The 132,141-nt window shown below is 50.5% G+C and overlaps 4 protein-coding genes and 1 long non-coding RNA gene across 5 annotated transcripts in view; 2 read left to right on the top strand and 3 right to left on the bottom strand.

The window, feature by feature from the left end:
* Positions 1 to 3,541: 3,541 nt before the first annotated feature.
* On the top strand, positions 3,542 to 11,962 carry LOC119111035 (ethanolaminephosphotransferase 1-like). Its single transcript, XM_037234861.1, has 8 exons — positions 3,542 to 3,549; positions 3,907 to 3,975; positions 6,156 to 6,351; positions 6,788 to 7,050; positions 7,580 to 7,755; positions 8,509 to 8,689; positions 9,523 to 9,708; positions 10,124 to 11,962. The coding sequence occupies exons 2-8, from the start codon at positions 3,946 to 3,948 to the stop codon at positions 10,184 to 10,186; spliced, it is 1,095 nt and encodes a 364-aa protein (XP_037090756.1). The 5' UTR covers positions 3,542 to 3,549; positions 3,907 to 3,945; the 3' UTR covers positions 10,187 to 11,962.
* Positions 11,963 to 15,099: 3,137 nt separating this feature from the next.
* On the bottom strand, positions 15,100 to 26,676 carry LOC119111036 (uncharacterized). Its single transcript, XR_005095576.1, has 4 exons — positions 26,576 to 26,676; positions 16,470 to 16,600; positions 15,710 to 15,808; positions 15,100 to 15,320 (listed from the first exon to the last, which is right to left on the bottom strand). It is a non-coding gene; the product is annotated as an uncharacterized LOC119111036 (long non-coding RNA).
* Positions 26,677 to 27,096: 420 nt separating this feature from the next.
* On the top strand, positions 27,097 to 96,328 carry LOC119111032 (zinc finger protein PLAG1). Its single transcript, XM_037234856.1, has 5 exons — positions 27,097 to 27,324; positions 83,358 to 83,431; positions 94,750 to 95,534; positions 95,736 to 96,047; positions 96,284 to 96,328. The coding sequence occupies exons 2-5, from the start codon at positions 83,389 to 83,391 to the stop codon at positions 96,326 to 96,328; spliced, it is 1,185 nt and encodes a 394-aa protein (XP_037090751.1). The 5' UTR covers positions 27,097 to 27,324; positions 83,358 to 83,388.
* Positions 96,329 to 114,982: 18,654 nt separating this feature from the next.
* On the bottom strand, positions 114,983 to 116,647 carry LOC119111031 (alkaline phosphatase-like). The gene has a single exon (XM_037234855.1). The coding sequence runs from the start codon at positions 116,645 to 116,647 to the stop codon at positions 114,983 to 114,985; it is 1,665 nt and encodes a 554-aa protein (XP_037090750.1).
* A 10,863-nt stretch (positions 116,648 to 127,510) lies between these two features.
* LOC119111029 (serine/threonine-protein kinase Sgk1-like) overlaps positions 127,511 to 132,141 on the bottom strand; it is a 6,624-nt gene continuing 1,993 nt past the window's right edge. The window contains 6 exon segments of the mRNA XM_037234854.1: positions 127,511 to 127,596; positions 127,977 to 128,292; positions 129,060 to 129,176; positions 129,683 to 129,832; positions 130,216 to 130,437; positions 130,439 to 130,497. Of these exon segments, the coding sequence (XP_037090749.1) occupies positions 127,511 to 127,596; positions 127,977 to 128,292; positions 129,060 to 129,176; positions 129,683 to 129,832; positions 130,216 to 130,437; positions 130,439 to 130,497 (950 nt within the window).

Genomic DNA, 132,141 nt, shown 5'->3' with positions numbered 1-132,141 from the left:
GATGAGTCATCAGCAACCGGCATCTAATTGGTAGCGGTGAACCGTTTGGCCAATCTGAGCATATTAAAAAAACGACGTGTGAGCAAAGACGAAATATTAGAAATAAACATACAGCGCGGATGGACGAGACGGCATGAAGTAAGTGGTGCATCTTAGCGGTCAAAGACGTCACAACTATTACTACAAATATTGAAAGAGAAACCACTACGTTTTCTACTAGAATGTGGGTATTTTGATAATTACCACTACGCATGTAGTTCTCGAAATCAGTTTGTATGTCGTCCACAGCTGAAGTTTGGAATTCGGGCAAAAGGTGTAGTAACTGAATAGAATAAGGGAAAAGACGCGACTTCAACCTCATGGATCAGGGAAAAATAGCGCGAGGAACCACTGGCACGTAGACGATACCGGTGGTACTAACCGTAAGTTCTCATTCAATGTGCCCTAGTTTACATGGTGAAATGGTGTTTTCGGCCCCTGTCCCGAGTCACTGCTTCGGCCACCGCTGTGTTGTAGGATATATTTGTCCTTTCTACGGTATAAACAGCAATATTGTCACCTACAATACTCAATTAAGGAGAAAGGGCAATCCATAAACAACCTAAACGTTGGAACACTCTTCCACAACCGGTCGTGTCGCCGACCTCAGATGAACAGTCCAAGTCTAGGCTTGATATGCACTGGGCTGACATCATGTACGACTGAATCTTCCCATAATTTGAGACTGTTTGGTTACCGGACCGGGAGCCTCAAGATGGGGATCTACAGGCATAGTGTTCCTTTATAATTCTCGATCGCCATAAGGTAAGGTAAGGCAAGATAAGGAGTTTACCAAATGCAAGAAAAGGATTTGCCGTACTGTGGGGCCGAAAACATCAATTGCTTGTCTCGCTCCTGTTGTGAGTCGCCGGTTCCGGCGCAGGTGGACGGCAATTGTGGCTGTAAGGTTTCATCCAGTTTCAGACGCGTTGCAGCGTTGGGTGGGGGTGGTGGGATAGTGGGCGCGAGTGCAGTTGGCGGAGGGCTGGTGCGGTGGAGACCTTTAGTTGATGTGATTTGAGGGTGACAGTTCGTCAACAGATGAATCCAGGCAGGCACGAAAGCAGTAAGTATAATGCTCTCTAGTGGATATCGTCACGTGAGGATGCGATGGAACGTTGTAGGGTGTGGCTGGAATGTTTAGTGAAAGATTGCTTGAATTGTTTAAATTAGTAATTTGGTCGTTCTGCGTCATGGTAGAATCAATCCACCTATCACTCAGATCTGTCAGACCTATTTGTCTGTTCAAGCCAGTCTGCAAGATGTACCCTCTGAGCCAGCCACCTATGGGGGTCGTTGGTGCACTAAACCTTATGCTCCTGTGTGCTTAACTTAAGCACGGTGAAATCGTGCTGAACCTCTTTTTGTTATTGTTCAAAGTGCATGGTGTTTTAGGGTTTTTCAGTTTCTTTTTGCAGTTGGCAGGTTTGAGAGTACTTCTATGGCAAATGCTGGATATGATGTTTTCTCACACCATGGTCTATGTCTGAACTGTTATGGGTCCTCCAGAATCAAGAGCATTTCAGTCAGTGAGGTCTATGGATCTGTAGTAGTTTTTGGTCTTAGAACTATGACTTATCTTTGTGGCTGCTTTGATGAGTATAATTTTTGAACTCCATGTTGTGTTTCTTGGCATCTTTTGTGCCAACAAGGCAATTTATGCATCATGATGTAGACACTTCTGAGCTCTCTGCACTCTTGTATCTCAGATTTCACACTGACAACTATAACAAGGAAAAGTGCTTGTAGATCAAGTTCACTAGCTCAAGAGATGAAAGACAGGCCGGGATGTGGTGGTGATTGCAGGTTTGGTGTAGACCGAGCTTTTGGATTCAGTTTAAGGAAATTTGGCTGATATTTGGAAATTTCCCTTTTCAGATATGTTGTTAATAATAAAGGCACACAAACAATGGAGGAAAAAAACTGCTGCTTCTTTGAGTGTCATATCAACCTGCCAGATATTTTGTCGCAGCTGAAATTTATCTATTCTTTGGTCTTGACAAACTCCACAATTTTGAACCACATCATCAGCAATGTTAAAGTCAAGAATATTCAGCACTGGCACAATGGGACTGACACAACAAGGGGGGGGGGGCAGTTGCCCTCCTGCTGGCAGCAAGAGAGGCAAGAGTATGTCTTTGCCCCCTCAAAATTTTAGGGGGCTCCTTCTGGTCAAACCAAAGGGCTCAGGTTATGCAGGTTTAGATGAACTAGAGAGTACTAAATCAGGCTCAGAAAAGGCTGTTTTGTGCATTAAGAGGCCAGTTGTCTGGTTCATAAGGCTGGCATTATTAATTGTGTAACTCATGGTCTGGAACAGAGGGCCCAATTTCATGTTGAGGAGCCCCTTTGCTATCTCAGGAATCTCTACTGTGCATTAGGAGGCACTTTCCCAAATAAGGAGGTGCCCTGTATGTGTCAAGAGAGGAGGCCCTCTTTTTGGAACAGGAAGCACTGTTCATGTATCAAATGATGGCAGCTCCAGAACAGGACACTCGGTTTTGGGATGATTAGATCCTGTGCCGAATTGGGAAGCCCCTTTGTTGTTGTTCTTTATTAGAGCTTACAGGCATGCCAACTGTGATTGTCATTTGGTGCCCAAGGAAGCCCCCTTCTGAATTGGAGGGATCATGTTCTGGATCAGAGGCATTACATGCATCAGAAGACTCTTCTGTGGAACAGAAGGCCCTGCTTTGGAAAAGGGAGGCCTTTGCTGGTTTGAGAAGATCCCTGCATTAATCAGAAGCCATCTGTTCTGATTTTTTTTTTGTGTTTTTTGGACATCTGTTGACACAGATATGTGCAACAGTTTGATCAGGGAAGATATGCATCTAGTGTTCCCTCTGTTCCCTGAATGTCACATTGGCCAGAAGGCCCCTGGAAAATATTGCTCTCTTGAACTCAAAATATGTAGTGTTTATAATATGTTTGTAATCATGTCATCTCCCTTCCTCAGGGCTGTGATGGATAAGTGTGAAGAGTGTACATTGTTGTGAGGACAATATACTTTGACCAGAAAAAAGGTGAGTTTGCTTTTTAAAAAACTGTGTGAACAAGTGAATGTGAAAACAATGCGAAAAGCATGTAGTTTTGTGAATGCTGTCTGTGTAAGGTATTAAGCCCACCTTCTGATGGATTATGCTACAGCAGAACTGATTATTATTCCAGCAGTTTTGTTGTTGCATGATGAGAGTGCTTCATTGGGAAATCATCTGAAATATTGTGGTAAGAATCTGTTTGCCTGAAGAATATACTGTTGCCATGTTGTGTGCAATGGTTAACAACAAACATGAAAAGAGGTTGGCAAGAGTTGTTAAGGTTGCATCCCCAATTCTAATCATATTCACTGTTCCAGGTGCAAAGAAGAGTGCCAAGGACATCAGTGCAAGAAGTCTCAGTGTTCCTTACTGGTTGTCTGTAAAACTGAGCTAGTCTGCAGTGGTTGGGCCATGCTGTTCAATACTAAGTATTTTGAGGCATGAACCACATCACAGGATTGAAAACTATAAGGTTAATACAGAATGGCTTTTAGTTCCATGAGATGGTTGCTTTAATGTTAACAAACCAGGGTGAAGGAAAGCAGCTTTATTACTGTTGGACTGATCACTGGTCTGCTGGTTTTTGTCATGTTTCATGATGTTTGTATTGGTGTTGGGTTGTGTGTGAGAAGTTCCACTGAGATATTTCATCTGCATTTGATCTGTGCTTGCTTTTGAAATGTTCATGGCCATTGGACATCTCATGAGACATCTGCAATGGACCCTGGCTTTCTGTCTCATCAACATCGCGGGTTTTCGCCTCCTACCCTTTGGTGCTCATTGATCATCACTATGCTTTAACTGCAGCACCTTCTTGTGATGTTTCCAGTATAGCTCCATTGACACAAGTCCTCTTAGCAACTATGTGATGCACCCTTTCTGGAATGCAGTCGTCAAGGTAAGCTATACAGTGTCATGCTTTGTTACCCTTTGAGCATTGCTGATAAAATCAGTGATGGTTGTGTAGGTGAAATGCTGAGAATATTGTGATTGTAGTTGGTCTCGACCCCTTTAGTAGATTGTCGCAAAATGTGGGTCACCTGATTTCAGAACCCTTTTATTTTCGACCTCAGTATGCAAGTGCTTTATCTGATTAGATCAACCCACTTCTAAATTCTCGTCCACTCAAGTCCACACGCTACAACCGCGTGGTTTGGTGCTCCGTTCTCAGCGCGGTGTGCGCTAAATGTTCGGCTTGGGGTTCTGATCATGGGAAATAGTTAAATAGTGTGGTTTTGGTGGAGTAATTGGTGGCATACTGCGACTTCAGGCGGCCCTGATCTGTGCGCGTCGGAAGCTTAGCAGTGTGGTTGACGTGATAATGGCCAGGGTGCGGCTAGTGTGGAATAAGCCCTTAATCTTCAGCTCTGGTGCTTAAGGATGGGAAGTTCCTGGTTTAACTGTGGTAATGTCATTCCATGGGCATCTATCCACTCTACATCATCAATGTTTGCAAACAACATTATTGAAGTTGGTGGACAGTTTGTGCCATTGTTGGAATTCGTGTGGCGAGTCTGGTCAGTAAGCGGCCCGTCACCGCGCGGGCGGCCCGTCGGACCCGAGTCCAAGCGGCCCCCCGGCGGGCCCGGACCCTGCTCCCGCCGGGACGCACGCACCCGCTCGATACCGTCGGGCGCGGCGCCGAGCAGCCGCCCCTGCCATGTGACTGCCGGGCGCTGCCGAACCCGCCACCGGCACGCTGCCGCCCGCCCCGCCCCGCACTCATGACTGTGAACTCCGACCCTGGGGCGGCGCGGTCCAGCCGTCTTGGTCAGGTGTCCTGCACATTGTTAAAGTGCGGGCGCGATCGCGCGGGATCGTGTGCCCGGAAGTCTAAGCGAAGAGTTAAGGTTCGCGCTTGAAGGTCGGTTTAGAGCAACTTGCCCGTCTTTGTTAAGCTTCGCGCCACATTTGTCGTCGCACCCGGGTGCCACCAGTCAGCATTTATCGGACAATTATAAATGCTTAATTCTTAATCACCCAACAAGGAACACATTTGGTACGTTAATAACTACGTGCTCCTCTCGTTGCGGCTTACCTCAGCTGCGTATTCCTTTGATTGTTTATCGCCGCTCTCATCGGTCAAGGTATCGCGCAGTGGGTCTCGGACCAGGGTTTGGCTATCCTTAAAAAAACATATGTGGAAGACAAGAACGTATGTTTATAATGATCGCGCGTTTCGTATAACTGCGCAGTTCGGACGCGCCTGGTTTGAAGAAATTGCAGATCAAGCAGCGTTGAGCTGTCTGTTATGTCGCTCGTAAAAAAACGCTGCACATCAGATGTGATGCGAATTCTCGTGCTCACTCACTGCTTTGTTTTATCTGATGGGATGATATCTAAAATGATGCATATATATATATATATATATATATATATATATATATATATAATGCGAAGCCTTAAATTTGATAGTACGAACAATTTCCTGCCGCAGAGTTTGGATTGCGCTTCTCGCTAGCGCACTGTGTTTACGTACGTGCGTACTTCGCCGCCTACCTGGCCCGACTTTTTGGACAAATTTTGCCCCAGCGTAGTGGATTCCCGTGGTACTGAGGTATCTTCATCGTCTCAGGCAGCACCATATATAGCCTTCCGGCGTAGCGGGTGGATCGGGGATAACCATGTTGCGCCCAGACGAATCGTTAGTATTTCAGGCCTTTACACGTGTGAAACGTCTTGCCATTTCTCTGTCCGCCGAAGGGGATTTGTCGGCTGTCTGTTCCGTAATCCCCTGCGTTGAACTTGGCTACGCAGTGGGTTTTCGGGATTTCCCCGGTATTTGTGCTTATCGTCAGGTGGTATAAAACGAACATTGTCACTTTGCCGGTATGGTCGCCGCGTGTGTGTTCGGTGGCCGATGGCAGCCGTTTGTGTTCCGCTGACTGACGGCCGCCGTGCGTGCTCCGGTGTTCGATGGCCACCGTGTGTGTTCCGCAGGCCGATGGCCGCCGTATGTGTTCCGGTAGCCGATGGTTGCCGCGTGCGTGCTCCGGTGGCCGATGGTCGCCGCATGTGCGTTCCGGCAGCCAATGGTCTCTGCGCGGCGGTCTGAGCCGGCGGCGCGTACCATTCCAGATCTGTCCGCGTAATGTGGCGCCGAACCTGCTTACGTTGACGGGCTTCCTGCTCACGGTGGCCAACTTCGTCATGCTTACCGTCTACGACTACTACTTCGTGGCGTCGAGCACGTCCAACAAGCCGGCCGTGCCGGCCATCCCGCGCTGGGTCTGGCTGGTGGCCGCCATCAACCTGTTCCTGTCACACACGCTCGGTACGGCCGACTGCCGGCGGCCGACCGTCGCCATGGAGACCGATTGATGTCGCCCCAGCGCCACCGGCTATTTGCGGCCGGCGCCTCGCGAACATGGGTTGTGCTCGGCAACGTTCGGGGATTTGAGCTGATATGTTAGCCTATGGCGCGATTGTTGGCTCGGGTCTCTATCAACTCCTATAAACCCCTATAATCATTCATTGAGATTAAGGGAGTTTATGCCTGACTTTTTGCAGTTTCGATCTTGGTTTGGGATATTGCCAACCGTGCGCCTCGCCCCCCCCCCCCCCTCCCGGGGCGGAAATATCCCCGTGTGTGCGCCTGACAACCAGCTACCTCCACCACCGCCCACCACGGCGTGCGTCGAGCGCCGCTGCGCCGCTCCTCAGACGATGGCGTGCGTTGGCTGACCGGCCTTGCCTCCCTCTGTGCGCAGACGGCATTGACGGCAAGCAGGCGCGCCGGCTGGGCGTGAGCGGGCCACTGGGCGAGCTGTTCGACCACGGCCTCGACTCGTGGACCTCGTTCTTCATCCCCATCACGCTCTTTTCTGTATTCGGCAAGCTCGAGTACAGCATCCCGTCGATCCGCATGTTCTACTGCATGTGGAGCGTGTGGATGTGCTTCTTCCTGTCGCACTGGGAGAAGTACAACACGGGCCTGCTCTTCCTGCCCTGGGGCTACGACGTGTCACAACTGGTAAGAGAGCGAACATAGGAGGCCCGTTATGTCCACTGGACCCGCCCTGCCCCGCCGTTGCTCTGAATAGAGGGGTGACAGGTCTAATCTACGATCCCTTGATATGTGCTAATGATATGCGCCGATGTTTTGCAGTACAGGTTTTGTATATGTTGTCAGCGTGTCCCAGTGCTCACTGCTTGATATGTTTCGACCGAAGAGGGTACGATGTCTGCCAGCCCGTCCGTCAGGTCGTGGAGTATGCTGGCTAACATGCCGTCTCGTGTAGGTCGTGACGTGCGCAGCGTACCACCGCCCATTAGGAATACCGCGACGTAAGGGAGCGGATCCGTGGGCCGCATGGTGACCTCCCTGTCAACCCTGGCGCGACTCTCGCGTGGGTCGTGACGTGCGCAGCGTACCACCGCCCATTAGGAGTACCGCGACGCAAGGGAGCGGATCCGTGGGCCGCGTGGTGACCTCCCTGTCGACCCTGGCGCGACCGACCAGCCCTGCCCGCCGCCCCTGACAGGCACACTGCCGCCGCCAGGGCATCCTGGTGCTGTACCTGGTCACGTTTTTCGGCGACTACACGCTGTGGAAGTTCGCGCTGTACCGGGCGGCGGACGGCACGCCCGTGATCACGGCGGGCGCCTCGTTCGAGATCCTCATGTGGCTGGGCACGCTGGGCACCAGCTTGCCCATGACGCTGTGGAACGTCTACAAGTGAGTGCGCGGTCCAGCGCTTGTCCGCGGCATCTGGCGCGGTGAGGCTGCTGAAGAAGTTGTGTATCAGCCTGTTGAGATGGGCGGCGGAGCGCTCCGACCTCAGGGCGATGCTACATACAGCGCCGCTGATGTCACGACGAAGCCCCGGCGTGGTGCCGCGGTATGATCGCGCCACTTCCGATGAAGTTTGGGCGTATTGTTTGGCCCGTGCTGACCTGCTGCAGTGCTGTCGGGACTCGACGTCGGTCCGCCGCTGGGCGTGGCGGAGCGTGTGACACTTTGAGACGTGCCGTGCCGTTGTTGTTCAGGCGTGCCTTATCGGTGTTAATAAGCCGCTGACAATGACTCGAGGCGGCAGCGTCTACAGCGGCAGCGTCTCTCGGGCCGTCGTCGGACTGCGGCAATCTCTCCGACTGGGTGACGCCCCAGCGGAGAGGGTGTCGTAAAAACACGACGTTTAACGTGGGATCCGGCTTCACGAATAAACGGCAACCAGCGGCCGACCGTTCTATGATGGGCGACAACGGATAGCTGTGCTTCGATGGCGCCTCCCCCCCCCCCCCCCCCTCCCCCGAAACAGGAAGATGTCACTGACGGCGCCTCCCTCTGACATGGGTGCGTTCTGGCGGCACTGACGGCACCTCCCTCTGACAGGAGTGCGCTCTGACAGCGCCTCCCTTTGACAGGGGTGCGCTGTGACGGCGCCTCCCTCTGACAGGAGTGTGCTCTGACGGCGCCTTCCTCTGACAGGAGTTACCGCGACGGTACGGGCAAGGGCCGCAGCCTAGGCTCCTCGCTGCTGCCGCTGCTCTCGCCGGCCATCCTGCTGGTCATCACTTCGCTGTGGGTGGCGTTCTCCCCGTGCGACATCATCAACACCGACCTGCGGCTCTTCAGCTTCACCATCGGTGCCGTGTTCTCCAACATCTGCGTAAGTGGAGGCACGGCTTGAGTGCAGTGGTCATGCTGTTAACGAGTATAGCTGCAACTGGAATGTGCCTGTGGCCTGTCGCACGCGGCTAGTTGCAATTGTGAAGGCATGGGGCAGAGGGGTTCGTGCCGGGGAGATACGGATGCGTGCGAGTCCAGAAACCTCAGGTCAAAGTCAGAGGCTGGCCGTGCTTAGGGTTTAAATGGTTTTTGCTATGCATGTCACGTGTAGCTGTGACATTCCTGGGATGCCAAAAAATGGCTCCAGCCATGGCAGCCGATGCGTGGGATAAACGATCAAAATTGTTACCCCCGCGAGGTCAGTTTTTTACTTGTTTTTTTCGGTGAGACAAGTGGGGGTATTCTACGCGGGCGTTTAGCTTTGCTGTGAATGCGGGAACAGTTCATCTTATCACCGTTGGGTGACACGCTATTGTCCCCCAGTTCTAACTCGGAAATCCAACGGCAAAAGCCATGTTTGTCATTGTTACAAATGCAAGACATGGTTTTTCACTCCTTGGTGGTACAGCTAGTCTCTGTCTTGAGTTGACATAACGTGTGTTTTTATCTTGTTTGCGGTGTATCCGTTCGTGTTGTTGCAACATGCAGCACCATCCGATGGCTTGTAGCTGGAGGTGTTGTCTTGTTGCACTCCATAATAACCCAGTTGTTTCTATTTTGGCTGTTTTGTTCCAGTACTCTCGGATCGTTTCCCAGTCTGCACTGATTTTGTTCCGCTGCAGCGCTGCCTGGCCGTCTCTCCGTCCGTGATTCTGCTCCGTTGCGCCGTCTTGTGATCTCCTCCGAACCTGTACCGGTCTCGTTCCGTTCCAGTGTCGCCTGATCGTGGCGCAGATGACCAACAATGACGTACAGGCGCTTAACAAACTGCTGGCGCCGGTGGCGCTCGCGGCGGGCGTGGCGCTACTCGCGCCTTCCACGACGCCCGCAGAGATGGCAGCACTGTGGTCGCTGGCTGTTTTCGTCACGATCGCTCACATACACTACGGAGTGTGTGTGGTAAGTTGGACGCCACGGGTTGCACCGATGCTGGCTTAGTGGGCTACGCTTGCCCTGAGCAGCAGTGCTCACATTAGACATTCCATGTGCTAATGGATGAGGGGTATGACCCAAAGAAGCATGGCGCGTGTTGGAATGTTAAGGTGCGGGAGGCATGCTTTTTCATCACAATCATTCTTCCCTCTGTTGATGAAACTCGCGACACAATTGTAGAATTCCTGGCATCGAGTGCCGTCTTTCACCATCTTTCGACCATTTGTTTGTCGCAGTATTTCGCTGGTTACGGTAAATCGCGCAATAATTGTCAGGACTGCAGAATGGACGTGGCCTTGATCTTTCGCTGCCAGCAGCCAACCACGGCGATCCGCGGCGTGCGTCCTCGACACCGGCGCTGACATCGTGTCTCTGTCGGCAGGTGCGGCAGATGTGTCACCACTTCAACATTCCGGCGCTGACAGTCAAAGAACGGACCGATTGACTATTAGCCGACGATGCCTGAACGCTAGAAGATTGACATTGGCGCGCACCGGCCGGTCACAGCCGACCGCAGCGCCCTCTCGCTCCGAGCGCGCCGGGGTCGCGGCCGGTCGGCGCCACCGCCGCCCACCGTGTGGCGACACGGACCGAGAGGGAGGGCGCTGGCGGCCACAGAAGACCGCGCTGTACCTCGCAAGCCGGTCTTAAACGTTTGAAAACACTGCAACAGTTTTGGTTATGTTGACTATCATTCGATTGGGTATCCGAATTACATTGACTTAGTGGGGAGCAGATATCTGGGATGCTTAAATTTGGTGGGATTTATGTGATCCGGGTAGTTACCGAGTGTGCGACCAATCTTATCATTTCGTATGATAATCTTCTGGTGTTCGGTATCGTCCGGACCTTTGATTTTAGCCTGGAGCTGACCTGGCTTGATTCGGTACGCTTAGTATCGATTCGAGCCCATTTGAGCTCCCCGTGTTATGTGCGTTTCTAGTCGCCGGGCGTTTCGACCCTCCACTGCAGCTTGTCTGGGGTCGAAAGGCGTGGAGTGTGGAAACAGGTGACGCGTTGCGTCAAGTTTGTGAGCGAGTTCCCGATCGATCGCCATCTCCGAAAGCCAGCAGCATCGCCCACTGCAGGCCCAGATCATCTTACCTCTGCTCCCATCGAAGCTTTCATGCTTGCCTTCCAATCATATAGCGTGGAAAGACATCCTGTCAGGGCAGTTTCAGGTGATCCTTCGTTCGTTTGAGGCTGATCACTATTCGAGGCTTATATATTCACTGTTTTAAGTTATCATTATTCGCTAAAGGTTTTAAACGTTTCATTCGTTTAACGGCGCTTTCAGATACTCCTGTTGTTAACCGAGAGTTCCATCCGTTTCCTCCGTTCTCTGGAGCTTTGGGATGTTCTTGCCGGCCTTTGATGGTTTGTGGCATCCTAAGCTATTGGTGCAGACGTCGGCACTCTTTGGTGGTCAAATTTTCTCGTACTCTGATTGCAGTGCTCCCGTTTCTGTCGCGTTTCGGTCCGCTGGCGACGGTATGCAGACGTTCCTAATTGTCGCGCTTCGCGACTCTCCACGGTCAGTGTGCTTTGTCCAGCTGGCAGACCTGCCGTCGGGTGCGGTGTCTGGTCCTGTGTGTCACGCCTGCTCCTCGCGGGAGTCGATCAGCGCGGGCCGGCGCCGCCTGCTCGGGCTGAGGGGCTGCCCGCAGCTCCCCGGCGCGACGGGCCGGTAAGCCGCGCCTCGGCCTGTGGTCTCAGCCGTCGCAATTGACCGGCCCTGGCGCTGGAGTCGGTGGGAAGCGCTCCAAGTGCCAGACGCACCCGTCTTTGTCCGTTTAGAGGCAGGATGTTCGGCGAGTCTAGGTCTTGATGCTGGAGTCAGGATCAGCGGCGAAGTGATAGTCTCGCGGCATGAATCTGCGGGCAATGTCGCAGTGATCGAGGTTGTGTAATTCAATATTTGGCTGCATTGTTTTCTTTTAGCATAATTTCTCAGGGCCGAATTTTCCCGGTCTCGCCTCTTGTGTCCTTCGTCCTGTTTGCTGCGTAAGATTTATTCTACTCTTTCGCCTGAGGCTTCATATCAAACAAGTGCAGGAAATACTTACTGGATTCGCGCATGAAATGGGTATATTGTATTGTTTTGCAATGTTTCATGTTCGTCCTCGCGGACTTTAAATGTTTTGTTCTACTCACAGTACGGGTGCTTATCCTACAAATTTGTTCCATTAGCTCGTGACTTACCGCATAATTTGGGACGCCCGGTCCTTGCCTACGTCATTTTGGACGGCTGTTCGGTTTGCGCGTCCAGTGAGTCCGTTCTTTGCTTCAAACTTGTGCCGTTTCCTAACATGTTCTCCCACAATCGTCGCCGAGCCGTGCACCGTACGGGGAGTGCGCGGCGCGTGTGGGCGACACCACTCTCGTACGGGGAGTGCGCGGCGCGTGTGGGCGACGCCACTCGGGTCCAGTTGTGAGCCGCTGGCTTGGTGCGGTCGAGTGGGAGGACCCCCATGGGCGGCGCACCCCACGCCGCACGCCCGGCCGGCCGGCCGGCTCCACCCACCCCTCGGAGTCAGCGCGGCCCGACGCGGCTCGGCCAAAGCAGGGACCGCCGGCCGGGTGAGGGTGACGCTCGGACCGGCCGTCCGACCGACCGACCGTCCGTCCGTCCGTCCGTCCGTCCGTCCGTCCCCCCGGCGACTCCCGGACTCCCCTCCCGGTCGGGCCGCGGCCGCGCGCCCCGCCCCGCCCCGCCCCGTCGTCGGTCCTCGATCGCGTGAGAGGCGCTCGCTGCCGGCGCGGCGGGCGGGGAGCAGCTCGCGCCGACGGTCGAGGGCAATCAACCCACCGACGGCTGGGCTGACCTGGCCGGTCAGCGTAGGTACTTATTCACCTGTCGGTTACCCGCCGATCGGGTCTCTGCGGGTCTCCACCCGCGCGTTTACCCCTGGCCCCCATACTTCTGTAGCGTATCCGCGTGGTGCACAGCTCAACTGGACGAAGCCACATTTGATCCAGTCCATAACCAATGGAGCGACGAGCTCAATGCGTTACGTTTGTCTGTGCCGTGTATTTATTAGTCGAATAATCTGGTGGCAAATGTGTTTCTCCTCTTCCGTCGTCGCTCCTGAACACGAGCTCGCTGACGTGCCTAGAAATGTCATGTCGGCGTGCCTTGCTTTGGGCCAGTTGGTCCGTGCGGGGCTATGGCATGCCCGCCAATGCACGGGGTGAGAAGCGACGAGGTCTCCTCTCCGTGTTTCGGAGACCGGCCGGCTGCTGGCGGAGGTGGGCGCGGGCTTCAGGGCCCGCCAGACCGATGGATGAGGTGACTTCGGGGACAGCGGACCTCCTTAGAGGCCACGCTGTCGTCCCGCGGCGACGTAGGGCACGCCGCGTACGTCTGACCGCAAACAATCTCCCCCGAACCGTAACCCAAGGTGGCGGCGCTCGTCTCGTTCCCTGGAGCTCGAGCTCTCGCCCACGCACGGTGTGTCTTCCCTCGTCCTTTCCATCCGGCCGGGGGCGCCCCAACAGCCCCGTTCTTCGGCTTGGTCCCTCTGTGATCGCCGAGCGCCGGCCCTCCTCCCCTGCAAACAGCTCCTCAGAAGCCGTGCTCCTCTCCTCCTGGGGCCGCGTCTGTACTCGCAGATGCGGTCGGTCAGGCTGCGCTGGCCGGCCAGGGCGTGATATGTGGACACAGCGGCCGGCCGCCCACCGTGCGCTCCGGCGTCGGCAGGCGCTGCAGGCGTGTCCAGTGCAGTCGCGCTGGACGGGACCCGCGTTACGTACCCCGCGGCCTCGCGTCCGTCCGGCGCCGGGCCCTGACCATGGTCTCCCGCGAATGCGACGTTTGTATTGTGTGCGACCGACAATGAGTAGATGTTCACACCCAACGATGTAATACAGTTGGTGTACATGACCGGTGTGTGGTGGCGCGTCCGGCGGGCGGGGAGACGGGCGGAATGTTGCTGCCGGACTCTGCGGCAGTGCGCCGGCCAGACTGCAGCGGTCCGCGCCAGCACCCGCACACGCCGACGGCGATGACTCGCGGCATGGGAGGCCATTTGTCGGAGATTCTTCTGGCAATAACTTGCTGATGTACTCGTGATGCGCCAGCCCGCAACGCTGAGGTGGTAGTCGGCATTCAGGCTCGCTGGTTGTAGCCGGCCGCTCTGTGTGGCGGCGTGTGGCCCGCCACACCCTGCCACACACACCACACCTAGGCAGACGGAGGCGCCGCGAGCGCCGACCGGCGCGGTCCGGAGCCGCCGCACGCGCCAGGGGCGCGCCGGTGTCGCTACTGCGCCGCCCCGCTCGGCAGCGAGCCGTCGCGCTACTGCTGCACGGCCCACCTGCGCCGGGACCAACTGGCGCCCGTGCCTCGGCGCCCGCTGACCGCACACGCCGCCCGCCCTCTCGTGGTAAATGTGACAGGTTATCATGGCATGTCGCAGATGATGTGGTCTGTTGATTAGAATGCCGTGGATTGCGACGTCCGCAACAAGCTGAAGTATGCCTTAAAACAAGTGGAGAGCAGGGGTTTTTAGGTGACACTCGAGCGGCCATTCGGCAGGGAAGTGTGCTGATCCCCCTGGGGCGGCATCTGGTTTTTCACGGGGTTTCCTGCTCGCATCGACATGTGACGTCACTGAACGAGCGATACATGAACCATCACCCGACCCGACGCGAAGTGCTACCAGCCGGCACGCCACTTTCAAGCCTTGCGTTATTTGTACCAAAACGCCAAGTATGGATATAAAGGCGTGCACGTAGTGCCAATGCTGCACCCCCCCAGGTGGGCGGTGCTGGCGTGGGCACAGCTGCCGCACCATAATATCACGACGAGCAAGTCAAGAGAATGACCTATAGCGAAATCCACGAAAAGGAAACTGTGCGTGTGTGTGTGTGTGTGTGTGTGTGTGTGTGTGTGTGTGTGTGTGTGTGTGTGTGTGTGTGTGTGTGTGTGTGCGTGTGTGCGTGCGTGCGTGCGTGCGTGCGTGCGTGCGTGCGTGCGTGCGTGCGTGCGTGCGTGCGTGCGTGCGTGCGTGCGTGTGTGTGTGTTGTGTGTGTGTGTGTGTGTGTGTGTGTGTGTGTGTGTGTGTGTGTGCGTGCGTGCGTGCGTGTGTGCTTGCGCGCGTGCGCGTGCGTGTGTGCGTGTCATTGGGGCTTCACGACACACTCAGCTGTTGGGGCTATATGGCGTTGCCTGCCTCTCACCCTGGCACGAAGGGCGGGCACCGCGGGGAATCGAAGAAAACTAGGTGCAGCCGAATAAATACCTCAACAGCAGCTGAATACACACAACAAAGACGGCCACATCAGAATCGCGCACTAGTCTGTCACGGTGGCTACATGACTGGTCTCCGCTAGCCCCAGTTCCAAACAGCCACAAAGTTGTGATCTGTACCAAACGCATGTATTCTATCACACCACGCGTTCCATGCTCCACAATCATCAACCACAAGCAGCCTGCACGACGCCGCGCACCTTCCCGCGAATCCCGTATACTATAAATGACCCTTGGAGAGGAACTCCTTTTTGATGGCGGCCCTCTCCTCGGGGGGAGGAAGTTCCGGCTCTAGGCCCTCTTTCCGGCGTCGCCTCCGCACCTCCCCCTGCCAGAGAAGCCTGTCGTCAACACTTCTCAGCACACCTCCCTGCCGCCTATCGTCAGCGCGCCCCAGTACCTCTCTCCGTGTCTGCCCGTCAGGCCGTCGCCTACGCTAACCGCAAGAGCTACCGCCATTGGTGGATCTGGGAGAACATCAATCGCTCGCAATCGCTCAGTGCGTTTGTCACGGAAGGTTGCCGTATTTGGGCACGAACGGGGCAAAAAACCATTGACAGGACGAGCTTCGGACCACAGAACTGGACCATAGAACATGGAACGAGTACCGACATAGCAAGGCAGATACTACTGCTGTACTGACGCGAGCTAACTGAGATAGCCAGCATCAGGAGCGGACCAATCGTCACATCAGCGTCAGACGGCGTAAGAGCTTACCCAGAACCTCTTGCACGCATTGTAATTGTTCATGTGTAATTGACACTTCTCTTTGTCGTAACCTGACTTGTCCATGCACTTTTGAACCTGGCTTTGCTCCTGCAACAACAATGCACACATACTTAATAGATGACTTTCATGTCCAACACCGGTTTGACTTTGCCAAGCAAGTGGCTTAATCATGACTGCGTTGCTTGGATCTCCCGTGCCATAGCTCCCGTGATCTCCCGTGCCCCCCCCCCCCCCCCGCCTGCAAACTTTTTAAGCAGGTGCACATTTGTCGCTATCCCTCACACTAGCCCGAACTACATTACAACGTCGTTTTGTCAGCGTTATACAAACCAAACCATTGACGCCTCTGGCGCGGGGCCAACACATCATCACATTCCGCGATTTGGACTCATTCTTTATCTAGCATCCAACAGGTTTGTATACAACGTCATATACCAGGCCTTTACACGATTTTTGGTAACACACGGCACGCCCGAATGAGAACAAACACTAGTGCGGCATACCCTCAGGCAAGCAGGTAATTGTAAAAAGTCCACGGGTCGCGGATCAAAATGCTCTGCGTTATGGTCTACCAAAGCGACGCATGAAACCGATTACAGCAGAACAACGGGCATACAGGGGGGGGGGGGGGGCATCCAGCACGCCGACGGACAAATAAGCCAGGTTTCAGACCAGCAGGCTCATCACCATGCAGCGGGTCGGAGTCGACGTGAGGGCAGGGAGGGGGGGGGGGGGGGACGCTGCTCACGCTCAGGCAGGGGTTGTTGAGCTCGCTGATCTGGGAGCCGGCCCGGATGTTCCGCTGCCGCTCGGCCTCATTCGTGGCCTTCGGCAGGTTGCCGGCGTTTCTGTTCATTCCGGACTCTGCCAGACGGGGTCCTGCGGCGCGCGGCGCAGAGCTGCGTCAAGAACGGCTTTGACTGCACGCACTAACGCTGTAGGTACACTACATGGAAGTCATCTGCTGTCCTCCGTGACGTGCTGTAGGCCATCAGCATGAACGAAGGTGCAGGCCAACTGGGTGCATTCTAGAGTTGCTGCACGCCATTCTTGAAACAATGCGTGATTTCAAAACTTAATATGCAATCATCAGATTTGCATCACTAAATGTTAAGTGTTAATTCATCTATTCAGCACCACAGAAGACTAGATAGCTGGCCAGACCCGCACAATGTATACCTCATAGCATTTTTTAAAAACAATCAAGCCCAAATGGTCACAGATCCCGCCGCTAAAAGAGCGGTTCAAGTGTAAAGTAGACTTAAACCACCAACCTGAGGATGGGACTACCCTGGCGGCAGCTGTTCTCCCGGCACGAGGCTTGACGTCCTCAAACCACAATCTGAATTGCAATGCGACCAGAATAGCCCACGCGATAAACCGGATTAAACGCCTGGGGTATAAACACTGCCGCTGGGGGGACGGTCGCAAGGCTCCCGGAGGGTTACCTCCCCCCCCCCCCCCCCCGAGATGATCCCTCTACATGAGCCCAATCCATCTAGTCAGGCGCTGCCCACGGCTAGTGTGATCCGCCGCAGTCACGCTCATCACGGGGGCCACGGAAGGACCTCTGCAGGACAACAGGTGGCGACGCGTGCCCGGTAGCGGGTACGATGCATGGGGCACGCATGACACCACGTCTAGCAGTGCTGAATGCTGCCTGCTTCCGTGTTGATGCTCGCAACACCGAGCTCGGGGCATTCCAGCTCACCACGGCAGGGATGTTCGCGAACTCCGGCGGCTCATGGACAAACCCAGGATCGAATACCAAAGCGACACCCTTCGGGGTAATCCCGCCACTTCCACCTCAGCTCCAATGGAATTCCCACTACTTGGTCTGCAGATCTCGCGATCCAAAAATGATCTCGCCAGGCAGTGTTGCTTCAGTTCGTAAGGGATAGAGCGCATAGACCCAAGGGCAGCGAATAGGGGGAGCGGGGGGTGGGGGAGGGTATCTCTCCTCAACCCTAGTCAGCATTTAAAATTAACCCTATGACGCCGCGAGGAAAGAAACGATGCAAAATCACGCGACCCCCTCCCTGCCTCCCTTCCATCCCCACCGGGATTCCTCCGACGCTGCATCAACCACGCAAGAAGTCGGTGTTGACAACTCCGGAAAACTACACTCCAGAACTCCAGCCGCGACCACTGTACCCGGTGACATCTCGATTGCAGCAGCTGTTTACCAAACTGGCGCTGCAAAACTATTCGTTTCGTAAGTGTCTGGCTGCCTGCGACCGTTACATCCAGCACATACCCTCTTAATCACCGCCGTGCGGTTCACAGCAGCCGAACGCTGCGCTTCTGGAGGCAGCGTTCCGTGAATACAGCGACGCCGTGGAGGAAATGGCGGGCAAACCGTGGGCTCCGGCCCACGGAGTGCTGGTCACGTCAGACCGGCCGCCTTCCGGGAAATCCCAGCCGATTGAAGCCTCGCGCACAAAACACAAACGTAGAACCGCTTAACGAGAAAACATTATGAAATCCGGTTATCCCCTGCAACATTACCTTTCGGTACATACGTAGAAAGGTGTGACATCTCTTGATTTATGTGGTACGCTTTGTGCACAGTCCTCTGTTCTTTACGCTGCAATGTTTCTGTAACGTCCTCACTCAACAAGGATCCAGTGGGGGGGCTGGTACCAGTATAATGTATATATATATATATATATATATATATATATATATATATATATATATATATATATATATTAGCAACACGGCGGAAGCTTGCCCCATGCCGTTACGACAGCGTCGTGAGCCTTCGTGAACTGTTGTGAGCTGTTGTGAGCTGCTGTGAGCTGCTGTGATCTGCTGTGAGCTGCTGTGAGCTGCTGTGAACTCTGCAGCCGGCCGCGGCACTGCATACGCGGCAACCCTCCCGTTGCTTTGACAATTGTTCAGTTAATGCCATCTCAATGTACAGGTTTTAGTGCGACCGTCGATGGCGCCCATTTCCTTTCAACAAATCAGTTGCATCGCCGGTTGTGATCTCTACATGTGATGCGAAACTGTATCCATGTTTTCCCGCTTGGGACGCTATAACATAAACTTACCGGAACTCGTGGCCAGAATTTTATTTCCGGGTCCCAGAACGAAACCAAGATGTACGGTGACTCCTAGGAAACCCGACCTACGATCGTCGAATGACGGGATTACTTGTCCCAAAAGCTTGCCGACATTTGTAGCTAAAACGGTGCCGAAAATGATAGGCAGCATCAGTATGCAGTGTTAGTCTGGGAAGCAGGAAGCTGGTATATGTCGGCGGCTTCGGAGGTCAAATTCAAGTTGAAACGTGTGGAATCACTTTTACGCCCAGGAGCTGAGCATTTGGGTCGTTTTCTATATGCGACTATTGCGCCCGACTATTATATATGCGGCTACATTTCTAAACAACCTTCTGTTCGAATGTTCGGGATCATCAAGTATGGACTCAGGTGAATGGATGTGTGATGGCGAGCCATGCAAAAAGTTTCCATTGCGTTGCAGAATGAGGGGATACCAGGTCAAGCAGAAAGATCACTGTCGTAGGTCAGCATGGTAAAATCGGCAATTTTGAACGCATCAGATTATTCCAAATGGGTTGGGGCTACAAAAAGCTTGCATCTTATTTCTCTCAAAACGATCAGAAAAGTATAATCGAAAAACATTGTTCAACCCCACCAAATGCCACAAGACTAAAACATTGTCACATTTGTTCCTTGTCCTCGGTCGTAACGCTTTGGGCTACAGCACTTCATTAAGTGCCGCTATGTAGTACCTAGCCGTCACTAAGTGGACTCGTGTTACCGTCAAAACGTTGCAGAACTACTGCAATGTAGAGAGAAAACGCCAGTTAAAATGAACGCCACATTAATCAGGAGAGCATGCCGCAACTTTTCACAAATTTAGCTTCAGGCGATTTTTGGCAGGCCCAATCCCTTTTAAGAGACATTCTCTCCTATAAGGCCGAAGACTAACACCATACGGTTCTCGCCTTTAAGGCCAAAGATTGTCTGGTACGATTTTCCCTCTAATTTAACGCGCGCTCGGGCGGGGGTCAAATTGACACGCCGAAAATTTTTCCAGAATGGTTTCCGAACGGCGCGGCGCAGCCGCGTCAAATTTTGCATAGCTGTAGACAATTGAATAGTGGATCGTTTGGCATCAAAAATTTAGACATGCTTTGTAAGGTCGCTGACCTATGGCAGGCCAAAGTCAGGCCATGGTTTTGGTGAAGTCAACTTCTAGGGAATCGTTCAATCTGAGGCAACAATGGAGTGTTAGACGAAGTCATACACTCTGAGATGGTTTCTTAGGCAACACAAATACTGAATGAGCAAATTACGTTGACCTAAGGTCAGGTATGAAGGTCATACCAAGGTCAAAACCAACTTGATTTATTACTACAGAGCTTGCTGTATGGGGTAGTTTCTAGTGCTCATTTCAAATTTATTGACAGCAGGAACCGCATTATACATCTTCCATTGACTTCTTAGAGGTCAGAACCGGTCATTGACCAAAGATGACCCGGGTCAAAATTTTGTTTTAGGAGCATACTGCCTGGCGTAATCTTTGTCGCTTATTCAGATGCAAAACTCAGAGCAGTCTTGTATGATTTTGATCACCATGGCTTTCAAAAGGTCAAACAAGGTCACGGACCTCAAATGGGCTTGCGACCTTTGCTAAGAAACATTTGCCTAGATTCTGGGGGCACTTTGGAGACCAACCTGGAATTTGACCTTGTTTGAACTTATTTGACCTGAAGGTCATGACCTAAGTGAGTTCACGTACAGGTCAAGACCCCCTGTAAATTTGGTGTCTCTAGCTTTCTTAAATCTCAGCGGGTCAAACTGACCCCTCCGCCCCCCCCCCCCCCCCCCCACCCGAGCGAAGGGTATCTAGCCGGCCATCCGGGCGCGTGTTAACATCAGCCAGCTAAAACTTTCCGTAGCGTTAAAGGAGCTCCAGAGCCATCTTTTGCCAAATGTTTATATGTTGCTTGGTGGACCAGGTCACCCTAAATCGTGATTTAAGACCTAATTAAACCATCATCGGCACTGAATCTGAGCCTTATTCGTTTTCTTGGTGCAGCTCGACATGCGACGACATTTCGTGACAGTGGGTTTAATTGAGCCCGTTCAATGAGGTCAGCAGAGGTCACCTTGTCATGTCCTGACCTCGTGCTAAGTCATAACATGTGAGCAATGTTGGTCGTTTATTTGTGATGAGGCACCGAAATATGATGCAACACATGTCTTCACGTAATCTGAAAACCACGTTTGTCGGGCATGACGCTGTTGTGTTACGCTATGCACCCAGCATGCGGACGGAATGATAAATGATGTTATTTTGAGCGCCACCTGAAGGGCTCTATGCTTCACATTCACATCATACAGATTCGAGGCACAATCTCTCGGATGACCTGGTATGCTTCAGTTGGCCATAGGTCATCAATCCAAGGCTGTGAATCAGTTCCCTTATTTAATGTAGTCATTCGAAGATATAAATACCTTTATTCCTTATTTTCCAGGAGCCATTTGGCCTTGTTTTACCTTTAGGTAGTAAGTTCGGAATGTATCCATAGGATCAATCGGTCTGTGGCCTTGCTTGTAAGTACGAATACAGTATGTAAAAACTTGCACATCGTTCTGTGCTGGGCCGCGAGAACGCATCAGCAAAGATTACGACACAATGGCGAGGGAGTACTAAGAAACCTGAATGATTTCATGCCTCTGAAAGTACAAATGGTGGCGGTATCAACTAAAGGCTACAGCGCAAGCATTTCAGCGCAAGCGCCAAGCCACAGCCAAGGCCACAGCGCAAGCAAGCAAGCAAAAAGCAGATTAAGGGCCACAAACGTCCATTCGTTAGCATTTCAGCACCGGTAGCCAACTGGAATAACCCAAGCCACGACGGAACTTCCCATCCACAGATAATGTATACAGCGGCAAGGTCGCAAAGCACGAAAGGAGAAACGCACGTGTTTGAGTCCCACAGAGAGTTGTGCTTTTTGAGCTGGCAGCCTTATCCTGGCAGCCTTATACTGTGTGGCAAGAGACCGAGCATTGTAAACGACTACCATGCTGAAATGACACTGCATGACTTTTGTCACAATTGGGCGGCCGATGGTAATCCCGCAAGCAGGAGCTGTAAAAATTATGCCATTCGGGCCAGAGGTTCAACTGTGTTTTATCGTGTCAATGTTTCATCATTGTAGTAAATACTTTACCACGTATTTGGTGCGATTGCGCTGAAACTACAGTCACCCAAAGTGCACCTACTTAGGCGATTGCACAGATGTTCCCCGGCTCCGTCTCCGTCTCCGTCTCACGATCTGTTTCTGCCTGTCCCTGTTGCTGTTTTTGTCAGCGTTACGAAAATTTCTAGCCGGAGGCTCTGACAGCCGATGCAATGTAGTCTCACAAGCCGGAGCCTTGGGCAAACTGGTGTCTCCTTGGCTGTCTGGGCCTTTGCAATGGAGTTCCAAGAAACAGGGTTGCAGAATTTGAGCGCGCGCGCCGCGCGAGCATCTTGGCACGGGACACGGAATAAGTCGGGTACTGGTTGATGGGCCGAGCTGCGGCAGTCAATCTTCCCACCGGATTTCGGTCGCTCAATGTTGCTCTAGCTAGCTCAATGTTGCCAGCACTCGGAGGACCCCGAGTCCAAAACTTCGCACGCGCCTGCCGGTCACAACGTTGAACACGACTGGCAAACGCAAAAGCACGTACCCCGCAGTGGGCCCCATGCTGTCATTCGGCCTCGGGTCAGTGACGCCTTCCGTTTGACCTGTACACTTGCTGATGCGGATTGTGCAGAGCCCCGGGTCAGTGACGCCCTCCGTTTGACCTGTACACTTGATGATGCGGATTGTGCAGAGCCTCTGGTCAGTGACGCCCTCCGTTTGACCTGTACCCTTGATGATGCGGATTGTGCAGAGCACCGGGTCAGTGACGCCCTCCGTTTGACCTGTACCCTTGATGATGCGGATTGTGCAGAGCCCCGGGTCAGTGACGCCCTCCGTTTGACCTGTACCCTTGATGATGCGGATTGTGCAGAGCTCCGGCCGACGGCGCGCGTCACGTCCCACGCGCCACCGATCAACTCGACACCTGCACGAGAGTCTTCCCGCCGACCCGGCGCACGAGGTGGTGCCGTCCGTGCCGAGATCCGTCCGCGCGTTTTGGCACAGCACGCTCGGCAGGTTGGTCGCACATACAGAGGGGCGGCCGGACAGAGAAGCCAGTTTGATATTTAGTCCAGAAACAACACGCAGCGCGTCACCATGCAGCGGAGCAAGTGCGACTACCAGAACAGCTAGGCCGCGCAACGCTGGCCAGCCGTAGTCACCGCAGGGCTACCACGTCAGAGGACGTGTCCGGCAGGCGCACGATGCCGTCGCCAAGGAGACGGTTACGCCGCCGGCGGCCGGATCTGCCCACCAGCGTATGTCGCTCCGGTGTCCGGACCGCCTGGACGCTAAGCCATTGGTGGCCTGCGCGTCGCGGTACCCGCACACATCAGGCCGGGCCCGCAGCCGGGGAGGCGCGCCCCAGCACGAGGGGAGGAAGGGGGAGGCGAACTCCAGCATGCACTCTCACGGCCGCTGCGGCAGGCCGGCCGGTGAACACTCCGACGACTCGAGGCACTACTTCCGAACCATGCGGCACGAGTGAAGGCTGCCGCCGGGCGGACGAACGCTGGGCAAAATGGACCACGTTTATGTAGCACATCCACACGCAAGTGCCGTGCACGGCGACGGTCCTGCCCAAATGCGGATAGCAGGCTTTTGGGGAATTCGTTGTTTTAAATGAGAGCCTGCGGGGCTCGGGTCGGCCTTGTGCGTCACGTCAGCCACGTCACGATTCTGAGGCTCGTCATCGCACTGCTGCATGGCGGGGGCTTGTGTCCTGTCGCTAGAGTTGGCTTCAATATGCACAGTGCTCAACTGTGGCACCGCTTGATCTTCTGCTTGATTGCAGTGACTAAGCAAGCTGCTCCGGTCGCGATCCGTTAGGAAAATCCGCCAGCACTGACAGGACGGCAGCTGTCTGGTTTCACCCGCATACTGCCTTTGCGCTTCCCACGTTGCGTGTGTCACCGTGCCCCATTTAGCTAAACGCTCGTGTCTACGGGCCTGTGTGCGCTTGCCAGTCACACAAAATGCGCTTTCTCATTGCATCTTCTGAATTGCAACGTAAAAATCACACGCAAGCCTTTGCGGTCTGCCGGCGCCCCAATCTGCAGCGCTTCAGCGAACGAATCCAGTCCTGTACCGACTTCTGGGAGCGGCCTCGTTCGAGCAGCTGTCGAGCCTGAGCCAGCTGTTGCCTGGTATCGGCATGACTGGACCGCTGCGAGTTGACGTCGACCCTCGCTAGCTAACCGGCCCGCAAGGCAACACGCAACGGGGCTCTTGTGCTGTCTGCTTTGTCAGTGATGGTGCATGAAATCACTCATAACGGGCTCAATACACTTGATTGTAAATATTTCCAGATGGACTGAATCAGTTAAAAGCATTTCATGCAAATTCATTAAAAATGACCTTTTGTGTGATGTGATGGTGATTTGGGGTTTTAGGGCGCATCGACTGCATTGAAGGGGAAGGGCGAAATCCCCCCCCCCCACCTCCCGTTTTTCGTGAACATCTCCGGAGTGAATGGACGGATCTGCATGGTGTTTTTACTTACCTGGAAATGAAACCATAGCGCGTCGTTTAAAGTAAAGAAGAAAATCGACTGGAAAATTGTGAAGTTACAGGCTGACCAAGCCAACAGCGTAGCCAGCGTCCGAGCGTGAGCACAGGCGCTGATACGCCTCCGGTATATCTACAGCAATGCAATGTTCCTGACAGCACTGATGATTTTTTCCATACTGCTATGCATTATAATCTGAATGTCATGCTGGGCCACTGAGGTTAATTCGGGTCAAGTTTAAAGCCAGTCAATGCGATCAAACTGGGTTTGCCTCATGGTTGTCACGAGCACAAATAGTGACATATCGTTGTGAATGTGTAAATGAATATAAATGTGAATGAGTCATGTCTGTTTGTTAATTTGTTCACTGCTGGCACACCCCAGCTGTTTCTTCAGAAAGTCTAACTCGCTCGGCCGTCCGGCCAGTTAGCCAGCCAATCGACCAGCTGCCCCACTCTGCAGCAGGGATGAGGGCAAATGCTACATTTCTAAAACATTGTTTCATTTCATCAATATCATCATTTCATCATTTCATCTGTAGCATCCTTTTTATCTGAAGAAGTGTTGGCAGCCATTCAATGAATTCAAAGCTGTGCCTCAGCTGCATCAGCCTCATGTTATGCACAACATCTTTACTCACAAATAGGCATAAAGTAACCAAACAGAAATGAGATGAGACTGGGGTGTGCAAGTCAAGACATGATAATTTCTGATGGCTATAAGATACAATATTTGAAGATGCAAAAAGCAATTTCATAAAATGCAAACATTTGAGCCCATGCTTTAGCTGATAATATTGACATATCACCTGCTTTTGTGCCATGCATTATATAGATAATGTATCAACACCATGGCACATTAAACCAGCCTTTCTTCCTTACAGCATCTTGATTTTGATGTTGTGCATCGTTCATTTAAATTTTATAGATGAGCACCCCTCTTCAATAAAATTTAGGCTGAGATACAACCTAAAATTCTAGGCTTTATCATGACCATCATGATTTGCAACATATCATTTTAGGATAATGATCATTATATTTTCCTTGCTATCATCAAGCATCAGGACAGGCACATTTCACTATTCCTTCCTGGTTATAATTTTTTTTTAGCTTCAGTGTTAACATTTTTCTAAGCATGGATACTGTTTCTTAAAAAATATGCACCAGAACTGTCCTGATAAACAAAACACTACTTTTGTCAGAAATTCAATGCTGTTTTAGTTTCACCAGCATCTCACATACAGTACCATCTATTCAAATTTTCAGACTCAATTTTATAAAGGAAATATGCTGCACTGCCATGAAAAAATTGTGTTGAAAATTTGTGTGTTAACTGCCAAACTTGAAGTACATGAGTCATGATAAAATCTACACCAGCAATTGCCAGTTTCCCAAAAAAGCACAAAAAATAGTGGCATCAAAAACTTAATAGGACTTTTTGTTGGATTCCAGTGGATTAAAGTTGGATTCTAGCCCTTTCCTTGGTACGGGTCTTGAGGTAACATTCACAATGCATTGCTGTCAGCAAAATTTATCAACTTGAGAGGACAGCTTTTCTCTATGCCCCCACAAATCAACAGTCCATCCAGCCACATTATATACTTAACTACTGAGGTGTGTAATGTCCACTCATAAATCAGGTTGCATACAGAGGGAGAGGTTGTTTCTAAGCAGCATGACTGGTGCACAATGGCTGGAAGGGAATTTATATCTTATGTCACATGTGGTTACCAATCATCCAGAAATCTTAAATGCAAGTAGGTGAAAAGCATAACTAGGATGTGAAATTCTACCAAATATCACCAGTTTGTGTCCACGAGTAAATGAAAATGGAAGCAAATATGTATTGCAACTCAAGGATATTCCAACAGGCATCTACATGCATGCATTTAATAGCATGTACATGAACCTATGTGCATAATATATGTTTACATATATATATATATATATATATATATATATATATATATATATATATATGTACATATATTAGGGTAGCAGTACAGACATGGAAGGTAAAAAAATATGAGTAACTCCTCTGACCAGCTATGATCTGGCACGCAGAGGACGTGTCTTTGTGGCCTAGTCTGCTATTGTCAGGATAACAGACTTGACTGTATTTGTCAGGAATCTTCTTGAATGTGTTCAAAGCTAGGGAGAGTCGGGCAAGCACTTACCGGAAGGGCAGGGGAAGACGTAGCAACGACAAACCGCGCCCTACGAAATCATGAAATATTTCAAAACTACCAGCATCTAGATAGAAGCAGCCTGTTAAACAGCTAAGACAGTCTGGTCATGAATGTAACGCATGCGTTGAAAATGCCTACTACAATGATTGGCCATCAGCTAATGTTCGGTCATGCAATATAATTGTGTCTTCCAACTTTTGTCCAATTTCCATTTTTTCATCAATTCCATAACCCTTTCATTCAATATCTAGGTATCAAAAATGTTAGTTGTTTGAATTATGCCAATTTATTTCTTTTTTCTGAAGTATATGCCCATGCAATGTTTTAAAACATTATTTTTCACAGCTGCCTGTTCATAGTAAAACTCTACTCAACTCGGGCTAAGTAGAAAGTAAAAATGGCGCGAGCCCATGGGTGTGAGTTGCTACCGCATATGCTACCGGTAAATGGAGAGAGATGTGATTGGCCAATGGTCATCAATGAAATTACTATTGCGACGTAGTAAATACCACGTGCGCAGCAGAGAAGACCAAAACAAAGCCTGCGTGGTGGTGTCAGGGGTGCAGGAGCTGAAAATATGTGATTGCCGCTCTCCTCTTGTGACTGATTTCCGGCAGAAGTGATTTCATGCGGACAGATAGCTGCGTCGACGGCTATACTCGTTGGGAAAGTGAACTTCGTCGTAGGTGCTGGGAAGGAGGTCACAAGGGGAGTGACGACGCCCATTGCCGCTTCAGGTAAGTGTCATGCTCCTGTTGATTAACTTATTCAGCTGCCCAACGTATGTTAGATTACGGGCTAACTAAATGAACCATATGCGGGTCGAATCACGAGTACCTTTGAGACATTTGGTGTGACCTTGAATGGTGAAACGTTGACCCGCATTAAAATGGCGCTGCCATGCGGACCATGGGGCAATTCACCATTGTCCTAGCCGACCCGTTTAACCAATGCTTCGGACTTCGATGAGGACTAGTTTTGACATGTGTGCATTTGTTGTGTGCAACCATTTACTGTGCAGGTAAATGTAAATGGTGGATGCGTGCTTGTAATATGCGAGCTGGCACATGTATGTCATGGCTACCAGCGACTTGAAATATTGTGTGATGCTGGGGCGCCCAGCGGCGAAAAGTGCAGAAACACATTGTGAATCGTGATATATGCAGGATGTTCGTAAATCTTTCTCGTAACACATTCCCTGCTTCAAGGCACTGTTTTCCATGCCTGTAGCTGCACGACGTTACCTGAAATCTTGTCGTGAGCGGGCAAGTAGCGAACATTATATTTTTCGATCACCCATTTAAGCAAGATTGGAAGGCACGCCACCTTCCCGTGATAACACTGATGTGACATTCCATTGATTGGATACAATGGTGCCAGTGCGATCTCTTGAGAAGTGTGGTGGTAAAACGCAATTTCTACCCGATTTTTTCCGTGCGTGAGGTAAGATAAATGTTACGTTTTTGAGATGAAGAGACTCTCCTAAATCTAACCCATTTAAGTGAGCACGTTAATTCGGTTTGATATTCTTTATGTACAATACACTACCTAATACATTAGGTATGTAGTAATACATGCGTATTACTAATACATCCAACATCTCCAGCGATTGCATCAGGGGCATATTACTAGTGATAGTTGGTGCCACTAATTGTCCTCACTCCGCCGACAGTAGCCGTGTGCCAGCAAGCAAACTTTCTGCCTCGTGTATTCCTACACTGTGATTTGAAGGCCATGAATTGGTTTGCTGTAACTAATCGAGCTATCGCTTGCCTTGAATGCACTCACGGCACCCTCCGCGAGTGCGGCCGGGATAAAACCGCGTATCTCGGGAAACTGCGGGGCCACTGATGCGATATGAATATTCATAAGCTCCCTCACACCTCACCTCACCTCACATCTCACCAAATCCGAAACACTTCTGCTCATAGTGGTGAGGCTAAATTGTGGAGAGTTAAATATTTATAAACAGCTGAGTAGACCACCGATAGCTTGTAAGAATGGCAAACGTTATCGGAAGGGGTCTCGGCACTGACCGAACGCTTCAGCGTGGAGCCGTGCAGGTCCCCCATGCCTAAACTTACAGTTGTTTCCAATGTAAAGGCATCTGCCAACATGTATTTGAACTAACTTCACATGGTATATAGCAGGGCGCTTAGTGCCTCATGTTCATTAACCGCATGTGCTGCCTCCGCTCTCCTGTGTCGTGCGCATGGTTCGCGCATAGTCGTGAGCGTGGTTTCGTTGGGAAGCCAGAGGTGCGTGGTACATCTGCTCGGCGTGCCTGCCGCTCCCACCACTGTGATAGGCGGACGATGTTGTGTTGCTTCAGTTGCCTCGCACGCTGTAAAGCTCCAATGACAACAGCAGAGCATCACTGGGACGGCGTGCTGCCATCCTTGTGTTGTTAGCTGAGAGCAGTAAAATACAGAAATAACACGATATGGAGGCTTAGACCATACACCATTGATAGTGGTCCTTTATCATTGGAAAGCTAGTTTTTCTGTAACTTTTGAAAGGCACGGGTTTAATTTGGTTTGATTTAAATTAGTTTGAATTTGGTTTGATTTTGGTTTAATTTAATTTGGTTTGGTTTAATTCATGTGAACGGCGTCACGCAATAACCGTGGTTATCGGTCCTGCTGCAGTTGGGCGAAGCGTGAAGTCCGGTTGTTCATACCGTCCCGGTAATTTTCAAGCCTTCATGAAACTACGCCCAGGGTTGTGGGTGTTTCGTGGGATTCATATGGTGACCATGGCTGTCGTGATCCTATTCCCTGTGTGAATTGAACCAATTAGCTTCAGTGGTGATAGTGTATTGATTATTTGAAGATACGAGAATTGCTCCGCTTATCTCATATTCATATTGCAAAATCCGATGCCATAGCTCATCGTTTTATCATTTTGCCAATATTGAGAGAGAAGACCGAACAACACACCGACTGTGATCTACCTTGCACCGGACACCAATATGTGACTGCTGTGCACATTTGACGGGCTACACGCCTTTAAGAGGAGTCGAAGTACAAACTGGGGAGTGATTTCGCTGGCGGTGCAATCTTATTCCGATATTGACAAGCAGCCCATTGAACAGGCTCAGATTATAATGGCTTCTTCGCGCTGGCGTTTTAATTTTCTTCTCTCGTGCATCGAAAGCAGGCGACGCCAGAATGACAACCAGGGTGGCGTGTAGTCGTAGTTCATACCCGAGATTGGTCAGCGTCCGATCCAGGACAGGACAGTTTACTTTATAGGTATGTCATACGTAAGGTCCAAATGCCTGCTTAACTCCTCCGAAATATTCAGCCAGGAAAGGTGCAGTTGATAAACCAGCCTAAATACATAGCAAAGGGCAAATTAAAGCTGCTCGTTATGAAATAGTCTCAGCGAAGTTTTAAGCGTGACTGAACAACTTAATGAATGCAACACGTTGTATTTTATCAAATTGAAACGGGAAATGAAGCGCCTCACGTCAATGGCACCTCACCCATTTTGGCACAAGCAAGCCCAGTTCTGATGTGCAAATGCTTGACCACTCGCAATGGACGTCCCCCCAAAAATTGCAAATCGTCATCATGACATGCACACGTTTGGAAACGTCACATAGATTATATCATAAGGGCGTCATCAGACTTGGCGTGACATGGCGAGACAGTTCAAATTATATTCGACGTGACGCCCTAATTTAGTGGTTCGATTTCAGTTGCACCTTAAGTCAAGGGCAAGTTTGTACACGATATCACCGTGGTATTAACACATATATGATGAAGCTGCATGAACATTTACGCACGCGTCGTGACGCTATTCATCCAAACGCGTTGTCGCGCCGTTGTTACATCAAATACACCATGCATCGCGCACCAGAAACGGCGAAATGCATCCCATTCTTTGAATTATTTGAGTGTCTATGAACTGAAGTGGTCAGATCACGGTGCGTATCCGCGCGGGGACATGGGAAATTGTTATGAATATGATTCGGCACATTGGTTTATTTACCTCCACATTGGACGTCGTTGGTTTTTAGTGCAGGTTGATAGCGTCGCTTATTGTTGTTTGTAGCATGGCGCTTTTAAACTCATCTGAATTGTACTTCGGAGTGCATGTATATGTTTGGGAATAGTGTAATGACAGGATTATGGAACATTGCATCGTCTTTCACAAACTTTGTTGGCATTTACCCATGAAGTAAAAGTTGATTTTATATTTCATCGTGCTTTATGTGCATGCATTTGATTTAATAAAGGCTTCCATAAACTGGTGTGTTTACGTAAAACACACCAGTTTATAGTTGTAAACTGTTGGTATAGCACGGGCACGCGAGCACGCACTGGGACTATTAAAGCGTCTTCAAAACGATGGAGGAACACCATGAACTTTTATTCCTAAAGCTCTGCGTCACGAAACATTGTGCGATATCAGCGTATGGCACAATGTCGGGACACCGTAGCTGGAAATGACTGTTGGCCTCTGTGGTGGGGCTATGAACAGCTTGTCCAGACACTGGGCTTTCGCTCCCCTGGGCGCTTTGTTTGCAGGAAACACTGTCATATAGGTTGTAGCGTGAGCACCAAAACATGGCAACAAATTTACCACCATGTTATCGCTGAGCAGATCAGAAAGTGTCATCATAACGTGAAACAGAACTTAATCGAGAAGAATATGTGTTTGCGCTTACTAAACTAAAATGGAAGTAAAACCGTTTTGCTTTGAAACATTTGGGTACATGCCCTGCCAAGCCTGATATAAAAACGTGTCAAATTGTCATGGAAATCACAAGACTCAGCATAAAAGTACTGATAGCAAGATCGCATCACATGTTTGAAATGCACGAAATGTACATACAAATGCTCTGGTATGTCATCACCCGGCATGCGCGGGACACACAAGAGTCCAAAAGGATATATGCACGATGTTCACGAAGTATTTGTGACACGCGACAGCACTGTCCGCCTGATTCCTCATCGAATAACCAGGAGAAAGGAGGGAGGGATACATTAATATTTCGGCTGCACCCATTTGTCAAAACGATTATGGGCAGAAAATTCAGGATCGCATGCCGTTCTTACTCCATTTTTCAAGTTCTTTAACAGCTTGTGAAAGTTTTCACAGGTCACCAGCATTCATGGGATTATGCCAGCGGTAACTGCCACCCATTATGCCAGCGGTAACTGCCACCCATTATGCCAGCGGTAACTGCCACCCATTATGCCAGCGGTAACTGCCACCCATTATGCCAGCGGTAACTGCCACCCATTATGCCAGCGGTAACTACCACCCATTATGCCAGCGGTAACTGCCACCCATTATGCCAGCGGTAACTGCCACCCATTATGCCAGCGGTAACTGCCACCCATTATGCCAGCGGTAACTGCCACCCATTATGCCAGCGGTAACTGCCACCCATTTTTACGATACAATGAATATGTAAGAATTACAAATACGTATGCGTGCGAACGAATTTTAAGCAAACGGGTTTTACGCATCACACGTCAGGCATATCTCTTGCGTGCAAACGATGTTAAGCTATGCACGCGTCACATATCGAGACATTTATCACATTGGCATGATCGGCCATGATGAACCCTACACATGTAGGTCTCGTTGCCGACCTCTTATCAGAATGAATTCCCTAATCCCCCTGTCTGGATGGTCCGGTGCCCTATATGTGGCTTTGACTTTTACCAAGGGATAGGGACCGTGCCTCCGTGGATTTCAGTCTGATTGTGTTTCGTGAAAAAAATGGCCTCGGAAAGGGTATGCTTTGTTTTGTTGCTAGCGTTTCACAGGTGTTTATTCATTATCAGACAAATAGGGAGTAGTGACTCGCTGACATAGGCCGTCTTTCCCTCATATTGTTTGCACAGTTTACATTTAATTTCACAAACTACGTTTTTTTGCGCACCACCTCCTCGAAACCCAACCTTGTACTAATGACACCTATTTCACCCCGGGTACTTCGGCTTCTAGATGAATGGGTTCACCTGACATGGTTTGGCTGATTTTTGATATTCCAAACTATGCGTATGCACCGGAATGCGGCCATCAGCGCCACCTTGTTCAAGTATAATGTTTCTCGCAGCTGCACTGAACAGCTGATTATTTCTGACAGCTGAACTTGCCAGCGCGGCAGAACCAACAAGCGTGGTGGCATGTCCCCTCGTTTCCGAGCTTCCCGAGGCGATTTGTGTGTGGTGCCGGCCGCGCTGCGCGCCATAGGCCGCCATCGGTCCGCTGGCCCTGGTCTGGCGCCCGTCGCTGAGCCCGTCCGTGGCGTCGGCGCCCTCAGGCTACGCTCAGGCGTCGGGCTGTCGGAGCTGCTTCGGCTTCAAGTGCATGCATGGGTGGGGCTATGCCGGGTAGAGCTTATGCCGATGTTGATTTGTTATACACTGAACGACGCTTTAAGAGGACTTAGAATCCACACAGGTGCGGCTGTAGCAGACTCAGCAACATTTTTTTTTCTCGCAATGCGGGTTGCATGTATATTTTGAAGTGTAATTAGCTTTATTCAACTAACCCTTTTCTGGTCCTTTCGCCTCTATGGTAGTGCAACATTACCCTGCAGAGCCACTGCTTGGCCGCCGTCTCGGAAGCACCATTTTTGGCTAGTTCAATCCGTGAAAAACGCCATGCCCTGCCGATGCACGTTCTGAAACAAAAGGTATTTACTCCACCAATCAAGCCCAGCAATCTTGTTTTGGTGGTCCGGCGCATGACCCGAGGTTTTGTGTCGGGGTTGTGTCAGACACAACCCGACGTGTTTCGGAGCGCCAAACACAGACGAGGGCGGCCTCATGGGAGCGCGCCGTTCCCAGTAACCCACGGGGCGCCCAACATACACAGACTGCAGTCCACCTCGGACGTGACGCGGCCCAATCGGACAACTGGTGCGCCCTCGCCAGGAGCCCGCCCCGATCTGGCCACGGGGAGCGTCGCCGAGCGACTTCCGCCTCGGCACCAGGACATAGCCCGGTCGTACCGACATGCCGAGTTGGAACCGCTGAGAGGTGTTCGCGGGGACGTGCGAAGGAAGCAGGGCACGTGAACCCGCAGCGCTCTGCATCAGCGCCGCGAGCCAGCCGCTGACCGAGACCGGAGAAGGGGCGTCGGGTCGCCGGCGCGCACGCGACGTCAACAGGCCGGCCGCTGCGCACGGCGCGGCCGGCGGGCGCGCCCAGCTGCGAGCGGGGCGCGCGGCTGCCCTGGAAGTGGGCCGGCCGCCGACAGTCGGCCCGATGTGAAAGTGGAACCGGTATGGGCCGGGGCCCGATACGGATCGGCCCGGCTGCCCTGGCGCCGCGCCGTCGCCGTCGCCCCGTATCGAAGGCCCCGATCGGCGGCCGCGCCGACCGATGGTCCGCGAGCCGCGCCGGACGCCGGGGATCGGCCGCCCGCGACACCGCCGGCGGTGCGGGTCACGTGGCGCGGTGGGCGGGGAAGGGGTCAGGGAGCACGCCGACTGACGAGGCCTGTTGACCGGCTGGACTGGGCCTGAATTGCGCATGCTGGGACGTACGCCTGATGAAGACTCTCATGGGGTGCGCGTCACGTGTTTAGGATGGCTTATGAGTGATTGCGATAACTAATAAACATGGCGAACTTGTGATTCATCTTGCGAGAGGATCTCCCTGCGATGCTCCCACGCCAGTACGGCCCATTGTGATCTGCAGGGGTGTATTGGGGTGGTTTAGCGAAGCAATGTGAAGTACTAAGTACGATTATATACATGTGTTTCGAGACGTCCGGAGGGACAAGTATCGATGGCGTCTATTTTTGCGATCGGGTGGGACCATTTGGAAAGCCTTATGAGCATAAAGACAGACTTACATGTAGGGCTTCTCGGTCCCAACCAGATGAATCAGTAATGGTGTTTATTCAATATTCGAAATGATGTTTTTTACAAGTCGTCCACCATCAACTCAACCCCTACCACACCCACGTGCCATGTAGCAAACTGTCGTGCATCTGAAGCATTCATCAGGAAGCTTCTGGCATGGATATGTATGAGTGCTGTAGCGTGCGAATATTCACTTCACGACACTCATTTAGAATAAGTATGTACACAAGCGTAGGCATGAATCTAGCCATGGGTGGATGGGGTTCCGGACACGTCACGCTTTGGAACGAAGACTCAGCAAGCCGTTTTGTGTGGCAGGTGAATGACACTCCGATTCGACCTCACCAATAAAACACCTATAGATGCGGACTCGGAGTCAACCCTAGCAAAATGTGACTCGGACTCGGAGTCAAACCTAACAAAGATGTGACTCGGACTCGGAGTCAAGCCTAACAAAATGTGACTGACACACTTCAGAAGATATATTTCGAAGAGATGAAACTCTGAATAAGGCTCCGACTCAGTCCACAACCAAAACGAATCCAGATTTGAGTCTCACTACTATGAGCAACTTAAGTCAAAGTGACTGCCGTTGATCATACTCTGAGCTCTAAAACGTGGACTCGAGACTAGAACACTGACTCGTGTATGTGATTTTGCGCATTTTGTGGCAAACCCATGCTCTAAAGCAATGCGCTTTGTTACAAGACTGAATTCTGAACCGTTGTGGGTTCGGCTGGTTTGATACGGCCGGATCAGGATGACCTAGTTTGACCACAAGGTCATGTTCAAATTTCGATGGGTGGCACTATCTGGATAGCTTATCTTGGTCACATCTTGGGTATCTTTCGTGATTTTGTGACATCGAAAACTTTTTCGTGAGAGGTAGGGCTGGAAAGCATTTGTTTTGTGTCGGAAGGGTCTGCGTGCCTCACATGCACTGCCCACTGCGATGACATTCCCATTCAAGGGCCTTTACCATTTGTTGGAGGTGATTGTCAGTGGCCAGACAGGAGGTTAATCCAAATGGTCGCTGTTTTAACTTTGGTTTTTTAGTTTTTCTGTTTAGCTTGAGCTTCGGTTTTATGTTTGTGGAGGATAAATTGAGGATGCCAAAGATTCGGGTACTTTTGCATCGGGGATTTTGTGAGGGAAATTTGGTTTAGGAACATGTTTTGCGTGTGTGGAAAGTAATGCGGTCTAGATTTGTGCTCCGTGACATCGAGGTAGCTTGCAGGTGTTATAACTGCAGCTGATTAAGCTCAGGTAACACCACCATGTTTGGAATTTGATAATTCTCTTAACACAGCAGGTTTTTATGCAAATTAAGCTTCGTGCGCAGCGCATACCTATGTCCAAATCTGGGCGAACATTTGCATTTTTCCTGGTAAGCGTTGTCAGCCTTGCGTTTTGTTCTGTCAACCTCGGCTCCGGAAACAAATATTCTGATCGCTGGGCGAACACTTCAATGGCTCCGAGTCTTTGACTCCCCAGATGCTCTTATACCAGTTGATTGAGCCACCGTTCCAGTGTTAACTCAGCTGGATGTCAGGTCAGGCTAGGTTTAGATTAGGTCGGAATGGGTTACGTTAAACGTTAAGTTTTACCTGACGATTGAAGCCCCGGACGATCTCCGTCTCTCACAGTTACAATGACTGATTGACTGTGACCCGGATTCTGGGGTCTTGGATTCGGGACTCAACTATCGGCATACCAGGACTCTGATTTCGACCCTGTTTCGGAGACTCAGTTGCGTGCCTGCTGTCGCTGGTGGAAGTCTGAGGAAGAGGTTGTTTGCGTTGCTTTACAAGCGTTGTGTAACGCCGTGATGAAGTATGATGTATGTCGCGTTTGTCCAGCCAACAAAGGACAGAAGAAGCTGAAGAAGTTTGGAAACAATCAAAGACTTTGCAACTTAGTTTTTCGGAGCACAGATACAAGTAGATTACAGCTCACAGCGAACGCCAAGGCCAGCGTGCGGAATTTTGCTTTCCATCTCCGGATGTTTGGGCGAGTTTTAAAAACAGTAGCGGTGTACGGTATTCAGTGTAACTTCATGCGAGCCTTCGGATTGTAGTACTGTCCTTTGAAGTAGTTTTGAAAACTGAAAATCGCCTTTTTCAGGAAGCTCTGATTTATACTGCGTAAGTGGGGCAGCGGCTGGGGTCTGTCTCTGGGAAACGCGTCGATTAAATACGTCTCTGAGTTTCCTCGGCGATCGCTGCGGAAGTTCCGGGTGATGCATCTCTGAGTCTCCTCGGCGATCGCGGCGGAAGTTCCGATCGCTGCAGAAGCTCCGGGTGATGCGTCTTTGAGTCTCCTCGGCGATCTCTGCGGAAGCTCCGGGTGATGCATCTCTGAGTCTCCTCGGTGATTGCTGCGGAAGCTCCGGGTGATGCGTCTCTAAGTCTCCTCGGCGATCGCTGCGGAAGTTCCGGGTGATGCGTCTTTGAGTCTCCTCGGCGATCTCTGCGGAAGCTCCGGGTGATGCGTTTCTAAGTCTCCTCGGCGATCTCTGCGGAAGCTCCGGGTGATTCGTCTCTGAGTCTCCTCGGCGATCTCTGCGGAAGCTCCTGGTGATGCGTCTCTGAGTCTCCTCGGCGATCGCTGCGGAAACTCCGGGTGATGCGTCTCTAAGTCTCCTCGGCGATCGCTGCGGAAGCTCCGGATGATGCGTCTCTAAGTCTCCTCGGCGATCGCTGCGGAAGTTCCGATCGCTGCGGAAGCTCCGGGTGATATGTCTCTAAGTCTCCTCGGCGATCTCTGCGGAAGCTCCGGGTGATGCGTCTCTGGGTCTCCTCGGCGATCTCTGCGGAAGCTCCGGGTGATGCGTCCTTGAGTCTCCTCGGCGATCGCTGCGGAAGCTCCGGGTGATGCGTCTCTGAGTCTCCTCGGCGATCTCTGCGGAAGCTCCGGGTGATGCGTCTCTGAGTCTCCTCGGCGATCTCTGCGGAAGCTCCGGGTGATGCATCTCTAAGTCTCCTCGGCGATCGCTGCGGAAGCTCCGATCGCTGCGGAAACTCCGGGTGATGCGTCTCTGAGTCTCCTCGGCGGTCTCTGCGGAAGCTCCGGGTGATGCGTCCTTGAGTCTCCTCGGCGATCGCTGCGGAAGCTCCGGGTGATGCGTCTCTGAGTCTCCTCGGCGATCTCTGCGGAAGCTCCGGGTGATGCGTCTCTGAGTCTCCTCGGCGATCTCTGCGGAAGCTCCGGGTGATGCGTCTCTGGGTCTCTTCGGCGATCGCTGCGGAAGCTCCGGGTGATACATCTCTAAGTCTCCTCGGCGATCGCTGCGGGAGCTCCGATCGCTGCGGAAGCTCCGGGTGATGCGTCTCTGAGTCTCCTCGGCGATCGCTGCGGAAGCTCCGGGTGCTCTCGTTTCCTAACATTATTTATCGCAAGCTTCCGATGAGAATCATTACCATGCCGGGATGCTGCCTACAGCCAGTTCATAAATCCGAAAAACCAAGAACTCAGTCAGCTCATAATCCGAAAAACCAAGAACTCAGTATTTCCTGCTAACATCACGCCTTTTACTGCCATTCAGCTTGACCGGACGCGTAGCCCTCCCGCGACTTGTGCACTATGCAGTAGGTAGGTGATAACTGCCCTGATCATGTGGAATCGCGGCGCCAATCCCGGCGCGGAACGGAAACACGTCAAACGTCCTGGGGCTCCTCTGGTGGTGTCGCACACAGGCTGGAGATAGTTAAATGCGCGTAATTCAGGAAGTGCGTAAGATAACGCACATGTTGCACTGTTTTTCAAACGAAAGGGAAACGTGCTTGTTTCGCCGCTTAGCATCATCATCTTCATTTTTATTGAACAACTCATGCAATAGAAAGCCAACGTAAATCAGAAAGGTGCAATAGCGAGGGCTTAAACCGAAGCAGCTTGTGTGAAGCACACAAAAAGAAATGCTAAACTGTAACTGCCACCATGCGTGATGTCGCACAGTTTGAAGGCCATGCAAGACTTCGGTAAGCTTAAACATATGCAGTACCTGGCTTACGCGAACTTCAGTGTATCAAAGCAAAACGATGAATGCCATTTGCGATATACGTGAGGTAATAGATACAACATCGTACAATGTGTGTGCAAGCATCGGTGACCTCTCCCCAGCAAGCAGCTTTTGTCCTTATAGTTTTATTGGAACCTGGCAGCCAAAGAAAATCGCGCAGTAACGTCGACCTTCCCTGTAAGACAAGCAGGAGCTATTTGCTGTGTGATATGGTTTTATGTGGTTCGGAGTTCGATGATCACCATACAATAAGGATAGCAGGCCACTGAACTGTTGTAGATAAGGCACATCTGCTTGACGTGTCACAACTCTGCTAATAGCTGACATACGAGAGATGCTGGAAAAGACTGTATGGTCAATTGGCAGTAGCGAGATTTTGAGTACATGGTGTCATTAAGCTAGAAACTGAAAGATTCAGGTTTTCGCGCGTGGTATAATGGACGGTACATATCATGCATGCTCATTGATGATGCATTCAGTTATCGTGTTGGGTTATTGATATTCAGCATACTAGGAGCTACTGGTTATGCGAAGTCATCAAGCATGCACTGGTGATATCGTCAATATTCAATAAAATGACAATCTTGCTCTATAATGTCGTTTGCCCAGTATCTCCTGGCATATTGAAGGTGGATATTTGGTGTAAACACTCTGAGCTCTCAATGGTGAAAAGCCAGAAGCTAAAGGCATTTCTTGCTTATATCGTAATCACAGATTGACACGGCCAAGCGCTACGTACATGAGCTGTGATTCGAACGAATATGATAAGGCGCACAATAGTTTTTGCTTTTTAGACGGCAGTAATGTAAGTGCCGTGCTAGACCATGAACATGCTGCCGTAATTTACAGTCTGGTGATGTCTTCTGACCAGAAATTAGTCGTCTCTTTACCGCCTCAATCGTGCAAAATAGCATTATTGGCATGTGCATGATCACCTTTGTTATAATCACAATGTAGGCCATCATGTTAGTGACCCTCTATGCTCTTAATTTATATGTATAGGTAATGTTCGAGTTTTAACGGCGCATCAACTTAAATGGTCATATGTATGGAGTAACGCACCGCAAAGTCGTGCTACAACACCGGACCTGGCTCTAGATTTGCTCGTTTACGCAGGAGAATGACTAACGCCGAATGGCCTTCGTATTCGTGGAAATGCTGTCCGGTAAAGGTTCTTCTTTTTTATTCTATACCGTGGTATTCTGGAGATAAGAGAATTACTACACGTTACTGTAAAAGATGTAAGCGCGAGATCATTGCGACCAGATATCGTTTTCCACAGTGCCCTCTCCCCCGTTGTCTTTAGGTAGGACTGATTTGAACGATTAACAACGAAGTCCCGTTACCTGAGCGCAAAAACACACGTGATCCCATGTGCCTGCTTTTGATCCGGTAATGAACTCCCCGCTGTAATCTCCTAAATATGCGCCCGTCATGCTCGCAGAAACTTTAATCGTCAAATGGTCAAGGCCAGAGGCATGAATTAACCGAACTCTGTTCAAGTGATGTGCTAGTTCACACTATCCTAAATACGGGAAATCAAAAACAGTTTTCCAGTAATAGAATTAACGGCAATGAGAGGCTAGCCCGTTTTCAAGGACACTATCACGCGCTTGCCGTTCACAACACCTAATGGCATGTTTTTGCAACGGCCTGAAGAAAGTAGTGTAAGTACCATACAAGGCACAGATCGTGCTGCTGTTGGTGTGGTGCTAAAATAAATAAGATGGTAATATAAAAAGGCATTGACCGAAGGGAGTTCATTCGGAAAGAGTATACTCGCTTTGTACGTTTTCATTATGATATATATCTATACATACATACGCATGCATATATATATATATATATATATATATATATATATCTTGCACGCACCTCATTCACTTCTACCAAGTTGCTGGAGGCATTCCACATCGCGGAATAAGGCTGTCATTTCCCACGTTAGAGACCGCTTTGTAATGCCAGACACATCCTCTTGCACGCACGGCAGATGGTGGGCGCTCAGCGCGCTGCTCGTCAAGACACTTCCACATCCTTTGTGGACAATTATCCAAGCAGGGAGGATTCGTGAGTGAATGCCTCTGTCCGTCTGATGTGGTTTGTGATCTTGCTTGCCTACTGTGCTCAGGTGGCCGGAGTTAGAAGGTCAGGACGGAGATGAAACCGGTTATGGGTTCAACCAGCGTGAGTTACCGACGTGTCTAATGTTGCCTCTGGAACTTGGGCAGCGATAGACCTAGTTTAAACTGGAAACAGTCTTTGCGCCGGGTTGAGACATCGTAGAAGGTTAGGCAAGGACCAATGTGCGGAACGAGCCTACGTTTGTTGTAGATCAACCACTGCATACGTATGGAACCGATGCCGACTACCTTGTCTTTAGGACGCTTTTCGTCAACGAACGCAAATATAAAAGATGACTTTTGCACGCGAGGGACTCTGAAGAGGATGCGATGAAGGCACATTATAAGTCCGGCTCGGCGCGTCACATAGACACGAGGAAGGGACGATTTAATCCCAATCGGCCTCCGTCTTGTCTTTTTAAGTCGGGAAGAACGCTCGGGTAGTTACCTGGGCTTGCTTTGGTGATAATGTCACCTTATGTCAGGGAAACTGCGCAAATGAAGAAAGATGGAGAAAGTTAGGCTCGTTTGCAGTCCAAATTAGGAATCGACTTGAGCGTGTTGGGTTTGTGATTGCATGATTTAAGTTAAGCCCATCCCACCTAAATTATAGTTTTGAACGTCATAACTAGTACAGCGTGGTCCCGAAGCCGGCCACTTGTTTACGTCGTCTAAGATGGCGGCGGGCTCCGTGAGATCACCAATGGGCGGAGTATGCCTCAAATGTTTGGCAAGGACGGAGGAAGCCAAGGGCTGGGGGATGAACCCCACCCCCGAACCCCATCTCGTGCATATTTGCTGGCAACCCTATTGCGTCGCGTGGAAAGAACCGAGGTAAAAATCGTTTTGCCTTCCCCCCCCCCCCCCCCCAACTCAACAGTCCGCCGTCACTGATTCTTGATGTTTATGAGACCAACAGCGGCTAAGTGTGTCACGTGGACGCAGCGTGCACGGTATGCACTGTTTCCACCTGAAAAATCCTTGAACGGTGGCGCGTTGAAGCCAGACGAATGAATGTGACGGATTTGACGTATTTGGTCTTCGAGCCGTCGGTCACACTGTTCGCTGATATTTTAGCTGGCTGGGTATCGCGTGAGGGCGACTCCACTCCGACTGGTGGCAGGGGACGTCCGCCGCACCACCGCTGATGGTCGTGCGGGGATCCGCCTCTGATGTCAGGAGAGCGGGTGTGGCAAGCCGCCCTCGTCGCTAAGGACCTTGTAGAGACACACCACTGGTGGGGGGTGACCTGATCGGACCCAACAGGCCTGGCAGTGAGTAGAAACGCTGCGGTCGTGGCTGCCGTTCACGAACGCAGGTGCGGAGCGGGTACTGGAAAAGACCTTTTCTTGGAGAAGGGTTTTCCATTCTTGCGCGTCGCACATTCGACAACGTTATTATCCTGCTGACTTTTGCAGGCTTCTGAGGACAGTAGAGAGGGTCCCTCGCGCCTCGGTTCTGAAATGTTGAAAAGGCGGTTCTGAACATCTCACATTTTGTGCTGTGCTTCTCCCCCCCCCCCCCCGTAGATTTACAGGTCCCCTCCATGAATCGGAAGTATCCCGTTCTGGAGTAGGAAGCCCCTCTGTGCACCAGGAAGGCCATTTCTGGGGCGGGAGACCTGTGTTAGAATGGCAAGTCCCTTGGCTGTATAATCGGACCGCCCTATTTTGGATTGGGTGTTATCAACATTTATTTACTTGGATGTAATGCATGTGGCAATTTGATAAGGGTACATGCCCCAGTGCCCCTCCCCTTGAATACGGCACCGTCCAGGAAGCCCCAGGACCCTCTTAGGAGGCCCGTTGGAGAATCTTCCCCCCCCCCCCCCAACTCAAAATCCGTGGCGTCGCCTCTGATCTTGGCTAATTTTTGTATCGGCAGTAGCTGTTGTTGTTGTTGTTGATTGGCGTTTTCGGGCGCGCCGACTGCAGCGGTCATTTGGCGCCCATAACGATTTTTGTTTTACCTAAGTAATGAACCGTAACAGTAACGTAATACCGTAAGTAATGCAGTATAGTTAACACTTCAGCTTAATGGAATTGAAGTGAAGGACTGATGACGGATTGGTAAGCCACCATAAGGACGCGCGGTCCCTGTAGGAAAATGACAGGGAATGAGTGATCTGTTAGGATGTCACCTAAGTGAGAAACCGAGCTCAATCAAGCTTGGAGGCAACGTGTCAGATGTGACTGCCACCAGTGGGCGAGCTGTGCACTGCCGAATGCGCAACAGTGCTGAATATGGCAATAGTAGATTTTGCTTGCTTTATCAATTCTGGCTGTTTGCCTGCATCAGTGTACATGTAAAGGGATCTAAAAATAAAGTGTAGATGAAATTGATGAATGAGGGAGACATAATGATGTTTATTATATCCATGTACAGGATGTTGTACATATTTACGAACTGTAGCAGGATGCACAGGTGCCATGGAGAGAGGTATTATTGGAAATATATTATGACCTGTATATTTCGGCTCATGGTGGGCGCTCGGCGATCCGTCACGTAAAGCGCAGCCATGAGTGGCATGGGACGGGGCTCAGTTGTCTTTTGCAGTAAGCACGCCACACTATTTAAGCACAGTGTTCTTTTGTCAGTGTGCTACTATTGGTCATGTGCTTAAAAAAAACAATGCACTTTGACGATACGTGCGAAATAATTGCACGGTCTTTTTTGTGTTAACAATAAAAATCGCTACACCTAGATGCCAAGGCAAAATGACCACAATAGTCGGCGCGCCCTAAAACTCCAATCTAGATGTCTGTTACGTGTGGCCTCTTCTCCTGGCGGTGCCCGCCACAAGCTCACCGGAGCGATGACGTCACTGGAAGTCACTCCCTGTGACTCGGTCGTCAGCCAGCCTCCCTGAGTCTGCCGGCTTTGGTCACCGCCCGACGCAGACCGCGAATGATGACGTCAACGCGACTTGTCAGGGTCCGAAAAATCTTGCGCTTGATGTGATGTTGCGCACCTGGACAGTTGGAAGGCTCAGTCTCTGACCCGGCATCCCGCTGTGTCGCCGTGTCATGTTTGGATGCGGTGCGATAGAACGATGTGACGTAAGGTGGTGGCGACAGTCAGATTCGAGATTTTATGTCCAGAGATCGTTGATAAGTCCTAGTCCACTCTTCCGCCCCGATTCGGCCTTATCTGTTCAACAAACACCACTCGGTTTTAAGTGTGGCCTGTCCAAGAGTGGTGTAGTTGGCAAGCGGCGGTACGGGGCTGCAAAGTATAAGAGGCTTATGACTATTTCATATACCGCAACCAACGTCACGAACAATTACTGTTGCACGTTGGATGTAAGATACCTTGGATTGATTAATGAGTACAACCAATAAGCCCACATGACGAAAACAATCAGATCAAAGTCGTTAAAGCAGAGGGAATGTTACACACCTATGTGCAGCGTGCAGCGCCGGCCGAGATGCCTGGCTGTTTCTGGCCGAGGTTTGTTCGAGATGTGTCGCCCGCTGACTGTGTCGCCCGCTGACCGTGTCGCCCGCTGACTGTGTCGCCCGCTGGGTGCGCTGACCGTTCAGCAGTCGAGATGCGACGGCACACACAACATCCACCGGTCCGTGAGCCATCTAGGTTCCCACCTGGGCGCAACACAACATCCACCGGTCCGTGAGTCATTTAGGCTCTCACCTGGGCGCAACACAACATCCACCGGTCCGTGAGCCATCTAGGTTCCCACCTGGGCGCAACACAACATCCACCGGTCCGTGAGCCATCTAGGTTCCCACCTGGGCGCAACACCACATCCACCGGTCCGTGAGTCATTTAGGCTCTCACCTGGGCGCAACACAACATCCACCGATCCGTGAGCCATCTAGGTTCCCACCTGGGCGCAACACCACATCCACCGATCCGTGAGCCATCTAGGTTCCCACCTGGGCGCAACACAACATTCACCGGTCCGTGAGCCATCTAGGTTCCCACCTGGGCGCAACACAACATCCACCGGTCCGTGAGCCATCTAGGTTCCCACCTGGGCGCAACACAACATCCACCGGTCCGTGAGCCATCTAGGTTCCCACCTGGGCGCAACACAACATCCACCGGTCCGTGAGTCATTTAGGCTCTCACCTGGGCGCAACATCCCGGAGTCCATCTAGGTTCCCACTGGGCGCACACAACATCCACCGGTCCGTGAGCCATCTAGGCCACCTGGGCGCAACAAACATCCACGGTCCGTGACCTTAGGCCCACCTGGGCGCAAACAACATCCACCGTCCGTGAGCCATCTAGGTTCCCACTGGGCCGCAACACAACATCCACCGGTCCGTGAGTCATTTAGGCTTCACCTGGGGCGCAACACACATCCACCGTCCGTGAGCCATCTAGGCTCTCACCTGGGCGCAACACAACATCCACCGGTCGTGAGTCATTTAGGCTCTCACCTGGGCGCAACAAATCACCGGTCCGTGAGCATCTAGGTTCCCAACCTGGGCGCAACACAACATCCACCGGTCCGTGAGTCATTTAGGCTCTCACCTGGCGCAACAAACATCCACCGGTCCGGATGCTAGGTCCAGCTCAGTGTTCCCACCTGGGCGCAACACCACATCACTCCGGTCCGTGAGTCATTCGGCTCTCACCCCTGGGCGCAACACAACATCCACCGGTCCGTGAGCCATCTAGGCTCCCACCTGGGCGCAACACAACATCCACCGGTCCGTGAGTCATCTAGGTTCCCACCTGGGCGCAACACAACATCCACCGGTCCGTGAGCCATCTAGGCTCTCACCTGGGCGCAGGCTGACGTCTTAAGTCAACGCTGATTATTTATGCGGGGAGCGTCAAGCTGCATTGGCCCGCCTTGTGCGGTGGAGACAACATAAAGCCACCGTATCCGCCTTACGCTTCGTACGGGGCAGGAAAAGAAAAGATCACCACATGCAAACGCACATGTGCTCGTGCCGTTAGCTGCGCGAACACACGGTCGTACCCAGGCTCCGCAGTCTGGCCTGGAGGCTGGGGTGTCGCAGCATGAGGCAGTTTGGCAAGTTTATCTTGACTTTTTTGGCAGGCTATCGACTCCACAATTCTGAAAGGGGTGTGGTGTCGGAGGCAATCACTGCCGCTATAGGAGATGGGTGACTTGCTGATTTCTTTGCTCCATCAAAACCCCTTTGGGTTCGGTGTATCGGGGTCATATAACCGTCATGCGTCTAGGAAAGCGAGGAGTAAAAAAAAAACGAACAAAAACGGTAGAGCATTCCTACGGCGAACCATACCTTTTACATAAATGGGTCGATTCCTGGTGTAAATATTGACATCCTAATACTGTGCAGCAGTTCTAAAGGGAAATGCATGAGCTATGACTGCTCGCGGTCGGCCCTTATGAGATGGTGCAGCGCACGCTTAGGTTCCTCGCGTGTACTGCTCGTGCTCGCGACCGCCGGCAGGTACCGACTGAAACGAATCAAGTGCCGATGAGTCTCCTCCCCGCTCATGCTGGACGAGCTCCTTGGTTTATAAATTAAGCATTGAAAAGAAAGAAAACCGATGTGACCCATTGTTCTTTTCCCGAATTGTTTCATAAGTGAACGTTTTGAGGGAATGAGTCCACCGAAAAAATAGTTTTTGAGTTATGTAGGCAAAAGCTGTGACATACTCTCCTGACTCATTCGGCATCTGACGTAAGAAAGAGCTCTCGAGCTTATGACATTTGGCGCTGGAAATAACGAACCCTCATTATACTAGAAGGTGTTGGTTAAATTAAGATATCAAACAACCGCTGGTATATCTGATAAAAATGATTAAGCTTTCAAGGTCCACTTTTGTCCGTCCCAGTAGCTCAGTTGGTTAGAGCGCCCTCCTTCCGATTTACCCACCAGTGGCAGGGTGGGTTCGAGTCCTTTTAGGCGCTCGCTACATGCATTTGACAGGTATGGCCCGCGACCGGTGGCAGCGGTCGCGCTAAAGGTCAGTTAACATCAGAGAGCAGGACGGACCGCGCCCGGCACTGCGGCACGCTAAGCTTTCGCTACTAAATCCTGGCGTTGCCTGGAATTGCACGGTCGGATGGCAGGCGTCTGGGCTTACACAACAAGCTCTGCTTCGCGTGAGCGCTGATCCCAGAAATCCATCCGCTCAAAGCATTCGAATCAAATGTATAAAAAGGTATTGCCCATAGTCATGAGTGTGCCAGAGTACTGGCCGCGTAGCTGGTATCAAAGTTCTAAGTGATGCGAAGTGCCTAGTGATATTTTTATTCTGGCCTTTGGCGCCGCGGCTGAGGAGGCAACGCAAAAGTACCAATATTTTAGGCGTCCGAGATTCGCTCGGTAACAAATGCAAAAAAGCACTTGTGACCGCCCACTACTACGCTATACTTTGCCTCGAAACGTGGAGCACTGCCATAATATATCTCACTGATTGTTTGATATCTTAGTTCAACCATGAACTCCTGTTCCACTGAAGGCCGGTTGTTTTCAGTGTGAGGGCTCCCAATCCTGCAGCACATTTTCAGCATGAGACCTCCCAATTCTAAGCACGTTTCCGGCCGATGTATCTCAGCAATACCACAGAAGATAGGTCATGCGTGTCGCATGATGCGCCTGCTTGTACATAGTACTTTAAATTCCATATTTTAAGAGGGCCCCTAGCCTTCCCGCTGTGCCTTGCCCTTCGGGTTCGGCGGATTCTGCAGGCACTGTGCCATCCATTTTCTGTTACTTGGATTAGTTCAAGCAGCCAATTCGTACTGTTAGTTACGCTTTTCATTCGTTATCATTCTTATCCTTTCCCCCATCTGTTTCGTTCATTTGTTTATGGTGTGTGGTGTCTGGCGAGGGTCGATTCATGCCTCCTTTCCTGCCTTCATTATTCGCTTGACTAGTTTTAGAGTCACTTCTGTATTAGCTGTGAGCTGGCCACTTCCCGTTCGTTCTATTATCACGCGAGCTTTCGCATCGGGGTTGTTTGTCACCAAGTCATTCCGGTCCCTGTGGTTTCGCGCTCCGGCAGGCCAGTATCGTCGCGTCGGCCATGTCCTGCTTCTTTGCCCTCCCCCCCCCCTCCCCCCCTCCGGCTGGCCCTGCCTCGGTAAATTCGCCGGGCTGCTAGTCTGCCATGGTGGGACTCCCCCGGATTACCCGTCCGCTATCTGGTGCTGAATGGCGCCGACCGCCGGATCCTGCCGTCGTTTCCGGACGGGTCGAGTTGGGCAGCGCCAGACGCGCGCATACTGCCGCCAGGCAGGGGCACCACCCCTGTCACCGCTGTACCTGTCACCACCCCTGTCACCGCTGTACCTCTCAGGGGGAGACCACTCCTGTCACCGTTTTATCCCTTAGGAGAGACCACCCCTGTGGTCTCCGTACTTGTCGGGGAGACCACCCATGCTAACGTGTGTACCAGGAGCGGGAAAGGGGAGACTGCTCCAGTAACCAGCGCACATGCTAAACTGGCTCTGTATTCTTTCCGCTTTGAAGGGGAAAACTGTTTGTTATACAATTTAGGACGGTGTTTTTAGTGCATGCTTGTTTTGGTTTCAGGTATTTAGTATAGCGGTACAGTGTATGCCCGTGGGGCTGAAGCGCTCTTGCTTCCACGGAAATTACATGTTTTCCACTGGCAACCAGAATAGATTTACATAAAACAGAGAAAAGATTATGTTTGACTCTTGCTGATATGCAGCATTTCAACATATTAGACATTACAAGGAGTGTGTGGGGGAAGCCCCCGTTGCCGATTCGATCCAGGCCTGAGGTGCTCGGGCAAAACAAAAGGCGATGAAAACTGTACGATAACTATGAAAATGATGTACGGCTTTGGTTTCGCCCGCATTTTTCGCTATGTTAAGCCGGGTCAGATGAGGTCAGGCCACGTGTTCGTCATTTATGCGTGGCGTTGCGCTTGTCCGCAGAGTACAGCTAATGCACGTCAATGTATGCCATCATCGGCTTTTGAACAGTAACATAAAGACACCTGAGGTCATTCCATGACCACTCATGACCGCGACCATGGCCTGGGGTAGCATCACACTTTTTCCTCTTTTTTTTGCACATTGCACATTTTAAACATTACACTCGAACCTGCATGTGTGGAGATAGTGCTGCACTGTGAAAGGTGTGCTAAGAAAAGTCTGTCAGTGAAAGGTCAGCTAACAAAATACTTGGGCAATTTTCAAAACGTGATGGAACCTGAGCTTGTGGGTGCAAAATGACAGTTGTAGTTGACGCCCCATAAAACACCAACAAAGAGGAACAAGAACCTGAGCTTGACCTTGAAAAATCCTTGCAGGTTACACAAAAATTTGCATATCACTTCGTCTGTGACTCCTGTCGCTTTTTGTCACCTGTCGCTTTTGCTCATGACGTAACGTTTTTGAGTGTTGGTATGACGTAGTGTGCATAATGTTATCTGATGTACCCATGATCTTAAACGAGTGCCAGAAAGGTCCCGAGCATCAAAAACATGTATGGTAAACAACGTTTTTAGAACTAAAGGCTACAAGGTCTGGCGTGTACAGGGCGAGGCACGCTTCCTGGGACGCTGGTGTTCGTCCTTTCGCCGCTTCTTTAGTTGTCGGTATTGACTGGTGTATTTGCCTTTGAGAATGGTGTCACAGGTCAGTGACCCGACATGGCGGGAAGTTGAAATGTTCATGTTAGGTACGAAACTAAACGGGAGGCTTAAGAGTTCTCACTCTTCTCATGACCACTTAGGATTGGGGCATTACGGTGCACCGGACATTCTAGAAAATGACTACGAAAAAACAGGGGCTTCTTCGGACAAAGAACCCTGTGCCGGTGGGAGCCAAGAGTAGCGGCATGTTTTTATGTAGCGTTTGCATTTTTCAGTTAAGGCACGTAATTTATTATCACTGATTTTGAAGTTATATCGCCGTAAAATGCAAACGCTATTTTGAAGTAAGCAGGCTTGTGTTCGGTTACGCTGTAGTGTTAAGTTTGTCTCTTTTATTCGGGACCCGTCAAAGAAGCGTGGGGGCGGCGATCAAAGGGCCGGGTCATGCCATTAAAAGCACCCGTTTATCTCGAACTTAAGCTATGCAGCTTTTTAGCTGCATTGAAGCTACGCTGTGAGGATAGAGCGTAAAAACATCCTTTCAAAAACAATATTTTGGATGTATTTTGAAGGCCTGAGCGGGCCTCGGGATGCTTTGGAGCCCCAGGATTGCGGGCCCTAACAAACATTTTGAGATCGGGAGCATCCATCCCTCTCATCCTCCATCTTGCTTCATCCTGCGTCCTTGCGACACCCGCTCGTCCGGGGCAGGCTGCATGCGTCAGCCACGAGTGGGCCGAGAGCCCCGGGTGAAGGGGGACCCCGACCGGGTACCCAGCGCGCATGCGCGGGTTAAAGCCACGCGGTTGCCCCCCCCCCCCCCCCCCCCCCAGGCGCATGCGAGTCTGCTCCACCTTTAGCCATTTTCCGTCATCCCATAACCATGAAATTATCATTTCTGGTCGAAAGGGCTCTAATTTTTTTAAAAAACTGAACGAGATCAGGAACATGCTACGTGTGCACCACCTATGCTCCGAAGGCGACGGTTTAGAGGCTGTTGTTTTGTTGTTTTTTAAGGGAACGTGACGCTCGTCACGTCCTTTTTATAGAGCACTAGTGATTGCACTAGCCACAGCAGCGGTCGGGGACCATGGTGGTACCGGGATTTGTACCTGGACCCCCAGGTGGAAGTCCAACACGTCAACCACTCGGTCGTTACGCTCCGAGGAGATCGTGTGGCAATGCCATCAGTTGATAGGGGATGTGCAGTTTCGAAACTTCAACAACTGCGTGCAGTGGTCGCAGTCTTTTCAGGAAAACATTGTGTTGGTTTTACTGCGACTTTCGCCAGTCAGTGGAATGAATGCGATCACATCACCCGCCCTGACAGTGACAGGGGGAGGGGGGAGGGGGGTTACCGCTCGACCCTGATCAGACCATAATTGATCCGTGGTGGGCATCGCGTGCCAGCAATGGATGCAATACGGTAAAAATTGTAAATCCGATCACCAATCCCTTCTGGAACACAGGATTGCAATCCATTCGCCAATCCCTCTCAGTGAAGTGGATTGTAGCTATCAGTTAAGTCCATTGGACAATCATTTTCGACCGAAAGGCAGCATGGTTGAATAAAACGTTAAATCCACTGAGATGCCCTCTTGGTACATCATTAGTGATGATAAATATCATAACTACACGGATAGCGAACGAAGCCATAGGCCAAGACGGTCTTTTTCGGCCTTGGATGCAATTTTCAACTCAACGCCTCGCCTCAACTCAGCCGTACATTTTTCTAGAAGAACCATCAATACAATCACGGACGGAAGTTCCATGCAGAGCTCAGCAACAAGGCGTTTGCTTGCGAGCTGTTCGGGTATGTGTGGCTTTTCTGCTGCATTATAATTTGAGCCCAACATTTCCAATTCGATTAGCATAAAAGGGGGGAATTTTGCTAACGCAAAAAAAGCGCAGACCAGGAACTGGCCCAGATCTTGATGTCCTTGCGTAGCAGCGACACAAGACAAACACATTTTTGACCTATGAGAGGACGGAGAGTCGTCTCCGCAAATATGTGGGAAGATGTGTGCGGATGGTGCCGTGCTTTGGAGCGCACACTCTCGTTAAATCAGACCGTCTCATGCATTGGTTAACCGTCGATATGTCGTCTTTAAAGGCATCTGTCTCCATAAGCGTAGGGTTTCGCATCGTCCACGGGACGGCACTGATGACTCTGATGCCTGCTAGCGCCTCGCTCATGTCACGTCGCGCCACGTGTCTTACTGGTGGCAAGGCATTTTCTGTTCTGGTGTGGCACATAACAAAATGTTGCTGTAATATTGGTTTTCCACCTTCTTAACCTTAAGTACCAAGTGCAGGATTTGTTTCTGGCTGCCAAGTCTCCAAAGTTGTGTGCATTATGTTTTCGCTTTTTAAATTCCTTTAGTTCGCTATGACGTTTAGAGCCACCCGTTTTGACTGAGAGGTAACATCAAGCCCGATGCGGGCATTGGTCATCTCCTTGACTGTCATCGAGGCGTTGGGCAAGTGAAGAATATGTACAAATGCGGGCATTACTAACGATCAACGAAATATAGCTATCACACGTTCTGGATCCTCGGACCAGGCTGTTCGTGTAATTAAAGCACCACAATTCATGGCTGGTCATTCCTTTTGGGATAACAGTTACTCAAAGATATTTAATGAGACAATTTTTGATTAAGTAGGGTCACGGCCTGGACTTGATTGCAGAACTAGATTGAAATGCAGTTTAGTCCGTGATTTAAACATCAACTCTAGAATAGATCGGAAGCCCATGAGCGACACCAAACTAACGTCGGTCCGATTTTGCTTTCCTGCTTTACAAACATCGGATCTTGATCGCAGTCATTTCAAAACATAAAGCCGTTGACTGAGCCAACTTTTTTAAGTCGGTGGATCTTTTCGAAGCCCTGGCTTGTTTTTAGGCTTCTTGACTATCCGTGACCTGAATGCTTCGGAGATACCTTGTCTCTCTCCCCGAATTGTTTTGTGCTCCTGTCACTCTTATGAACCACAGGGGCATATTTCCGCAAAATATTTTGGGGAGAGGGCGGGTTGAGCAGAGAAAAATGGTTCAACGTGCCCCTAAATACGCCAACAACAGGCTTCTCCCCGACTTTGACCCTTGTCTTTCCCAAAGTTGGGGGAGCCCCCGGTTAACTCGTAAGATCCACAACTGATGGACCCCCTAAATACCTGGAGGTCTTTATCGCACCTCTCGACAGCGCAGAGTTCGATGTCATCCCCTCATATTTTTCGGATGTGTATTCCAGACCGTATGGTGTCTCGTAATGAACTTTGGGCTGGCGCAATTACAAACCATATGACACCGGGCCTAACGATTTGATTTGTTGCCACGTCGGCTCACTGTCTTATGACATCCTCACAGCCGTAAACAGGAGCGCGAGAAAGTTTTGGTTTGTTGGCGCCAGATCTGCTTGCCTGGTGGTTATAACTACAGGTGGCAAATGGATTTCAAACTTTTGGAATCCCCCAACATTTCAAAGCTCAATTTGGATATTGGACCGACAGGGGCAGGAATCCTTGGGCATTTTTGACAACCGATATCATTCTGTCGCGTGGCGAATTCTTATGCATCTCAATTTGCTTAACGCCGTTTGTTTGCAGGACAATTTGATTCCGGAACATAGCAAGTTTTTTGTCAGGGGCACACCCGAAAATACTTCTTTTTGAAATGTAAGATAGAAACCTTCATCGTGCATACTGCCACGCTCCATGGGTTATGATTCCATTCGTTACCACTCACGATTCGGACTAGTCAGACGATTCGTTACCACTCACGATTCGGACTAGTCGGACGATTCGTTACCACTCACGATTCGGACAAGTCGTACGATTCGTTACCACTCACCATCCGACTAAGCTGCCGACGTGGAGCTTATTGAAAGTCAAGCTTAGCGGGCATTGAGGTCAGTTTTGAATTGTGGATGCCTTAAGGAAAGTCTGTGATACATATTAATTACCCACAATGTTTTATCATCCGATTCGAGTGAGGGTATGCAGCGTCGAGAGTAGTTACCGCAGTTAGCTATTGGTTATAGGTAATAGGTTTTTTAACAGCTTTTGTACAACCATATTTTTTACAAATTTTCGCACGGATAGCTGGTTTATCCTTGGACTTTGGATTGGACTTTGGGCAAGAACGTCTAGAAGTCGGCATCTCTGACATTGGTGTAACCACTGAGGGGCGTGTCCCGCCAATGCTCGTCAAAGGAGCTCGTTTTCTCCAACGTTCCCTGAATAACGTATTTTTTACGGATTGGTATTCAAAATGCCATTTTAAGATGAGGTTTTCTCTTGCAGATTCCAGTTTGACTCCAACCCATCCTGCTCTGCCCCCACAATTTCAGAGACGTGGCTACACCCAGGGTTTCGAATGTGCAGAGAACCTATATAGCGCCCAGAATGTGACTAAGGCAGGAGTACTTATCGCTTCCACGTAACCACAGAAACGGCGAGGAAGTATTGGCTTAATCAACATTTTGTAACTATTTTTTTGACGTCCCTTCAGTATCAAGTCTGAGACGTCTGATATCTGTGGCACAAACTCGGGCGGTACCTGGGGGATGCAATTAGGCATTTTAGGAAGCATCGATTAAGTGAAAATCATCTGCTGATCCGGGGTTCTAATCCCGGTTTGATCAGAACTTTGGGTTCGTATTAATAGCGCCAACTGAGCCCGTTCCATCGCAGGAATTTCAGGCATCACATATTGACATATCATCACATATAGTTTTTTCGAAAGCATACAAGTTGATGCTTGATAGATAACGTGCTTTATTGACATAGCTCACCCATGTTTGCCCGGGACGTCTGTCCTTTTTCAAAATGGAGCGATGAACATGGTACGCGTTGGTTGGGGCATGCCCGCTCGCCATCTTTAATCGCAGGGCTAGAAACTCCCGGCATTGCAGTCTCCATATGCCGGGCAGCGCCGGCTCTGTTGCTAATACTAATTGGAGACCTGATGCCCCCTCCCCCCCCCCCCTGTATCGCAAAGCTATACCTGCGGACACCTTATTCATTTCTTGTTGCGTCAAAATGGTATAATAGACCCTTTATTTCACTTGTGAAATTTCATACTGATTTTTCGATCGGCTTCGGAGCTGATGTTGTGCTACATGTATGCTGGTTTTTTTCCCCTGAAGCAGTTCCATGAGGACAGGTGCAGCACTCTCTCACTGTGCCCTGGGAAGTTACAGTATCCAGTTATGTCCAGTCCAGTTACAGTCTAGTCAGTGTCCTTCACTCGTTACGCTGTTTTTTTTTTCTCTCTCTGAGTACAGCTTGTGAAAATTTTCTAGTTGGCAGAATGCATGGTCTTTGTGAGGGAACAGTTTGGATCTTTTGTAACAGTTTCACATAGACTAAAGATTAAGTGACGGGTGGCAACCTTGGTGTGGTTTGTGACTGGAGTGGTCCGACCTTGGGGGATAAAAGACACTGGTTATGTCAACCTGCTCACAAACGCGAGGCGTCAAGTCGTGACCACGGCATTAATCGTAGCATCGATATGAGTCACGCTTCAATCACATACTTGCATAGATCGCACATAGAATGCATACCGATGTTCTGTGATATCATATCGTCAAAGGTCATGAGTCGTGTGGTGAGCACATCACCAAGCCAGGCAATAAAAATATTGGCTTTCGAAAGAGGGCAAAGAAGGTATTCGATTTTTCAGCTGCGAGGCTTACAACTCTGTTCCTTCTTGGAGACTCGGGCCTCCAAGTTCTTCGACCCCGGGATCGGATCGACAAATCATCCGCAAGCATGCATAAATAATTTGCGGATAGCGAGACAGCTTGTGGAGGCGTCTTCAACCTGACGCCAGGGGCCGTTGTATGCTCCGTCAGCATTAGCTGCTGGAACACAACCCTGTCGGACCAGAAAACGCTTTTTGCACGATAATGAACCTCCTGGAAGGAGCCATTTATTTCTCGCAAGATTCGAAACGACATGATGCATGTAATGCGATCGGACGTATAATGATATTGATTACGGTGATAATGTCCGAACGGGGGATAAGACCTACCTCCCAGGAAAACGGCCTTCTTAATTCGCCATAAAATAATGTTGGCGGCCAAATGTGTCTGATGTAGCGCGTGGCCAGCGTGACAGCGTGATGCACTGCACGGCTCTCCCGAGGCTGCGCCATCGCCGGTATTCTTGCAGAACTGGACGGCACTTGGACACGCGATAGCGTCAAGGATCTCGGGCCTTGTTCGGGGCGTATCTGGTGCAGAGGCCGCCGCCCGGGTCGGGAGCTGACCCGAGGGGGGAGGGGGCGGGGTGGGCGTGACGTCGAGGCGCCCCGCTGGAAGGCGCTTCGACACCTGGCTCCGCCCCGCCGTGACTATGAAGGCCTCCGCCAGGATAATGCAGCCGTGCAGCTGTTGCCTCGGTGACCAGATGACGCCGTGGCGTGGCTGCGGCGTGGGTTTTGGGCCTGACATCCGCCAGGAAGCCAGGCCGGACCCTAGGATAGCTCAGTTATGTAACGCGTGCGGCGGACGGCGGTCAGGTTGCTGGGCTCGGATCTTGCGCCGCTATTCATCGAAGCCAACGGCCTGTTCCAGCAGCGTCATTAGTGGAAGGTTTTGCCAGCTGTCCCGTCCAGATCTGGTCGTGTATGTGCGCTGTGTGAAGGTTTCTCCGCTCACGTGTGCGCATCATTTTGTCACGCCGCGGAGACCTTGGCACGCAGCTGACGCCTGGCATCAGCTTTTCGTCAAAGTGGGGAAGATAACCGCGTTCATGGAATGTTAAGTCACTGTCGGTTCAAAATTGCAGGCTTATGGCCAGCTGGCAGGCTCAGCCCCATGTTGACTAAAATCCCCAACCGCACTGCATTAATGCGTTTTCTTCATTGATACAGCGTCCCGGCATATTTTTCCTGGAAGTGATTTTCTGTGGCTGTCGTGCTTATGTATTTGGGTGTCACTCAGATTGCCTGTTGGGTGGCGCTGCGGCTCCCGTAACCTTGAGGTATCTGGTCTCCATAACAGGGCCACATGCCGAGCTCGATGATGGTTCTCCAGAAACCAGGAGTGTTTACACATTTGAGGTTTTCTTATTTTTTAGCGGCGGCCACCGACTGAATTTATATGCACCTGGCGATATCTCGCATTTCTTACAGCCTTACTTGATCGTGATGCGTGAAGGACAACAGTCCGTTAAAAATTTGTCATTGAGCCAGAGATCCACGCATGTTATGCCACCATTCGGTTTTTGATGTCATCCGCCAGTGTAGGTGCCGCCGGCTCGCCTGCGGAAGGCCTCGCCGCTGCTGCTGCCTCCCAACTCCCGCAGCCCGTAACTGCCGCACGCCATGGAGATGCACGGGGATGCTGGCAGCTAATATGCGGGATTGTTGCGGTGCGCTAACCTGTTCTGACCTGGCCTGGCCTGTCAGGGCGGGGCGCCCTGCCCCGTCCCGCTCCTCCGCAACCGCCTCTCCGCGGCGCACCTCCAGCCGTTGACCTCTGCCCCCTCCCCGCCCGCCCGCTGGGTCATCAGCCCAGCCGGCCGCGCGCCGCACAATGGCAAGGGCGGCGGCGGCGAGTTCATGGTCGCGCTGCAGCCTGCAGGTCGGCGGCGGCCTTGCAGCGCGCCCGGTCGGGGTGAGTGCGCCCAGGACGCGGGTAAACGGCCGCGCGCGGCCCGCTTCCGAGCCGAACCGCATCGGGGCCACGTGGCGCACGCGGCGCGCGCCGCATGCCCAGCGCAGGTACCCCAGGCGGGCACGCGCGGCCCGCCGCTGACACCGCACCTCCTCCATAGGCGGTGGGGGGGGGGGGGGGGGAGGGATGTGCGCCGTCCCTGCGGTTATGTAATGCATCGGCGCATCATGGTCTGGCGCGTGGGTGGCAATGCGGCGGGTTTTATGGCAGCACCGCGGACCGGGTCGGAGGCGGCTGGCCTTGGCGGCGAGACCTCGACGCATGGTTTGGAGCGTGCGGAGTGCGCCGGCAGGCGTCGGCCCGGCTGGTGGCTCGTGGGCCGGCGTCTGTGGTGATGTCAGCTGACTCTCGTCGCTTGGCTCCTGGCCCGTTTGGAAGGAAGCGAGGCTAAACCTGGCTGATGCTCTCATAACGACAATGCAGTGGGAAGCCACAGCACATTCGGTGCAGATGTGGCGCGATGGACACAATGATGTCATCGGCGGGCGGCGCAGGCCTTGACGAATTGATCACACCTCGCATGGAAAAGTTCCAGGTGAGGACTTAGGGCTTTGTCGTCACTCAAATGCCCAGCATGACCATGATCGGTGGACCCATATGATGTAGGACATGCGAGACGTGCTGAAAAGCGTCGTACGTCATGCTGAGGTCAAAAGCGCGGCTTTGAACCACGCTATTCATGTTAAAACTTAAAATCCGCTAGTGCTGAAGTCAAAACCGCCTCCAAACTCGACAGCTGGTCGGCTGTCTTGGAGACGCACCACATGACTACCGCGCACCATCTGAAGCTGCCGGCCGCGGCAGAGATGCAGGCTGGTTCTGTGGCCGGGCTCGACGCGTCGAACGCGGCGGTCTGCTGGAGACAGCGCTGAGGCGCGGCGGAGCGGTCCGCCGCCGCCGCAGTGCTCTGCGGCCGCGAGCCGGTGGAGCGGAACGCAGCGCACGGCTCGGCTTGCGGTGGGGCGCCACCTGCGGTGGTCGCGAACGCTCGAGATGATCTGTATCTCTGAAGGCACTCGTCGGAGGCATTATGGCAAAGCTTGGCGACGTCGGGAATTGCATTGCAGTTAGTTCCTATGCCTAATCCTCTGATAAGGAAAGCATGGCGTGACCTGGCGGTTTGAGAGGTCAGTGACCTCGGCATGGTTGGGGTCGGGCCCTTCCGTCCTTCCGCATTGCGCCAAGCCTCATGCTAGCTGCGGTCTATGTCGCACGGACTTCTGGCACACCTGCACACTTCTCCGGCAGCGACAACCAGTGGCAGCGAACAATCATGACGCTTCTGTACTTCGTCCCGGGCCGTAACGGTTTTAACTGAAACCCTGCCAAAACTGCGGACCCCTACCACTTACCACGTAGTCGCCCCTCCCGCCCCCCTCCCCCTCCCATGGGTGCTCATGCGAGTGCGTTGCAACTCTCTACGCATTGAACTCAACACAAATTGGTGAGTCGAGTCCGGAACCGGTGCAGCATGTCCCCGCTCTTCAAATGCGGCCAGGAACGGATGCCGAGGTAAGCGCTCTGAACTGCATCTCGCCACTATGACGCAAATCTCACGCTCCCTACACAGGAGCGGTGTCGCCGGATGAAGGCGACAGGAACACGTACTCCTCCCTTCGACCCAGATGGAACGAATGCACCCCTAGCATCCTGCGTCGTGTCATCAGCTAGCGGTGTCCCACCTGGCCTTGGTGGTGGGACGGAGAACCCGAGTCTGGAACCCAGGAGACGGGTGTTCGAAGCTTAGCTTTCTAAACGAATCCGAACGATCAGGTGTTGACTGGCGAGAGAGGGTGCTGCCTCGGACAGAACGTCCGTGTCCGAGCACTTGCGGTCCAAAAATACGTGCTATGCTGCATCCAGCCAGCCCCCATGGCTTGAGGGCCTGGAAGTGGAGAGTTGTGCCAGGAATCGCAGTTAGATAGACGCTCCAAGTTAAATGTTGGCAGAGCGCTCTTCTGACAGCGTGCTCTTCCGTTTTATCAAGAAGCATGTTTCCATTGTCGTGCCCTACGTGTCATGAAACTTGTAACAGTAAGGGAATGCAGAGCCCGAGCAGGGATTTGCTCCTTTCTCTACCAAATGCGTGAAGGGACTTAAAAGACGGTTACTGGTCAGGACCACCCATGGGCGCCATATGACCATTGCAGTCAGCGCGCACTAAAGCCCAAATCATCACCATCACCACTGGTCAGGACCAGCCGTTGCACCGGTCAGGTCTGCATAAATCAGACGCTGCCTGATGAAGTCTCCCACGGGTGAGACGCCTCGATAGAAGTGCACGACATAGTACAATTCCCGGACGCTGTAGCGTTCCGGCTTTGAGGCTATGTAACGTAGTCTTCTTCAGCTGATCTAGGCATCGCGCCCAAAGCTGGAGAAACCGACAGAAGAGCTGAATGTTAGAAGGTGGCATTCAGGCAGTTAAGCCCCTAGCAAAGACCGACATGGGGTATGCAAGGCCTTAAAGAGTTTGCCATGCTGAGGAAGTCTTTTTGTGCTAGCTGTGTGGAAAATGGCTTCTCTTTTTCACGTCGTGAAAAAACAGTTCTTCTGGTCGCTTGACATCTGTCTTTTAATGGGAAGATTTCTAGTTAAGCTGTAAGAATTCTGCAGAGTTTTAGCTGTAACGCGGCCCAGTGAAAGATGGCCATTCGTGTTCCTCGAGCGTATTAGGTGGCATTCGTGACATATCGCAATCAACTAGATTGTCCAACGACTTGTACATACGGCAATAAACACTGATTTGGTCATAATACCGATCATATGCACCGCTGTACTGATCATAAGTACAGCGTCAATTGTTTCTACTGCAATGTATTGTTGAAATACTGTCACACCCCCGGTAACATACTGGCTCACCTCTGCTAGTCCGAAATGCGCTTACCTCTGTAGGACCTCGATCAGTACTATGCCAGCAGGGAGCTTGTGCGTGCAGAAAATATACACAGTGCCGTTCTGAGGCCCTCACTATATAATCGCTCAATATTTTTTTTGAGGTCATCCTTTTGGCTCAGAGACCTTCAACAATTATGTTACAGATGGAAGGAGAATGATATTCTGATGGAGCGCACCCAAAGCGTAACAAGAGTGGAGGGGATTTCGTTCAGCGGACTCGTACACGTGGATGTGGTTACAAAGAGCATCTGAAATTTGGTTATGCTCTTGGGAGTGATGACAAAAATTTGAAAAAATTTGGCTTGTAGTGAGAATAGAATATCCCTGGTGAATTTGCACTGTGTACACAACTAGCATTGTGGGACCATTATTTAGCAGAGGTTGACAGCAAATACCTTTCACTAGCTGGTCTCAGTGATTGCCAAAGACAGATGAAAATTTATTGCGCGTAATTTTGACAATTGCCAGGTTGCTGAAAAGTGTTGTTCTATCATTTTAACAAAGGTCATTATGCTCCCGTCACTTTACTTTGTGAAACTCGGGAGCTGGTAGAAACCAATGCATAATAAATAAATGCACCTGTTACGTAGTTTCCCAGAGCACATCACAATGATGCAACATGATATCCACCTAGGTTCTTATAGATGTATATTTATCTCATCGTGGGACTAGGGGTGTAGTTATTTATTCAGTCGGATGAGCTCCAGGAAAGTCCAGGAAGAAAACAATGTTCGTATTTTGGGATAAGTCAGTCCCACCACCACCACCACTTTCCTCCCAAACAACCTTATTTTTAAGTACACTCCTTTGTGAGACTAAGAATACAGCTACTGTGTTATTGAGGAAGAAAGGTTTGGGGGTGGGGGCAGTTCAGCAGCGACGGAGGTAATTTCCATCTTATATAGCAAATCCCACCACGCACTGTTAGCAGCTGCTACATCTACTCACGGACCATGAGTCTCACTACAGTACTTTCCCCAGTGTGTTGTGATGAGCTGGATTTATCGCTAGTCTTTCGGCCAAGGTGGCGATGAGCTGCATTTATCTGTAGCCTTTCAGCCAAGATGCGAATCCACCTGACCCTCTGTCACGCCCGAACGCGAATGATAAACGTCAGAACGCTTCGGAAACGACGTTCGTGTTTTAAATTTTCAAACGCATAAAGAATGGCGCGCAGAGGAGCAGTCCTCTCCAATAGAGCCGGTGCCAGGTGCAATTTTAATCGGTTTTTGTATTGTTAGGCTCTTTTATCTTTTTAGGCTCTTTTTGTGCATCTCGCAGCATTTATCTGCGACGTGTCATATTCCTCTCACCCATATGCAGAGTTGCTTACTTCAAATGGGGGCACTGACGGCAAAATGTGATATCAAATTTGTGTAAATTAAGCCAAACGGGTGTTATTTTTTATTTCCGCAGTTTCATCTTTACGCTTTGTTTTACATATTGTAACATGCATGACATCATAATTATCAATCTACGTAACCGTATGTCTTTACGCCAGGCGACTCATCCCTTAGGCCCAAAGTAGTCACCAGCTGAATGGGGACACTTCGGTCCGTTCTAGCCTGTTGAGGCGAGCTTTTCGGTAACATGCTGCGATCCCCCAATAGTCTTGAAGTGGCGCGGCAGCGACAAATGGCCGTTGCTACAGAAGCTCACAAATATATCGATATGCAGGGAGCTTTTTACTTGCGACCAGCATCCGCCGGACAGCTCATCGGGGGAGGGGGGTAGAGGAAGGGGGCGCCGCCAGCCGCCTCCCGGCCGGCAAGAGGTAACCGCTGGGAGGAGGGGGACGAGTGCGCATGGTTTACGCAAGCCGGCGACATATCGTTGTTAGTATTAACATCAACGTCATTGGCTCATTTGCCCTACTAAGGAAGTTCTGTAATTGTGTGTCCCGGAAAGGAGAATGTTATCATTCCCAGAAACTGTTTTTCGAACGCGGTTGAACCTGAATGATTTAATTATTATTATTGATGCACCTTGTCTTCGATCGTAACGTTTTATGCTAAAACACTGGGGTCATTAAAAAACCCTTTGCGCTTCTCGCCTCCTATTGGGTTTATGCTGAACTGAGCTAATACTGCTTGCTCACTGTTTGTGCGTTAGTATAGCTATGCGCAGATGCCCAGTCACCGACACCGTTATAGTAAGATTAATACTTAACACTTACGCGACCATGGCACACAGTGCATCTGCTTACATTCCACAGACACGCAAAGGGTTGGATTTGCAGACTTACTTCAGCGTAAAGGGCCCCGGTAAATTTCAGAAGCATGCCGCAACTGGTGCGTTTTTTGTTTTGATAGGCTTTGTTATTTGCAGTTGAAATGTGGATGTACCCATTAGTTCGTGCCTCTTCTCATCCATCAGATGCCTGCTTGGCCAGGTTAGAGACCGCCGGACACGGCGAAAATCGTTCTGAACCTTGAGGTGGCGTCTGGAGGGTGTCTGGAGTCTGCAGCGTTCGTTCGGAGGCTGAGATGTGTGGTACTGCCCAGCGTGACTCCGCTGCAAGCTGCAGTTTGGGGTCTCGCCAAGTCACTAGTATCACGCATCCGAGAAAATCAGGGAATGCGGTTTCTCCGCATTTTGTGTTTATTCCAGAAATCAGCCTTCATTATATATTGTCACACCATTAGCGAGAAAAGGCCGGTAGGTTACTGGTTGATGCCGAGTTTCGTCATGACCCTGAAGCTACTGATGTGGCCAATGCAGTGGTGGACTAGCGATAAAACGGGCACGTGGTGACGTGCATCGCGTTCCCTTTTATATACAAGGTCATGAACTTTGAACATCCGGCAAGTCAGCTGAGAGGAATATCCGAGGCAATTTGAAGCCCGTCTGGCGCTCACTGTCCAGGGCACAAGGCCAGCCTGTTACCCGCTCGGCTACGCAGCTGCTAGTGATGTCCCTGTAAAAAAGTGTTCGAGGGGTTGCGACATGTTTGTCGTTAATTCTGTGCGGTGCCCGTACCTTGTCATTTGCAAACGATATAAAAGGCGTTTAAGCCTCTCGATCGGTGAACTTTGGGAACGCGTTCTGGCCTGCTACTTCTGCCCATTCTGCCCGTTAAAGCATAATGTCTCGTCACGCAAGTCAAACCACGCGGACACGTGGTGTGTGCCTTGAACCAGATTTGGTTCGTCTGTTGGCATGGTAAAAGGGAAACCAGTTCGTTATGTAATACGCCGTAGTAAATGCCCTCGTATAATGTACACACGTGTGATAAGAAAACTTCCTGCAGGTTTCGACCGCTTAGCTTGAACAGAAGACGCCATATAGGCGAAGGTTGGGATGCCTGCTCGCCCGTTGAAAAGCACAGCTTTATCTTGATGTCCAGTTCGGCCTTCGCATCTGTGCACCAGTTCTAGTGCCTGCGGGGTTGACAGATGTGTTTTGCGAAATGTACATTCACCACCCGTTGTCTGACAGTGTCTCCACCACCGGTGAGAAGTCAGGGCGCTGATGTTTTGCGAGGCGATGCTCCGCATGCAGCACCATTGCCGTAACTGGGAATTCCTACAGTGACATTGACAAAGTTGGAGTGGTGAGCGAGCGGAGAGAGGAAACTCCCTTGGTGGACCTCATGTGCTAGCCGCCTGCATAGTGCTTGTACGCGGCCTTCATATGGGCCCGTATGCGTATGGATCCTTGAGAAAGCCGAGAGAGCCGCAGAGAAACGCCATGCATCTAAAGGTAGGCAAACATGTATGTCAGATGCCTCGCTGCCGTGCCTCCGTTTACTGGAGAGCTCTGCTCACGGTCCGTCTGGACGCAATTTTTGGCATTGTCAGATCGGCCGCCGAGGTGACGTTAAGCCTCAGTCGTTCTCGCTGGCAATAAGCACGATGTCGATACAGCGCTAGCCGTTGTACCATCATAAGAGCAGTCCCCTCCAGACAACGTAAGCGGGCTATGTTCCCCTCCAGACAACGTAAGCGGGCTATGTTCCCCTCCAGACAACGTAAGCGAGCTATGTTTCCCCTCCAGACAACGTAGCGAGCTATGTTTCCCCTCCCAGACAACGTAAGCGGGCTATGTTCCCTCACAGACAACGTAAGCGGGCTATGTTCCCTCCAGACAACGTAAGCGAGCTATGTTCCCCTCCAGACAACGTAAGGGGCTATGTTCCCCTCCAGACAACGTAAGCGGCTATGTTCCCCTCCAGACAACGTAAGCGGCTATGTTCTCCAGACAAGTAAGCGGGCTATGTTCCCCTCCAGACACACGTAAGCGGGCTATGCCCTCCAGACAACGTAAGCGGGCTATGTTCCCCTCCAGACAACGTAAGCGGGCTATGTTCCCCTCCAGACAACGTAAGCGGGTGTTCCCCTCCAGACAACGTAAGAGGGCTATGTTCCCTCCAGACAACGTAAGCGGGCTATGCATGACTCAAAATCGCTGGCATGTTCATGATATAGCTGCTAACGCTTCGGTCTCCTCGGAATCGCGTGTGAGCTGCATGGGCTTGTAGCGTGAGCTTTGCCATGGCTGTAAGCTTTCCATCCGACTATTCTTTGTCACCAAAACATAACATAAGGGGGCGATTCCATTTTCCCACTCATGACGTATCTTCCTGTAGTTACGGGGTTATCAGAAACTGACTTGCCTCTTCCTGATATGCCTATTGCACATAGGAATGACACTTGCTTTGAATTGTCTTATTCCATGGTAAAGTGAGTGCTGCTACATCTGCTGTTTAAGTGCGGGTGAAGAGTCCCAAGTCCTCCTTTTTATACGAACACCTAGGGACGTATCGTCCATATATTAATTTGCAGAGCAGTGGATGTAAAGATGAGGTCGGTAGCAAGCCTTGCTCAAACCGCGACGCCCGAGCATTCACTGGTGCTACAGGTAGACTGATACCCGCAGGACCATCAGCTTGCTCGTGATGCGTGCCCATGCGTAAAAAACGCCTGCATTTTGTGTCAGTATTAGCTTCAGAATGGCTTTGTCTCCAGCTCGCTTCCGCCATACAAGGCTGTCAGCATGCGACAGCATGCAACATGCCACGCTAACCACTTACATTTTCGTAGAGAGCAGCGCCCATGCCAAAACTCGCAGTGTCGGTGTTGGACACCTAGACCTTGCAGTTTAGGAACAAAATAAAGGGGTATAATGCAGGATGTCGAGACTTATCGACAACATTGATCGTGATTCGAGTCGGGTATGAGGCGGTATCGTATGTAGGTAAACCAGGCGCGTTGGTGGCGTGCAAAATCGGCGTCCCCTTCCTCGTGCATTTTTTGGAAGATCATTCAGGCGCGGGAAGGACGAACGGCTGAGCCTCATTTACTTTGATGGTGTGTTGGCTATTATTTATTACTGTAGCCGACAGTTGTAGGATCCTTGCTTGCATTCTTATGGGCACGGCAACCTAGAACGCTCGCCAACCATCAATGCGTTGCTGATGTGATAGAGTTATAGTAATGCTGCCTTCGTCCGCTAGGAGGCATCACAAATCTGATCTGGTCTACAGGCCTTCGGCACCCACCGTTGGCCAAATGCGAGGTCTATATTTATTATGTTGAGTTCTCCTGCTTTGGCCAGGATGGTGTTCACCCCGGATCGAACATGTCTTCATTGTGAGAAGGTACTTGTTTTACTTGCGGGTTTCCTTTCTCCTGGTGTTAATAACTGCATGCTTGGAATCCTGTGTTTTCGACGTATCTTTGTCTCCATGTGCCTTCGCTCGTGCAAAAGTACCTCAGACTTGAAACGCAAGTCTGAACTCTTAGGGAAAAGTTTTTCGTCGGCTTTGTTAGTTACCTTATTAACTTTTGAATATGATGCTCAAACATCGCAGTCTTGAATGAAGTTTCAGATTTGTTCTCATTCTTAGCTCAGCGCCTTTTTGCTGTTTTTTTTTCTAGCAGCGAACCAGATCACATGGAAACTGCGATGCCAGCTGCTCTTATGATGCTATCAAAACATGTTTTAGTTAGCTTGCTTTCTTGCTGTCTGTGTTCAAGCCTTTTTAAAAGGCGGTACATTGGTTTTTCGCAATATCTTTGCTGAACCTCCTAACTGTTCTCAGATGAGACAAGTGATGGTGCACATCTGCGTGATGTTTTAGCCCAGTGAGTACGAACGGGGGTAATACCGTGTCCCAGGGACGTCACGTGGTTGTAACACCTAGGCTTCCAGTGGGTGGTCGTCTTCGAGGAGAGAGGAGAGGGGGGGGGGGGCAACAAGGCGCTGCCGCGGTGGGGGCGGACGGACTACATGGCCCCGGGGTATGTATGTATCACATGGTTCTGTAGCTCCTCTCATTGGGGGTCGGCGTGTTGTGTTCCTGCGTCGGGCACCATATCACTTGTATCCTGGACTCTGGCTTCGCGACATCCGTCGCTGCCCTTTCCCTGTTCCTGGGTATGTGTGGTTGCATCACTTTCGGTCATCGCGACAGCACGTGATAGCTACAAATTGTGTGAAGGCGCTGAGCTTATAACTAATCCCTGCAGTCGACAAAGTGGCTTTCAGGGACCTGTCAAAAAACTTACTCTCGTTTTATGTTACATAAAACGAGCATAAAACTCTGAATCCAATAAACAGATTGAACGCCACCACGTTCTTGTCTCCCATGGAGTTTTCGCTGGAGCCAAGATTTGTCAATGACAAGCAATAGCGCTAAGTCAAATGTGCATCATAGCCGCCACGCCGCTCGGCTCACGGACCGTTCCACGCAGCCTACAACTGGCGCGACCGCGGATTAGTGTTTGCCGAGCGTTGCATGGCTCATGTCATGGCCGGTATGGCATGTGAGCTGCGTTGTGTACTGAACATTTCCAAACGTTAGAAAGTGTCAGGAGGCGCAATCCTCGTTGCAACTTGACCTTCCGCTCCTTTCTATCTGATCGATAGGTGACGTGTGTGCCGTTAAAGCTCACTTTGCCGCGATGCCGCTCGCGTGGCATTGACAAATTTTGGGGACCTTCGGGCGGTGAGGTTCCTTGGATCTCCGTACCTGTCACGATCACATTTCATGGTACCGGGCTAGGGCAGACGAACTCGGTAGTCATGAATCAGATTGGAAGAGTAAGATATGCCAAATATCACCAGCTGTATGCTACGGGCATTTTCCAGCGTCATTCGTGAGGAACTACTTGGAGCTGTTTCCGATTCTAAGCGGTTGTCGGAGATCGCATAAAAGTGGATGGTTGTTGATGTCTGGAAGTTCCTCCTCTTCGCCAGTTGAGCAGATTGTTGTTGTCTGGGAACGTCTGCTACTGGCCACTGCTGAAGCAAGCGGCTGCTCCTGTCTGGGAGCTCGCACCTGTCCGTTCGGGTCAAGCGAGGTCACGAGTTACATCCAAGGGCTTATTCGATATCATCTGAGGTCGTTGTATCAGGTTTCTGGTCTTTGGCTTTATATGGCCTTGCATTATGATATAACTATTGACTGATGGTACTGATACCTTGTAGAAGTTGTGCTAGTAATATGTTGCAGGGGTTTTAAGACTTTAATGGTGTGACTCCGGTTTTGGATGAATTTACCTTACTTTACCATTACCACTGTTACATCTCAGTCACTTTAGTTCGTGATGTAACGGGTTGGACACCATTGCTTGCGGCGATGACATTTGCTCTAACTTACGGGGCATATTCTGACCATCTCCCGTATGCAGGATTTTTCAATGGGGAGGCAACTAAAAATTTGACGAATACAAAGTCTTGTGCGCAATCTCTGGCGTGTCATAAAACAACAATCGCATGTTCTCGATCTTATTATTTTCATGTGTTTGCCCGGAGTTTCGAACTGTCAAATTTGGCCAGGCACATCATGATGCATATAATAAGTCAAAAGGCAGGGGGACACGTACCCCGGGATTACCATGTTCATGTGCCCTTGCCTTTCGTCACACAAAAAAATTCGAGAATCGCCCATCCGATTTTGATAGGACAAACGTAGTTCGGTTTGTCTAAACCACGTCTGCATACCGCAGCCTCTCAAATTCAAAAGTCTCAATAATAAGATATCAGAAAATTTTGAAAATTTCGAGTGTATTCGAAGATTAATGTGTCCATATTTATTAAAGGCTTGTCGTACGAACGTGGTTCAGTTAGAAATGTACTGGTCTTCCATATGTACAAAGCTAAAACCGAAATGGATGGGATCAGGATTGGCAAAAATTGTGTTTTTTAGGTAATACATTTGTGCTGTTTCTTGTTAACACAGCCGCGAAGTTTATTGCTTTCAGCCTAAGTTGTGGTGTTAGGTATATTGGACAGTGGCGGGTTCAGGTGAACAATTTGGGGAGGCACCATTAACATCCCTTTTAACGTCAACCCACCCCTTGGCTCTCCCACTTTGAGATATCTGGGCGCGCTCCTGCCAGATGCTCGAGATGTATATTCAGTATGCTTCATGCAGACGGTTGTGTAACTTTGCTTTCCCATTTTATTTCATCCCTAAATGGTATGGAAGTATACCACACACCCTCGCTTTCATTTGGTCTCATGTAACACAGAGGAGCCCCGAAATACGAGAGCCTAGCCTGGAGCCGCCTATGTCCAAAATTTCTGCTCTGAAAATCGTATGCAATACGCGCACAATGGAAATTATTTCAACATACGCTGGTAGCATTTGTCAATCAAGTGTGCGAGCAATGCACAAGCATTCTCCACCATGTTCAGTGCCCAAGTACGCCACGACCAGGAAATTGGTGTGCGTCCGCAGTTTCTGTGATTCATGTGACTGTATGAACGTAGGTATCTGCAATCTTCAGCTTACCCTAGAGTGCAACAGAAATGTGCCAAACAATATTGCGTTTGATGCTCCAGGCTGCGTACCAAAACGCGATTGCGTGCTACCGTCTCTGCGCAACCAATTTTTCTGAAATTTTGGCAGAACACATGCGACGCAAGGCTTTGGAGTGGCAAGCAAACAAATATTTTGGCAGGCAAAATCTGCCCGCGCGTAGAAAACTGGACCAATGACATGATCTCCGTTAATTGGACATGATTTTCAAACCGTTTCATCAGGTCACCTCGGCATTGCATGGCCAAGGATCACGACCACTGATGATCTACAAGGCATGAATTCCATGCCCTCAGAAGCATGGGCAAAAGTACTCAGCGCATACGTAGCTACGAATGCGTCATGTAACGCTGATCCTCCTCATTTCGTCGTGCTGAAGGACGAGAGGTAGGCCACGGCAGTGACCGATGTAAACTTCCGGTCCGGAAAACAGCCCTTTAAAACGAATTTGGCCCAAATTCCGTCACGTTGCACCGGATGTTTTAGGGGATGTTTTAAAAATCGGGGGGGGGGGAGGAGGGGTCTTGTGCTCTTAATCACTCCGATGTTTTCGTCGCATTTGCTGACTGCCCCCCGGCCACCGTCGGCGTGGCTTGAGTTCGTGCCTCCGCCATTCAAAGAAACCATGGCTGAGGAAGGATGGTAGCTGGTACAATACCATTCTGATAAATGCGAAGTTCCAACTGCAGGGAACCCCATTATCGGGCGGGGGCGTGTTTTAGCGGTCGCGGACAAGTCCCGCGGTCGTTCCTCCTGATCACCCCCCCCCCCCTCCTCACCCCCCCCCCCCCCACCTCCCACACCCCAGGAACGGAACTGGTGCATGACGGGGAGCCGGATGCGGTCTCCGGATGTTAAGACCCGGCACTGGGCAGCCGGCTTTAAAATGGCGACCCTCGAATCTCGTGAGTGAAGCTGCAGCCTCAACAAGCTGGGTGAAATGCCATGGAACTGGAGGAATGTAGTGAGCATAATACATTTTGTGATGAGTTTTAGCGTTACCTGTGACAGAACTGTCGTAGTTGATGGGACCAGACTTGTGCTTGATTCTTCTTGGCGAGATTTAACAAATTGAGTTACGTATTTTGAATGGCTGATTCAGGTTCTGAATCACGCAAGGAGGGGCTGGCTTAAGACTCGAGTAAAGTTGATTCTAATTAATCGGTTAACAGAAAATATGACGCCAGCACCGTCGGAAGATATTTGGCAGCTGTGGTTGTGACCTAAAATAGAGAAGGGCGCAACGTTATGAGTGCCAATCAAAGCAAGGGGAGATACCAAGCTTTTATTTCGTCGTTTTTGACGTCACTTGCAGAACATCGTGAATCGGCGCTAATTTGTGTGGAATGGAATATTAATAAACTTCTCAAAATTGTTCTTACAAATATAAAAATTCAACTTCCGCTAAACAATATTTTACCGAACCGATAAACAATACTTTGCACTCCTCAGTGCTGACATCTATGTCAAAAATCACAGCCTCTTTGTTTTGCATTGAAATAAAGCATATAATACCATTTTTATCAGAATAAGACGTGTCATATATTTTGTATCACCTCAACTAGATAGGCCCAATTGCTGAGAAGCTCATCTGGCAAAAAACAGACATGTTTAGAAAGCAGTCAAAGATAATCGGCAATGTACAGCATTTCAGCGAACACGGAACATAACATGGGACCAAACTAAACGGCCTCAAACGCTGAATTTGATGGGCACATGTCACTTTCGTCAACGGCATAAGCGCAAACCCGCGCATCACAGGCGATTGCAAGTTTCAGAAATCGATGAGGCGACCCGTTCTCATGCCCCAAACATAACGCCGTTGTAGTCTCAAAATCGACACGACCGAAACGCAAATTTGGGAGGAAAACGGAACTCACTGATGTACGTGGCCCCTCATCCAGTAAGCACCTGCTTTCGCCCACACTAATGGCCAGCCGAAAGAAGCGAAGTCCTGCTTTCTTGAAGGCGTCAGGACCAGCCTTCTGTGCTTCAGGCGTGCACATCGAAGTTTATTTCGCTCCGCTTCACTTGCTGCCAACATTCGAACTGCCTTCTCCACAGCCTGAGTGTGGAAAACAACATCGTAAAACCGTTTCTTTGATGCTTCTGAGCTCCTCTTTACTGTATGTTCTGTCAGTGGCGGCTCTACGACAGCCTTTCCGTGCCAGTCGAATGACTGACCATAATCGTCGGCAACGAAGTGCTCAGCTGGCGGGGTGAACGGGTGAGAATCTTCCTGACGTATCAAGGCAGCATTTATCGATGCGGTTTACGACCTAGGCTCTGATCTGTGCATGCTTGCCGTTCAGTATCATCAAAGGAACAGTTTCGGGATGAAACCAGTACGTTTTCCTTTCCATCATGGCTGTATTATCTCATGCATGTGGTCTGGGAAAGGCCTGAGGAGATTAAGAGAATGCAGCATGTTCTCTGACCCACTGACGCACGTATCGTTTTGCCTTAGGTGGAACCACATTGGACCGTAGTGGCATACAAAACAAAAACACGTCAGTTCCTGAAGATGGGTGCTTGGATTTTCCATCGACATGTATATCCGTTGCAGATGTGCACCGAGTGCGTGCCACCTGCATTGTGTATAACATGATGTTGTATGTGTGCAAACGAATTCAGACATTTATATGGCGATTAAGGTTTTGACAGCTCGCAAGGGAGTGGGTGTCCACTAATGGTGTATGTCTATTCGCCTTAGGTATGAACTTTGGTTATATTTCGTAAGCGAAGCAAGGCTAATATGGTCCACGTCATCAGAATACGGGCGCAGCGACAGCAGGATATTGGTGGTGTGTTTGAGACACTGAAAACTAGTGTTGCCTCTAAATATGAACATTGATAAAGCAGAGCAAACACTCGTATTGACCCCGAGTATAATATATGACCCAGAAAAGTAGCGTGCTAGCTATGAACGTAACCAAACGTTACCTTGCGTGGCATAGCGGCCCGAATATGCGGCTCGCTTAGTCCGACGAAACCGTGCTCTGGATCGAAACCGGACGAAACGGAAACTTTGCGAAGCCGTGTCCCGCTCTTGAGGCTGGCAGCCACGTCACAGAGGATCCACTGGTCAGAACTGGGGTCAGCAGCCGTGGGTGCCGTCACCTCGGCGATATCGCCATTGGTGGCACGGAGCTGGACGACAGGCAACTCATGCACTGCTCCTGCCGCCGCTTTGCGGGGCGGTGCCGGGAACGATCTCGGTTCAGTTGTCACACAATCAATCTCGTTGAACAGCTGGCGCAAAGTACGCTTGTTCGCCGCAGCTGGCAGATGAACCAGTGCACAGGTGTCTTGTTGACCGGTTCAAACCGCCGGCAGATGCCGTCAGAGCGTCCGTTGTTTACCGTGGTGCCAGCACACCCAAGAACAATCACGTCTATATCTATCTCATACACACACACACACACACACACACACATATATATATATATATATATATATATATATATATATATATATATATATACTCACAGGCCTGCTAGGAGTTTGCTGTACTAGTCTATGGCCATAGGAGACGGTGTGCTGAAGTTGGGCTTAAGTGTCTAGCATGTCCTCCACCGGGCTTTGCTATGCGAATATCGCATACCACCAGATGTACTCCAACTGCTTAGACGTATGTATTTACCCGCCACGTTATCTGTAGCAGCATAGGCACGGCGTTCGGGTGATGAGAAGCTGGGACGATGATGTATTGCGGTGCTGCTGAGTCCATGCAGTATCAAAGCAGTTTTGGGTATACAATACATATATATATATATATATATATATATATATATATATATATATATATAGTGCGAGTTTCCGGCCAGGGTTAACGACATATTACAGCAAGCTTTGACAAGAAACGAAGACAAGACAAACAATCAACCGTCCAACTGAATTATCAAAATCAAATGGCATCTGATTACAAATAAGACGAAAAGCTCTACGTGAAATTATCTGTCGGCGTTTAAAAGGCAAGGCCGACCACAAAATGAACACTTTCAATTATCAACACGATAGGAGAATTTCTAACTTTTTTTAGAAACAGCCCAGACAAACCGACAAAGTAAAATACACCAATGTAGTGTATCAATTCAAATGCAATTTCGAAGGCCGCATGCTTCGTTCCACATGCTGCATTGGTGTGACCACGATACTCACGACGCCTGATAATGCACTTCGTGACGGGGCACCCCTGGAGTGCATGTGACACTTCGTGACGGGGCACCCCTGGAGTGCATGCGACACGAACATGGTAAAACATTGACACAACAATTGACGGGCAACACTGATATTCTTTTAACTTGCAATGGCAGAAGACGTCTTTAAAGTTGGGAAAGCACATTGGTTCATGAATTCTCCCCATCCCTAACAAGCAAAGAAATTATTGCACAATCCGTGAGTTATTACATGGGGGACGGCAAATATCATGGATGTGATTGTGGTGATGTGTCTTTATAGTGTTATCATCGTGGGTGCATTTTATATGTATCAAACTAACAGTGCGATTTTTTTCTTACCTTAGTTTGCTCTTACTTCAGTTGTCTTCCCTGACTATATATATATATATATATATATATATATATATATATGTATATACACGTTTTGAATGTTTGGTAGTTGGCATTTAGCGGGGAGACATTATTTTTTGTATATGTGAAAGAAACCTAGGTGTACGGGAGAAACCAGTTGTTCCATGGCAAAGCCTTCAAAAACATGTCACCAAACTCGAGCAGCGAGGAGTATAGCAGGTCTCTTAGCAAGGTCGTTAACTCTTCACAAGAACGTAGAACTCATAATGCAGAATAACCAGAAGATAAATGCCTTTCTTTCCCATGCCAAGGAATTTCACCAGTTGACGCAAGGACTGAAATTTAAGAAGAGCTTATTTGGACACGCCGAGCATCTTTAAGATGTAAATCAATAAGAGCGTTTGGCGGGTTGGCACCATCAATGCCCATAAGGAATCGGTGACGGTTTTGGTTGGGTACATGTTTGAGAGAAATAAAAATTGCATGTAAGACATCGGCAGATGGTTGAATGTGTGAAACGTTTACGAAATGGCGGATAGATGCTTCGAGAAATGCTCCACAATACTACCTTTTACATTTATTTGGGTCATGATTAGTTCCACTCACACCACTTTTGCAATTGGTAACGCAGAAGTGTTGGTATGGGTGTAGCCTTTCCTGAAACCCTCGCATGTTTTAGAGCTAAAGTGTTGGGCAAACGCAGACGGGTGCGTATCACTGATTAGAAATAGATAGGGACTGGGCATATAGGGACATCGTCGCGGGCAGCGGGTGGATCGAGCGGTGTAATGTTACTCCTGACGGCCTCTAGAATCAATGTTATGTGTCTGGAAGCGATGCCTTAGTGACGCCCACGTCGCTAGCTCTTCTTTCAGCGAAGCAAGCGGAAACCACAGAGAAATGAGTGGATTCGATGTCCGGTGTGTGAAATAGCGCTGCATTCGCATCGTGTCAGTGTGATCCACGGTTGTTAAAAAGCTTGTGAGCGTTGACTGAGACATATCGTGTATGCTTGGCCACGATTCAACGTGACGCCGCAGCTGACGTCACTTCCGGCGCTGACGGCGTCGCCTTTTCACGCAGGGAATCAAACGGGGTCGCTCGTTCATCACTAACCTCACAAAATAACGATGTCACAGGGTTAGACAATGTTATAAGGCTAAACCATGCAGTTTTTAAGCATCATTGTAATTGTGTACAGGCTCACAGTTGTTTCGGAGAGGTTTGCTTTGCTGGAGTATTGCATTCTTACGCTAACATCTGCTTTGGATATGTGAAGGGAATGGTCACCTTGTTTCCGCCATTTTGCAGTGTGCTTTCATAATGAAAGTGTTGCGTAATGACTGTACACCACCCAATTGGCATTTGTGTCGAATATTTTTGCAAGCTAGATAGTGATGTGGTCCCGTTTCTGGATGGGCCATTTGGATGCATGTAATTTTGGTTCATGTATGTTTTGGTGGCTGTCCTTCCGCTCTGCTCAGAGCTCACACAAACATCTGCGGTTAAAGCATGCCTGTTGCAACCGTTGACATGTGCCTTTGATCCGTGTTCCCGTTCGACACAATCACGTCATTTATGATTTCGAATGAAGAATGTGTAGGTTGATGCGAATCAAGTTTAATTCACCCGAATTGGTGCAATCCTTGACTGCATTATAATTCTGAATCGAACCTTGCATAGGTTTGTGCGGGACAGTTGTTGCAGTGTTGACAACAGCGTCACTGGCATCCGAAAAGCGCACATACAGTAAACGACTCAGCAAAGCCGCGTCGCCATCAACGACTGCTGAAAGGATGCCGGAGCTGCGGGCCTCAACTAAACGTGTCCAGTGTACTACACCGTGTCATGAACGAGCGAACACGCGCCAAAGAGCTGGCTCGAGCGCCGGCGCGCTGGCGCGACATCCTCGCCGCGGAGATGGTGCCCTCGCCGGTGACTGCGGGCCCAGCCGACCTCAAGTATTCGTCCCGCGGGGATGGTGCCCTCGCCGGTGACTGCGGGCCCAGCCGACCTCAAGTATTCGTCCCGCGGGAATGGTGCCCTCGCCGGTGACCGCGGGCCGACACCCAGCCGACCTCAAGTATTCGTCTCGCGGGGATGGTGCCCTCGCCGGTGACTGCGGGCCGACACCCAGCCGACCTCAAGTATTCGTCCCGCGGGGATGGTGCCCTCGCCGGTGACCGCGGGCCGACACCCAGCCGACCTCAAGTATTCGTCCCGCGGGGATGGTGCCCTCGCCGGTGACTGCGGGCTCAGCCGACCTCAAGTATTCGTCCCGCGGGAATGGTGCCCTCGCCGGTGACTGCAGGTGGACACCCAGCCGACCTCAAGTATTCGTCCTGCGGGAATGGTGCCCTCGCCGGTGACTGCGGGCCCAGCCGACCTCAAGTATTCGTCCTGCGGGGATCACCCGGCAGACGAATGTTTAAAGGGAATGTTCCACATTTGTACGGCGTTTTGGACTGAAATGGCCATCTTGAGAACAAGCTGATGCAGTTTACGGGTAAGCCCTTTTTAAGACCCAAAACGCTCTGGTTCCTGAGTTACACGCCCGCAATGTACAAAAAGTCTTCTTTAAAGCCTATTTCAAAATCGCCCTCTGATTATTGACGCCATAGAAACGTCAGATCCCCGTGATATTGCAGGCTGTTTTTTGTTTATGGTCAAAACAACATGGCCACTGCTACATTCGCAAAGGCGATGGTGCTGTACATGTGGTACAGTCCGCGGAGGACGATTGGCTGTCACTAAGATTTTACTGCTGAATGTGTGTCGCGAACACAAGCGTCAGCAATTTCGAGTTGTGCGACACTCGTGAACGGGTCATTTTTTCTTATTTCTAGGCCATAGGTCAATGTCACAAAAAAGAACGTCACTGTCTGCAAAAAAGTGCGGCACCCAAAAAAATGGACACTCTCCCGAAGTTTTAAAAAAGAAGACGCGACGGCAAATCTGCCTTTTTTCTCCTGCTGGCGTTTTTTCTTCTACTAACGTATCTCTTACAGACAGCTCAGTTGGCGCCTTGTGTCGCAGAGCACAGAACCTTGCACGGGTTTATGGGTTAGCAAGGCATTATGAAATTAGGGAAACATTGCAGTAATTTCAGATATATAGTGATCTAAGTATTTCACACATATGGTACGACAAATTTAAGTATTGAACAAAAAATTGTGTTTTTGAAGAAGCTCTTGAGCCGCATTACCATGAACATCCGTTGGGACTTTGTTTCGAAGGGAGGTCACGGTGAAGTCCGGTGTCGTGACTGAAGATCTGTGCGGAAATTGTGAAAAAACCGGCAATTTGATAGTTCCTCAAACTGCGCAAATGTCAGATCGTACTTATTTGACAAAAGAGTGTGAATCCGGATCTCGAAATGCGTGTGATCACCGGTGTGTGTGCCAGTAGCTTGTATTGGCATTGATGTGATGGGGAATGTGCGTGCGAGGTTTGTACTTCTGAGAGAGAACATTGTTTTGGTATTCTTTAGTCTACTGACATTCAATGAAATGTGATGCCTATTGGTATTGATGCCTGCCTCTACCTTTATGTTTGTCTTTGAACATGACAAAGGAATGCTGGCAAACTGAGAGAAACACTAGCACTCTCATTGCAGGGGTGTACAAAGGCAAGTACTGGTACTGGTACTTCATTATAATCTTGCCAACATTGTGAACCTATTGAGGTATTACAGCATGTAACTAATTCATTGCATGTTATTATATCAGCAATTCATTTTGGCAGCAGGGGCTGGTGTGTGCAGCGCACTAATGGACATGCTCAGCATAGGCTCGCATTATATGGCTTTGCAAAATTGCTTTTCCCCAAAGAATTCTGAAAATATAGCTTTATTGTTACTGATACACATTGTACTGCCTTCATAAATCTTGTATGCAGGCGAGCATTGCTCCTGAGTAATCAATGCCATAGTCACTGCAACTTGGGATGCGTGGGGTGCTGGGTGCTGAGAAAGGTGGCAAAGTATTGCTGTTGGTGTCTTGGACAGCACTTAATAATATGTTTATCATGAGCCTGGTGTGCACTGGTAGCTTCATCACTTCCTTGCATTTTGCCCATCCAACCATAACTACATACACTTCTCATGTCTCCAGCCTTGTGTAAGGTCAGCATGTTCGCAGTGCCATTTCATCACATGTAAAATGGACGGATTCCCGAAGCAGGCTGAGCAGGTGATGCCACTTTTGGTTGTCTGCTTTGCTGAAAGTGATTTGTATATTGTATCATGTGTTTTTGGTTAGTCATATGTCAGATGGGAAGTCAGTGCAAGAGTGCATGCTTGACCCATCTTTTCATGTCGGGATTTATTATGAAAGCGGCATGGATTGCGGTCGAAAAACCATACTGTTGTTCATTACACTATGCCACAGAACAGCACCGATATCGTGCCAACATGAAGCTTTTGACCAGTGCTATTACACAATGTACCACATTGGTTGAGCACTCTTTATAAAGCCTATGAGATAGCAGCTTATAATATATGAATGACTGGTAAAAATGTATTTAAAAATTCCAAAGGACTGCCTACGGAAAGATGTCGTTGCACCACAATCGTTATATCGGTGCTAACTTTTGATTGCATGAACAATGCCAAGCAAAAAAAAAGAAGATTTGATAGCCCAACCTTACCATCCTTACTATAGCAAGAGCAATTCTTTGACAATCAATGCATGGCAACGTTACAAATTTATGAACTCCCGCATGACACCACATTTCCATTTACAAACAATACAGACAACGTTACAAATTTATTAATTTTGGCACGGCACCCCATTCCCAGTTACAAATAATAAGGACAGGGACTACTGTGCGAGTCACATGATATCAATGTCAGAACTACAGCATTGCGCGCAACGATGGGTCGACAATAAAGCATTGACAAAATCATCGACAGCAAAGCAGCAACAGCAGCAGCACAGCACATCGTGCTTTGACATCAATAATCTGCCCCAAAAGCTGCTGGTCGCTACGTTGCGTATGTCAAACAGTCCACCAAAGCTCTTCTTACGGCCAGCACCAATACAACAAAATCCACAAATAACTTACCCACCAGTGCGGCCCCCTGACACGGCCTCCGCGACGAGAATGGCCGGTTGGCGTCAGCTTTCGTATGTTTCGAGATATTCTTTAGGTCTGGCTGCCAGATGCTGCCAGGTTTTGCTGTGGTCACAAATTCATTTCATGACGCCATCAAGCAATGACGTAATGGGGCACATTTTTATCAACTTTGAAATTTTGCTACTTAGCGTCGTTTTGAACTTTGAAAGCTTACCTATAGTTACAAAAAAATTCCCATCATATCTGATGCCTAACTCAATATCTTCAAATGTGGAACATTCCCTTTAATGCTGCCCAGACCCAGACCTGGGCCGTCTCGTGTGGGTGGCCGACCAGATGCTTCACGACGCCGCGTGTGCCTCTGCTGGACGCGTCTCGTCCGGCTGTGTGGCGCGTCTGACAGCGCAAGACCGTATCAGCCGCGGCGGCGCGCAGCATCCGCTGATGCCCGGCCGCCGCGCCGGCCCGATGCTTCGCGGGCCGCCACGACGCGCCCCCGCAACAGAGCAGACCGCGGCACGCGCGTCGCGGCGCCGCACCGCACCGCACAGGCCGAATACAGACGGGAGGTCTGCGAAGGTCGGAGGCCTGCCTCCCTGATGGGTGCAGAGGGTGAGGTGGCGTACTGAGCCGCAGAGTTGCCGAAGACCGCGCAGGAAAGCAAACCCCTCGACAGTGACAAGCGACAGCGGAGGGCGCCGTATCCATTGGCACTTGGCAGGTGTGTCTACAGCAAAACAATATTCCGCAGCCAGACAGCGAACCTGAACAGAAACATGTGCAGAGAATACGGCACCCTGCGGCGGGAGCGGGATGCCGGGCTGCTTACGTACGGACTGTCTGCGTACAGTGGCGTGTCACTCCGCCATTGGGACGGCGTGACAGGTGTACACTGCAGCACCGTCACTTAAACGGTAGTGTGTGAAATTATTCCACCCAAACGCGCTTGATTGAATTTGCTGGCTCTTAAACGGGTTAATGTTTGCGCAAAGTATTATATGCTAAGTAGTGTATGCTCCTTACAAAAATTAGGTACCTTTATACCTTGAGTCGCTAAGTGAGACATATTTTTAATGAATTTTAGGTCATGGACTTTGCTCACAGGGTCGAAAGATGCATATATAAAACGGGCGCGAAAGGCGAGCCAGTGTTGGCAGTGCACACACATTTCTTCTCAGAACACTGGTGAAAAAGTGACACGCTGCCCATACTTTGACGTGACAAATTAAACAAAGTTACATCAAATACACCATCTTTGCGTAGATGAAAACTACATGATTTTCCAAGATGAAATCTCTTTTTTGGAGGTGCTTTAAGGAAGTTAAAAGTCTAACACTGGAAAGTAAATACCAAGATGGTGGTTTAATGGTGTCAAATGCAATTACGCAAGCTGGAAGTTTCAAACTATGTGTTCAAAAATTTCTGGACGTTCCTGCCTCGATGATGACAGTCAAGAAAAGTGGGAAAAAAGTATGCGATCTGCCGTCTCATTGAAAAGTGAAAATTGTTGTCTCGCTGCTGTGGAAACCCTATCACGTGAAAGAACAGAACCAAACCTGTTTTGGGAACAGATCTGCGAAATGTGGAACCGGGTAAAATTGAATGGAAAATAAGAGCTAGAAGCAATATTTAATCAGGACTTGTGCAAAAGGGACACATTCACCTGGAATCAACTGAGTCCTTGGACAAAAAAGGGTTAGTCTAGAAGATCAGTCGTGTTACAAGATGTACACAGCTCTACTGCCCTGAAAATCCTAAGAGCGCCATAAATTGGAAATGGAAACAACGTTTATGCTTTGTCAGCGCAATCAATCAGACACTGCACACCAATAGCTTGGAGACAGCCTTTGTGTCTCCGATTGCTCGGAGACATTAAGGCTGAAAACCCCAAAGAGCCTCAGAACCTTGATATATATATATATATATATATATATATATATATATATATATATATGATGTTGCGTAGAACCACAGCTGTAAAATGGCCGTGTCAAAGCTCTCCATCAAAGAACTTCTAAAAGCCGTCGACGGGCAGGACCATGATAGGTGGCAGCCTGAGATATCTATTCCCCTAGAGTGGGGAGAAATGTATGAGCAGCTTCGCTCGCTCACAAGGGATGTTCGCTTGAACTGGTTGCAGTGTGATATGGTAAAAAGGATGTCGCCGACCAGCATTCTACTCTAATTGTACGGCATTGCAGGCTCAGACAGATTCAAAACACGCCCTTTGTACCTAGGTATACCGATATATTGGAACTTTAATTATGATGATGTCTCATGACCGGAGCGCTGTGGCCTGGCATTAAGTATATTATCGGAATGCAGACGGGCTTTAGAGGTGCCAAACATACCTGAAAGCGCAACGCACTGACATTGCTACCGCACACATGCATTTAACAATTTTGGCGGCAAAATGTTAAGTATCAGTGAATAGAGAATACCACGTTGCCATTGGCAAGCAGCAATGTAAGCGATACATCCGGGAGGCATGCTGAGGTGATACATTTGGTAAAAGTGATACATCTACCAAATGAAAGGCAAAACAGAGACTGTCAAAAACCACTGGGCCCAGTCTTGAGCAAAATTCGGCAAAGCCAAATTTTTCACCGAGATTCTTAGACGGGACTCCTATTGCACATGGGGGTTTCAGCACACATCGGAACCGACTTGTCGTGGTCTGTGATGGTGTCTTTGATGACGGCTAGCCAGTATCCCTGTGCGAGTCTCTCCTGCATGACCTTGCGACCTCGCTGCGATGTGTAGTTGACGTAAGCACTGTTCGACTCCGTCGTTTACTGTCACAAACATTTTGACATGGCATGACGAATTGGAAACAACTGCAATTGTTGGGATGAGGGGCATACGTTGAGCAGACGTAAATATAGAAAAAGTGATGTTAGATGCGACCAATTTCAAAAGTATGGCCAAACCGAAATCGAAGTGCTTGCGAACATTGTCTTCAAATAATGGTCGATTTGGTTCTGAGTCGAAAATCCGACTGATTTCTGAAATGGCTATTAGGGCCTTAGCGTGTCAAACTTTCTTCCCATGAAATTCTTTCCATGGTTTTAAGTGCACTGAAAAGCTGTTCCTGAAGCGTCGGGGTTCATTGGTTGTATCTCAAAATTCATCGCATATTATATGGGTAACAAAATTGTTTTAGGCTTCTTTTAAATTGGTCTCGTCCTGAACAGCAAGAAAGTATAAACTTTTCGTTACCTGTCAAACGCCATTATGAAGGAATTCCTGGTGGTCAGTTTAACGCATATTTAAGTGATGAGACGAATTTATCTCAAATAAAAGTAGTGCATCTAATAACATTTACAAAGTAAAAACAAGAGAGTCTACAGCGCAGTAAAGCTCTCCGGACTGGAGTGCCCACTGGCTGCCAAGTCTCGGACTTCCTTGGTGAACAAAATCTAGTTCAATAGCCAGAACTCGTGAGCAGCACAGCACATGTATCCTTACAGGGTTTAGGAATTGCTTTTTTAATAAAAAAATGAAATACGGGTAGTCATAGGTGCATGCTGCTTCTGCAATACGTGTTCATGCCAATGAGGGCATGTGTTTTTCATGACCGAATTATGTTCCCAACAGTATATGGAAGTGGAGAAAATTGACAGATATGGGAAGAAAGGCCTAAAATGTTCAAGGCTTTTATCATTAGTAGTTGCCAGACCTACAAGACATTAAGGCCAGTGGATGAGTGAAGATCAGAAGTCTGGTTGGAGGCATGATTTTTGACGTTCGCATTCATTGCGTGGGTAGGGAGGGAGGGAAAAAGGTGGAAAAATGGGTCTTGACAATTGCCTTACACTTGCCACTGCCGACATTGCACTGCGTCTAGTCTGACTCGGACCAATATTTCGTTAGCAACACTTAGGCACGGCGTGGTATGAAGTAGATACGGCACGAGACCGCTGTTTACATTGCGGCTCCTTTTTACACCGACAAGAAATGTTCTGCATTGCAATAACGGATACATTTTTTAAAGCCACTTCAATCGTTTGCATTCCACTCGCAAAAATATGGTCACGCGTGCAGTGCCCCCAGTTGTTACGCAGTACTGTGATGAGGGAAATATGGAATACATACCCAAGGAACTAAGAAAATACGCTCGTCGATGTTGCTTTCCGGAGTTTAACAACAATGACAAAGATATTCAGTCACGGCACGGTCAGATACTTTAAACTGGGTGATTATGACATTTGCATCGCTGGCATCTGTGGTGACATCGGCAGCGTACAAGCAATGACAGGTGCTTTGCTTGCCTAACCTTGTATGAACTAAACATTGGGCTTGGCAAATGATCTGACTCTGGCCGTCACCTGCTGCCAGACTTCTCACAAACGCACCGGCAAACAAGGCGACACCGGCTATTACCAAGGTTGTTCGGAACTCAAAGTGCCCTATTGATCAAGGCCAGCAGGGGTTGTGTTATCTTCCCAATATTTCATCCACTCGCACAGCGCATGAGACGACTAGCAATGCAATATATACTTTGCGTAGCGACTTTGGGGATCGTAGGGTGTTCCCACGTTGCATATGTGATGCCATGACAGCGCAAAGATCCTGTGTATGTTTGAATGGGTTTTCTCTCCTTTTTGAACACACAAATGAATTTCTGGTTGCTCTGGCTGCAAGTTTTGTATGTATGGATAGTTTTGTTATGTTCAAATGAAAAATTACCACATTTAAATGCAACAATTTTAAAGCTTTTAACCACATAGCTTCTTGAAATTTTTCGACCGAGTTATGCTGTTTGGACATCGTAGAAAGTATTCTTGATATGGCTTGGTTATCTATGGTGACGCAATAGTCACTGTAAGTCATGCCGAGACGACACAGATTTTAGATTTGCTTTGCCGCATCGGATCTTGTATTTATGCGTATGCCCTGCAGCAATTCGTCACTTCTCGAAGCCCACGTTTTGATGACATACCGATGGAAGGGACTGGATGTAGCTTTTGCAATGTTACTTGCCAGCCCTCAACTATGTCTCCCTACCAATTCGCTTTCGGCAATTACCCCCGTTTCCAACGCAAAAAGGGGTTTTGCCAAGCTTTTACTGACATACTCATAGTCATCATTCGCTATTGTGCAGATGGTTTATACACCTATGATATCATACTGAGCCGTCGTGGGCATCCGCCAGTGCGCATGGAGCAGGGCAGCATTGAGTATTCGTTGTTCGTGCGCGCATATCCATCCGTTTCCCACGTTACGCCCCCGTTGTGAAACCTACTGTAAAAACATTATTATAAGATCATGTGTTTTTCAAACCTGTGTTCTGTTGCAGTCGCTGAGTCGGGAACCTCTGGTCGGAATGGATGGGCCACGGCATGGCCACACCCCCAATTCCCACCAATCCAAGTGAGTATAACTCGGCATAAACACCGCTGCATCCTCCTCATTGTCAAGCACTTTGCGCAGCGACGTTCTATTACAACGGTGGTGTGAATTGGAACGTGTCTTGCAGGGGAGTATGAAGGATTTTGTAATGAGGACGCAACCAAAATTTCGTACTTAAAAACTATCTGGTATCTGTCGTAGCGTTACATTTCTAACATCGCGTAAGTGATATCGCACGTGTCCATTATACTCATTCGTGGGTGTGTAACTTAGCTGTGTGTTGTCGACATGTAGTCACATGGATATTTATTTATGTGAACATTGTATGCAGAGGGCATGATACTTCGCCCCCGCCCCTCAAATTCACCGCTGGCTGCTTGTGACTGTTACCCCGGTCACACTCACTATATTGGCCTCCAGACATACTTCGCGACCTTTTCACGATAGCATAACGGTGGCAGATTACGTCGGATTCAGCTGTCTCGGCGGCGTGGAGGATCCGTGATGGTGCACCAGAGTAGTAAGGGGACATACGCCCTTTGCTCTTCGCCAAGGAAGCAAACATATCTTCTTGCCTCCCCTGCCGTTTCATCATGACCCACCATACCATCAGAAGGTCCCAAGTGGCCTAGACAAAAGTCCCATAAAATTAAAGAGGGGGGGGGGGACTCTTGAGGCACGCAGGAGACAATATGTCACCCTGTGAGGGGGGGGGACTCTTGAGGCACGCAGGAGACAATGTGTCACCCTGTGAGGGGGGGACTCTTGAGGCACGCAGGAGACAATGTGTCACCCTGTGAGGGGGGGGACTCTTGAGGCACGCAGGAGACAATGTGTCACCCTGTGAGGGGGGACTCTTGAGGCACGCAGGAGACAATATGTCACCCTGTGAGGGGGGGACTCTTGAGGCACGCAGGAGACAATGTGTCACCCTGTGAGGGGGGGGACTCTTGAGGCACGCAGGAGACAATGTGTCACCCTGTGAGGGAGGGGACTCTTGAGGCACGCAGGAGACAATGTGTCACCCTGTGAGATCCAAAATTGCCAGCATCAAGCCCTATTGGTCGACAGGAGGCCCAGGTGACCCAAAGGAAACTCCATCATGTATAGAAGGCGCAATCAAAACACGCAAGCCCTGCTAGCCAAAGAGAAGGCTCCTCATAGAAAACCAGAGAATCCATGATGCCACGCACCGCTAGATCTACTTGCCCTCGTAAAAAGTTGACGCCCCTGCAGCGGGCGGTCCGCCCACCGCGTCTCGAAGCCAGCGACAGACGCAGTGCACTCGGGCTTTGGTCAGGGGCCGTCGGGCGCTGAATGAGAACGGGTAAGAGAACTGGGTGAGAACGATCGGAAGTCCTGGACACCGACCGGCTACCGGAGCCGGCGACGCAGCGCGTGAAGTGAGAATCAAGCCTGGAAAGGGCGACATGGTGCTAGTCTTTTGTTTTGCTGAGGATGTGCCCCTTCACTAGCCAGCTATCAGCTACTCGTATGGTCGGCGTGCTGGGACTCTAACCCCTAGTGACGGTGGGGGGGGGGGGGGGGGGGGCTGGTTGCCAATGAGCTCTCGTCACCATTGAGGTCCCGGCGCCATTGAGGTCCCGGCACCATTGAGGTCCCGGCGCCATTGAGGTCCCGGCACCATTGAGGTCCCGGCACCATTGAGGTCCCGGCACCATTGAGGTCCCGGCGCCATTGAGGTCCCGGCACCATTGAGGTCCCGGCACCATTGAGGTCCCGGCGCCATTGAGGTCCCGGCGCCATTGAGGTCCCGGCGCCATTGAGCTCCCAGCACCATTGAGCTGAGCTCCCGGCGCCGTAACGCGAAGTGTGCAGACATCACGTAAGTGGTTAAGGGCAGATGGTGGAAGAAGACAGTGTAGGAATTCGATCATTTCAGAAGAGCGTGGCAACATGTGCGCGCTATTGTTCGCCTGGGCGGCGTGCTAGCGCACAACCTATGTGGCCAGTCAGCGTGCCGCCATATTATTTTTGTTTGGAGGTGGATAGGCGTGCATGCAAAGGGGGTTGTGAGATGCCAATGCCTAGAACCCACCGTCAGTGAAGATTTCGAACTCACTCAAATGCGGCTTCTTAAGTTTAATGGCGTAGTTGCAGGCTTAGCTGGTTAAGCCTGTCAGATGCTCAGAGAGAAGCTTAGTGTCGGGGTTTCCACGTGGCCTTTTCCGTGAAAAGTACTCTTATCTTCGAATTGTTCTCGCGGAACGTGTTTTGTGCGATGTTTTGTAGATCACATTCTCCACCGAGCACTCACGTGAGATCCGCCCCTCTGGAGCAGTTCAAATGAGCCGCAGTGTCTGGACCAGTCAGGGCCGACACGGACCCCAGTGGCCGGTGGACATTGCGACGCTACCCAGATGTCAGCTGAGAGATAATGGGTTGGGTTGTCAACGGCATCAACTATATGTAAACTGAATCAATTAACGCAGCCGTTGTTTAGACGCTTAAGAGCAACCATTGAGATATGGGCGATCCGTTGTCGTCTAACACGCAAATGGCCAATGTGTTGCCGGTATTTCGTGGTGTTTTGCTTCAGAAAAGGGGTATCGAACAGTTGCCGCTCTTCCGATTGTGAAGAATAGATGCAAGACGAGTGGCTTTTTATTCCAGCGTGCCCTGTCTCTCCACCCAAAGGCAATGATTTATCCCCGTAAGAATGATTGTAATGTGATGGCTATGATGTCTTGGATAAGGTACACGAGCTAGATCATTCCCCAGGGATGCACGTGGGTAAGCAATGGTGATTAATATGGTCCCTTATGCATTTAGATCTTGTTTGTTTCCCTACAGCTCCCACCCGGTCTTCCAGACAGCGGTTTACGCCATGATTGCCCTCACCTTCGTATAGTTACATTGGTGGTATCGTTGGTGCGTGGTGTTGCTCATCTAACGTCAGAGAAAAACATGATGGCGAATCCACGGCAACAACGACGCTACTGGCCTGATATGCCGAACTTGCCCCTCCCCTTCCCCCCCCCCCCCCGCTCTCGTCATTCGTTGTTTGTTGCGCCCATAGAGTAAGACCACGATCACGGTGAATGTTAAGATCCCTGATGCAAGCGTTACGTATTTTGCGTTGGCCGTGTCCGTGTTCGGTCATGCTCTGTCGCCGCCCGCGGCCTTGTCTGCCAGCTTGTCTGTTGTGAGCGTGCCTTAGCGCCGTGACCCCACGCAGCCAGCTGAAAAGGTCAATCTCCTCAAAGCGAGCGCGCGGTTGCTGGCTGCTGGTTTGTTTGCTCGTGAGCGAGACTTGGTCAAGGGCTCATCGGATCTGTAAGCCAGCCGGATTGACAAACACATCTCTGTTTACGTCTTGGGATACTGGGCAGACGCTCCTCAATCTCTGCGCTGTTTTAGAGGGCTGTGGTGATCTTGTGCTGTATTTTTCATTTCAAGTGGTAAGCACAGGTGGTTTTCGGCTCGGCGTGTGTGCGTACATATTCGCGCATGTTAGATCGAGCTTGCTGCCTCCGTCATCGAAGCCAACGCCCAGGTATGCCACCCGACTCGCCAGGCGAGCGCTTGTCATTTTTGCCGGATTGTGTCGCTGGATGACCGTTAGTTTTCAGATCGCAGCCTTTTTAATACAAGACACTTCGTTACTGTATGCCACGTGCTGAGTGTTGGCTAAAGAGTGGGTCGCCTTTGGAGGTCGTCACACAGAGGCGCTGGAATGAAGGCTGATCTTCCGGTGTTTTTTATTAGAGGCTCATAATGCAGTTTAGCATCTCCTTCCACGTCAGTTTGGTCACAAAATCACACTGTGATACAGCGCTTTCATTCAATTTGTGGTGTAAAACGTGGCCAAAGCCGTAAACAGCACGTTTCCGCTCTTCCAATGTCACTGGCGCCACGAGAGAGCTGGTCGGGTGCCAGTCGCAGAACAAATGTTTGAAAGACTCTAACCGGTTTGCCGCACTGCGGTTCGGTTGGGCCTTGACATTGCTGAGGAGCTTGCATTACCTCGTGCGCGGAATCGACCCCGCCTGATCGCGATTATACCAGCAGCGATGTTTCTCGAAATACGTACCGTGATGATGGGAGCACTCGAACACTCGAATCCAGTACAAAATGCGTTTCCAAACATGTAGCTGGGCATGTGTTTGGCTGCAGGTGGATAAGCCAGGGTAAAATCGCTTAACAGCTCATGCTTTATATCGTGCAGAGTGAGGCGTTCGGTGAAAGAATTTTGTCGCAAGCGCCATTTAAAGTACAATAATACGAGCTCTTGTGAATAAATTCGAGGCACAAGGTTTCCGTTCAAAATTAGACGTACATCATCTTGATATGAATGGCAGACTTATCATCGATGGTGGCACATGCAGGCCACCTGGCCTTCATAATGTCCAGGATCTCCGCCTGTGCCAGGCAGGACTGGTCAGATATCCCCCTTCATGCCCGTGCACTGTCACACCGTTGCCGCACCGTTTGCGTCGCTGATCATACCTGGCTGGTTACTATAGCAACTCTGGCCTCCACAAATGGCAGTCTGCTATAGCTACAGCTATAGCAGATAGGGGTCAGTCAGTAAAAGGGGCTTTCGGAAAAGCGGCCCTGTCTTGGACTTAAAGTCAGTTTCGGTGGAGACAAGTGCATCATTCCTTTTGTTTAGCGGTTAGGCATTGCAGTGAGTATGCTAACTTTCTTGCTTTTACTAACTGTTAGATGAGACGCGTACGGTTTGGTCAGTAATGCCAGTTTTCTCGAAGTCTTTCTGAATAGCTCAGATTTGCGGCCTAACGTAGCCGCTCCTGTGTTAAGAATCTCACCAGACTACCTGCTTACGTTTATGAAAGTAATGCATTTAACTAGCCCTAGATTTTACCAACTGGTGTGTTCTGTAACGTTTGCAACACACTGATTTCTCAAAATACGTGTATGATAAATGTTACGAAAACTTGAAGCACTGCTTACACAAAATAATAAACGAACATTAAGCTGATATCCCGCGAATTCAACTAAACGTTAAACTGTAGCTCTGATTTAACCCCTATAGCGTTTACCGTGGCTGCTCTTTTCTAGACTTCGTGAATGGGACTTTGAATGGAAATGGGAATGGGCTTCTTTGACTTTGGGAATGGGAGTACCACTCGGTCCACAGTGACGCACTGGTTCAAACTTCAACCTATTCGCTCCTCGGTAACAGACCCTTGCCGTTCGCTGGGACGATCACAAAGTTCCTTGATTGGCATCGGTAGAGATGCCACAACGGTTGTGATTACGGTGGTCGTGACAGCAAGGAAGAAGTGTAGTGCTGTTACAAAGCGTTGATAGCGTGATTTGAATTAAAAAATTATTAAAACTGATGCCCTTACGATGTCTTGACGGCGCTGCAGTAGTACTACCCTGCGTTATAATCAGACGTTACCTGCTCTAAGGTTTTACCAGAGCGTGTGTTTGAAATATGCCCCAAAGATGCGATACCGCCTTTAAAACGGGCCCGACCGTCAGCGTTTCGTTCGGACGAACGACTCAATTTGAAGCCATTTTTGCTGATCGTGATCGACAACGCAGACTGCTGCCGGGCCGTGTGTGAACTTCGAACCTGAGTGTAGTATTGTATGCAGACTGCACCGACTCAGCGGGCTCCACGGCGGATGTTCAGTACACTTTCCGCCTGCCGTGCCAGCTCAGCTGCTCTAACTGTAGTACTGTATGCAGACTGCACCGGCTCAGCGGGCGCCACGGCGGACGTTCAGTACACCTTCCGCCTGCCGAGCCAGCCCAGCTGCTCTAAGCGTCAGAGGTACTGGTCACCTTTTGAAGATATTGGGGCAGGTGCTAAATCTGACGAAAAAGTTTATTCTTGCAACGACTGCGATGCTCTGCTGTATAGTGCTTTGAATAGAATAAGAATAAGAATGTTGTGCTGAGTACTAAAACTCATGTAATAAGTAAGAAGGTCCTTATCATGTCGTCCTCTGTTTGCGTCATGTAACATTCTTATGACGTCAGAACTGCTCGAGGACAATGAACAGCCTGTCCTAGAATGACCCCCAGATACGTGAGAATATGTTGAACATTTTACCGCGGGCGAAACTATTCTTGACAGAAAGTTGCAGTGTCAGGTAGTTGAACGATTGTAAAAAGAATTTCCTCGCATGACGTAAAATAAGGACATGCATCTAAGGGTGACCTTGAGGTGGTCTTCACTCACTGCTGTGCACAAATTCACTTCAGGCTCAGAAAACCAAAAGGGTCAAAGGGTATTTTTAAAAAGTCCCGTTTGAATTTGGCGTAAGCTTCGCGTAAGTCGCGTAACGGGCCATCTCACTTCAAAATCCGATGCAAATGTGGAGCAATCTCTTTGATCGTATGTGGCTTGTACGTATTTTTAGAACGTCATTGTGCGTATGAGGCGAAGCGTTTGCGGGGCATGAGATTGTATATTTCACGTGAAGGAATCAGCAAGTGGTAGAACGTCTGCATTCACCTTGGATTCCGGTGACATTCGGCAAATCCGAAGAGAGTTTACCGTCGGCGGCTGCACTCCAGCGGTATTACTACTACTAGATTGGCTGCTGTGGGTGTTCACACGCGTAGGAAAAAGCACCCAACCCCTGGAAATGTAGAATGTGACTTCCTCGCGCTGCGCCGCTCGCTAATGGTGAACGCCTGTTAAAAGGAGGGGAGCATTGGAAAGGGTGGTGGTCATGCGTGACCTGGATTGTCGTGACCTAGGTCATCGGGGGAAGAGCTGACGTTCGGAACTCATACGGACCTGTGGGATCCGACTGACATCAGGTCTTTGCATTTCGATTTTTCCAAACAGGTGTGAACAATAAGCTGGGAATGAAAAAGAACATTAGGAATTCAACAAGATTTCCAAACTGATAGAAAAACATATCATCGTATCAATGCAGCGGCAGCACGACAACACGACACGGCTGTCTGCTGTGCCTATACATATTATATGTCTGTTCGCAGCCCCGCAAACGGCCTATCACTAGTCCTTTTCTCCCCGGATATTTCGCCTCGGCCGCCCTCCTCCTGCACGTCGGTTTCATTTTACATGTGCATTATTTGTGTAAGCACCGTCGGGCGTGGGCTGTTTTCAAGATTCCATCAAAGCCATGCAATCAATTTTACGGCAAAAGTGTGATGGGACACTTCGCTGTGTAGTGCTATGAAGTTATAAACAAGGCTCATCAAATATGTGCTCGTGTGGAAGCGGTGGTTGCCGACCACTTTACTATACCCCTTTTGCTGAATATCCTTCCTGCCTCGGTGTCTGATGGCTGTTGTGCCACTGCGCTACTCACATTACATGCCATGTATTTTCTCTTCATGGCTTCATTCGTTATCAGTTTCTCTGCACCCGTTGATGACCAATCAATCAAAGCTTTGGTCAACACTCAGCGGAATCAGTCCTCAAGTTTCATTCAGTTTCATAGGTGGAAGGACGAAACATGTTTTGAATCGTGCGATGCTTTTTGTTTGTTTTATTTCATCGTTCGCTTTTCAAGCCATAACATTTTCGCCAAGTTTATATTTCTAAGAGAGGCATGAGCGTGGGACTGCGCTAGAGAAGCACCAACCATAATTAGCTCCAGCAAGAATCCTTCAATGGTGTGGTCGTGCGCTTGTTTCATATTTTACCCTCATACACGATAGCCTCTGGTGTGCGTCTCACTATCGGAGATACACGGCTATTCAAATAAGATTGCGTCAAAATCTGAGGAGTTCACTTTGACAAGAGCCTCAGTTGGCATCAAACAGGGTTCAGAGCTGCTTCGGTCTCCTCGGGCCACCAACAAGCGGAAGCACACGCCTACGAGATTCGCGATGCAATCTGTAGCAGAGGCGAACGTTTTCCGTTACATTAGGTACTACTCGCCGTCAGGGACCCCCTCAACGGCTCTCCAGCTGAGCCACGTGAGCGGAACCGCTGGGTCTGCTGGGTCTGCTGCCAGGATCGCAAACAGAGCACACACCCGCTGTTGGAGGATCCCTACCGTAAAACGCTCGAGTGGCTCACTGTTAACGAAGTTGTAGCATTTTTGCGATTGCGTTCGCGTGCATTGTATCATCGACGAGACGGCCCGTTGACAAGGTATCCGAGGTCCCGTTAAGGGTCGGTCGGACGTATCCTTGCTATCCACCAGAGCCACCGAGGACGGCACTGGCATGCAGACGACTGCGCAGAAGGCTCCACGACTCGTAAAGGTCAGAAATTTGGTACCCTATCAGGCAGCAGCGGAGTCGAACCCCCTCCACGGATACACCACAAGCCGTCAATCTCTGGCGAGTGCAAGCCCTGAGCCAAACTATTTATCAGCGTCCGCGCATGTCTAGCCAAGCATGCACTGGACGCATTACGCTGGCTTTTGCGCAGTAGTTCCCATGTCTTGTTTTCCACGATACATATCTGCCACCGATATGTACGTCGATATATGTTTTGGCGCGTGAGGGCTGTTTGTGCATGTATGATTACATGGCGTGGCGATAAAAAGTCCCAAGTTGAGCATAACTTGTGATCGTCAGATTCGCTATCAAATCATAAATAAATCGATGATTTGAAAGTGACACCTTCGAAGGTAGTTTGACAGTAACGTTCTCATATGAACAGGACCATATGACTTGCGGGATCCAAGGTCACCTGATCGTAACCAACCACAGATAAAAGCACAGAGAATCATGCCATTATCACGAAGTGTCTAAATCCACGCCGACATATGTACTCAGCCCATTCCCAAACAAAATGTACTTCACACGTTCCTCAAACGGGTGCCCCACCCTTGTGGCATATTTCAAAAAGATACTCTGGTGAAACCTCTGGGCCATTTACTTCCAATAATAGTTTTGCATGGTGCCGCCGCAGCATCATCAAGGTACAATAAAGATGTAAATTTATATTTTTCGAGTCCACATAGCGCTGTCAACGCTTCGTAATAGCACTACACTTGTCGCTTTCTTGGCAGCATCAGAGTGCGTGACTAGTCCGCGACAGCTGCAGTTGACGAGACCGCCGTCGTCATGACGACGCCAGAATCTGCTATGGGCCGTTGTCAGCGGTCACGGGCTACCATTTTGAGTTGGTTTAAGCGCACATTGTGAGCCTGCGGGCTTACAAGGGGCACCTCTACTAGCTTGAATGACGTCAGTACAAATGAACGTTTGTGATTGGCACAGCCAGCGGCAACAGGCAGTCGCCGGGAAGTGCACTGGTTGAAGTTTGAACCAGTGCCTCACTGTAGGTTATGTGACACCCCGTTTCCCAAAGCCAACGTGCGCTTCAAAAAGAGCCGCTGTAATTACCGTCATATGGGAGAAATTAAAGCCATAGTATAACACGCAGCTGAATTAGCGAGATCATTGCCTCATGTATGCATGCTTGTTTTCTCTAAACATTACTCAAGCTTCCGTACAATTTATTACACGAGCATTTAGACAAATTGATGCGTTGCAAACATTACCGTACAGGCACATTGAAGAAAGCAAGGGAAATTAAAGGTAGTACTTTCATAGTGGAAAGCAGAGAGTCCAATAAGATTTCTCCCACAGGAACGGCTGTTTCAAGTAAAAACTTGGACTATTCAGAATGATTTTGGGAAAAGTAGCATTACCGATGATCTCGGACACGTCCGATCTGACAATGAGTGATCGGAGTGAAATACAAACAAGGTGGCATACTTTCTTTAATGTATAGGCATAGGTATCTTTATCCGACCCAACTAATACTGAGAAGCACCATTTGTATTGAATTATTTCACGGGTCTAACTTTGTTGTTATATTTTGGGCGCTGTTGTTTTATTTTAACTGCTGTTCAATGTTGGTGACCTCCAACAAACAGCAAGGTCTCATTACTTGCAGTAAAATGAGGATGCATGTACATGACACTAGTTTGATCGGTTTTTACGGAAAGCATTATAAGAACAAGCTATTTTCAATGCCTGAAATGTTAGAAAAGTATCCAAGGCTGTGACATTATCATGGGGGGGTAAACGGTCTGTATGAAGGTATGAAGGGCTCTTTTAACGCTTAAAGCGTGCCGAAACGAATCTATGAGCGTAAACTAGGTTTAATAAACATAAATTGCCGCCGTTTTGTCTAGACAGATTATGGTATAACTATAGTGGCAAAGGCTTTTGACTTCACTGACTTCAGCTAAACTGTAGCTTATGAGACGATGGACGGTCGCGCAGGAGTCGAAACTTCAGAGTGCACCGACCCCACTAGAGTGGGCCATGATGCGCGCTATCGACGGATCGCTACGGGAGATTTGGGCGGCATGGGCTGTCAGTCTCCAGGCATTCCAGCCCAGCTCATCTCGTCACGTGCACGATCAGACGGTGGCGACTGAAGTTTGTTCGATCAGTTGTCCTGCTGCAGCGCCGTGTCGATGTTAGCCATGGGACGGTGTGAGGCGCGGCACGTCATGACCTCGAGCTCGGCGAGCGCGACGTCTCGAGCTGAGCACGCCCGCGCAGTCTCCCCGACTGGACGCCAGACACTGGCCACGACCTTCAACACCGGCCAGCGCCGGTGGGTGACAAATCCGAGCTGGATGTGCGTTCTCCGGCTGTGTTTATTCTGTGCCGTGCGACTTGGCCGATGAATGGTGGTACGCTGCATGGTGGAGCTGTGTGCACTTTGTGCAGGGAAACAATGAACCACAAACCTTTTAACTCCCATGACAATTCTCAGAATGGGAAATCTCTGACACCTGGCGATCACTTTCTGCGTATTTGATCGGTTAGTATTTTGAGTCCCGTGCCAAGCGTGGATATCCCCAGATAATCACATGTGCGGGTGCCTGCGATGCGCTCTCCTGGATTGACCACCCCAGAACTCGCCCGCTCAGATCGCCGTTCAAACCCGCTCACAGCAGTTAGCGTTCCGCTGGCGCAAAACCAGACTGCGCCCGTGAATTCCCGACAGGCTCCGCCCTCCTCATAACTACGCAGAACCTTATATTGCACTGCGGCGTTCGGCGTTGGCGTCGTGCCAGCGCCGCCGCGACGGAGCGCCCTGACCTTGTGTCTGACACCGGCCGATGGTCATTGCTCCGCGCGCAGGAAAAAGACGGCGCGCGCCGCCGGCGCCCCCCGACGGCGCGTACGCTGGCCGGCCGCGAGCGGCGCCGGCGGCGGGACGGCCGGCCAGCCAGCTCGCCAGCTTCTCTGCCGGCCGCGCAGCGCAGCGGCAGCCGGCAGAGCTGGCGCGGTGAGTCAGAGTTAGGAGAAGGTGCCGGCGGCGCGGCTTGGCCGGCCGGTCGGCCGCGGCGCGCGCCCCGCTCAGAGCCGCTAACGCCGGGCGCCGGCGCGAACGTGTGCCCGGCGCCGCGCTCGGCTGACCGCCGCCTGTGTTGCAGCTCCAGCTGATAGTGGGAGCGCCCTGCCGCCGCCGCCTGCGCCGGCCGTGCCATCGTCGTCGGCCCCGGCCAGCAGCGAGGCTCTGGCCGTGCCCGGGCCGTCGCGGCCCACCCGACGCGTCGCCGCCACTCGCCGCAAGCGGGCCAACCGCTGCGTCACCTGCAGCAAGAGCTTCTCCAGCCCAGGCAAGCTCGCCCAGCACCAGTACTCGCACACGGGCGAGCGGCCGTACGTCTGCCAACGCTGCGACAAGAGCTTCTCCTCAAAGTTCAAGCTGATGCGTCATGTTCTGACGCACAGCAAGGAGCGCCAGTTTAAGTGCACCGAGTGTAGCAAGGGCTTCTACCGCAAGGACCACCTCAAGAATCACATGGAAACGCACAACCCGAACAAGCAGATGTTCCATTGTCCGCGGCCGTCGTGCGGCAAGGAGTACACGTCCAGCACGGGTCTGAAGAAGCACGTGGCGCTGCACGAGGCCGAGGACGGCAACCTCATGTGTACGCTCTGTGGCATCACCTTCCAGGCCAAGGAGGACATCATCTTCCACCTGAAGACTCACGCCGGCTCGCGAACGGTGAAGAGCGCGCAGGACAAGAAGTTCCAGTGTGACGTGTGTAAGAAGCGCTTCTTCACTCGCAAGGACGTGAAGCGACACCTGGTGGTGCACACGGGTAGCCGCGACTTCGTGTGCGATCTGTGTCCGCAAAAGTTCGGCCGCAAGGACCACCTGGTGCGCCACATGAAGAAGAGCCACTCGACAGGCCAGGGGTGCGTCGCTGCGGCGCGGCCGGGTCAAGACGGAGCCGGAGGCGGCGCCCGGCACGCCCGGCTCGCCGGCCGCCGCGGCCGCCGCCAGCGTCGCCGGGCCCGTCTTCTCGCCCGGCGCCGAGCCGTTTATACCCGGAGGAGGGCGGCAGCGGCGGTTGCGGCGGCGCCGGTGGTGACGGCGGCGCCGGTGTGTTTCCGGCCGCCGGTGACGCAGTTCCAGCAGCCGCTGCCCGACATGGACATCCCCGAACCGGTCACACTGCCCAACTTCGAGCCGCCCGAAGTGTTGCCGGATCTCCTCCACACGCCCGACCTGAGCGCCATGCTGCGCTCGGACATGTACGCTGCGACAGAGATGTTCTTCTTGCCGCACGCGCGCCAGGCCGAGCACCCTGCCGAGATGTTCGCGCTGGCTGGGCCGGCACGGCCGGTGCCGCACCTCGCCAGGTCGCCGCGTCTGCCCGTTGGCGGCAAGGACCTGTCGTCGCTGATGCAGACGACGACGACGGCGGCGGCAGCGGCGGCAGTGAGCGAGGCGAGTCCGCCGCCGAGCCGTGCCTCGAGCGGGCCGCGCACGCCTTCGCCGGACCACTTCCCTCCTAGCCACTTGCCACAATTCCGCTACTTCGGACCGCCGTGGACGACGCGCCTCGCGGCCGTCACGTGACGCCGACCCCCGCGCCGGCCTAGCCGCCCGTGGGGGCGGACGCGTCGTGCGTCGCGAGTGCCACGCGGGGACGCCCCGACGCCCAACGCCCCCAGTGTGCTACGACCGAGGTGGTGACGGCGGCAGCGGCGGCGGCGTGAACGCTGACCGTGACGCGTCTTTCCACGAGCTGCTAAATTCTGGGCGGATTGTTTCTAGTCGCGTCAAGTAGCGGAGGCAGGAGCCGGCTGCAAGCAGCAGAAACCGGAGAAACGGTAGGTTGTGTTGTTGGTTGCATGATTTTCGAGTCGCTGCAGACCTTTTCCCTAGTATAGTTTTCGTTTGGCCAGTGAAAACCGCTCCGCGACCTGTCATTGGTTGGCGCGGCGCTGAAACTGCTCTCTAGGCCTCAAAAACGAACACTCGGCACATTCCGGAACCAGTGAGCGCCAAGATGTGCCCAAGGCCAGTTGGATAGTTGGGATTGCCTGTCTGTCGACCTTAGCCGAATCAAAAATTGCATCGTCATCGTGTTGTGCCATGTCACCCTCGTGTAAAGCCCGGCCCGGCGGTCTCACGCGTCGATTGGCCCTGCGATTGTCACGTGTCGCGCGTCGCCCACGGCGATTGGCCGACCTTCTGCAGCTTCGGCGCCTCGGGGAGAGTGCCGACCCGCCCCACGCCGGGGTCTGTGGGTCGAGCGCGCATGTTACCAGTGTGGTGGCCGGGCGCCGTCTGTGTTGTTCGGCGGCCGAGCGACGCCGGCCGGCCCCACAACTACGCAATACCCCAGTACCTGTTACACCGCGGCCTTTCTGCCGGGCGCCAGCGGCCGGTCGGGCCGGCCGCAGCGCTGGCCGGCGCGCCGCGGCGTGCCTCGGGGCGGCGGCACGGGCCGCCGTGCGGCGAGCGAGTAGGGGTAGAGAACAAGCTGGAAGCTAGGCAGGTGCGTAGGTGGCTCCGATTAATTGGCGGATGCGTCTGGAGTGTCTGTTTTAAGTTATGATCGGTGCTGTTTTCTGTGACGTAACGAACTGGCGCTGGGTTGCTCGGCGTGCTGTGGAGAGGTCTTTGTTTGCAATTTTATGGTGCGTCGCGTGCCGGATTTAGAAAAAGCGCTGGCTGATTCGAGGAATGTGTTCGGACCGTGTCGCAGTCAACAAGACTGGAATGTGATGTTCTCGGATTAATGACGATTTCGACTTGTGCTCAAGACTGACGCGAAGCGTATCACGTCCCTTTGTTGGGAGATCAAGTGCCTATCGTGCTTTGACACATACACTGTCCGAAATTCAGCCACTGACAAAAGAAACGCTTTACTTCAAGATGAGACATCGTCCATAGTGGATAGAATAAGTGGAGTTTCCACGAGCTAGGAGATGTTCAGGACCTTTCGTGTCTGACTGTGAGCCTGGCTCATCTCAGGTATGCCAATTTAGTGTGGCGAAGGCCTTTTGACGTAGGTCGGGCCTGGATTGGGTAGGTGTGAACTGATTTTGTTCGGGGAACTTTCGGGCTCGTATCTCTCTACCAACCGCTTCAAAACGCACTTTTGCTTGAATGTGTATCAGGGTATACGATATGTGCAGCAAAGTCGGCGTGTCTACCCGGGATGGACGTCTTAAGCCACCGCATTTACGAGTGGACTCTCTTTGCCGCGTCCCGGTGCACCGTTCGTGCGACTTTGGAAAGGACCACCGTGGCAATCGGTTGCGTTGCAACGAACCCATTCGGAGCTCGAGAGGGGCTCATTTAAACGGGGGCTGTTGGCAGGAGCGGCAGAGGCGAGGCAAAGGACTCAGTTGCTTACGAGAACCGGGTAGTGATCAGGTAATTGCGAAGCGACGCTCGCTAGCTTGTAAGTGTTGTTGACCGGTTGGTCGGACCCCCGCCGGGCAAATGCGTTGAGAGCTGTTGCCGTCTGCGCCCATGCATTGGATCGGGCCGTTTTGTACGCTCTGTGTCAGTTTCTACATCGAATTATCATCGTGTGCATTTTGTTATGATCAAACGGTGAAATAAAATTGTGTCCGGAGGTGCATATGTGCTGTCTAGTTTGCCTGGACTAAACTGCAAGGAGACGCTAATCCTAGCCGAAATTGCCAAGTTGTAGCATGCGTGGCGATCACGGTCTGTGTTGTCTTTTAAGCATATCCATTACCAATATCTGCATCCGTGCCACACACTTGTTCTTTAGTCTACAGTCAAATTGAAGCTGGAATCGAAGTTAGCTGCTCAAGTCTAGACAAGCCTGTAGTCGCTTCGCATGTTGTCCTCGCTCCATACCTGCTCCTTCTCCCACCCAACGCCAATGCAGATGCATGGATTCCAATAACTCATGGTCTTCCTTCTGAGCCGGAAAACACCTTATTTCAACGCTGTGACCACGATGTACTGCTCATCGTTGCCTTGCTGCCTCCATCAGTGGAGAACGTGGTAGGACAGATGTTAAAACAGTGGTACCATCTGCCTTGGAAAATTAGCCACTTGTATCATTTCGCCATTGAGATATGCACGTCCTTACCATCCCGATAGCTGTGGCACATACGGTTGTATTATTTCGCCATTGAGATATGCACGTCCTTACCATCCCGATAGCTGTGGCACATAAGGTTGTACCATTTCGCCATTGAGGTATGCACGTCCTTACCATCCCGATAGCTGTGGCACATAAGGTTTTATCATCTCGCCATTGAGGTATGCACGTCCTTACCATCCCGATAGCTGTGGCGCATAAGGTTTTATCATCTCGCCATTGAGGTATGCACGTCCTTACCATCCCGATAGCTGTGGCACATAAGGTTTTATCATCTCGCCATTGAGGTATGCACGTCCTTACCATCCCGATAGCTGTGGCACATAAGGTTTTATCATCTCGCCATTGAGGTATGCACGTCCTTACCATCCCGATAGCTGTGGCACATAAGGTTTTATCATCTCGCCATTGAGGTATGCACGTACTTACCATCCCGATAGCTGTGGCACATAAGGTTTTCCCGGCATTGCATTCCCAAGCTGCGCCCGCACCCAGCTTTTTCGTTCCATCATAATGCAAAGGAATTAGGAATACTCGTCGTTGAACACAGTTACATGTGCGGAAGCCACCGAGGCATAAGTAGCATGCTCTTATGTGGTTTTGCAGTGCATGTGTTCCGGTCAGCCTTAACGGGACAATCTTGCCGCGTCCGTTGCTGGGACACACATGCTGGGATCACCCTTGCTGCCACGAGTTGATCTCCAGCGAAGATGTGTTGTGCAGCTTTCTCTGCCTCGGTGTTATCCATTGGTGTTCGCCGCGCCTTCGGAAGGCGACAAGGCGCGATGGCAATCTCGGATGCTGCCGGCTACAGCACTCGAATTTGCCGAGCTGCTGGAGCGCTGGGGACGCTGGAAGCTTGTCGCGTGGCCGGGGGAGTGAACAGCGTGTAACGTCCCCGCTGGCTGAGTGCGCTCTCGGGACCGAAGTCGGCGGGCTGTAGAAATGCCCGCGTAGAACGGATGGGGCTCTCAAACCGTGACGCTGACTACCGACCGTCCAAATCAGCCGAGCCACTTACTCGCTGCGTCAAGGGTTCGTATTGTGGTCCCTTTCCCTACCGTTGCGATGCGACACCGGTGAGTCACTGCCAGCTTACTAGCTCGGGTCAGCTTCCCTGACGGCTGGTCCGGCGGGCGAGGGACACGACGGCGGCAGCCGCTCAAGAAAGCGGTCTCTGGGGACCAGTGCTGCACGTATAGTTCGCGCGTTCGCTACTGTTTCAGCTCATCGCCTCGCTGCCAGAATAAAGCCGCGTTGTGTGGTCGAGCCGTAAAGGTTGTGTGCGTGAGTGCGAAGCTCTAAACGCACAGGGGCCGGACCGACGACGCCGATCACCGGCCGCGGTCTTCACGACGGCAGCACATCGCCGGCGCCGCTGCGGGCCCAGCGCGACGCCCGCGGTGCGACTCTTCCAGACGTGGCATGCCACTGTTGGGCGGACAGACGGATCTCTGCTGCCTGTGCCCAGTCGTCATTGATCTGTCACTGGTCGTCAAGTGTCACATGCGGTGTCATGTGTCGCTCTTCACAGTTTTGTTAACATGACCGGAAGGCTATGACTCAATGCAGAGTCCTTAAACCGTGCGGATACATTGCGTTTGACCATTAAATCACTTGTATTTTGAGGAGACCAAATTGGCTGACCAAAGCCATGCGACACCGGAAGGAGAATTCCTGCTGTGTTCCTGGCCATCGCGTAAGTTTCATTACGTGTTAGGTCATGTCTTCTCTCGTGGTAGTGTCGGCTTGATGCGAAGTTTCGAACGCTTATACGGTAGGAGACCTTGACCCCTACCAGTAGATCACGTTTGACTTTTAAATCATTCCGTTCCTGGGAAGACGAACTGCTGCTGCATCGATGCAGAGGGTCTGATACCTTTCGATGCCGATGTGGGAGGAAGAATGCCTGGTGTATGCTGAAGCGCCCCCCCCCCCCCCGCCGCGCACATTTCTGAGCTATGTGAGTATATTATGAGCTATGTTCTGAGCTAGGTGAGTAATGCTGAGTCATTTCTGAGCTACTGAGCTACATTTCTAAGCCACTGACATAATTTTCCAGCAGGGCTTTAAGAGGTGAATGCAAATAATTCACTAACTGCTTTTTCCCATGGCGTTGCACTATGTTTGTAAGCACACGTTGGCCACGTAATAGTGTTCGGAAAATACACGTGGCAGGACAAACACCACGCGCGCTGACCTGCGCGCCGACTCGGGCCGGCCAGCAGACGCGGCGGCGCGGACCGCGCCAGGCTGGGCGAGGGGCGACACAGGTCATGCCATCGGCCCGGATCATATCAGACGGGGGCGCCCTGTCGTGCGCGCTTACGACACGGCGCCGCGGCCGCGCAGACGGGCCACAAAAACAGCCGCCCCACGCCGTGTGTCGCAAAAAGTCGCCGCCCGGCCGGCCGGCGGTACGCATCTGAGGCGGCGGCGGCCGGCCGGGCGCGCGGCTAACTACGACGTTCCGGCGCCGGCCGCGGCCTTGACAAAAGTATTTGGGTGTTGTACCTCGTGACGTCACGCCAGGAACCGGTCGGCGGCGGGCGACGCGCTGACCGCGCCGGGAAGTGTGATTGGTCATTGGGGAGGAATTTCCGCCACACGCCGACCACGTGGCTGCTGCTGCATCTGGGAGGAGCTGTGACGGGGCTGTGTGTAGACGCCAGCACACGTGTCTGGCCTGGCCTTATGGGAGGAGGAAAGTTGTACGGGAATGTCAGGTTCGAGTGCTGTGGTACGAAGCAGCGGAAATTCGGGATGTCGGGCTTGGCGCGTCGTTTGATGAAAACGGGTCGCGAGTGGCCTATTATAGAGGGAATCGATGTTGTACGCACGCGTGTTGTACGTTGCCTTCGAGCGCATCGAGTGCCTTCGGCGACTAATGCCAGACGGTACAGCATATGGCCAAGGCGCCTTGACACCAGAGCCATCTAGGCGTGCGTGAGTGAAACTAGGCTTGAGCTGTTTCTCGAATATTCGAAATTGATAGGCATCGAATCGAATGGGCCATGCCAACGACAACTTCGCCGTTACAGGCGCTGTCAGGCTCTGCGTCCCAGACGTGCCCGAAGCAGACGTTCCAGCGCGGCGCGGCACTGTGGTACCTTAAGACACGGAGGCCGTAAGGTTGTGCAACGCTGCGGCGACCAGCTATGGTGTCAGTTACGTATCTTGGGGATGACGAAAGACTGACGTCACGTGTCATCAACAAGTCGTCAGATGGAGTCCAATGAGATGGGCAGATGTGGAGACCAAAGTATAGGCGCAGTCAAGGGTGCAGTCTCGCTTCTAGGACAAAAAGTCGAAAATCCCATTTGGCGACTTTTTCGTCGAATACTGAAAGGCGAATGCGGAATGGCGACATGTAAAAAAGTCGACGCAGTGAAAACTCAAAGCGGCTAAATGGCTAGGTGCAAAAAACCGAATTGTAAAAAAATCCACATGATAGAATGGCAATAAGCTTTATGGCGAACTGCAAAATGGCGACATTGAAAAACGGCGACATGCAACGTCGCCGAATGGCTGAATGACGAATGCAAAAAACGGCATAACAAAGTACTGATGTGTCATGATGGCAAACGGCAGAATAGCGAACTGCAAAAAAGTGACGTAGTAAAATACTGATGTGCCATGATAACAAACGGCAGAAAGGCGAACCGCAAAAGGATCATATTTAAATCTTATCCTGGTGAATGGTGTCTTGAAAATCGTGGACATGTCACAATGCTGGATGGCTGACTGGACGTTGTTTGCTGTGTAGGGAGCCATCAAAATGTCGAAGATCGCAGCGTCCAGTGGCCCTTATGGGAAGGGGGGCTGAATCCTCACAACTTAACGGGAAACTGCACACCTGTATGCGAATTTCTCACCCCATCTCACCATCGACAGATTATAGCCTTCGCGCCTAGCATATAAGCTAGGTGGCAGGTTTCTTAAAATGATAATCGTTTTTTATGACGCTATTTCATTTTTGTCATTTTTGCATGTGGTCATTTTCCTATGTGGCCACTTATTCAAACCAGATACTCAAAGCGACTGTTTCACATTTGTATGGGGTTTTCAACCAAAATTAACCATCTTTACGATCATGACGTGCAGTTCACGCTTATGTCCTTCTTATAACTTGAAATCCTCTCGTCTCTGAACTGGGAGTGGCGAACTCGTGCAGCCTATGTTGCGCCGCCCATTTCGAAGTCATCTAGATATGACGCAGTAGAAACTTCACACAAATTCCGCTTCCTCAACGGTCACACGGTTTTCAAGGTCAAGAAAGTGTGACCATTGACTTTTTCGTGTCTGAACTATGTCGGCATGGATGGTCGCATCAACGAACAGCGGTTGGCTTTCAGCCAGCTGGAAGCGGTTAAGTTTTGAACAATATTTAGACGTTTGGCAATTCTACTAGTTGCGACAAAAATGTACCTGGGAGTTAATAACTCGAGAATAGCGGCTTGGCTGCGAAATTAAGTGCAAGTAGAAAAATGTGGTATCATGGAGAAATATGAGTAGAAAAACGTGGTATCTTGGAGACGTATGAGTAGAAAAACGTGGCATCATGGAGAAATATAAGAAAACATCAAGTTGAGAAAAGGCCAAACCGTCGACAAATAACAATATTTGGTTCATTCCACACACAACTTTTTCCAAACCACCCGTCGGCAAGCTGAAATGCTACAAATGAGTCAGTCCGTAGAATACGATGGTTATTATGACGCGGCCAGTCTGGCAGCAACTCTGACGCCATAAAACCGCTCCATGACGTAATCGCACGATGACGTAATGAGGAGCGTATTTGCTAAATAGCCATTTCAGGGGTGGTAAAAGCATACTTTTTGTCGCCGACTGCATTTCTGGTGGTAAAATTATCGCCAGCAGCGTAATGCGATATCATATGACCTAAAATGGTACTGCAGTTCATGCTAAGTAGCGTCATCAGGAATCAGGCTACCACCGAAAACCTTGTTCATCACCGCAATTTTCAATATCATGCACGCAACCAAAACGCCCAATTATAGACAACAGGATAGCTCAACCACAACAGGAGCTGTCTTCCACCCTCGGAACTTGCCAGAGCCTTACATTGAAACTCGATTTATTGGTGGATTTGGTTTCCTCGACCGCAAAAAAGACAACAAAGGACCTCGATAGCCAGGACAGCAGAAGACATGACCAAATTCGTACCAGTGGCAGGTGGCACTGGGGATGACGTCCAGTATGCGGGCCTCCTCGAGACCATGTCCCTTTACGAAAATCACGCATGCGCTTCGAGCCCCATCTCAATCGTCATCAAACTATCCACCGTGCGTTAGGCATGCTCCAAGCCTGGCGGGACATGTGTTGTCTGGTGGGCGCATTTCGCTGTGCTCCAAAACGTAAATTGCATTGAAATTCGTTAATAACTTAACATCAGTCGGCTATCTCTCTCTGAACAACACACTTACCCTGACAGGCGGGGACGGAGGGGGATGTAATTTTGGTTTCTCGAATTTTTGGCATGTGGATCTTTTTGCAGTTAGTCCTGTCACCTTTTGGATTTTTGGCGTGTCGCCATTATTTCATGTCGCCGTTTTGCAATTGTCAGTTGGCCGATTTGAGTTTTGGCGCGTTGGCTTTTTTACATGGCGTCAATTGACAGCCAACGATATGCATCCGGCAAGCTGGCAGTCAGCTATTTGTTCGGACACCGCAAATACTGACGTCGTGAAAATATTTTGTCAAGATATTTATGATATGTGTCTGCGGGTCTGCGAGTTCGAAATACAAACAAAACATCAGTCGCTCTCTCTCTCTTCTGTGCCCGCACAAGGAAGGGAACGGGACCAGCTGGCCAGTAATTAGAGTCGTAGGTACTTTACGCAGCTGCCATAAAAGTTCGAATAAAATTAACCATTTCATACATGCCTTGGAGAACCTTATGTTTTTGTTGGTCCTACTTGAGCTTGCCGCTTGTTATGTCGTCATTTAGCTTTTCGTCGTTTTAGCATGTCGCCATTATACCTTGTCACCTTTTATGCAAACATGGCTCGTAAGCAGGTCAACGCCATTTAAGCGTTCACCAGTGTTGCACATCGAACTTTTTACGTGTCGCGATTGGACAATTCGTCATTTAGCCGTTCGTCATTTCGGCATGTCGACTTGCTGGTATGTCGCCATTTTTCAGTTCATCAATTAGCAGTTCGCCATATTGGCATGTCGCCAACTTCCCTGCCGCCATTATGCAGTTCGCCATTTTGTTGATTCGACTTTTTGGCATATCCACATTTTAAATGTCGCCAATATGCAAGTCGTCATATGCCAGTCGACGGAAGGGCGTTCGGCAGACCGCAAGTCGACTGTTTTTCCGGACACCGGGAGTCTCAAGCGCGCGTTTTATTTTTTGCCATAGATAGCTCGTGACATGAAGTTCAATATCGGCGTGACAGCTTTCCACTGACCCCCCCCCCCCTCCCCTCCCCCTTGGCAAAGTCCTATCTGCGCCTTGGTAAAAAGGCTTGTTTTCGGAAGTGACCTATTTTTATGTTTTTCGCATCGTCTGTGATACTCTCGCCGGGGTTTGAAACGTCACGTGGTGGGCTGCGGGCAGGACTAGGTCCGTTTTCTGTGATACTCTCGCCGGGGTTTGAAACGTCACGTGGTGAGCTGCGGGCAGGACTAGGTCCGTTTTCTGTGATACTCTCGCCGGGGTTTGAAACGTCACGTGGTGAGCTGCGGGCAGGACTAGGTCCGTTTTCTGTGATACTCTCGCCGGGGTTTGAAACGTCACGTGGTGAGCTGCGGGCAGGACTAGGTCCGTTTTCTGTGATACTCTCGCCGGGGTTTGAAACGTCACGTGGTGAGCTGCGGGCAGGACTAGGTCCGTTTTCTGTGATACTCTCGCCGGGGTTTGAAACGTCACGTGGTGGGCTGCGGGCAGGACTAGGTCCGTTTTCTGTGATACTCTCGCCGGGGTTTGAAACGTCACGTGGTGGGCTGCGGGCAGGACTAGGTCCGTTTTCTGTGATACTCTCGCCGGGGTTTGAAACGTCACGTGGTGAGCTGCGGGCAGGACTAGGTCCGTTTTCTGTGATACTCTCGCCGGGGTTTGAAACGTCACGTGGTGGGCTGCGGGCAGGACTAGGTCCGTTTTCTGTGATACTCTCGCCGGGGTTTGAAACGTCACGTGGTGGGCTGCGGGCAGGACTAGGTCCGTTTTCTGTGATACTCTCGCCGGGGTTTGAAACGTCACGTGGTGGGCTGCGGGCAGGACTAGGTCCGTTTAGAGCCGCTCGGGGTACTCTTCGCCAAAAGAATGGCAAGGTCACCGGCGTCAAGCCCTTTCACACTGCCTAAGCGTGGAATACGAAGGTGTCAGGGGCCAAGTACTGGGCCGAGACATCTCTGAGCCATGGAACAGCATTGTCCAGGCAGCGTAAACAGGTAGGCGTCGACTGGTGCTGTCACATCACTCCTGTGCACCACATGGACTGAGCCAAAAAATTGTCAGCACGTGCCCGGGTGGGGGTAAGTTTGACCCCCACCCCCACCCCCACCCCATCCCATCCGGGTCGACGATTATATATGGACGTACTTGTCAGCGCGACCGTCGCAGGTGACATAGCAGCCCAGCAGGTACCGAGCCAGTGTCGCTGACGTAGCAGCCCAGCAGGTACCGGGACAGTGTCGCTGACGTAGCAGCCCAGCGGGTACCGAGCCAGTGTCGCTGACGTAGCAGCCCAGCAGGTACCGGGACAGTGTCGCTGACGTAGCAGCCCAGCAGGTACCGAGCCAGTGTCGCTGACGTAGCAACCCAGCAGGTACCGGGACAGTGTCGCTGACGTAGCAGCCCAGCAGGTACCGGGACAGTGTCGCTGACGTAGCAGTCCAGCAGGTACCGAGCCAGTGTCGCTGACGTAGCAGCTCAGCAGGTACCGGGACAGTGTCGCTGACGTAGCAGCCCAGCAGGTACCGGGACAGTGTCGCTGACGTAGCAGCCCAGCAGGTACCGGGACAGTGTCGCTGACGTAGCAGCCCAGCGGGTACCGAGCCAGTGTCGCTGACGTGGCAGCCCAGCAGGTACCGGGACAGCGTCGCTGACGTGGCAGCCCAGCAGGTACCGGGACAGTGTCGCTGACGTAGCAGCCCAGCAGGTACCGAGCCAGTGTCGCTGACGTAGCAGCCCAGCAGGTACCGAGCCAGTGTCGCTGACGTAGCAGCCCAGCAGGTACCGGGACAGCGTCGCTGACGTAGCAGCCCAGCAGGTACCGGGACAGCGTCGCTGACGTGGCAGCCCAGCGGGTACCGAGCCAGTGTCGCTGACGTAGCAGCCCAGCGGGTACCGGGACAGTGTCGCTGACGTAGCAGCCCAGCAGGTACCGAGCCAGTGTCGCTGACGTAGCAGCCCAGCAGGTACCGGGACAGTGTCGCTGCGAGTGCGGTCCGACGAGCCCGCTGATGCTGCTGCGCTCGGCTGCGACAGGACAGCAGTGAATATACAGCCAGCAGTCTGGGCTCGCTTGAAATCGACTGCTCGAAATTATTAATTTATTCGCCCACCGGCTCCACGCCGACCAACGGGATTGTTGCCGAGCGTTCCAGAGTTGCATGGTGTGATGACGAGGCGGAAACTATGTGCGGTCTTCATGGTAAATCGTGCTGACCGCATTAACGATCCTTGAAACATACCTCGAGGCGTTTAGCTGCACATACCTATCATCAGCTATTCGAGTGCGACACAGAGCTCCAACAGCAGAGCCGCCACTGCTGATGCGTCACAGCGATTCCAGCTTGCAGACCGGTGGAGAGCTCTATTGCACGTGAATCGTTCACAAGCAGGGGTGCAAGAACCGGGTCGAGGGCAAGAGGGCTGAGCTCCCCCAGCTTTCTGAACGTTGACAGTTGGCCCCGTGGACGTTGTCTCGAAAGAAGTAGCGGCAAATGGCTGATGGATACCACCCTCAGCCATCTCCCCCACCCCCCCCCCCCCCCTTCCCACCAACTTGGGAAAACTTAAGTTGTCCCTGTTCACAAGGCCAACGTCAGGCAGTGGATGGGACCCTGCGGTTAGTGACGGAAGAATGACATCCCGTGATTTACGAAGTAGATGGCTTAGGGTTGGGTATTGAATGCTCAATGAATGCTTAGGGCATGTTCATGCCCCCGATACCCTGCGAGTAATACTTCGCGTGTTTATGTTTTTACTCAGGGGCATTACTCATGACGTCAGACAGTGACACTCAGTGCTCAGATAGCGTCACTCAAACATTCAACACTAAGTGGGGAAAGACCATGTGGTGATCAGAAGAACTGCTGTTGTTGGAGGTCAACAGGGTTATCGTTGCTGGCAACTGCTGCGTGAGATCGCAAAGGTCCACGGTGTTATACCCCAACCCCTCGTCCATGCATTGGCGGTGCTTCTGTTTGCTCCCGAATAAAAATTAACTTTACGAAAAATTTCAATGAAGCAGATTTCGAAGAAGTGTGCCTTTGCATGTTTCAAAACCGGCCGTCCATCAGTTATTTCACTCATTTCTGTTATCTTCCCCCCCCCCCCCCCCCAGAATTGGTATTGGTGCCCGCTGAGTCGAATGATAGACGACGCTAGTTCTCGTTCCCATACAGCACGCGGTACGACGGCGTCGGACACCTGATCGGCCGTACAGACGGGCGCGATCGATGCCGGTTCGAGTCCTGCACTCTCAAGAACACTTGGTGGTGCAAAAAGTGCAAGATTCCCCTGTGTCTCAAGTGTTTTTCCACATATCATCGCAGATAAGCGTTTCAGTGTGAACATGTCTCACGTGTTATTGGGGCGTGTCACTGGGACTCAACGACGCACTCAGCTGCTGAGGTTATATGGCGCCGCCTGTCTCTCACCCTGTTGGGAAGAGCGGGCACCGCGGGGAATCGAACCCCGTCCCTCAGATTTTCCAGACGCGCAGTGGTTAACGCAGGCGCGGTAATCACTACACCATCGGCACCCTGTATGACATGTGATTCCACGCCCTGAAGGCATACCAGGGCGGTACGTCACCATACGTAGTGCAAAGGGAGCAAAGCACAGATGTGTCCGAAGTGTTACTCCCTATATCATCTCAGGCAAGGGTTTCGGTGTCAAAGTATTGCTACCGCTTGTGATTCCACACTGAATACATCTGATAATGAAATGATATAAACAGTGGGAGATGAAAAGGAATGAACCCGTGTACGACGGCAATCGCGAATGCGTGTCATACATATGTAAAAAGGTCACGGAGGTGAATAATCGTGATTTAGCCCGCTGACTCCCATAAGATGTGATTCTCTTTTCTCCGTTGATGTATGTTATCGCGTACGGGTGTCGTTTTATGGAGAAACGAGATTAGTTTCACCGATAGAAATGGACCACCAAATGTGGACGCTAAGCACGTAAGCACACGGACAACGTTTATACTGGGCCCCACCACAGACGCGGCTTGACGCTGCCGATGTGCCGTGCCGCTCTCTCTGCCACCGGGCGGGGTGGGTGCGGCGGACCTGCCGTCTGTGCACGTCTCGCACGCCCAGTGGGCCATCTTTTGTCCCCTACTGTATCTACAAAACCAGGAATGTGGTGAGGTGAAGTTTTCAGGCAATCTCAGTTAACCTAAATAAGCGCCATTCACAAGAGATCGTAAAATTCGGTCCGCTAGAAATGTGCCCGGGCGGTAATGTGTTAAAAAGCCTTGCAGCCATGCCTAGGTGTTGCATTATGCTCTCAACACCCGTTTCCTCTTGTAGCGCTTTGCTTACTCTTCATAAAACCCTCCTCTGTAGGCGTAACGTACGTTCGTGACCTAATTTATGGACGGCCACAAACGCATGCCCTTACGATGCAGTTTGTGTTGTTTTTTTAATGATTTATTTCCATAATAATTACTTCTAACCGTTCTAAACCAAAATGTGGCCCATGAAGTAAGATATGCATTGCTCATTATCTGATTTGCGCGTCAAGCAGGTCGTCAAAATGCGTTAGAAATCCTGTTTCCATAAATTGGAAAATGCATAACAGATTTCACCAGGTCACATTGCTTACTTTTATGCAAGGCTTATCCCTGCTGGTGCGAATTGAGTGCCGTTATTTTAGGTGAAACGAGGTGACTTGGTATCTCACGTCCACATATCATTGGTTTGCGCATTTTGCGGAGAGTAGGGCACCCCACCGCATATATTTAGAGAGAGGGAGAGGAAGAGAGAGAGGGAGAGAGAGAGGGAGAGAGAAAGAGAGGGAGAGAGAAAAAGGGAAAGATAGAGAGAAAGAAGGAGAGAGAGAGGGGGGGGGGGAGAAAGAGAGAGAGAGAGAAAAAATCTGCAAACTCTTTGGGCAACTTGCAAAATTTCGAGGGTATTTTCAAAGGAGATATTTATAGTCTACACGCTACGAGAACGGCTACAACTTCAGTGACGTTCAAGGGAGGGAATGGTGAGTATGTGATCAGGTTAGTGTTTTTATTCGCATTAACCCCTATGCAGGCCAATAAATACGGACCATGCAAAATTTCAGTAGACCAGTGAATATCAGGTATGCTTAAAACAGGCGGCGTCGCAATGACCTGTACCAAAATTCTTCCAGCTACAGCGCAATAGTATTTCTGAGGATTTTTAGTTGACTGCTCCTCATGCCCAAAGGGTGAAATCCTGCATACGCCACCGCCTAAACCCTTCCTTTCTGTAAGTATTGAGTTGCACTGTTCTAAAGAAAAAACATTCAATGCAATGGATGGTTTTGAAGTGAGACACTAGCAAAATAAGACACTTTCTGCTTTTAATTCTGCGCTATATTTCAGTTTTGCATTCCATTCATTCGTTCGACTTTCACCTCAAACTTGAAACTCTAGGCTTCTTTATTTTACTAGTATTTTTTCGAACCATCAAAGAAAGACGTATTATTCAGACTTATTTATCGTCGCACTTGATAATTTCCTCATAATTCTCATCATAATTAAACCGAGAATTATTCCCTCCTTTATCAGGTAGCCAAGCATCCATAGTTTTTTGGGGGGGCACAGATCTTTGGACACGACGACGAACTCTGCCCTAACCACGAGGCCAAGACGCTCCGCTAAGATCAGCAGTCTCCAGGACGACACGTCGACTGGCTCACTGGACCACTCTTGACCGAACACTGCTCATCACCAGACTGCTACCTACCGCCTCAGTTCTCGTCGAAAAATGACCTACGCAGCACCTGGATCAGCAATGGGGATCCTTCGCTCCGGCTTTAGTCCGACATGGTAATCAAGCGGCGTGTTTGGTAAGGGCATAATGGAATGAATCCTTGAATAGGAAATGTGACGAAAAATAGCTGCCTTAATCACACACATTTAACTGTATTCGGCCACCTGTCAGGGGACAGACCATTGACTCACGGTGTGTTTTCGCTCACAACAGACAGAGCAAAGCTTCTCCGTGGTGAGGTGACGCGCCGCAACCCGGCGGCGACGGGAAAGGTCAGCAAAGCTTCCTTCAAACCGGCTAGATCCAAATCTACTGCCCATACCATGGTTCCCAAATAAAAATAGCCGCACAAATCCAGGCTTATGCCTAGTGGTCTTCAACGAACGCAGCTCCTCAACGACTGCTGCACTCACAAACCTGTTCCAGAACTTATGAACTGCGTGCTTTTGTCGCCCACATCGGCTAGAAGGGACAACCCGAAATGTTACAATTCCTTCCGCATTCACAACTGCTTCGTTTATAGTTGCGACTCATAATGATGGTCAAAGTGCATCATTCATACTTGCTGCGTCTATTGGAAATGTAATTGTCAGCTAGGCTGAACGCTTGATCTTCACGTAAGCAAATGACTGAGGGTTGCGCATAATGCATGGAGTTGATCTCACGTTCCCACCGTTTGGTTTGTGTTAGTCCTCACAAAATTGAATTTTTCTGGGATGGAAAAGGATTCCTGTGGCTGCGTGTGTGTGTGTGTGTGTGTGTGTGTGTGTGTGTGTGTGTGTGTGTGTGTGTGTGTGTGTGTGTGTGTGTGTGTGTGTGTGTGTGTGTGTGTGTGTGTGTGTGTGTGTGTGTGTGTGTGTGTGTGTGTGTGTGTGTGTGTGTGTGTGCATGCGCGTGCGTGTGCGTGTGCGTGTGTGTGTGTGTGTGGCAGCTAAACCCGTTGCACATGCCAACAGACATGTATCATTAAATTTATGAGACGTGAGCATGAACCGGAGGCGGAACAGGTGAAAGAACAAGTTCCAAGTCTACCCCCTACGTTTCACCCGTTTCGGTACGTCCCTTGAGCATTGAGTCCGAGCTCTGGTCCATGCGATTTGGCTGCACGAGAAACCCCAGTTGAGTCCTTTGCTTTATCTGACCTTGAGCCATTGTCCAGTCCAAATCTGTTTGTTCCGGCTCCTCGCTTTTCCTCATCTGAACATTGACTTTCTAATATTCTTTAATGGTTTAATGACAACATTTTTCAAGTCTGTCCATGGTATTCAGCAAGTGGGAATGAGCTCCACTGAATGCTGTGCGCCTGAGCAGAGGCATGGTCCTTTTTTGGTCTTGGCCAGACCCCAGGTGTCATTTGTTCAGCCGAGTCCTATTCACTCTCACCTGAGGTTGATAAAAGTCTGAATTCGTGTCTTCTGTTTTTTCAATTCCTGATTTCAAATAAAAAACATTGAATCTTAGCCTCATAGGACGTGGCAGTTCTGATCTGTGATCCATTAACCTGCGAATTAAATCGAATCATTTGCGTCTGAGTCCGTGGTACCCGTAAGTCCGGAACTGATTCCGAGCCTGACCGGCGCTGCTCATCCTAGTCCCTATTCCACTCGACAGCAGCAGCTCCATTTATATGGAATCAGATATTTGGTTTGACTAAGTTGACTGGCATTTCGAATGTACTTCTAGATAAACGCTAAATCTTGACTTGAAACAGATAAGGTTGGCGGAGACAGTACATTCATTTTAAGCAATAGTTGCCTCTTGAAGACTCTGCTGTGGGAAGTGTCATCGTATTTGCTGTTAGCAGCCAGTGAGGTCGTGGCTCGGCGCAAGGTGCTTACTTTCACATTAGGTCCATCGTGATGTATGGCGTTTATGGGAACATCTTGAACTATGACAATATTTGTGTAGCGGTAAACATCTTCAAATTAAGAGGAACGGTCCGTCCCTGCCCTCTCTAGGAGCTGATACATACGTCGTCAATCATTCCTGGTTCATACAGCACTTAAGGGCATGCATCGTAATTATGTAGCAGGTGTGTTGCGAGAATTGCTAGGCATTGACATGCAAGCTGTTTGATCGAACGGTCTTTCCTGCTACGTTGTAACTCTACCACGATTTCACCTCCTGTCCGTCATTAAAGGAAGTGTTTTGCATTTGAAGATATTGAAGCAGGCATCAGGTATGATGGAATTAACTCACTTATTGGTATACTTTATTTACTTCATTTACTCACTTATCGGTATATTTTAAGTGGACAAGCCTGCTTTAAACAACAGTCTGTCTATTTAGTAAATATGTTCCTCAGTGCGTCATTGTTTGCGTCATAGAACGTTTGTATGACGTCGAGGTACAGTTTAACTGACCACGCGGAAATGCCACCTTAGTACTCTTATTTGTAGTTCTTTAAACTCTTCGAGATATGGCAGTGGCAGTGCTGGAACTGAGCACTTAGTCAAATATCGTCATGCACTCGTGCTTTGACCCTTCCTCGTGGTGGCCTTGCATATTTACCCGTGAGTTTAATATGCTTGCTTTTGTTCACACGCCTAGTTGCGACATTATTCTTACGTGAATCGATTGCAAGGTTTATTTCTGTTATAACTAGCAAGTTCAGAAATCCACTCCATTTCTGATATTATGTAACACAAAACAAAATTTTTATCAAAGATCGCATGGCCTGCTCATCATTGTTTGGGAGCCAACAAATGGCGCTTTTTGGAAATGGTGCTCAGCGGTGCTCGGAAACCGGGCTTGAACGGCTGGGCGTCAATATTCTTCTGGTGGGCTTGAACGGCTGGGCGTCAATATTCTTCCCGTGGGCTTGAACGTCACGTGGCCTATGGAGTAGCAGGATTTGAATGAGGCTTTTATGGCATCATGCATGCCTGAATCGTCTAGATAAATTGCCCGTATCTTCGCGGGCGTATAGCTAAGAAGTTGAGGGTTGTAGATCTTAAGGTCAAGGCTGTAAATTGCACCACATTATCTCAAAAATGGATATTTCAGCTCAAAAACCCAATCAAATGTGGAATTCTCTCATTAACATACAAAGGATATGACAAGATCATGACAAACCACAGCCTAATGACGCTAAACTTTATCTCAAAATATCGTTTTAAGTTCAGTGAGAGTCAGCCGCGAGCTGCCAGTCAGAATTCTGGCAATGATTTCGTCAAAACTCGGGCCCTAGGAACGCCCCGAGCCAAAAGTTCGTATCTGGCCATTTTTAGATGAGGTTTTGCACCATGAGGCTGTGGTTTATCATAACTGAGTTATGTCCGTTTCATTGTGAGTCCCAAACCAACATTCCGTCATATAACATGAAAAGGGTAAAATTTCCAAACAGCGAAAGACAAGGAGAGAAGAGATCCAGACCGAGTCCAGCTCTGGACAGCCCCGCGTCGCAGCGATACCAAATTTACAGTTCATGGCTGAGAACAAACCGGACAAACGTTCTGGCAAAAGTGTGCGTCGATTTGGTACATTTTCAGGGTTTACATCACATATCATAAATAATGGCAGGCAGATACGCGAAAAGAACCTTACGGTGCAGGCAATTGTTTCGACTGTAACTCACTAACGAATCTCCGCGCTGCCGGTTCAGGGGACCTTCGCCAGTTAATTTTCAAGAACGGTAGACTTTCCGCTGCACTGGTGTAACCTCTCGGTGCTTGTCGTCAAAGGCACCACTAGCGTCGTACTCACATGGCATGTTGTGGTTAAGTATCCGGTATTTGTACTTGCCCGTGTGTTTATATAATCATGGAGGCTACTACGTTCACACTAATCTGATGGCGCCCCATGTGGTGCACCGAGAACTGGGGTTGCTTTCATGACCGAGGAACCGGCTCTGCTCGTTCATCGGCCCTCCATTAAGCGCGATAGACAGTGTCCACCTCTTTGAACATGTCGGACGGTGGTGCAGCCGACTCCAGCTGGCGACTCGCCAAACTTGTATCGAGTGGCTCGGCGCGGCCCAGGAATGCATGTGTTTATTCAAAGAAGGACAGTCAATCAGCCGTGCACAGCGGACGTTGCATAATCACCAGCCAGCCGTGTATGTTTGGACAGGACACGTGGATGGCCATGGACAGCGTTGTGTTTACTTCTTGTCGCAGACGGTGGCGTAGTCGCCCTGGCAGAGGGCGTAGTTGATGACGTGATGGATCACGTTCTCCTCCAGGCTGCCGCGCAGCAGGTGGGCGCCGGGGCCACGTGCGAAGATGCCGACATCCTCACCGCCGTGCGTCTCCTTAGGCAGGTAGATGCCGGCCACCTGCTTGTAGTGCGGGTCGCGCCACTCGGCCTCCGGCGACATGTCGGCGAGGCGAGCCCGCTTGGCCTCGAACTCGGACCAGTCTTCGGAGCCACCCGGACCGTTAGCGTACTGCATGATCGGGTATGGCAGCTTGGGCGGCGGGCCGCCCTTCTGCATGCCGCCAGCCAGGAAGGAGGCAGGGCCGAACATGTCCAGGCCGCGCTCCGGGTAGCCGTTGATGGAGAAGGTGTGGGAGTGGTCGGAAGAGACGACGATCAGGGTATCCGTCTCGTCGGTGTTGTCCATGACGTACTGGACGACCTCCTCCAGCTCCACAGTCTCGTCGATGGCCGTGTAGGCGTTGCCATAGTGGTGGCCGTGGTCAATCTTGGCGCCCTCAACGAACATGACGAAGCCGTTGGGTCCGCGCTTCAGGATCTCCAAAGCCTTCTTCACCATCTCGGTCAGGTTGACATCGTCAGCGGTCTGGAAGGCGCGGTACTGCATGTGGCTGCGGCTGAACAGACCCAGCACGTAGTCAGCGGAGGCGGCGTCGAAGCTGTTCAGCTCGGCCTTGGTGCTGATGTAGGCGTGGCTGCGTCCCAGGGACTCCTGCTTGTCCTTCCACTCCTGGATCAGGTCACGGCCGTCCAGGCGGGAGCCACCCTCGGCCTCCTTGGGCGTGAACTTGCCCCAGCCGCCGCCGAAGGCAACGTTGATGTCAATACCCTCACGCTCGACGAACTGGGTGGACAGATCCTTCATGACGTTCTTGCATGAGTCCTTGACGGGGCCGGTCATCCATTCCATGGCGGCGAAGTCGGCGTCCGACTCCCAAGTACGGTAGGCGGTATGACCGAAGGTGGCGGCAGGAGAGGCGTGTGTGATACGGGCGGTGGACACCAGACCGACCCACTTACCGGCCTCCACTCCGTAGCGGAGGATCGACTTCGGCGAAGAAGCCTCGTTGACGGCGTCGCAGTTCCAGATGAGGACAGAGCAGTCGACACCGACCGTGAGGAAGTTGCCCTTGGCGCCGGTCAGGTAGGCGGTGGCGGTGGAGGCGGAGTCGGCCGTCCAGCGGTCGCAGTTGTAGGTTTTGGACAGGCCCAGGTAAGGGAAGGTCTCCCAGGAGAGCATGGTGTGCTCGGGCACGTCGGCGCCGTGCTGCAGGCCCTTGCGCTTCCTGGCGGCGGCCAGTGTGGGGATCGACATGCCGTCACCGATGAAGAGCACGGCGTTCTTGGCCTGGTAGTCGTACACGGGGTCGGCCAGCTTGGTGCGCAGGATGTCCTGGGCGATGTCTTTCCAGAAGGTCTGGTCCAGCACCTGTCCGGAGCGGGAGAGCGTGGTGGCGCGGCCGGCACCCAGGCCGGCCTTCTCCTGCACCTCCTGGTAGGTGGGCGCCCACATCTCGTGCATCTCCAGCTCGTCCTGGTCCTCGACGCGGGAATCAAGCGGCACGGCGGCGGCCAGCGCCACCAGACAGGCGGCCACAAACAGCTTCATGGCGACGGCAGGAGGACTCAGCGATCTGATGCCGCTGGGCGCTGCGACTGTGGTGAGAGGATGGGGCTGGACGCTTTATACCAGGCCGCCGTGATCGTCTGCACTTGTGGGCAGGGGGTAATGCCACATGATTGCGGCGTCGGCTCAGTGATAATTGTTCGGTAGGACCCGTGTCACCAACACTTGAAGCCAATTCGGTGTGGTGGCCCACGCTCTGATAATAATTTCTGAACGACCATGCTTGTGCTGAGTTCTTCAAGCACGGCACAACTATGAGGTCACACCAATCGAGTGGGATTTCTTTACCACCCCTGACGTAGTGGACATGACTTATTTCAGCGGTGTCATGGTCTACGTCGTATTGTGAGGACACAATTCGTCCCCGTTGCAAGTGCAGAATAGTTTTTAGATGGTTTTAGGCGTTTTTTTAACACGACTAGTGTTCGTAGATCTGCCAGGATGCCCGCCCTTCCTGCTGGCGGTATCTTTCTGTAGTCAGTGTGAACCTGAGGTGTCGCGTCTGTTTATTTTAGCCAGCACGTAGGTCAGAATCCGGTGTAGAACTGACCAAAACATAGTTTGTGCTATGCTCTTGTGGGCCTAACTTTTGACTGGTTATAACTGTGGCTTGCTGCTGCGGTATGATATCGTTTCGCTGCCGTTTCGGTCAGGCGAAGGACGACCTTCCATGGGAAGAAAAGCTTACTTCATGTGCCACGCGAAGAAAAGCTTACTTAAGCGCGTTGCATAACGGGCCGTGGAACCTTCCAACATCAATAACCTGATCTGTTTCAGCCAGTTAAACAATCCGACAAGATGGCTCAGTACCCGGTGGCAGTGGATAGGTTAGCTTGACATGAGCAACGCTCCGCGGCTGTTCGCCCCAAGGACCGCTGTTCGGATCTGATGATGGCCCAATAGCCGGCGGCAGTGGATAGGTTAGCTTGGCATGAGCAACGCTCCGCGGCTGCTTGCCCCAAGGACCGCTGTGTTCGGATCTGATGCGTGGGTTCGCTACACGGAGTCTGCAAGGCCTCAGGAGCGGCGGCTGTATTTGGCATGGCCAGTCGGCAGCACCGATGGCGGCTGTGGCCCCGGCTTACACGGCACGGTCGCGTGCTAACGGTCGCGAGACGGGCCGGAAGATGTCCACTTCCGGGGCAAAGACCTGTCCGCCGATGCACCCGGTCCAAAAACGGATGATAGGTGTAACCGGTGTGGGCGAAGGTTACGGCGCCGGTTTGTCAGCCAGTGGCAGCGAGCCAGATGTCGTCAGGTCTCTCGGTGGTCGGTGGCGGGGTCAATAACATGGCCACCTCCCCCACCCAACGGCTCATGGTTTTCACCGCGGGGCTGGAGTGTTTCACTGGGGTGCTGGAGAGTGGCCTAGCCGTTAATAACAAGCTGTAGCGCCCCGTTATCAGTCAGTTAGAGATGGTGGAGTCTGCTAAATATCGGCGATTCTTTTAAATTGCATTGCATCTGCGTGCATAATTGCGCACGTGGTCACACTTCCCAAGGAATGGCAAAAGTGATCGCACTCTGCACTATCTGTACACAGCTCATAGGTCATATACGTGCATCAAATTCTGTTCGGAAGTAGACTGTGTGAGCAGCGTCTTGTAAACGTGATGTAATATCCATCAAGTCCTAAAGACGCTGAATCGCGCGCGCGCGCCCAGTGTGTTTACAACTGAAGCTTTCTTACGTCCTGTGGTCTGCAGTGGGCCGGGCCGCCGCCTGCCCCCGCTGACTCCAGTCTGCGGAAGCTCCCCTCTGGAAGCCGCGGTACGGGGGCCGCCGCCCGCCCCCGCTGACTCCAGCCGCGTCGCGGGCTGTGACCGTCCGATTGCTGCCGGGCGCCGCACCAGACCGGTTTGTTGTTGTCTCGCTCCGCGGCCACTCACACGGCCCGCCACGTGAGCGGCGCTGAACGTTCCTGACCTCCGCCGCGGTGGTGCTCCCCCACTTAGAGCCCGCCTCCGGTGGTCGGAGGCCAGTCCGCCAACGAAGGGTTCTGTGTCGGTGACTGAAAATGTCCGCGCGACGTGGATGTTGAAGGTTGTAGTAGAAGTACGCCGTGGAGTTAAGCGTGTTATGCTCGTATGGCAAAAAAAAAATCGCGATGCAGGGTTACGTAGCATGCATCTGTGATCACGTAGGTTCCTAGTACCGTGCGCTTTGCACGTTTGTGGTACAGAACGGATGACGTGGGGCTTATTGTGCTTGCAGCGTAGATTGCTTTGAAAGAGTCGATGAGACCTTGTGAATCGGTGGTGATGTTGCGACTTCGGTCACGCTTGAAAAGTTGGCATAATATTAGGATTTACGCGCACTCGAAACAGTGGACGGCGCACCAATATCTTTGATTTCGTTCAAACTCTAGGATGACTTACAACTGGGGCCCAGTAATATCCCGATAAAATTATAAATTACAAATGGACACTTCAGCTATTACCGTGTATGGAAAACATTAAAATCATTGGAGCCGTAGTGTGATCTACAGGTAGGTCATGGTCACACGCTGGTAGTATTTGGAGTCCCATACATAATGCGTTCTTATCGCTTACCTAAAATTCGAATCGTCATAAATTCCAATATCAAAAAGTATGCGGTGTTTTGGCATCTTGTCAAATCAAACCCGGCTGATAAATGACATTTTACCCATCAATTTCAGTTCGTTTCTTCAAATAACCGATCCCTGTTGTCGATTGGTGCCAAGGCTTCTGGTTTCAGTGAAACTGTTGTGTGGTGTACAAAATGAGAACCTGCTCTCAAAACTTAGCATCGCGCACATCATGCTGTGACGATATCTCTGTCCGTGAATCCAAATCACCATGTTTTCTCTGCATGTCAGAAAGTGTTGTTTTGTAATGAATTGTTCCATACGAAAACAACAGCTATAAACGGCAATTTACATAGCACGTCCAGCTATCATGATCGATTATAGCTATGTTTCAGTTACCGGCCATCAGGTATTGATGGAGCCGACATCCCCGATTTGAATTCTGCGGGTTGACGCCCAATGGTGGCACTGGGATAAATCCCAGTGCACGGTTCAACCATTCATAGTATGGTGAAGATGGAACGGCGCAACACCAAAGCCTTGAATGTTATGGGATTGTATCAAAAGCAATGCAATAATTGCCCATCCTCCTGGTGTGCAAAAATAATACATTTCTCTGATGGCTGCGCGGGACAATATAGAAGAATAATCTTTATTAACGTACGCCCGGGTTACTGATTGACTGTGACGCGCCCGGATGAGCGGGGTCGGTTTGAGCAGCTTTATCTTAAAGCTTAGAGGGCTTAAAAAACAGCTCACAGGGTGGGAAGGGCTCTTTGTAAGCTCATTTGCACCAAATTTGGATATCCCCAGTTCATAATTGTCCGGTCAAGTGAGATCAAACAAAGACAAAGTCCATATCGGTGTCCAAAGTGCCCTTATACCACCTCACGCAACCATGTTCAACCTAGCCACCTCTAAAAATAAAAATGCCACTGATTTTCATATCAGGTCAATGACCCATTTGAACTTCGGAAGGTAAAAATGACCTAATACCATCGAAACTATATGTACATTTGATGTGAAATCGGCGCCAGGAGCCACCAGACGCAAAACACTATTCAGAGTAAAATATTGATCGACGTCATTTTAGGTCAGTGACCTACACAGACTTTCATGAAGTCGGTGTAAGGAGTCTTTTGACGTTCCTGTGATCCAGGAATTCCAAATAAGCGTCCATTACCACTCCGTAAAGTAACTTGTGCAGTATTAGATTGGTCTGGTGTTGACCATGGTTTGCCTTCATTCCTGCCTCATGGTCAAAGAAATTAATCGTAATTGCAATTGTTTATTAACCGAAGAAGCAATCCCAAAGTTGCATGATTTCGTCTAGCGCTCCGCTGTCACTTGATTTAAAACGATTCCCTGGGAACTGCCTTCGCCGACAACAACGACCTGACCTTGGCCTGTTGTAGGTATATCTTATTTGCATATCAAAAGATCGACTAAAACCCCCTTGGAGGGGGGAAGTAAAGTGGGCCCCCACCCGAATGTGTGTGTGTTAACCTCGTCATTTCACAGGTTTTTTGACGCTTGTTAAGTTGAATTTTTGTGCGCATGTCATGGCAAAACGACCCGTGACGGTATTGAGGGGAGAAGGGGGACGGTGAAGAGGGTCGCGGCCCGAGAGAGCCTACGACAGTGCCGTTACGAGTCACATTTTCCGAGCCAAGGGCATGTGCGAATCATGCATACAGCAAAGACCACCGGTATATGGATCCTTTTCATCGAAGAGCCAGGGGTCGCGGCACTGACCACAAGAGTCGCTGCACGATTCGCTACCGTCAAAACAATGTCGGCACTCAAGAACATCACCGGTTTATGTCAACTGAAGCAGGGTAACTGATCAATGACCATGCATTAACTGTCTAGCGAGCACGGGCGAGTCGTTCGGGTGCTTCGGAAGAATAGTGTTTAAACAGTGACCTGTTTAAACAGTGAAATTATTCATTTTTACATGTGTGTATGGGATATCCACGGGCAGTTCGTGATGCCTGGTATAGATATTATTTGCCGTTTGCCAATAAATGTAGAGGAAGTGCGGTGACTTCTGTCCAAGCTCGTTGGGTTTATTTACCTGCATTAACATCATCACTTGTTGCTAGCATTTGATAGGTTTTACAATCTGATGATGTGCATATATGTACATATATATATATATATATATATATATATATATATGTACATTTGTATATGTATATATGCGATGCTATCTTCATACATGTATGTATACATGTATGCATGTATGTATGTGCACTTGTATATGTATATATGCGATATATATATATATATATATATATATATATATATATATATATATATATATATATATATATGTGTGTGTGTGTGTGTGTGTGTGTGTGTACTTTGGAAGCAGTCTATTCTTTAAGCACACTTTGTCAAAAATTGCAACGGAATTAACATTGTTCATCTTTTTTTATGTGTTCTCAATAGATATGATGACAACTTTGGCTTCTTCTCAATGTTCGCTTAAAATGACATCAAAGCTCATGATGCAAAGAAGATATAGATTGACTCATCGCATGGCGTATTATTAGTTATCTTCTAAACATTGAATGCATTAGTGATATTCGATTGATCAATTTGATCAATTGAATCGAAATCGAGTTTGATTTTGATTGATCAGTTGAAATCAAATGGTGATCGATCGGTGTTGCTACCAAATGGAGCGCATCACCGGTGAGTATAACTCAGGATACTTTTATGGCAATGTTGAAACTCACTCACTCAACCGGGCACTCTATTGAGGCGTATAATTCATAAATTCCTTGACCATCCTATGATCTTGCCAAAAAGTCACAAGGTTACTGAGCCCTTATGTTTAATCCGCGTGTTCCTTAAAGTTTTTCTCCGAGTTTGTCGATTGACTAAAAACAAGAATAAGACTAGGCATGGTAACATCCCTGGATATCAGTAGTCTTCTCATAGATGTCCCTGTCGAACGGACTGTCGACGTACTAGCCCGGTACGCTTACCATCGTGAACTGCCCGCACCAGACAGTCCTGAACACATCATGCATGCAATCTCGAGATTGTGCACCACCAAGTCACCCTTCCGACGTCCTGAAGCGAAGCTGTTTTACCAAACAGATGGCATTGCAATAGACTCACCACTGGATGTCCTGTTTGCCCAAGCCTTTATGTCCTCGGCTGAGCAAGAAGCTCTTGCGGATACGTCATCAAACCTCATATGTATGTGCGATATGTTGATGACATTTTAGGGACATAAAGGTCTTACCGTTCTGAACACATGAAATCCAGCCTAGAATCTGTATCATGCCTAAATTTTACCACCCAGGAGAGTTTTCGGGAAAAGGACATGTTTTTTGGATGCATCAATCAACGCTCGAGACAAGACCTTTGCAACCAGCGTCCACTGAAAGCTTACTGCCGCCGCCAAATGTCTGAACGGAGAGAGCATGTGTCCCGACGGGTACAAAACCAGTGTTATGCGGGCTTACATCCACCGTGCCCTTAAGCATTGCTCGTCATGGCCCCTTGTACAACAGGAGTTTAGGCGTGTTAGTAAAGTCTAGCCAACGACGATTACGACTTGCGCACTGCGGAAGACTAGATCAACCGGACCAATGCACAGTACCTGGAGTCAAAGCAAAAACAGAAAATCAGAATGCGTACCACATATTGTCGAAAAACATGACTTCTAGTTGTAAAGCTGACGAAAAGGCTCTGCTAAACATTGCCCATCACAATAGCCGAACAAAGGATCCTAATGACACCTTCAAACTTAACATCTATCACCAGAGTTCAACTAAATCCTTCTGGATTATGCAAAATGACCCTGATAATCGTCAACCCATCTACCCATAAAACGGCGGCCACACACATACAAGGAGACCCAACACAAACCCGCCAGACACGCCAAATGCCAAACAACACAAAAGTCGTAGCACGCTCCGCACAGAGACGAGCTTTCATCGCTCTAGGAGCAATACACATCCGCTAATGGGACCCCGTCATTAACAAACAAATGCACCTGGAACCCTCTATCTGCACTAAGGGCCGCCGTTAGGAAGTAGAGTGCAGGACATTGAGTGTTTTACGTTTCGCGGATGAACATTGTTGCCTGTTAATGAGTTTGTGTAATGCGTACATGTTTATGCCTGAATTGTGATACGTACGCAGTATGTTTGTGCTATACCGGTGTCACAAAAAAACGATGTATTTAGACATGAGATCATGAGTTTTAGAATAGTTCCGAGAGGACTTGAGTTAAAAACAATTATATCGACTTTGTCTAAAACCGTCACTCCAGAAAATGCCCAATGTAGGATGACAAGTTGAGAACATAACTAGCACCAGGTCATGTAACATGTTAATCCATATCCTCTTTACATAATAAGCCTTGGTGCCATCTTAAACGAACAGAGAGAAGAGGCGAAAGCTTTCATCGGGTTTATTGGGAAAACATAAGAAAATGTTATGAATGCTGATTGTGCTGTGTTGCTTTTTTGGCACAACATACATGTATATATATATATATATATATATATATATATATATATACACATGACAATATATATGCATGCATATATGTATTTATGTATATATATATATATATATATATATATATATATATACATACATATATATGTTGACATCCTAACGTCCTAACACAGAATCAGCTCTGGTCAGCATACTGGTCACGACTATATATATATATATATATAGTCGTGACCGCTAGACTAACCAGAGCTGATTCTGTGTTTGGCGCATTGAGCACACCAAATATACCCGAGTACCAGCTGGTAAATAAATCTGAGCAATTAACAATGCATTAGAACCGCTTGCCAGAAGACAGACGTCCCAATTCGGCGGCGACCCAATGCCAAGATGAATTAAAAGGACGATGTCTTGAGCCACGGGAAGCTGTTTTAGCCACCCGCACCCTGAGCCTTCGTCTTTTGGCGCAACAATAGTCAAAATATATTATCCGCAGAATGGCCAAGCCCGAGACGGATATTATGCGATGTTGAAACGATGGCTTTTGTCTGGGGTCACGATGTCTCTTTTCCAAATTGGTTCAGTTGATTTTTTCAGTTATATTGAACAAACCTCAGCAGTGTCGAAAAATTCCTTAGTGGGATTGCGTATATAGCTATGGGTGCAACAGCGCTAAAAGCCTATAATTGTCAACTTTAGTTATGAAACATCCTTGGGACATCACTCGTGACCCATAAGTCAGGGGGCATTGACATTGTGTCAGTTTGGGTCTACGCATCAGATCACCTCTGGTATCAATTTTCAGTAAAATCTGAGTCAAAACCGTGATAAATCGCCCAGCTGGTTCTGTGCTGGGCGCGAGACCATACCTGTCTGTTCTGTTTCAGGGTGCATGCGATCTAAACTAAAATTGTTATGCACAGTCCATGCACATCGCGCGCGATAGCATTGCCGTCTTATTTATGAAAGCTATGGACTGAATTGAAGTCCTAGTTATCTGCTTTCATGTACCGTTATGCCCTAGAATATGCTGCTCTAACTCAAAAGTGAGGAGCAAGCTAGCTAACCCTTGAACCAAACCGCGCAAGGCAGAAATAGGCCGTTTAGAAGCGTTCGCAGAGAGCCTGTTACGCAAGCCTCAATGCCTGAGTGAATAACGTAAAACGCACAGCGTGAATAGCCCCTATCAATACCCCGTAAGCCGCAAACATCCATCCGCATTCGACCTGGACTTGTATGGAGGTGATCGCCCCTAATGCCCGTCGCTCGTACGTGTAATTCGGCCATGCCCTGAACGCCATGGCTATCAGCATTATCCTCTTCATATCATGAACCCTTGCATCTCCCGGACTCCATGACACGATAGATCACGTCAGCCGCAATATGACACCATAAAACCGCGGTCCGCAGTGTCTAAATTGATAGCTGCGATTACTGAACCGGTCTGCAGGAGATATTTGCCCGCCGACGGACCGCACCCAGCGCGCAGACATGGCAGACCGTGTGGCTCAACTGTATGTATTATGCATCAGGCGGCGGTGGGCCGGTCCGGCGGTGACCTGCCCTGATGTAGCCCGCTCCTGAAGGGCGCGATGATCGCCTCAGTGGCGGACCACGTCCGAGACCCGGCCGCGCTGCGCCTTCTGCCACCGCTTATTAACGGGATAGCTGCTTTGCAACGAACCTCAGTGTGGGCAGATTCAGATGGATGATGCGGTTGATATGCAGGTGCACTACCGTGCCTTGAATGTCGATGACTTCATGCCAGCTCTCCCGGGTGACTCCTTGTTTATTACAGAAGTTCCCGATCAGGGGGGAGGGGATTTCCGGCATGGAGAAGCCGTGACGGTCTCAGGGGCAGGAAATTGTCAAATGGCCAAACAGTGCCTGAGGTGAAGCACAGTTTTGCAAGGTGAGTTGGGGCCCGAACTGAGCAAAAATTATGAAACCTACTCCCAAAATTCGTCAACAAACGGGTCTTCCTTGATTGACCCACCTTTCTTTCAATATGGGGGCTGGGCCCAAGTGGGGGAGGGGAGAGAGGGGTGGGCTAAAGCCCTCCCTCCGTTGTCTCCCTACTGAATAGGAAACTACGCCTCTGTGTGTGAGCCAAGAAAGATAGCAGTCCAGGCAGCGCAGACAGGTAGATGCCAACCGGAAGATGATGTGTTACATGCGCAGAGTAAAAAAAATGCCGTAATAGCTAATGGCAAGACGAGTGATTCCATTCATATTGAGCGTTCAGTCAGCAGCGAGATACTGAGGGCTCAGTGTATGCGATTTGTTTTTTTCTGCCCGAATACAATTGCTATACAAACGCTCATGTGTATAGTCAGCTGGTTGCATGAACATGGCCATCAGGTAATGTGCGCGAAATCACCAGGGCAGCCTGCGGCGCCATAAAACACCAATAGACGGCAAACGGTCACAACCAGAGGTAGAATGCGTATGTCTCTCGTTGATTGAGCTTTCTTGTTTCCCCGGGCTAAACATAGCCTGATCCGTCCTCAAGGAGAAGTGGACCATCACAGTTTGAGAGACAATGGTTTATCAGAGTGAATTTCAAACAAAGCCGTGTTGTTGCCGACACGCGATTCTGAGTCGGCTGTTGTTGGTCCACATTATTGGAGGCATGCACAGCATCGGGTGGTCGTGCGTCGATCATTGGTCCCTGTTGACAAACAGGCCGGGTCATCCTCCAATTCTTGACGAACAAACAGCAGTGGATGCAAGACCGGGTTTATTGTAACATACGACATAGGCATCACGCACACGTACATCACCCCCTAGCCCGCGGGTGCTTTCCCCGTTCAGCCCGTGGATGCGGCTTTATCCACAACGAAGGCGCCCGGGATCCCCCACGCATGACCTAGTAACTTCGTCTAAGATGCCTGTATGATGAGACTGCGGTGCCCTTGGTATATCCACGAAGTGCGCATCCGTCTGGCAATGCCGTCATCCTATGGCAGGCGCGGCGCTCGATCCACGAACTGCTGGCTATCCTCGACAGCTTCGATGAATCACGCGAGACATGAATTGAACCAGACCAAAAGGGATCGCCCAACGGCACTTGGCTTCCCCTCGGCATTCGGCAACAAGTTTATTCGCGTCTAATACACAGCCAGGAATGAGATGAAGACCGCCAGCCTCTAGAGTACAGCCCTGGATGAAAATTGACCGGCGCTTCGCGATCCCCAAGCTCTAAATGATTATTGGCTTAAGTTCTTCACTTATGTTATTTGTACAAACGCCAGGGCAGCGCAGCCAATACGCTAGATATGCAATACGTCACATGTACTGTACAGACACTGGTCCAACACTGCGACTTACAAATACTTTCCAGTGAGTATACATGCCACACAGCTTTGCATCAGCTCATAACATAAATAACACAAATCCGACAATGAGGCAAGTTATGGCACATGATGGAACTGCAGCACAACGTGGAGCGATAATATTTTCCTGAAGTTTTAATGAGAAACATGGCTGCAGCAGTGTTTCGGCGTGACTGTAATGCTCGACACGAGCATTCCAAGCTTATACAACCAATTGGCGGCATTCGGAGGAGTCATTTCCCGCGACGCCTCTGTGACTGCCATTACACATTGCTGTTTATCTGTATACAGCGCCGAGATCGTACGAGCGTCATGCGACACCGTCTTGGTTCGGGTATACCCACGGTTCCTAAAGTTGGGTATGCACGGATTTGCCGCTTTCTAGTTTGCTCTTCATTCACCAGAGGTCAGCGCGGACGCTCCCGACCGCACCGACCAGCGTAGTCCGCCTTCTCGCCCCTAGATGTCAGCACTCGCCCGCTAGTCGCCGTCGTGTAGTTCGCAGCCGGGATCGTAGGAGAAGCCGACGAAGTGGCGGTCGAGGCTGAGCTGGCTCAGTGTGGAGTCTGCACGTGAGTCCCGACAGCGGCCCACGCTCGGAGCTCACCGGCTCACGTGTGAACACCGGGTCGAAGTGGCGCACGTCGTCATCACCGCTCTGTAACACGTGCACGGAGGCTTACAAATCAACAGGGATGGGCGGAGTCCTCGTGCCGAGCTTAGTGGCGTGGAACGGGGCGTCCGGTGAGTAGTGCACTAGTTGCTATATTATATATATAGTATATATAAATCCTTTTTTTAACTTTTGCAAGACGAAGCATGTAAAATTAATCCGGTGAGTGTGGTACAACAGCTTTTCAAACATTTAACACGTTATTTTTATAGCCCCAGTCGTGTTGACAGCCATCACATTTAAGGCTGCAATGACTCGCCCCTCACCACTCACCACGACGGGGACGTAGGGGCGGCGTGACCCGCTTCCGCAGGAGGTCTTCCCAGTGGATGGGCGCGAAGAACGGGTGAGCCTTGATCTCGTCAAAGTCGCTCGGCCCCGAGCCGAGCCGAGCCTCGCTCTTCTTCTGCAGCAGCGCCGTAAGCAGCTGCTGCGCCGCCGCTGAGGCGCTCGACCTCAGCCGGGGACGGCCATGCAGAATGCTGTTGTACATCTCGTGCGTGTTGCGGTTGTAGAATGGAGGCAGGCCGTACAGCATCTCGTACAGTACGGCGCCCAGGCACCACCAGTCCACGGAGCGGTCGTAAGGCTGCAGCAGAGGCGGCGGCGGCCGCGTCACGGACGGCTGGCGGCTGACAAAAACCTTGCAAAATCTGACAGAAAACGTGACAACAATGGCGGGCAAAGGAAAAAGAACACGAGGCACATTCGATACAGCTTCGCACACAGGCTGTCAACGACTTATTTTCGCGCGAACGGCAGCGCTCTTACCTCAAAGCAACGCATTACATTCCAATTTGCTCATTTCAACGACGGCGACACAGGCCTCCAGGTCTTTCCAGAACAAATCGTTGCGAATATGAGCATTTCAACCCGGCATCCCTTCAAACCTGATGAGAACAAGTCTGCAAGGCAACTGTACGGCCAACACGCGATTATGCAAGCTTTAGAATCGTACGGCCTACCGATAAGAAACACGGAACAGATGAAAATACCCGATGGCGTAACAAACCCCATTTGTAAACTTGCTCTAGCAAAAAAGCTTACAGAGTATAATGTGTGGGAAAAATGTATGATTTATAATCTGATATACAGCAAATACAAGCAGGAAAACAAGTGCACATCTTGCAAGCCTCTCTCTACTTAGTGACCACTTTCACATGTTGTGTCCCATCACTGATCGGCGTGTTCCAGAAGCACCAGTTTAAGAGGCACCTCAAATACGTGTAGTTCGATACGATTAGTTCGAGAGACACCTCTAACGACCGCCGGGTCCTGAACATTCTGAGCAGCGCCTCCGAGTTAAGTCTTTGCTGGTTGGTCTGGGGACGTCGGTGTTAATCGCCAGGTACTGACCAATTTGAGGAGCACCTCCGGCGCCATGTACTCCGGAGTCCCGCAGAAGGTGGACGTCTGGGTACTGCCGATCAGACCTTCCTTGCATAGACCGAAGTCCGTCAGCACTATATGACCCTGTAGAGAAGAAACTCAAATTCAAAACTCCCCGGCCAGTCAGCCGAAACTGGAGGCAAAGCAGAGCCAAGACCTGACGGCATGAAGTGCGTACAAACTTTCGGACGCTTGTTAACTCTAATGAGCGTTTTCCTGAGTCCATGACACTGGACAAGCAGAAGGATCATGGCGATGAGGCGGCAGAGCCAGGTGTAGCATCCAGTTCACCACCAAAGCATCGACGCATGCGTTTAGAGTCAGGATGCCCTTATCGGCATGGTAACGTGAATAAAACATTAGAATCAGAATGCCAGTATGCACGTGTTATGTACTTTGCGGATGTTATATGTTATATATGTAGATACAATAGCATTCCGGATCAAATCCAAATAAGCTAGGAAATTCCGCATTACATTTTCCTGAAACAAAAAAAGGAAAACAGTCAAAAAAGATGAGCGGGGAAAGACTGTCGAAACTGGACGGCAGGGAAGAACCGAAAAAGTCCCGCACTTTACGGCGGCGCGCACCTGTTTGTCCAGCAACATGTTCTCGGGCTTCAGGTCGCGGTAGATGATGCCCCTGGAGTGGAGGTAGCCGACGGCCGAGCCGGCCTCGGCCGCGTAAAACCGCGCTCGGTTCTCGCTGAACACCTGCTCCTTTTGCAGGTAGAAGAAAAGCTAGAACAGAGTCGACGCTGATGATAACCTCCATGTTTAGGAGCCATCGCTGCTCGACATGTAGGGGTTTTGTATAAAACCGTGATTTACTTGCCAACGGTTTGCTACCAAAATGCGCGCATCACACGATGTGTTGATTTCTAAATTGGAACAAGAAAAGCTTGGTCGCTTGGTGAAGGGGTGCCAGCGTAAATGATAGAAACTGTGGCCTGTTTTTGCGAATTCGCAGCGTACGATCACGCACGTCGTCCAGCAATGACCGCATCTCATATAGCAGGTATAATATCCAACATGCACAGAGGACCGCACTCGAGCAAGTGGTTAGTTACCATATGCTTTCAGTGATTCGGCAAAACAAAGTCATCCAATCGTCGTATCCTCACCTCTCCACCGCTGATGTAGTCGAGGACAAAGTACAGCTTGTCCTTGGTCTGGAAGCGGTAATGGAGGCCGACCAGGAATGGGTGGTCGGAGAGATTCTTCAGCAGCACGTTTCGTTCCGACATAATGTGCTTCGTCCTCGTTTCCTGTTGACGATCCATTCTCTTCTGCAGCACCTTGATGGCGAAGCAGGTCCTCTGGCCCCGGTCGTGGGCCAGGTATACACCTGCCGAAGCTGCCCTTGCCGATCACGCGTCGGAAATCGAAGTCGCCTCGGCCGAGCGCTGAGAAAGAGAGGGAACGGTTTGACCTGTCGCACGTCCTTTTTACGATGTGCACATGATCCTGTACAAACGAACAAATGGCGCGTGGCTGTGTCGAGACAAGGAGAACAAAACGTCCCACTTCATTCGCACAAGAGATACAATAGCTCACGATCCTATCAGAGAACTCCTATCTGATAGTCTACCTTCAAGGACACTCGTACCTAAATTGTTGTGAGCGAGTCGAATGAGCACGCTGACAACAGACGTATTTACATCTGCACCAATTCATAACTTCCTCAGCAGCTGCCTTCTTCACTCCTCCGATCGCACAAACACGAGCGCGTTCGTCTTTGCACTCACTGGCAACGTTCACTGCTGCCCAGAATACGGCGTGCGTCTTCCGTGCATGAGGACGAATCGTCCGTCCAGTTCTCGTCCGAGTCTGATGACCGATGCGACAGCTGCAGGAGACTCCTGCACCCACCGTTCTGAAACAGGGGCCCTCCTGAACCGCTGCAGGCTGGTTCTCAGGACGCGGAGCGAACCGAAGGTGGCTACTGTCATTCGAAAGAGAAAACGGCGTCGTTTGAAGCTATATTGTCGTCATGACAACTGCCGGCCACAGCTAGCGCTTATGTTTATTTTAAAGGTTTTGCTCCGACCTTTGGAACGGATGGATTTTGGTATCGAACGCTATTCCAAGCAGTACTTTGTTCTGTGCGCCCCGATCCCGCTATCTCAGCAAAATTCCAGGTCAACGGCAGAATGATAACACAAAAGTTCAACGTGCCTCAATGCCCCGCACGGTCGGTCCCTTCCTGCCCTCTGACGTCACCTGACCTTTGGCGCGGCCGCTGCCACCGGCCGCGGGCCATCCCAGTCCAGTGCGAGTGGCAAGCTTAAGGCGACTCGAGCCCTAACTAGCTCGAAACAGCTGAGCTCTGGGACAGGGGTCAGCTCACGAATAGCATCAGCAGCACTTCAGCGTAGCTGGGACAACTGCCCCTGTCCACCGCGGGTCCGATTCAGCTGGGGCTGTAGATTTCAACGGGCAAAGCACAGCCCGGGCAACGAATGCCGCGGCTGCTGGGGCTGTGGTGGTACTGTAGCGGAATTTGCTCTTACACACTCACAGGTGACGGCATCGGTCGCTGCACCCTTCCGATCAATGCTGGGGGACAGATGGGACCGACTGGGAACTGTACCGAGGCGGGGTGGGTGGTGAAACACCTAGATAATGCCAGAATACTATCGGTAATCAACGGCATTGGTGAAACTCGCCAATAAAGATGTGAATCAGCACTGCTGGTGACAGTCGTGGACGCATGGTTCTTATATCGCTCACGGTATCGTGATTACGATGACATCTGACTTACTATCAGAATTTTGACCCGGACTGTTGGCTTATGTAGACGCATCTCATATCTGCACTACTGTATCGTATTTGCGGTCATATCTCCCGATGCTCTTGGTGCATGTGTGTGTGTGTGTGTGTGTGGTGTGTGTGTGTGTGTGTGTGTGTGTGTGTGTGTGTGTGTGTGGTGTGTGTGGGTGTGTGGGTGTGTGTGTGTGTGTGTGTGTGTGTGTGTGTGTGTGTGTGTGTGTGGTGGTGTGTGTGGGTGCGTGCGTGTGTGCGTGTGCTGTGCGTGTGCGTGTGCGGCG

Source organism: Pollicipes pollicipes, unplaced genomic scaffold (genome assembly GCF_011947565.3).
Source record: "Pollicipes pollicipes isolate AB1234 unplaced genomic scaffold, Ppol_2.1 Scaffold_7258;HRSCAF=8750_pilon_pilon_pilon, whole genome shotgun sequence".
Taxonomy (NCBI): Eukaryota; Metazoa; Arthropoda; class Thecostraca; order Pollicipedomorpha; family Pollicipedidae; genus Pollicipes; species Pollicipes pollicipes.
The sequence above is the reverse complement of the archived record's forward strand: the minus strand, read 5'-3'. Positions and strand labels throughout refer to the sequence as shown.

What these genes read in the sequence shown, in the direction of transcription:
- LOC119111035 (XM_037234861.1), top strand. Translation starts at nt 3,946, where the DNA reads ATGCACCCTTTCTGGAATGCAGTCGTCAAG. An exon ending in TCTGGAATGCAGTCGTCAAG is followed by an intron (nt 3,976 to 6,155) that starts GTAAGCTATACA and finishes GTACCATTCCAG; the next exon opens with ATCTGTCCGCGTAATGTGGC. An exon ending in TACACTACGGAGTGTGTGTG is followed by an intron (nt 9,709 to 10,123) that starts GTAAGTTGGACG and finishes CTCTGTCGGCAG; the next exon opens with GTGCGGCAGATGTGTCACCA.
- LOC119111032 (XM_037234856.1), top strand. Translation starts at nt 83,389, where the DNA reads ATGGGCCACGGCATGGCCACACCCCCAATTCCCACCAATCCAA. An exon ending in CCCAATTCCCACCAATCCAA is followed by an intron (nt 83,432 to 94,749) that starts GTGAGTATAACT and finishes CCTGTGTTGCAG; the next exon opens with CTCCAGCTGATAGTGGGAGC. An exon ending in GCCAGGGGTGCGTCGCTGCG is followed by an intron (nt 95,535 to 95,735) that starts GCGCGGCCGGGT and finishes CCGGTGACGCAG; the next exon opens with TTCCAGCAGCCGCTGCCCGA.
- LOC119111031 (XM_037234855.1), bottom strand. Translation starts at nt 116,647, where the DNA reads ATGAAGCTGTTTGTGGCCGCCTGTCTGGTGGCGCTGGCCGCCGCCGTG.